The sequence below is a fragment of the Anguilla anguilla genome, chromosome 9 (assembly GCF_013347855.1).
Source record: "Anguilla anguilla isolate fAngAng1 chromosome 9, fAngAng1.pri, whole genome shotgun sequence".
In the NCBI taxonomy this organism is placed as follows: Eukaryota; Metazoa; Chordata; class Actinopteri; order Anguilliformes; family Anguillidae; genus Anguilla; species Anguilla anguilla.
In genome coordinates, this window is record NC_049209.1 from 48,262,807 (window position 1) to 48,390,306 (window position 127,500).

General features: G+C 44.6%; 1 protein-coding gene across 1 annotated transcript; it reads left to right on the plus strand.

The window, feature by feature from the left end:
• Nucleotides 1-20,109: 20,109 nt before the first annotated feature.
• On the plus strand, nt 20,110-102,424 carry kirrel3a (kirre like nephrin family adhesion molecule 3a). The gene is made up of 16 exons (XM_035435066.1): nt 20,110-20,125; nt 25,660-25,809; nt 36,447-36,596; nt 51,769-51,926; nt 60,751-60,901; nt 70,324-70,429; nt 81,808-81,956; nt 82,848-82,975; nt 85,678-85,804; nt 92,480-92,580; nt 93,638-93,836; nt 94,932-95,039; nt 95,434-95,517; nt 96,063-96,172; nt 98,136-98,222; nt 101,945-102,424. Exons 1-16 carry the CDS (start codon nt 20,110-20,112, stop codon nt 102,413-102,415), a joined length of 2,295 nt encoding a protein of 764 aa, XP_035290957.1. The 3' UTR covers nt 102,416-102,424.
• The last annotated feature ends 25,076 nt before the right edge of the window (nt 102,425-127,500 follow it).

Here is a 127,500-nt window from a genome sequence, read left to right on the forward strand (position 1 = left end):
CCCCCCCCCCCCCCCCCCCCCCCCCCCCCCCCCCCCCCCCCCCCCCCCCCCCCCCCCCCCCCCCCCCCCCCCCCCCCCCCCCCCCCCCACGTGTCGAAAAGGCACCTTCCGAAAAGATGGCAGTCATTAAAACGAGCACTTCCAGCCGTCCGCGACGACCCGAAAATGAATATTAAAAATCCATCACCGTCGAGCGACAAGCCCCGACACGGCAGTGCTATTATTTTCATATGGCGGTACAATAACCTCTGATCTCCATTATCATTAGAAATGGAGTGTGATAAAAGAGAGTGATTCAGTGCATTACGTAGTCCTTTCCCGCTCCCAAAATGCAATTAGGGGGTATTTGACCTACTGGTGTAATTCTCCATCACTGCTTTAGTGCTTGGTACGCATAACTACCATCTCCATTAGGGAAGGGCTGTTCCACAGGGCCTCTCTCTCCGGTAAAGCCGACACTAAGGGGAGGCCCTCGGATTGTCTGACGGAGAGCGGAGGACACAGAAACTTGTCGGGAAAAAAAGAGCTTTTCTACTCACCAGAATGTTCTCTTTTTTTTTTTTCATTCCAGCACACTTGAGTTTGCAAGTACCAATATTGGCCTTCCACCAAAAATTTGCATTTAGGGAAATACATAAATAAATAAAATGTAACAATCAAACAAATAAAGCAAATAAGGCATTGTGAATATTTCATAACAGCTGTTGAGCATTTGGCTCTTTGTGAAGAACTGATCAGTAAACAAGGCTGAGAAAGTGGAGGGCTGGAAGGATAGTGTTCCCCCTAGAGGACGGGAGGGGAAGTGCAGCAGTGGGTCTGCATGGTTTTCTTCTCCGGCGCCCTCTGCTGGAGCCTTCAAGGAAGGCCACTTTGGGGGAACAGAGAGGTTCTGGGAGTGACGGGTAAAGAGTGGCGGGTGGCGATGGGGACACTGTCACGGTCACTTGTAATGGCGCCGCCAGGCCAGAGAGCAGATTGGCAGTTACCCTACATATGTCTTAAATCAGCTCCTCCCCAAACCCCCCCCCCCCTCCCCCAAGCATCACTCCCTGACTCCAGCCCAGTGTGTTGTGGGGCAGGTTGCTGACTGTTACTCCAAGGCCACGTCAGAGCCTAGGCAATAGGAAGAGAACTTCATCCAGAGCTGGTGGTTTGTGTCTATTACAATTTTGCTTGTTAAAGTTATGTCTATTTAAACAATACCGATCACATTATAATAATGGCTCACACACCCAGGCACTTTTGAACTGGGCAGTCTTTCACCAGTTTTCTGTCCTGGGAACTTAGTGGCAGTGCTAAAAAGAAAATAAATAACTGACAAAATCACTGGGTGAGCCATTGTTTTTTTAATGTCTTGTAGACGTCTCCGGGGGTCCTGGCGATGCAGATGTTGCATTCGTTTTCTCACTTGATGAACACAGAAGGATGCAAGGGTGCGACCCAGCTGTGTGGTTATACTCTGAAGCCACACATGCTGTGGCTTCCTTTGTAATTGGCAGATTCTGTAAACAGGGGGTCCGCAGCCCAGGTCCCGGAGAGCCACAGGGGTGCTGGTTTTTGTTTTCATCTTTTAAAAAAAAATCTGCATGTGATTCAGATGCAAGAAACCAGGTGCGGTGAGTCAGCTGTATGTTCAACTGCAATAGATGATTATTTAAGCACTGAGCAAAAAAAAAAAAACAACAACATCAACAACAACAAAAACAGCGATGGATCAAGACCCTGTTCTAACCATCCAAATTTCAGTAACCCTTGAAGACTAGGTGTGAGAATGCTTGTTACTTTTTGTGACACTGTTAGCATTTAATTGCCCATTTTTTGAGTCTAAATGCTCATTGAGTCCATGCGTATATGGCATATGCGAGGACCGCCCCTCTCTTCTGCATGCTGGCCAAGGTTCTCGTGGAATATTGAGCCAAAATGGAGTTCACGGGGCATCTGCTGCTCTGGACAGGGCTTCCATGGCAACGATCTGAGGCATAACCAAAATTAGCCCAACACAGTGATTTTCTACTCAGGCAGAAAAATATAAACAAAATGAGATGGTAATCATTTTGCAGGGTTCCAACATAGAATGTTTGCCAGAGGCAAGTGTATTTCCAAGAGTTACATGGGGGGGGGGGGGGGGGGGGGGGGGCGTGTGATTTTTTAGGATATAAAGAACACATTTTATTTCTAATAGAAATAAAGAGTTTTATGTGCAGACGTACTCGCTCTAGGGATTATATTAATGCGGTGGACTGTGGCGAGAATGGCTTATCATGAAAGAGTCATCAATAAACAGGACGTCATGCTGCGTGCTCCCGCAATATTAATATGTGCTACATGATATTAAGTTATCATTCTTTTTTAATGCGGTAGTTCGCTTTATAACCCTTTGTGCCCTTGTTCAGTTATGTCTGGATATCCTTCAGCTTGCACAGCTTTGCCCCTCATTAATTTGCTGGCAGTGAGTGCTCCTGTGGACACACACACACACACACACACACACCCCACACCCCCCCCCCCCCCACACACACACACACACAGCCACATGGTGGGGACCGTGGTTCCTTTATGGAAAGTTAGGGCCTTTTCGAGACAGCCTGTTACATCACGGTTCCCTGCAAAATGACATGTAAAAGTCACACTTCTCCGTGGCGACCAGGAGTCACAGTCAAGAAGTGTGACTTCACTCCCCCATTACCAAGCAGCAGCAGGGAGGAGAAATAACGTGCCTCTCTCTGAATATGGCTTCTGAACACCATGAGATTCTTCTGGTCTTATAAATCAGGCAGTAATGCACATCTCTCTCTCTCTCTCTCTCTCTCTCTCTCTCTCTCTTTCACCCTCTCTCTCTCTTCTTTTCTTTCTCTCACCCTCTCTCTCTCTCTCTATTTCTCTCACCACCTCTCTCAAATTCAAATTCAAAATGCTTTATCGGCGTGAAGTACATTAGTACATATTGCCGAAGCGTACATATAGAAATACCCTCTCTCTCTCTCTCTCACTCTTTCTCTCTCTCGCCCTCTATCTCTCTTTTTCTCTCTCTCTCTCTCTCTCTCTCTCCCATGCTGGTCGCTCGTCTGTCCCAATCTCTCCACCGCACTCGCAGGCGTTTCGGCCTTCTCTCTTCTAAATGGGAAATGTCCATCAAGGCAGCGCATTCAAATGCGGCATCACACAAAAAACCCCTCGTTTTCCCCCCCTACAAATCCACCCGTCACAATGCAGCCAACCAATTACAGCGTGCACATAAGCCCATAAATACCGAAATGGGAACACCTGTGTATATAAATGCATTCGAACACTGAAAGAGGGACACGTGTCAGTCACAGGACAGACTCAATGGTTTCCATGCGCTTTTCTTCTTGGCTTCCTTGTGGAGCCGTACAAAGCCGTAAGCTGCCACAGAGCAACACGTCATGTTCTGTGGCTTTTGCTGGTTCAGCTCACAATTGAGAACACGCTTCAGTCTTTGTCGTCATCTGATGTTACACGTTATAGGGGTGGCACTATTAATTTGCGGTTAACTAGAAAAAGCTTCACTGGCCTTGACATTTCATACTTTCTTATTAAGAGGTTATTATTGGGACATTTTATCGGATGTGCTGCAGAAGTACAGGGAAGTTGAGGAGCGGCAGTAGTTGAAAAAGTAGTCTGGCCTTCCCAGGATCCTTTGCACCAATCATTTCCATTTGCTCCAGAATCTCTCATGCTGGTAGGCTTGCAGCAGGAAGACTGCTTCACGGTCATGAGAGAGAGAGAGAGAGAGAGAGAGAGAGAGAGAGAGAGAGAGAGAGCTTAATGTCATACCGAATCTGGCTTGTTTCTGTCCGTTACAAGCCAACTAAAACCCGTCACAAACACGGCCCTATCCTCTTACACTCGGACAGATTTAAAACCCTTCGCCCAGAGGTTTTCACCCCCGGATTCTACTCCAATTTTGCGACGTTTACAGGAACGTTGGGAAGGCCGGGGTGCTCTCGGATTAGTACGTTTGGGTGGACGGATAATCAGGCGATCCGTCATCGAAGGCCGAGAAGCGCCCCTCTCTCCCCCCTGCGGTATTAGGCCGTGTTATTGATGTAGTTGGGGGGGGGGGGGGGGGGACTGGGATCACAAACACTCTGAGGAGCTGTTTTTGCTGCGAGAGGACGCAAGCCGGACGTCCACAAAGTGAGGCCCACACCCCCGGTCAGCCGCCTGCCGATGCACTTCTAAATGTGACTTACTGGCGCAGCAAGTATGCACATATGTTGCCAAACTACTGCCTACTAATTTAGAAAATGCAGAAAAACACGCACAGTAAAATGTCAAATATAAATGAACAAGGAGAATATATAGATGCAGCATGTCATAATATATGCATTATCCCTCTCTTCACGTCTTCGAGTTCTGCTTTTCTAACTCCAAACGCCTTCATAAGGTGCATGTGTAGGCGTATGTATATGTTTATGTGCTAAAGCGGTGTACTAACTGTTTACAGAGCTGGGTATCTGCTAACCTTGTGCGCCGCACAAAGGGGCCTGACTTACAAAACCTTTTAGCACACGCAACCCAGTAACATGGCCAGTGATTGGCCATGGTATTTGTTTTGCACCAGTCATTGGCTGTGTTATTGGTTTTGTGTGTACTAAAGGGTTTTGCACATGCTAAAGGCCCTGCCCTTCCGGAGCAAAACAGCATCAACATGTGTGCAATGCAAGGCAAGACCTTCTTCCCCCCTCAGCTTCAGTTTATAATGTTAAAACTGAATTTGCACATGTGTGCAGAATTGTGCATAAATCTGAGACTAGCATAATGCATGGCAATGGAATTTTTTTTGCTTGATCCCATTGAGTTGGCTTTATTTATAATCAGAGACAGTTAATTTTGCTGTCTCTAGACATTTATTTATGTAAAACGGCATAATGTACCTTGTTGGTAAGACTAAGAACATTTTTTATGAATGGATATGATGTATGAACGTCCATTAAATGGTAAACTGTGATTGAAATGCTCTTTAAAGCCACATAAAGGATGTAGACATAAGAACTTAACTTAGCTGTCTTTAACATGCATACAGTTATTTTAGACACGTTTAAGATGAAACAGTGTATACTCTAAATTGGCACGTTTGAATGACCAATAAAAGAAAAAATTAACCATGATTCAAATGTCCTTCATGATCTCACATCTATGTAGTGCCATGCTAATCACATTATAGAGAAATCAAGGATGGTAGAGACAAGAATTTTCACTTGAAGGTTTTATAAGAGCATGATGAGTTTGTCCTTCTCAGTTAAGATAAGTTGACTCTCTAAGGCTTGTGCAATATATGCTAAGCAGGTCTGACATATGATAAGCAGGATTAATATGAATAAGGTAAAAAATAAGGTATATAATAATAATAATAATAATAATAATAATAAAGGACTATGGAAATGAGATCATTGTATTTAACTGTATCTACAGCCTTTTTTGTATTTGATCTCTCATAAGTTTTATGTTGCCAGTAGTTGACTTCAATGGATGCTTAATTATAGTATTTATTCAATGTTGACCTCAGTTAGACGCGTATGAACAGAAATGTTTCAATGGCTGGAGTGTTTGAAAACATTAAATGTGAGGATATTCTTTGGATAATGTCCCTCGAATGAGGAACTATTGAGCCACTCTCTGTACTTGGGTGGAGGAGGGGTGTGTTTGTGTGTGTGTGTGTGTGGGGGGGGGTTACCGAACCCAGGCCCCATCGACAAGGTGCTTGCTTTTTAAATTGGGAGGCCTACAAGACACGGAAAGATAATCCTTCAGTTCTAATTCGATTAGTGTTTCTTCTGAAAAGGGCGCTTGGATAAAACGCCTGGCCTTCATCGGAATCCCAGGAACCAGAAATCCTTCCACCTCTAAATGAAAGGAATGCTTTAAAAAAAAAAAGAATCCCTAATACCCTTATTGTGCGGGAGAAAAGGAGCGAGGCAAAGGGAAACAGCAAAGTCCACACAGAGTCCTCTGGCTTCGCTGCGTTCCTCCTCCTTCAAATCCTCTGTTGGTGGTACTGATAATTTACCTGCCCGGAGCGATCCGCCTTTTTTTCTCCCAGTTTTTTTTCCTCCGGTCTACATCTGCGCATCATCTTCCGTAAAAAAAAAAAAAAAAGAAACAAAAAAAAAACCTGGCTCTTTTGTTGTTCCGCTACGAGCCGTGTGTTCCCTTTGTAGTTTATGGAGTTTCGTCGACGGGCTTCACTTTGCATAATTCAATTCTTCTTTGTGCGCGAGTGTTGAAATTGACCTGACAACGCATTCACGGAAATTCAATGTTCATTACGGTCTCTCTCTCCCCCTGGTTTGGTATAAATAACGTATGGACCGCGGATGCCTTTGAAGTTCCCGAAGTTAGCCGCGGACACAATGCTCCATTATTCTCGATGGCTGTGACAAGCTCGACGCTGCATCCTGCTATCGTTGCACAAAAAAACCAGAATCCCCCACGTAAGGGGTTCAAGGCACATAGTTTTTGTTTGCGACTTAAATGAGGATCTTTTCTTCTTTGACTGACGGTTGAAAGAAAAAGAAAAAAAATGACGGTTTAAAAAAAAATATTGAATTTGTCAGAGGAAAGGAAAACTATATTTGAATACTCCTTTGCTTTTTAAAACATAAAACTGAAAAAAAAATATCAGAACGAAAGTTGTACGTAAAGAGAGTATGGGGAAAAAAGCGGCAAAGATGATTCTATAAAAGAGTCTATAAAGTCTCAGAGTTTTTATGAAAAATTTTTAAAGCTTTTGGTGAAGATACGGCTGCCATCAAGGCAGAACATGCCCTTGTCAGGGTGTAGTGAGGCTACAGACAACGCTGATCGCCTGGACAAGGATAGCCAATGCAGGAGGTTTTATTATGAGATTATATAAATACATCATTTTAATATTTTTTTGCCTCTTTTGTTGTGGGGCCAAACACACCCAATAAAAAAGCCCCCCCAGAAAAACACTACTACTTAAAACTGCACCCGCTGCCAAGCCAAAATCAAAAGCCATTCATCTAGCGCTTGACTCACGCAATTGAACAAAAGTGTTACAATCTCTGGAAAGTAACTGTTACTAATGTGTTATAAGCAGAATGCTAAGGAGAAGGCTGAACAAAAGAGCCTTTCTTCGCCGGTGCATTAACCCACTTCCCTAATGCGTCGGTTCCATTTGAGAGTCCTCGGCCGAAACAGATATATATATATATATATATATCTGAGTCACGTCTGTCATTTAAACCACAACACCACCTTTCATTAGCGGGTGTTATTCTTTTTTAATGAGGCTAAGGAGACGCAAGCCTCCTTCCCACTCGGGTGGTGTAGGAGGGGGGGTAGTGAATTAGAGTCGGCCGGGCTGCAGAGGTGCAGTGCGCTAACCGCGCACGGATAAAAGGGCTTGCTATTCCCCCCGGGCATCGCCCTCTCGCTCTCCCTCTCTCTCTCTCTCTCTCTCCCTCTCCTTTATTTGGTGACCGCACTGCCGCACTGGCACGTGCGTATATGCCCACAGGCTGGCACGGACACACACACGCATGGGCATGTGCGGGTGCACACACTCGCACATGCACGCACAAGCACGCGCACACACAGACACACACACAAACACAGAAACACGCGCACACACAAACACACACACACTGACAAACACAGAAACACGTGCACAAACACACACACAAACACTCTCACGCACACACACATGAACACACACAAACATGCGTGCACACATGCACACACACATACACACAAACACAGACACAAACACAGACACACACACACATGCACACACACACACACACACTCTCACACACGCACACACACACAATTTATCACTGCAGACAATCAACATGCTGCAAGCAGAGAGGCACGCTGAGAGTCAAATCAAGCGCAGAGATAAGTCAGAGCCATAAAAGCAGCGGGCCAGATCCTGTTCTTCGGTACGCGCTGTGGGGTGCGCACACTGAGCGTGTCCAAAGGAAAGGGAGCGGGTGGCGAAGTTTGAGCCGGAATGAAGGTCTGAGCCGAAATGAAGGCACTGTGGATGGCCATGCAGGAAGATTCTGTTGAGGAATTTTTGAACAGGACTTTTAACACATCACCTTTATGGGGATAGTTTCATCCAGACATAATTACATTGTGAATCTTTGCTTTTCTATGATGTCATTAAGAGTCTTTGTTTAAAAAAAAAAATGTTTTGAATCATGTACAGTTAATGTAATTGCTGCAGTAGATGTAAATTTGTGATATACACGCCAGCTATTAAGTACAGTATGTGTCCTTTCAACAAGAATAGCACTGAGATCAACAGCTAAATTAATGGCTTTGAATGGATGGCAGGAGAGGGAAGTTTATGACGGCCGCTGCTACAATCAATTTATGTACCGCTGCAATCACAAGGCCCGAGAAAGTCGAGAAAAAGAGAGAAATGAATCGGTGCTCGAGAAAGCATCTGGTACGGTTAATTCACACACTCAAACCGCTTCACTGTAGATTTATTATCAGCCATTGTGCGTCCCGAAGGTTAAGAATTATATTCAGCGTCGTGCTATGTGGCTCTCTCAGCGAGCACCAAAGAAGAAGAATGCGTGAGTACCAAAGAAGAAGAATGCTTAAGCCAAACGGCGAGGTGTTCGTGAGCCGCCGTCCTCGCATGCACGGGGCGGACGAAGCGCTAAAAGCCCGACGTGCTCTCAGATAATGCGTCCGTTCGACGGCACGCGCCCGCGCGTGTGTCCGCGGCTGAGTGCACCGTGCGAGTGAACGCTCCCCCCCTTTCTTTTAAAAAATAAGAACCCCTTTCCGTCGGCCCCTTTCCTGCATTAGCTCGCGCGGGACAAGGTGCGAAGTGAGAGAGCGGGCGCCGAAAATATCGGGTGTGCGAGGACGGGCTGCCTCCGTCTTGCTGGCTGCGCTTCAGGAATACGTTAAAGACGGCGGAATGAACTAATCTTCTAAAAAAAAAAAGCCCCCCGGGTGAGGTGTTGGAAGACGCCGACGGATCGAGACAAGCCGGAACGAACGCGAGTCCCGGGGCCGAGGAGGCGTCCTCAGGTCGAGCGGAAAGGCTGCGCGGGCGACGGTTTTCGCTCGAAGGCGGCCGTCGCCTTGCTAAGTGCTTTCGCGCCGCGGGGAGCCGCGAGGCTTCTGTTTAGATGTTTCCCTCCGCCGTCCGTTCTGGATGCTTCGTCTTAAGCCTTGCCAAACTCGCTCTGTCCCTGAGACCGGAGATTCTTTCAACACTCCCCTCCCTGCCACTTACAGAGTTGCAAAGGCTGCCCCCCTCCCCTCCCTCCCCTCCCTCCCTCCCCTCCCCCGGCAGTTGAGACTGGAGGAGAAATGGCAGGATGGGGAAACGTTTGGGGACAGAAGATGGCGGCTGAGAGTGGCGGCGGGTTCCCCTCACACCTATTTCCTATTCACTCACACACGCAGTGGCGGGGATTCTGGAAGCTTCTGTGTGTTCTCCCGGCGTGACGGGGGCTTGTTTTGACTACCGTTGCCGTGAACCTGGGAGCCAGGTCCGCTGGGGCTGCGGCAATCTTGCCGTGGTGCGGTGCGGTGCGGTGGGGGGCGGGGGGGATGTTGGAGGGGGGGTCACCAGCTGTCATTTTGATTAAGCCACTCCATTTCTCTTTACCAGGTGTGTGAAGGAACGTCAGTCGGAGCACAGAGGCTAAGACCTCAGGCTTTGCTCCTCTGGGGTCGCGACCGTTAGCGCTGACAGGGCTATCGAGCTAGCGGGCTCGAGCTGTGTTTCCCTCAGGCTTCGCAGGTCAGGAGCGGCGGTTTCCATGACGCCTCGTAGTCATTCTACCTCAAGGTCTCTCCTCGAAACGCCTCTGTGGTGACTATCGTACTGCCGAGGGTGTTTGTTTAGCAGGCCGAGAGCCAACGCATACTTCACAAATATAATGTGCCAGGTTATTTGTATTGAGGAGATAAGAAACAGAGAGTTCTGTAAAGCACAGTCGAAGGACCAAACCTGTTCAGAAATGAGTGCATTTACATCTCCTTTTTGGAAAAAAAAACTTGAACTCGCATCAAGACCCAATGTTCCCCCTAGACTGCTTTGCCTTCCTGTCATGTACCCCATTATAACTGCCGAAATCGCCCGTTGTACTTGGAGTGCAGTCTTGGTTCTGACGTTTGTCTGCCTGTCTTCACTGGGACTGTGCTGATCCAGTCTCTACCTGTAACTCCAAAAGGAAGAATTAAATCATGGCATGACACTCTTTTATTTGTTTTCTCTGTGAACAATTTTGTGATATTTTTCTGTTTTCCACAAACAGTGCAGTGCAGAGGGAATACAAATTTGTTTGCTCATATTAAAAAAGACATCACATAAGACTCCAAGGCACTGTTTTACACTGCGATGGTAGAGTACAAAACAATCATACGCATAATGATATCTACAGTATTTACTTTTCATAGCTCTGCACAGCGAGGTATTTTGAAATGGATGGCCCCTCACAGCCTCGCTTAATCTCATTTGCCTTTGTCAGAGGTGTGGGTGACAGGAAAACAGAGGATCATGGGTAATAGGAAAGCAGAGGGTCATGGGTGATTGGAAAGCAGAGGGTCATGGGTGATTGGAAAGCAGAGGGTCATGGGAAACAGGAAAGCAGAGGGTCATGGGAGACAGGAAAGCAGAGGGTCATGGGTAATTAGAAAGCAGAGGGTCACGGGTCACGGTTCCTCACAAAGTCTCGACCGCCATACTTTTCCCCCCCATTCGCCAAAAGAACACAAAGTCGCCTGAACACCTTCCGCGGCCTCAGGCTGGCAGGCGTGCGGAGCGTTAAGGGAGGCCGAGGCGGCGGAGGCGCGGGGACCCGCGGTGATAAGGTCAGGCCGTCAGCGCGGGAGTTGCGCTTTAATCCTCCCGCAGTTTGACCTTTCTCCCGCGCGTACGTTAGCGCCATTAGATCAGCGGGAAACGGCTGCGCGGGTGAAGGGCTCGCCGCGCGGCCTGCCGGCGGGTAACGCGGCCCGTTTGCGGGAATCGGAAATCCCCGGCGCCGGCTAACGAGCGCAAGCGGTCATTAAAGCCGGGGTCCACCGAGCACGCGACTGCATTAGCCAGCCTTCTGGAAATGGCGTCGTTCACACTCCGGGGCCTCTGAGCTCAAAACCGGTCCTTCGTCGCGGTGTGAATATTTAATATGTATGTAGGCAACAAATGAAAATAATATTTCATCCCACTTACAGTGCGTTCATTCGTCGTCGTTTCTCCAGGATCACTCAAGTAATAAAGTTTTATTAAAGTATGAGAAAGTACTCATTAGCTAGGTTTATTGAGTCGCCTGTCGCTTTGAAAACGCTTGTTAGACTGATTTTCGGGTGTTACGTGTATGAGGTCACACTCAAGTGCTCCGGAACATTCTTCCCCAACAGACCCTGCGCCCCTCCATTTACAAATCAATCTCTGGCTCCCCCGGAACCCCCCCTCCCCCCGAATGCCCTCCCTGCCCAATGGGGCGACAGCTCAGCATTCCACGCCGCGTCCAATGGCGTCCCAGCGCACGCTTGTTAATCTAAGCCCCGGCTTCCCAGGATGCTTCGCTTCGACAAACACTCCAGCCGCCGCCGGAGCGCGGATTTGCACCACCTGCCGGTCCCCCCGGCCCCTCTCTAATTAACTCCAGCCGAGTGTGAAGTGTTCAGGCTGCTGCGTTGGGGGGATCTTACCCCTCGCCGGTGCTAATGAGATTGGAACACGGTGCCACTCGGGCCGCGCGCGCTCCAGATTATTGTTATGGGCGTAATTATCACTTGTTAAGCCCGGCTCGAGACAGTTGGCAATCTCTCCCGGCAACCGGTGGGGTGGGGGGGGGCAAATTCCCCGGGCTTAACTTTCTCCAAGCACTTTTGGCGGGGGGGGGGGGGGGGGGGGGGGGGGGGGGATTTGTTCCCCATTACCGCGGGTGTTTCAACACAGAGTCACCCCCCTGATACAGAGTGAGATGTAGGTGTCCATAATTTAAGACGATAAATAAAGAGTGAGAACCATAGGGCACAGCTTGAGTGACAATGGTAACCTAGGTTCAAGATGTCTTGGTTTTACACAGGGGTGGGGTGTATATGTGTCTGTTTGGCTGAAGCTAATGATGTTCTCGGACTGTTGGGAGCTGGATTGTTGCCCCAGGCAATGCCAGGAGCAGGAGAAACTTCAGGGAGTGTGGAGAAATCAGGGGGGTGGCGGGGGGGGGGTTAAAGTTTTCAGCAGGCCACTGGGTCGCAGCATAATGCCGATTCTCCTACCGAGCTGGGATCAATCCTGCACATCATCAGTGTGTGTGTGTGTGTCTGTGGCCATGCGTGATACAGTTGCAACTTGAGTTAAGAGCAGTCGATCAGGGACTGGATATCAGGCTCAGGAAGTCCAGGCTCCTTGGTCACGCAGACCAGATCAGATGTGGTCAAGAGCAAGGCCTGAAACGTAAGGCTGTCTGCTTTGAAATATCCAGCCACAGGGTGAATGTAAGGCTGTTTTTTTTTTTTTTTTCCCAAGAACTCCTGCCTAGAAGAAAGTAACTACATTCAGATTCCAAGAACTATAACATTCTAAATGTAAATGGCTAAATGTTTTCGATGAAAACCCCTGCATTCAGAGCTCCAAGACTTTCTGTTGCATTCCAAATTTCTCATTATTTAGCCGGGTTGTATAACTTCTAGGGTATTAAGTAGTTCATCAATAGCTTTTATACAAGCAAATTCAAAATTTCTTTCTTTATTCATTATTATTATTTTTTGGGCTTTTCTGGATGAATTTCATAACCTTATCTTCAGGGCAGCCATCTGAAATTCACATATTATTTGAATTGAACCTCTTTTTTTTTGCGTTTGCCCACATAAAAGTGTATTACGTTCCGATATGTACACATTTAGGTTAAGGGATTGCTGGGATTGCGGTTGGAGGACTGAAATGGAAAGAGTGTGCAGTCAGTCAGGCCTGCTTCCACAGGATGTCCCTCTGTGTAGGAGGGAAGCTGACAGCCATACGTGCCGTGACAACAATGCTTCATCCCGCGTAATTCTCTCTCCCCGCGCACGCGTTCTGGCTGACGTCCTGCCGAAGCGTGACTGACTTCGTCATTTCTGGGACACTTTTTAATCTTTTTTTTTTGCTTGTTGTTGTTATTGTTATTATGACAATGTCTGGACTAAAATAGCCATCTTTCATTGACTTATCCATCCATCCATTCTCTATACTCGTTTATCCTGGTTGGGTGGTTCGCTGGATCCCAGCATGCATTGGGCTAGAGGCAGGAATATGCCCTGGACGGTCCGCCAGTCCATCGCAGGGAATGCACACTATTCACTCACACACACACACCCTTATAACAAGGGGCAATTTACACTCTCCAATTCTCTAACCTGTATGTCTTTGGACTGTGGAAGGAAACCAGAGTACCCGGAGGAAACCCACATGGACATGAATAGAACAATGCAAACTCCACTCTAAAAAGGCCCAGGCTCGGGCTTCAAACCAAGTACTTTTATTGTTATCGAACTGAAAATCACATCATTTATTTATTTATTTATTTATATTTCTCAGTGCCTTTAGAATTGGATTTGTACAGGATGATGATGATGTCACCAGTTCCATGCACGGCCCGCCACCCTCCGCTTCAGCAGCTTCCAAAGACGGCAGCCTTTTCCGTCTGGTTTTTTTTCCCCCTCACCGTGGCGACGCCGGCCTTTATCCTCCGCGAGACGCGTCCGTGGCGCTTTCGTGCGCTCGTAGCGCTAATGCCTCTCCCCGCTCGCCGCGGCTGCGCTTCTTGGCGCGCTCTCCCCCTTTGAAAGGAAGCCCGTCTGAAGACTCGCCATTCACGGGGAGCGCGGACAAAAAGAGCTCTCGTCTCTGACGCTGCGGAGCGACGAGCGCACCGCTCAGCTGGGACGCGGCGTTACGCGTGCTGCGATGAGGCATCGGCAAGCCTCTCGTCCAATGGAAACGGACCAAATCGGGAAAATAAATCACAGAGACACAACAGAGCCCTACTGTCATTAGCGGTCACCAAACGGAAAGCTTATACCAGCATTGAGATACAGGAGAGGCATTGCAAGCATACGGTTGGTTGGACTGTAGTGTATTTGCATTCAGACTAGCATTTAGGCTAGTTTTCCACCAGTTGCGAACAGCAGCGCGCCACGGTTAGCAATGCTGCGCTGTAATATGAGCTAACACAGCTATAATACAGCTAAACCGAATAAAGATGCACCTGGATACAAAATGGCCGCCGGGGAAGGCATGCATATCGTATGCTGCTCTGGGACAGGCCAAACTGTGTGTGAGGTAACAGCCGTAATCGGGCCCGCGGACAGAAAATTGAAAACGGGGAGGGCGAGGTCAAAGGTTGTCATGGAGATGCAACCGTTTTGATTTAAGTCGGGAATACGGCGGTTGTTTAATCAGGGCCATTCAGTGGGTTTGCCTGTGTGCTGACAAGTAGAATGCTGGGCCCCTGATGGCAGGGGGGCCCAATCACTCTGGAGCGCCTCCCTTACGAGTGTGGGCGTTCATTCACAGCTCTCGGTGCCGGAGACAGAAAGCCGAATGTCTTTGTGAGAGGGCAGGGGCAGGATTAAGGCGAATGAAACCAAACCCTTTCGCGCGGCACCTCTGACGCCAGTCCGGAACATTCCTTCGAGCGAGCACACAACACGACGCTTCATTTTCACTCTTAATACGGGTCCCGGCACCCTTGACTCCCTCGACAAATTTTAGGCGAGAGCTCGATTCATTTAGTTATTTTTCTTTTCTTCCCACGATTCGGTCGACATTCATTTCAGACACAATGCAGGGTTCAGTCTCGCCGAGATATCAGCAACCGCCCCTTTTCCGGGTGAAATGAGCCTTTCTTCAAGTTGTTTTCTGTGCTTTATCGGCGTACAATAGGCACTCATCTCCTGTGGTGGGGGGTGAGACGGATTTTAATTACTACACCGCATTGCTTTGCAGAGGTAATTAGGAATCATAATATTTGCAGACACCTGCTTGCTCCCAGGACTTCAAAGAGACGTGTCTGTGAGCGGCATAATTGGCTGGATTCTTATAATCAAGGCCCGCTTCTCCGTCTTGGACGACCCGGTGTCTTCTAAAGATCTGTCAGCTACGTTCGCCCTTTGATTGCGATTCCACAATGCGGGTGAGATTCTAATCTCTTTGCTCCACGAGCCACGCAACTTCAAAACTTGTCCGCTCGCGCAGCTTAAGAGGGAACATTGATTTTGCTTCAGGGCCCTAAAAGCAGCGTTGCAGATGGCAGAATCCTGTCGGCTACAAACAGAGGTAGAGAAAAGGTCAAATGAAATGCTTAATTGTGATGTGCAAAGCTCATTATCTCTGTTGATAATAACACACATCTTTCTCCCGCAACTTCAAACCATAAAAGTACTCTGTGTACAAAGTGCACAAGGGTATAACTACCGTACAGCAGTGCAGTCAGGCAGGAATGGGTGGTCCGTTATTATTTAATCAGCGTGGGTGGTACATAGCACAATCATCCTCTGTCATGTGCGCAGTCAGGTGATCACTCTCCATGCCCTGCAGTCCAGCTGCGCAGTCATTGCAGTTGCTGCGCAGCTGTAGCAGCTGGCGTGGGCAAACTGACCACAGGAAATGGCGGTGAGCGGTGACTGCAGGGCACCACATGGCTAATTTGGGGCTCACCTCACGGGTCTGCCAATCACAGCTCAGCGGTCGCTGGCATATTTGGGTTTGGAGCCAACGCCCCCATGTGCAATTCTGTAAGGTGGTGCACCTACACACATCAAGCTCTATTCATGGTGCAAAGCAAGAAAGATTTTTTGTGTCTTGCTTCCCTTCTTACAACTCCAATTTAGAAATTTTGTTGAGCTATAACTTGTTTGATACTTAATTATTAGTCATTTTTATATTGCTTTTTAAAGCGACAGAGAGCATAACATTTTGAAAAATGCTCTCATGTTGTTCTGTTTGTTGTTTGTTTGTCTTTTGCTGTAAGACTTGGGCTCTTTTTAAAACCCTTTGTATGGTACAAGCATCAGGAGAATCAACCCAAGAAATCAAGCCACCACCCCCCCCCCCCCCCCCCCCCCCCCCCCCCCCCACCCTCACACATGCACACTCTGACTCAAACCCCAAAAAGCAAGGCTTTGCACGAAGCCTATTATCTGATCCCCAAAGCTGTTTTTGCTGAAATAATGTTTTGCTGACATTATTTCTCTTTGCAAACCCAGCGTTTTGCAATTACACCTAACACAGAACAGGCAGGGGAAGTGAGTAAGCCTTTTCTTTCTTACTTTCTTTCTCACTCCACATTTACCGAACATAATAATACAAACCGTGATAACAAAAATACTAGAACCAAAAAAAACATTTAAGGCAAGACATGGTTTTATTAATGTTTCATTTAGGTGCACATTAAGTGATGGTACATTAACTGTTTCATAGCATGCTACAGTTTTTAATGGATTCTAATGCTTTATTTAAACTGGCCTTCATGGTGACACTTTACAATAAGGTCACTTGAATTGACTAATGTAGTTGTTAACATGAATTAATGATGCACAAATACATTAACTAAGCATAAAATGTAGTTAGTAGTTAACAAATACATGAACTAATGTATTAGTTACATGATTATTTTTACATTAGCAAAACATAGGATAAACTTATAGTTAGTTAACCATTAATAAATACATTAACTTTTTTTTTTTTTATCCCAATATGAATTGGCATTAACTAATTGAGTTGTTAACATGAATTAATGATGTGCAGATACATTAACAAAGCTGTACAGGTGAACTTTTCAGTAGTTAGTAGTTGATAGCTACATTAGTTATTAATGCTGATTCAAGTGACCTTATCGTTAAGTGTTACCATCTTCACAGTGGGCTCCTGTCTGTTTGGTCCTACAGTTCGTCTGGTAAACATTTGGGATTGCTCTCGGCAGATCTATTTATCCACCCATCCATTATCTATACCCGCTTATACTGGGCAGGGTCACCTGGGGTGCTGGAACCTATCCCAGTGTGCATTGGGTGAGAGGCAGGAATACACCCTGGACAGGCCAATCCATCCCAGGGCAAATACACCATTCACTCACACATTCATACCTACGGGCAATTTAGAGTCTCCAATTACCCTACCTGCATGTTCACACAGAAAGGCCCAGTCCGGACTTGAACCCAGGACCTTCTTGCTGTGAGGCGACAGTGCTTCCCACTGCACTGCCCAGAACAATTTATTTATTCTAAACCTGTGAAACACAGTAGCCATCTCCATATATTTTTCTTGCAGTTTACGTATGTCGTTTTTTTCTTTTGCCTCTGGTAAGATTTTATAAGCCTTGAATGTGCACCATGCCATCCATGCTGTAAACCTGTTTCAGGAAAGTGCTTATGATTCCAAGCGCAGGTGTTTTGTTTTAAAGATAAGTGCAGCAGGCTATAGCCAGCTGCACACATGTATTTTATAAGAATATTATGTAGCTGAAGCAGAAAAATCTAAATCGAAAATTGAGTTCAGTACAACGTAAAAGAGTCTTGTGAGGAACGGCACATCTTCACGTCACACACACACACACACACACAAGAAAATTCTCAATGTTCAAATCGACTCTGATACAGCTGAATTTACCCTTGAGTGCATTCAATCCCTCATGTACTCATTCAATCTTTTAAATTGACACTGAGAACTTAGCTGTGCACCCCAACAGCAGACTGAACAAACAACAAACAGTGGAACTTAAGACACTGTGATCTGGCTTATGGAGTCTTCCAGTACGTTCTGGTTCCACAGCCTGGTTGATATTCCTTTAACCCTTTTTGTAGAGTAATTTTTTGCAATAGTTCTAAGTCAGTGTTCTATAACTCCATTGCTTTCAGTCACCAGTACTGATTGTGACATCAGCATTGGAGTCTTCAGTTAAGAACATTCTAATCACATACTTTACTTATGATCTCACACTTTAAATGGTTAAATTACATTAACAGCATTTGCATATTCATCCCAGGAAGTAGAAATGTTTTTTTTTTTGTTTCTTTGAGGAGGGAGGGGGTGACGCATGTTCTCAGGCTCGCTGTTTTCAGAACTCATAACCGCGCCGTGTTCTTCTTGGCCGGTCTGCAGCCGCCGTCTGGAAAACGGAACGGGAATAAAGACTCCTCCGGCGGCTTTGATCTTTATCATCCTCGCGCCGTGTACTCACAGATTCAGAAACAAATCTTTATTAGAGAAGGAGATATCACAGCGAGGCGAGGCTAAAGGATGGTTGACTCGCTATATTTGTTCTACCAGTGGACATACGGAGGAATTTAGACTCATAAATATGCTGAATAGATAAATAATGTACATCTCCCAAGGCAGAGCTAGCTTTGCTCCCGTTTCAATTTGAAATATATACTTTATTACAATTCCACCCGCTACTATTTCAACAGGCTTTGAAAACAGCTTTCTCTAGACTACCTTTATATGCAGGGATAGATATAAGGAGTGACTTAGGTTTCTGTGGTACTTCAATTGATTTATTTTATTTGTTTATTTTTTGTTGTTGTTACTTTTTCTTTCTTTTTTTACTTTTAAAGCACTTGCTCTTCATCCAGAGCTTTTTTTTGTTATTTATGCAGATGTTGAAGCTGTGTGTATATATATCAAAATTAGTGTTTTGTTTTCCTTAACAGATGTCAGTGATACGGGCTGCTGACTTTTTTACGACTTATCTCAGATCCTTTATTTACCAAACTTATACTGCAAATATACTCTTCCTGTGTTGATGTGGAGTATTATCAGGCAAGAGCCTCAGATAGGTGGGGGAAGGGGGGAGGGATGGGCGGGGCAACTGGGAACTTTGTCCTCAGCCCAGGCCTGAGGGGGCAATGATATGGGGTGTAACTATTTATTTGTTATAAAATATATTGGAGGGGCCCTCCCAATATATTTTCTCCCAAGGCCCGAGAATTCATAGGGGTGCGGGGGTGCGGGGGGGGGGGGGGGTGCAGGGGAGGAGGCGCTCGGCGAGCCAAATTAGTGCTGAGGATAAGCTCCGGGAGATGAGCGCGGGAGATGCATGTTGATACAGATCTATTGGCAGAAAGATGGAGGACGGAGATTGATGGCGAGATCGGGTCATCCGGCCGTGGCAGAATTCAATTAGACGGAGATGAGATTAGGCGGGAGTGATCTATCGAGCCGGGGGTTGCCGTGCGCCCCGGGTCCCCCGCCGGGCGTGGATTAACCAAACCGCTGGGGTTGCGGTCCCATCGTTTTTCTGAAATAACTTGCGCCGTGTGTGTGTGTGTGTGTGTGTGTGTGTGTGTCTGTGTGTGGAGGTGCGGTCTGAGCCGTTTTCTAAAAGCTCGGATAATTTCGCTAACTGTCTACAGTTGGGATCTTTTCACCTTTTCGGCAAGCAGTCTAGGACAGTGGGGAACCAACTTGGGGAATGAATTGGTTCTGATACATCGATGGCGAAAATAAGGCAATCATGAGACTTTGTGTTTCTTCGTCCCGATGACTCAGGTCCACCAGGGACTCGTTCCAATCGCTTATTTTATTGGTCCTCCTCTCCTCGGTCCTTCCGCCTGACCCGGAAATTGAAATCGAGGTGCGCCATCTTTAAGGACGTTAAATGTTCCTTGGAGGAGCGAAGAGGTTCTCGGGAAGGATGCAAAGTTTTTTGTCGTTTTTTTTTAGAAACGTGTGACGCAAAAATTGTCGACCTGTGGAACCATCTCCACCCATCTGCCACCTCTGTAATTTACGTGGCTACTTAACTGAACAAGGATGTTCCATTTGCCCAATACACATTTCCTCGATTCCTCCGTCCTCGCGTCCTTTCTTCGTGTCCTATGCTTGCGTCCTCCGTTGGGTGGAACTAAGGAGCTAGGAAAGGACACAAGGAAAGTATGCAAGAAGAAAATGAGCAATTTGTATGAGCCCCGGGTCTCTGGCGATTGAGCAGCAAAACCAGAGCTGACTTCCATGGCAGATGAACACACTAGCTTCACCTGCTGGAGAGAGCGCAGATGTGCCCCAGATGTATCCTTCAGCTTTTAAAGGCTTGGCGGTCACCAGGGTGCTCAAATTATACGAGACGAATAGGGTAGTAAATTTTGGCAAAAGAGTATATGGATGGTTTTGACGGTACGGTCAAGGGAGAACATTCTAATTTCCCACAGACAATGACTGATGTCAGCAATGACTGGAATGCATGCAGCTGTCATTCAGCTTAAGTAACTTTCGAAGGCCAGTGCGACTCGAACCCTCCGCAATCCGTCCCCGTTAAAAGTCCTGGAGGAATTTAAAACTTCCAACGGACCCCCCCCCCCCCCCTGAACTTCATCTTCACTTCACATGCAGTACAAAAAGACAAAAAAAAAAATTTTTTTTTTAAAAAGAGTTTCAGAAATCGTGAAGTACGGCGGACGGGTAGAGCGCACGCTGTGATGTGGGTTTTTATTCAAGCCGAGAGGGAGCGAAGCAAGGCGGGGAAGCTACGCGGTCTAAATGGCCAGAGGACGAGCTCTGGGCGAGGAGGGCAGGACGAAGGTTCAGCTCCTCGATAATGAATGTTTTCTGGGCCCCGTGTTACCATGAAAACAAAAACTGAACCCGGCAACCCTTCCTGCGCAGCCGAGGCACTGATAAGCCGACTCAGCCTGGAAGGTAGACTTACGGTGCTTGTACGTGGCGTAAATCTTTATTGGACGAAGGGCCGCGGACACGGACAGAGGTCATGCGTAGGCAGCAGATGGAGATATTAACGCGGGCCTGGCGCTCCGGGCTCGGCAGGGGCGTTGTGGTCCGCGTTTCTCGGCGTAGGTAGACGCACAGTGTGGTCCCCAGCCCCCCCACCACCCCCACCCCCACCCCCCTTATCTCCAGCGCCAGTCAGCCCGGAGAGCCTCCAGCTTTCCAACGCGCATGCGGCCTACATGTCTTTGCATCACCCCTCGAAAGACAAGGGGCCAAAGCACAGCCCAAAAAGGGATCGGACCGCGTCGTCTCCATGGGGGGGTGGAGATGACGTTGGCCCTGCACCTGGCTTGGCCTCCATTAGGGTAACATGTCTCGCCTCGCCCTACTTTCAAAGCCACAGCACCAGCTTGTACAACGACTGAAAAAAATAACAACGCAGATCCGACTCTAGTCTCGGCACCAACTCGCAGCAGTACCCGGAGACAGGGTAGGCTAAAGTGAACCAAGAGAAGAGTGGTCAGCAGAACACTTTCATTAAGATCAAGACGAGATAGGGGAAATGGGCTACTGACATTTAAGTGCTACTCGCAGACGGTCAGTCTGACAAACCACAAGGTAATTTTATTTAAGGCAGCACATTACCTGACTCAGTAAGCACTGTTGCTTCACTAGTGCTTCTGGCTACTTCACTTTTTTTTTAGCAACGAGGGCTGACCAGTTACCATTTTCGAAGACAAAAGGCTGCCATTCTGCCACAGAGCAAGAATGCACGCAGAAATCGAAAGCACACTCACAATGAAGACAGCCTTTTAGACGCGCACCCGGTATCTGTGCTGGCTTATATTTTTACCTGCAGGAATAAAAGTCTGCTCGCAGAGACTGCAGATGATGTTGATGCAAGTTGGCAATTTTAAAATCACAGTAGTTGGTACTGTGTAGCTAATAATGGTTAATAATTGATTACATTTATATAGAGCTTTTCATCTCGTGGTCTCAAAGGTCACTTCACAGTGCAAGGGGAGGGAGGGGCAGGAGAACTGACCTCAACCATCACCCACCTGAGGGGTGCACAGCGGCCATTTTGAGGGTGGGGGACGTGGCAAAAAAGGTGCGGGGTGAGGGAGCTGAGGGTGGGGGAAATGGCAGAGAGCGGGAGGGGTGGGGGTAGCTGAGGGTGGGGGAAATGGCAGAGAGCGGGAGGGGTGGGGGTAGCTGAGGGTGGGGGACGTGGCACAAAGGTGCGGGGTGAGGGAGCCGCTCTTTGCACCCGGTCGCTCACACTTTCCCGCTCTGCACTCCGGCGGCCATTAATCGATGACAGCGGCTCCACGTGTCAGCCAATCGAGCGCGACACATCGCCGAGTGTAGAAAAAAGATACACACATTCCTCCTCACCTCTTTCCCGGAGAATGAGAGAGCTCATAGCAACAGATGAGCAAGACGTCAAGAAGGGAAAAAATAGAAACGATAAGACCGTGCCTCTAGGTTTGACAGAAAAAGTAAAAAAAAAAAAAAAAAATATATATATATATAAATCTATGAGAGTGGATGGTTGTTAATTGCATTGTGACTCTTGTTGAATGTAGACATGCATTCGGCTACCACTTCTAATAACACTTTATTAACACAGTGCTGTCATTCCTCAAGAGAATGATGAGAAGAGACAGTCATATTCTGGAACGGAAAGGGGGGGTCGAGGGGGGCAGATGGGGAGGTAGAGGGTAGGTGGGTGTTGGGGGGGAGGGGAAGTGCACACTAGTGTCTGTAAGCAACGTAAGCAGTCTTCCGAGCAATTCTCCGACTGGGTATTAAATTTGTAATTGCCTTGCACCGGCTATTTAGGTAAGTCATTACTTCAATGTGGCCATTCTTTCGTTAACACCTGTTTGAGTCAAAAAAAAAAATAAATAAAAAATTAATTATTAAATTAATAATGTATTCCATTAATTGAACAAGTCTCATCATTTTCAAGTGGACATTTTCAATTCATTGATTGAATTTCAATTAAGTTCTGGAATTGACTGAACTGAATCATAAAACAGGCAATTAATTGAACTTCAACTAATTGGAGAATTGCGTGCAAAAGTGCATACATTACTTAAAGTCAATGTGTGAACCCCCCCCACCTCACCTGCTACACTCCTACCCCCCACCCACCTTTCCATCCCAGAATATCACTGTCTTTTTTTGTCCATCATTCTCCTTGTGTTAATAAAGTCTTATTAGAAGTGGTAGCTGAATACATATCTGCATTCAACAAGTCACAACGCAATTAACAACCATCCACTCTCATAGATTTATATATATATATATATATATATTTAACACTTTCAAACCACAGAGACAGGTCTCATCGTTTCTATTTTTTCCCTTCTTGACGTCTTGCTCATCTGTTGCTATGAGCTCTCTCATTCTCCGGGAAAGAGGTGAGGAGGAATGTGTGTATCTTTTTTCTACACGGCGATGTGTCGCGCTCGATTGGCTGACACGTGGAGCCGCTGTCATCGATTAATGGCCGCCGGAGTGCAGAGCGGGAAAGTGTGAGCGACCGGGTGCAAAGAGCGGCTCCCTCACCCCGCATCATTTTGCCACGTCCCCCACCCTCTGCTACCCCACCTCTCCCCATCTTCACCATGCCCCCCCACCCTCAGTTCCCCCACCCCTCCCGCTCTCTGCCATTTCCCCCACCCTCAGTTCCCCCTCAGCTCCCCCACCCCTCCCCCTCTCCACCATATACCCCCCCCCCGAGCTCCCCCAGCCCTCCCGCTCTCCACCATGCCCCCCATCGCCAGCAACCTCCCCCCCTCCCCTTCTCCACCATGCCCCCCCCCACCCTCAGCTCCCCTACCTCTACCACTCTCCACCGTGTTACTCACCCTCAACCTTTATCCCCCACACTTTCCTCTGGGTGTGACCTACACACCTTACTGGCTGTGAACAGTTCCCTGCCATGTGGCTTAATGGGGTCAACATGCTGCTTGTAGCCTCAGTGGCCTTTGGCAATAGTGTTTACAGGGTCAACCACCAAAAATAGACTGACACGACACTGATGACGTTCAGTTCCTATTTTTTAAGGGAAGAAGAACAGCAAATTCATGTTCCACTGCATCAGTGGGCTCGAGTAAAAGGATGGTCTCTCTCTGTTCAGGGCATCACGACATGTTCTGAGACTCGGTCTACTTGTCACTCAACTGTTGAACTCACCTCCGTCTTCACGGAGTCCGTGTACTGTGTAGAAGCCCTTAAGGGGTGCGTCCGATGGGAATGGGGACACCGTGAGACCTGCATCGGGTTTTTCTCATTGCTTTTATTACTCTCCTAATTCCATCTGACAAGGCATGATTTAGGGGTCGAAGCAGGCGACGCCGTCGTCCCGATAATATATTCGTGGCGCGCTGCAACGCGCTCCCTCCACGGATCCTCCCTGGGGGTACACGTCTGCTTGTACGAATAACCCGGTATACTGTTTGCGCTTTAAAAAAAAAAATAAATAAATAAAAAAAATCATTAAGAGGAAAATACAGTCCTTAAATGTATTTCGGAGTTTTTGATTAATACGAGGCCGGTAGATGCGATTTCTAGGGAAAACAAGCGTACAGTAAATCAGTCAGCGTACTCTGTGTTCACCTTTTAACAAACCATCAGTTCTCAATAGACTGGAAACAGTGGGTGAATGATGTGGCGGCTAATGTAGTACTTCAATGGAAGGAAAACACTTTTGACTGCGGGTAATAGAGTAATCCATTGCTCTGTTTTTCCCCACCTCCAAGTCAAGCCGGTAAACAGATATCCACGGAGATGGATTTCTCTCTTGTTTGTCATTAAAATAAAATAATTACCTTTTTCAAAAAAAAAAAACGAATAATAATATGCAAAGGGCAAGCAAAGCACAGCATCTAGGGAAATGCCTTAAAGCGAGCAGTCTCTTATAATTCACAGGATGAAAACACATTAAGTAACAGTAACATAATCCACCATGGTGTGCATTACAGTTGCTTTTTATTATATTCCTTTATATATTTACATGTGTCCCCCCCCCCCCCTTACGTTCACAGCTTAGCGACTTAAATGGGCTTAACACACTGTGTTAGGGAAGAAAACACTTTAAAAAATTTTTTTTTTTTTACTGGCTTTCATTTGTAAGTCAAAGCTAAGGACGAATGTGACAGACCCTAAACAGAATTTCTCAGTGCGCATGCCGTCCAGGAGAAAGGATATTAGCCAGAGAAAAATCCCCCCCATCAATCACGGCAACGTTTCCCTCCTCAATTCTCCGCATTCGTTCTCCTCGTTTGCGCGAAATCGAGGACGTGCGCGGCGTTCCATGGCTACGGCGACGCGCGGTCGATGTTAACATCGCCTCAAAGGCCTCGGCGCACGGCCGCACACGCGCACAGAGCGCGACGCGGAGAGGTCTTTCGAAAGAAAGTATTTCCCTGGTTCTTTCGTCCCATTGTCCTGCGCGGTCATTGTGTCAGAAGAATGGCGGTTTTACCCTGTTGCGTGTGCAGGGACATAAAAGGCGCATAAAAAAAAAGAGAAGAAAAAAAAAAGAAACATCTCCTGCTAAGAGCCTTCCACGCGGCGCTTCATGAGAATGCTCTCGTGCCCCGCGCGTCGATGGCGTCCGCGGTCGACCGCGGCGCTCTGCCGATGGCTCCCCTCTCCGCGCGACCGGCGTCGAGGCGACTCGTCACGCTCGCCACACAAGCGTCCGCTAGCTTATAGCGCACGCAGGCGCTAACAGTCGGCGAGAGGCAGGGCGTCCATACTCAGGCTCCGTGACAGGGGCACGTGACCGCACTGGGAAGACGGGGCGGAGGGTGTCTGCTGGGGGGCTGGGGGGAGGGCGCACCTGGAGGGAAAGGTGTCGCACGGGCAGGGACGGAACGAAGCGGATGGCGCCGCGGGATTCGCGGCCGTGCGATTGGCGGCTCTGACGGTACGTGCGCTTGTCTCTCTCTCTCTCCCCCTCGCAGGGCTGTGCGCCGTGTTCACCCAGCAGCCGCACGACCTGGTGGTGGTCGCCGGGCAACCCGTTACCCTGCCCTGCTCCATCCCCGGTTACCATGGCATCGTGCTGTGGGTCAAGGACGGCCTGGCGCTGGGCGTGAACCGCGACCTCTCCGGTAAGACCACCCTTTCACTTTCTCTCCTCCTTTCATATCCACTCAGCATTCACGCTGTCTCTACCTGCTGTATTTAAGGGTACTTGTTTCTTCTGGTCTGTGACCAGCCTTTTCTTTTTTGTTTATTCGCCTACTAGAGCATTTTCTCTGTTACTCAGGATGTATAGAATGCAAAACTTGGCGAGGCTACAACACAATAATGGCTGATTTGATTTTGGGAAAAAAAAAAAAAAAAACATTTCACCCTGGAGACTCCCTGCAAATCATCCACTTTTCAGAATCTCACTGACGGCTGCACTTTGTACAGTGTAGTCTCTGCAAACAAAAATACACCAAAAAAACAAATAAATAATGTAACTAATAACTAATTATTATTATTTATTGTGTATTTTTGTTTTATAATAATAATAATAGTTTTTATTATTTTATTATTTTTGTTGTTGTTTTATTGTTGTTGGTGTTAAAAAACAAGATCCAGTATCAAAATGATTAGACACTTTAGGCACTATTTAACGGCATTCTCTACAGGTAAATGTAACAGCTCAAAGGTGGATTACTCCTGGTTTGTTGTTGTGAAGATCAGTAAACAGTCCAATTGAAGGTGGGAGTCCATCACTTGTTTAGATTATCGATGGACGATGAATGATGATAGTCCTTATGCATGCATCCACGTTGAATTTGCAATCCACATTTCCACTTGTGAGATATGGGATTGCATAAGCACACCCCAGGTGGTAGGGTCTAAGCCACGCCCATTTTTCTTATTTGCTTAATATATCACTACATCACCATCGTCCAATAAAAGTAATTGATGTTATTAGTCTTGTCGCTGTGATTTTCTTTTTAATCAATAGAGGTCTTAACATCGTTCATTCGACAGAGGTTTCAGCCATCATTCATCATCAAAATGTGCCGCCGTTAAGGCCCCGTGAAGCCATGCACCCTATTCGTGCTTTAAAAGTCTCTCGCCTTTGGATTTTATTTAGTTTTTTTGAAAGACAAGTTCTATTTTACCACCTTCTTATTCAAGACTTCGAGACCTTTTAAACTAGAAACTGTTTAATAAAACAGATTTAAAAAGAGCCCGGACTTATCACGCCATCCATTTCCAGAACTGACAATAAAATCAATAGTTGCTCTTATGAACGCCTGAGAAAAGCCACTTATCCTTTTCTGTTTTCTTTTTTTTTGATTTGTCAGCCACAGCTGCCGCGCTCGGCTTCGCGACGTCTGTCTGAAAAGACCACCCGCCCGACCTTGGGTGCGAATTAAAACAAGCCCTGTAAAACTGCCTGGTAGTCTCGGGCGAGTCCCATCATGATACACTGAATGTTGTAGACCCTTTTACTCCCACCCGCCTCCCCCTCCCCCTCCCCCTCCCTCCCGTCCTGTCACAGATGGCACTGAAAGAAGAAGAAGGAAAAAAAAAAAACCATCTCGAAAGGCGATGATGTCTTATTGAACCCATTTAATTCCCTCAGAAGGCCTTTACCAGGCCCTGGGGACCAATGGGAGTTCTGCTGAACAGAAGCGGAGGGGGGGGTTTGGCCACGGGAGACCAGCCGCGCGACGGCGGCGGTTAATCGGGCCGCGGGCGGTCAGAGCCGCGGTCTGACCTCCCCGCGCGAAGACAAGCGGCGCTTCGTTCTCGCGACGGAGTACGACGCGGCGGCGGCGGCAGACGGCGTTTGCTCGGCGAAAGGCTAGAGGTGGTGGCTCCGAGGACACGCCCGACCCATACCGTAATAGGCCTATTTCACAAGATGGCGACCAAAACCGGATGTAGGGATACTTTGTTTTTGGTTACCGTTGCTACGGACGCAAGTCCATTTCTGACAGCAAAAAATTGAGCCTAAACAGCGACGTGTGTTCTCACAGTCCCTGATAGCTCTGCCAAAGTTCACTGTCCGATGTTATCCGCATTGTCGAAGCATTGCCAGTGAACGTTAAGCGGTATAAACTGGACAAGGGCTATAAATTCTTTTTTGAGAAGTTTATATTCGGTTATGAAGGTAAGTATAACGTTAGCTCTGGTTCACAAGAAAGCTAAATAGCTAGCTTGCTAACCACATCAAATTAGCCGATTAAAGAGATGTTGCACTTCGACATAACATAAATTCTTTTCTGGAGGCGACTCCATTGTGTTTTCGTAGCGTGAAGCAACATCAGCTGTCCGTTAACAGCGTCTCTGTTCCTCTCGGTTGTCCCGAAAATGAATGAATAGGGAGCCTGACAACTGTGAGGAAAAGCGATTCTGTTAACGTTGACGGTGAGCAGGGGAGGCAAATGCTATGTAAGTACAAAGTGTTAGGCTCCACAAAATTACTTATGTTATTATACCGAAGTGAAATATCTCTGAACTAAGTTTTGTACTACCGTTACTATTTTGTTACATGCTGTTTGTGCTGTACTTGTTCTAATAAAGATTTATATTGCTTGTCAGATCGCCTGTGTCATGGTGTTCAGTTCACTACCGAGCTGTTTGTTTTCATCGCTGATAAAAACTACCCACACATTTTTAAATCAGCTGATATATATATATAAATTCAATTTCCGAATATATAACTTCAATTCTGAATATATAAATTCAATTCTGGATATATAAGTACAATTCCCGAATATATAAATTCAATTTCCGAATATATAACTTCAATTCTGAATATATAAATTACAATTCCCGAATATATAACTTTAATTCTGAATATATAAATTACAATTCTGAATATATAAATTCAATTCTGGATATATAAGTACAATTCCCGAATATATAAATTCAATTTCCGAATATATAACTTCAATTCTGAATATATAAATTACAATTCCGAATATATATATAACTCGGTTTATAATCAGGCATATCACAAGACAGCCGTTTTTACTTTTTGAATAATTTCTTTTTTTTTCTTCATGGGCTACTGAGTGAGAAAAACAAGTTTAACATTAGCATCAGTAAAATTTGACAGTACAATCAAGGATAAGCAAACAAAAACGTTAAATAATTAAAATTTGAATGAGGCAATAATTCGGACTTCATTAAGGGGTCCTTATTTTCTTGGTATTAGGACCTTTCAAGTAGGGGCACCAAATTTCACAGGGAATGGCCGGTTGTAAACAGGAGCAGGGAAACGTTCGCCTGGTTGAGAGCCTCGGCGAAATAGCATGCAGACCTCTTCCTCCGTAGTTTGGTGTGCGCTGGAACTTGGAATGTCATAAAATCAGTTAGCGAGCTATATGTTATGTTATGATTAGCAAATTACGTTTTAGCCAGCTAGCTTGTTAGCAAGCACATATTTGGATATTCAATGTTGAAACTGCAGATGCACGTTTATTTTAGTTGTTAATTGTAATTACAAAATGTATTGACGGACATCGCGACAAGCCTACTTAAGATAGGGTAAACGTCCCTATTAAGCCCACGTACCATATAAGCCCACTTGCAACTTCTGAGTCAAATAAAAAAAAACTATATCATCATTTTTTGCTGTGTGATGTTTTTTCGAATGAAGCTGCTTGTTACGTAAATGACACTTTTTATTGTAAGTCAATCACATTTATCGATATTGAGTTATCGAAGCATATGTGTGGCATGTGCCTGCTGATCCCAGAAGTTGCAAAAAAACTTAGGTGATTTTGGTACCCTCAGAAAATAACATTTTTTGTATATTTCTACTCTTGTTTTTGGAAAGTAGTCACTTGTTATCAAAATTTAAGTGATTAGTGTTTTGAATGAGACATATGTTAGAATATTACCTGAATTAGAAATATTGTGTCTTTTGAAATCAAAATATGAGTTTTAGCACGCTAGCAAACAGACCACAGGCTGCATCAATACAGTAGCTACATAGTATGGTTCATTGCAATGACATAAAGCATGATAAGCATGTATAGTTTATATTTTTGTATGCAGTTTATATTATTATACTGTTAAATAGACAATAAATGTGTATGTTTTTCTTTATTTATTTTTTAATTAACATTTTTATCTGGTGGGCTTAAAGGGGACTCTAGCAAAAAAATCACACTGTCTGAGGTGGATGTAAATGAGTATAGCTAATTACTTCTCTACATGATCAATTTATACTTTTCATATTATGTTAGTGCACCATATATAGATTTATTTCATATAGTTGTTTTTTAATGTCATGTGAGTAGAATCAAATATTCTGTCTTTTAACCATAAATTCACTGATGTTCCCTTTAAGCCCACCTGTTTCCATTAAGCCCACTTCACTGTGTTTCAATGGGGATTTTCTCCCTTTTGACCTTTGAACCATTTTCCTCCCTCATTTTGATCTCACCTGATGAATCAGCTCCATAATTCAGATAATTAATACCCATATTTAAATATCAGTGATATTGCATAGGTCAATTAATTCTGGATAGGCCTATAGGTGTTCTATCTTAACATTAGCAATAATTTTGTAATCTTTACTTTTCAAATGAGTTTTAGTTTAAGATGACTAAAACACGAAAACTACAGTTCATGCCCATGCATGATAGAAGCACAAGTTCATCCTCTGCAAAGCAGAGGGACCTGGACCATTCTATTTGCGCAATAATGAGGTCATTGAAAATCAACAAAAATAAGATGAAAGCCATGAACGACTTACTAGCGTAAGACAAAGACAACCACAACGTGGGCTAAAGATTGAAGCAAACAAATAAAATAAAGCTTAGACCACCCTATAACCTGTTATGTTACACTACTAAGATGGAGCATGGAGCAAATGATAGCCTTACTAAAACGATACAATCACCTCAAAGAGCATAGGCCTACGTTTAGTCTAGGAGAAAGTAGAAATTGCAGAAATGTTGACATCTTTCTTGTTTATTTTAAGTTATAGGCTAATGATACATGAGCTTCAATATGTTATGACTGTCTCCTCATAATGAACTGTATGTGTCAATGTTACTCCACAATGAACTGAATGGTTTTAAAATGTGTTTTTACAATGTTTTCAAACTACTATCCTAAATGTGATTAACATTTGAAAAGTTATTGTTTAATTGTAAATCCTGAAATTGACTCATTTACTATCCTTAGAACATTAGTATTGAACTTGAAATTGTTTTTCATTCAGTCAGGCGGTCTTCAGAAATCTTCATAAAAACACCTGCACTTTCAACCAGCTGACTGGACCAGAAATTTTGGCCAATTTCAAATGCCAACAGCACACCATAGAATAGAGATACAGACAAATGACAACACATATTGAAAGATGAAGTATTGAAGAGTAATTTCCACTATAGTTTTGATTTCGTAAATAGTTTTTTGGCTACATTCCAAAGAAGACATGTTGTAAATTTAACTTTTTCTGTGTTGACAACACAGCAAAAAGGCTGGTTATGCCTATTTCAAATGTCATTTACAGGCCATAGGATAGGAATGGAGACAAAATGTAAATAGCTATTGAGAGCTAAGAGATTACAGATTTGAATAGAACAAGTTTGTATTGTTAAGATTTTTTAAATATATATTTATTTATCAACAAATCATGAAGTGGGCTTATTTGGAACACCCATGGGCTTAAAGGGTACGTTAGGTACCCATTAAGCCCATGCCAGACTTTTGACATATTTTGACAAATTAAACAATAAAAACATTAGAAATTGGTATAAATGAATTATTGACACTTCAAATGAGAGATTAGACATGCATTATAACATTATAATGTTCTCACTTAAATTGGGGCAGTATACATGAAAAATGTCTGAAAAGCGGATTTGGTGGGCTTAATAGGGACGTTTACCCTATATCAGCTGATTTTAAAATGTGTGGGTAGTTTTTATCAGCGATGAAAACAAACAGCCATTACACAGGCGATCTGACAAGCAATATACATCTTTATTAGAACAAGTACAGCACAAACAACATGTCACAAAATAGTAACGGTAGTACAAAACTTAATTCAGAGATATTTCACTTCGGTATAATAACATAAGTAATTTTGTGGAGCCTAACATTGTACTTACATAGCATTTGCCTCCCCTGTTGACCGTCAATGTTAACAGAATCGCTTTTCCTCACAGTTGTCAGGCTCCCTATTCATTCATTTCCGGGACAACGCTACGAAAACACAATGGAGTCGCCTCCAGAAAAGAATTTGTGTCGAAGTGCAACATCTCTTTAATCGGCTAACTTGATGTGGTTAGCAAGCTAGCTATTTAGCTTTCTGGTGAACCAGAGCTAACGTTATACTTACCTTCATAACCGAATATAAACTTCTCAAAAAAGAATTTATAGCCCTTGTCCAGTTTAGACCGCTTAACGTTCACTGGCAATGCTTCGACAATGCGGATAACATCGGACAGTGAACGTTGGCAGAGCTATCAGGGACTGTGAGAACACACGTCGCTGTTTAGGCTCAATTTTTCGCTGTCAGAAATGGACTTGCGTCCGTAGCAACGGTAACCGGAAACAAAGTATCCCTACATCCGGTTTTGGTCGCCATCTTGTGAAATAGGCCTATGAACGGGCCACTCGTAGATAAAAAGGCTATGCGCCGGGGCGACGGCTTCGCGACTAGCCGTTTTTCGTTCACCGACACCGGTGGTAAAATGATAGAGCTGCAGTAATGGACTAAAGCGACATTTCGCGGGAAAGTGCGCAAGCGATTGTTCTGCATTCAAAAAGAGATTCTTTTTTTTTTTTTTTTTTTCTCATTGGCTGCTGGACATGGAGCACTGTCCACAATGAAAGAGCTATCTTCACATGCTTCACCAATGAGCGATCAGATGAATGGGTATGGCCAGAACGAGAGCCCATTGGCCGCTCGCTCCCTCCGCTTTTTCGCAGTTGTTCCCAAAACCTTGGCATTTAACAGCCGAAAGCAGCGTGCATAAACCGCGGCTAGACAACAAGCTGATAGGTTGAGTCTCCAGTTTTGACTCCCCTTTGTTCTGATTTGGGTGCTACAGGACCTGAGTCATAGGACAGTTCATTACCCTTCCCCAGAGAGTACAGCTGTGGTCCCCAGTTTCGTAGTTCCAAGGTTTCCTCCAACCCCTGGGGAGTCCTTGATGATACTGGTGTCCCTTGCCAGACGTGATGTGCAATGACTATATGACTATATATAGATTTAGGAAAATATTTCAGACTATAAAACCTTATTTAAAATACAAATTTTGTTGGGGGTCCTCTGGAAGCCTTTTGTGCCCAGATGGGGGTCCCTGGATCAGTAAAGGATGAAACCCCCTTGTCTAAGCCACGCGCTTCTTGTCTCCTTCCAGTAAGGTGCTGGCAAGATGCTACCCACCCATTACGCTGAAATATGGCACCGTTCCACCCTCTCATAAACAGTCATTCAGGCTCTATTGACCCACTATAGAGAATAATCCCCTGCAGACACTGATGGATCCGTTACCTTTAACAAAGCCATTGCACAGTACAGTAATTCACTGCCATAATTGAATGTTTTTCACTTAGAGAACAGATGGCTTGTGTCACGTTTTTTTAGAGGGATTCCTGAATTATCAAAAGAAATGTGTTGTATTAAGAAAGTGAGCATTTAAGAACTTAAAATGTACATAATTAAGTAAACAAATAGTGAAACATAACATATACTTTAGTCATATTACTGCAGTATCATTTTCAAAATGCTATGCCGAGCGACCCATGACTGTTTATGTATACATACATATATATTTCATTTATTTATTTATTTTTTAAAGGGGATTTTTTGCTGCAATATGTTCCCAAGGCTTGCAATGGAGTTTGCATCTCAAGGAGTCACACGGGTGCAAGCGATCGTGCATTATGGGCATTTTCTCATTTGCGACGGATGATGTTATTTTCTGGGTCTCGAAGAAGCGGGGGGGGAAAAAAAACCCCACAGAATTACTTCGGGCTCTCTCAGATTAATCCTCTTCCGCTCATTGGCCTGCACTGATCCGCTGGGCGACGCCGACTCGTTCCGCATTACAACCGCTGAGTCAGAGCAGCTGAGGACAGCATTAATGCATACCGCTGGCTAACGTGCTAACGAGAGACGAGATCAGCCTGGAATTAGGGAACGCGCTCATTCCTCATTGCGGCTCAATGCTAACAGATGATTGGGCCGAGGTGCTGATACCTTGGCAACAAAACAAACGGCAGTATTTTATACTGAATCAATGGCCATTAAGGTTATTTATTGCACACAGTTAAGTTTGATCTGGCCTCTCTGTTAAACTAAAGCCTGGCCCCATCATACAATGTTCCCAAACTATGTTAGTCTTCATACCACTTCTTACCCACAAAACAATCCATACATTGGAAATGCGACTCAACTGAAAGTTTTAGGGAAATAATTGCTTTGTTTTATTTTAAATTTATTCATGATTTTATTTCTTTTAGTCTTATAAACTGTATTTTATCTTTGACTGGCTTTCCCTATGCGCCCAGTCTTGCGTTAAACATCCTGCCGCCGCTCGCGTCTCTGCTTGTGTTGTTCCTTGTTTATAGTCTGTCTCCATCTCTTACCTCCATATTAAAAGTATCTCAGATAATGATGGGAAATGCAGTTTTTGGCTGTAGTTCTCCCTTCAGCGGCCAGACCATGGCCACTTCACGCCACATTGTATTAAAATCGAATGAGGCCTAATGAAGTAAGAGACAGTAATTGAAGTTTTGTGGCCCAGCAGACTCATAATGAGGTTCAATGGTTTCCAATGGCTATTGTGCCTCTCTAAATGATCACAAGGCTAATTTTGATAGATAGTGCCCCAGACATCCTAATATTTTCCCCGAATGATGTGACAGAGATGTGAAAAAGCTGACAACAAAAAAGTGTGATCTGTCATGGGTGTAATGCTGATGTTAGTATGCAAACCAGAGTATTTATCAACGGTAATTCAAAAAAATGGATAATGAAATGGATAAAAACTGCTGATCAATCTGCCTGCCTTTCGTCAGTGTAGAATAATTAGGACAGGTCTTTGGCAGAAATGGTGTTATATATATATATATATATAGCTGATTCACTGGGATTAACAAAATGACCGGTGCTGTCTTTGAATTAGAACATGTTTAATACCATAATTAGGAAAGGTTCAGCCTTATAAATGCTGTTAGATCAAAGCTGTTCATGTTAAGCCTTTGTGAAATACTCCTTAAAGCTCAACAATCACAGGTTGTCATTGTAGTTGTGAGAAACGCTACTCCTTTAGAGCATGCTCCAAATGCAAATGGTGTTAACAGTTAATCTGAAGTGTGTGAGAGTCAGCAGAGGTTTTTTTTTTCGTTTCTTACTCCTTTCTTTCCAGGGCAGTAAAACAGTCAGGTCTTCTGAAAACTCTTTTCCTTTCGTGTTATTAAACCATAAATCTCCCACCCATTCTGCGCCCATTTCTCAATCTTTCCTGTCCGTTGGCAGTGTTTACTGCTTCAAATCATCTCCTTTATTATTTTGTCTCAAAAAAAAAAGAAAAAGAAAAGAAAATCTACCCGGAGCAAAAAAGAAAGAAAATTCTTGTGTGTGTGTGTTGTTTTATCAGTGCCTTGGCATTCTGGGAGCAGAACTAGAATTACTTGGATTGGAAGGATCTGGTAATCCATTTTACTTTTGTGAAAATGTGGGTGTGGTTCAATAGCCAGTGTAGCAGCAAGGCTTCTTAACAGCCAAGATCATGTAATCAAACGTAAGAGAAGCAGGGATAATGTTGTGTGATGACGATGACAATGATAATGATAATGATTCCTGGGACTGGTAGAGAAACATCCAGTGTAGCTACATTGACAGATATACTACAGGTTACATATTTTTGCCGGGAATCTCTGAAGTCAAATATCGGAAGAGAAACCGTACACAGTATGCCAGTAGATATGGCTTTATCGGAGTTAGTTCGTACATACACGCTGATAACAATGAATTACTCCCCATAAAGACAGAAGGAACGATAGATCGCTATGGGTACATCTACACAAGCATCTGCAAGCGTTTGCCAGTTAATCTCAATCTTAATGCATTTCACCTGTCTTCTGTTTGTGTTAAAATCAACGAGTATCTGTAAGCGGCAGTATAGTATAATGGATAAGAAACTGGTCTTGTAACCTAAAGGTCACTGGTTTGATTCCCTGGTAGGACACTGCCGTTGTACCTTTGAGCAAGGTACTTAACCAGTGTATATCCGGCTGTATAAATGGAGGCAATGTAAATACTATGTAAAAGTTGTGTAAATCGCTCTGGATAAGAGCACCTGCTAAATGCCTGTAATGTAATGTAAGCTAGCTGGTATATTTGTAAGTATACACAGTCCCTTCCCTGTGTTCCCGCACGGTCTTATCACGCAGTTGAGAAGCTTTATTTTCTCCCTGTACACCCCTTTTCTCCAACAAGAAACCTCTGCAGGTGGACAGCCTTGCCAGAGGGAGAGTCTTTCTGAGCTGCGTCTATATTGTGAATGTAATCTGTGTGGCAGCATTGTCAAGTTAATCCCATGATCGGGGGGTTTGGGGGGCTTAAGATGATTCTGAGGGCCCTGACTTACTAGGGACCTTAAAAAAATATAACCTAGGATACACTTGGGGGACGGGAGGGAGGCTATTGTGAGATGTTTCCAAAATCCCTGGTGGTTCCACCTGCCAACGGGGGGCGCTGGTTGAACTGGACGACACTGGGGCGATGGAGCCCGTTTTGACGGGTTCTCTGTGCTTCCAGGGTACCCGCGGTACTCTGTGGTTGGGGACCACGCCGAGGGCGAGTACCACCTTCGGATCGGGCGCGTGGACCTGACGGACGACGCCCTCTTCGAGTGCCAGGCCATCCAAGCCGCCATCAGGTCGCGACCCGCCCGCGTGACCGTCCTGGGTAAGTCACGGCCACACCCACAACGCACACACACACGCACACTTACACACACAACGCACACACACACACACACAACGCACACACAGGACCGTGTGACCATCCTGGGTAAGTCATGGCCACACCCACAATGCACACGTGAGGCGTACGCTCTTTATGACAACTCAGCTTCACACACCCAATGTGCAATGCCTTTGAACATCCAACACCCATTTATTTATGTACGCGTCTCCTTGTATAGAACAAACATTACACATTCCCCTGTATTTGCACATTGTATGCATGCTTGTTCTCATGTGCACTCATAGCGTACATAAGGATACATGTTTCTAACATACAGTAGTGTTACACAAGCCTATCATCAAAAACCATTTATGTTTAAAATGTTTATGTTTCTTCCACTTGGCAGAGGTTTCTTATTTTGGCATAATACAAGAATGAGCAGTGCCTATATATCCGTTGATTCAATTGATTGTAAGCGCTGACTATAAAATATCATTTCATCTTTCAAAACCGTCAAATTTCACTGCAAAATATTAATTTCAATCCAGGTTGGTGAAGCAGAGGTATCAATACTGCTTTGTCACCCTTCCAGAAGAGTACACTATAGAATGAATAATTTAAACAGACAAGACATTCTGTTTCACAACACGGCCCAGACCGAGCTGTGGCTGTGCCTAGCCTTGCGGTTAGAATTAATTTCCGGAAAACCAGCACAATTGTCATTAGGACAGTTTATCTCTATAAAACTTTAATTGCCCTTGATTTCTTTTCCAGTTTTATTGAACAGGAAGGATGAATGATTATTACTTTTCTTGTGGCATTCGCTGCCTTTTTTTTTTTTCTTCTCTCCTTTCCCCGTCTTCGCCAGCGAGGCGAAATGAAAGAGGGAGAGAATGAGTACAGGGCTTGAGGAAGCGGGGTCCTCACGCAGAACGGCTGCTCGGTCTTTATTGATCTCCTCTAATAAAAAAGTGAAAGTAATGATCCGGACGGGAGGAGGAGGAGGAGGCGGAGAGAGGGAGGGCGGGAGGGAGGAAACGAAACGAGTCTCCGAGAGCTCTCGTTCCGGCCGAACCTCCGCGAACGCGACCGCGGCGATCGACGATTTTTCACGCAGACTTTAATTTCGCGGGAAACGAGCGGCCCGCCTGGTTTCCGCTGATTTAGGCTCCCGCGGCTCACCGTTCGCGAGGAGCGTCAGTAATCGCGCACTTCGCCCCGTTATTTGTTTTCTGGAGGAGCGCGGGGCGGCGGATTAGCCGTATAAATAATGCCTCGCCCTCGTTCCCGTTCGTTTCGTCTCCCGAGAACCTGCGCTCTTTATCGCGAGCCGAAACGCAGCGAACGCGGGGTTCCATTCAGAACTGGCGTGCTCAGACCGGCGAAAGGGGGTTTCGCGTGGCGTCGACGCTAATGGAAAAGAACGACGCCGTTCTCTGCTGCTGACGCAGTAGCGTAATGCACCCACCCCCCATTGCAATTACTTGACCCCCCGAATGAATGTTCCGGAATATTGTTTCGTGCCTGTAAATTCCACTTTCGGACAGGTGTTGCGGTGGATGTAAATAAAACAGGTGCAAATGGACTTTTTTTTTTTTCAGTACCGTGCTCATAAAACCAAAACCAAAAAGCCTTCCTGTCTTAACGCCAAGATAATGCAAAACAGTATTAGGCCCTAAAACTGTTCTACACTAGCTCTGAGTGCCTTGTGTTGCAATAAGTAGGAACTAGCTGCATTTTCCTTTGCATTTGTAATTAGTGTGATGACATAAACAACTTCACATTTAGGTATTCCTGTCCAGCAGAAAATAAATAAATAAACAATGTTGGTATTACACCTGAGAGATTCCTGAGCATCACAAATGAGATGGATATGTATTGAGAGATATGCACTCTTGTCGCATGCTTTATTCAGACGAACAATTTTATTCCAAGATCATGGCTAATCAGTCTCTCCTCAGTACATTCTTCCCATCCCTTAGATGTGGACTGGATCAATCCTGCCACGATGCAAAGGCAGCCGCGTCAAAATAGCCTCCGGGCAACCCAGGGAATGCTGATTATCAACATCGATTTGCACCCTTCGGGGGAAAGCGCTGTATTTTGCCGGAGAAATCCTTACATTATCCCCTCCATCGCTCACAGAGTGAGGTCGGCTGATCTGTACAGGGTACGCGAGACAGGTGATGTCAGATTCTTTTACAATGATAAACAATTATCAATAAGTAGGGGGTGCCGTTTGATTTTATTTTTCCTTGGCTGTTTGAAGGGGAACACAAATAATCGAGCTAACTGTGTTAGCCCCGAGAGGTTGAAAATGGGCCAATGAACAGCTTTGCCAGCAAAGTAATGAAGTGAATTTATGCATGATGTCATAATAAGTCTGCTGCTGGTGCCTGGTAATCTGCACAAGAGCAGTGAATGAAAAACGGAAACGCCAATGTAAATTCATGCAAATGTCATGCAAATGAATAAATAAATTCACTAATAGGGTGTCAGACCAGTACAGCCTTTCAGGAAGCTGGGTGCTCCCACCCCAGGCTGAATATGAGCTATAGAGGCTGATTGTGACATCACAATGCAAGAGTGTGCTCTTCTGCCCCCTGCTGTTCTTTAAACTGAATGTGTCTTTCCCCCGAAGCTCCGTCCTGTCATCAACTTTGACCTTTGACACTGCTTCGCACGAAACGCGCAAGTTCTTAGTCACTAAATAGGCACCAAAACAGAAAGTAAGCCAAGAAACAAACAAATAAATAACCCCTCCACCCCCACCCAAAATTGTCACCTTTTGTAACCATGCCAGCCATAATTATAACACAGATCTTGCTTTAGAGTAACAAAATGGTCAACTCTTGCATTCCTTCCTTTTATAGCAGGAGGTTGGTTAGTAACAGTGGTTTCAGCTGTGGTCATTGAAAAGGTACTGTCGTTTCCAAAGGAAGGCAGAGTATTAGGAACATGGAGTCGATAATCTGGTTAGCAATATGATAATAATATGTGATTATGGGTACAGACAGGACTGCCCAAAATTTTCTTATGTGACCCAGTGCATGCTGGGATGCTATATAATAGCCACAACTGCGTGGCGACCACTGCTTCGCTTACTGTAAATTGTTCTGTGCTTTTGCCCAATGCCTGTTTATACAGTAAATTTATTCTTGTAAATTTAAAAGCTTTTGTTTTAAATTCTACAGGTTTCGGTTGCTGCTTTCCTCAAAGCCCCACCTCCACCCCCCACCTCCCTTCGAAAGTACTTCTTGTGAAAACTTTTTTTTCCCCTGTATGTCCTTGAGATTCTTTGAAAACGCAGTACACAAAGGTAAAAATCAATCTGGGAGGCAATATAACACAAGACTGTGCCGTTTCAGTAATAGGTTGACCTTGTTTTCCTTTTCAGTGAATGCAGACATCTGTGAAAACAGTTTAGTGATTAAGGAAATAAAATAAAATATGGCACTTTCAAGTATTTCTGTGGTCTGAGTTTGAGTGGGCAGGGATCAGACTGGGTGCAGTTTTTACAGTGTACAAAACTGGAGTTGAATAAGGGACCATCATTAAAGCAACCTCAATTCCCCCCCCCTCTTTTTTTTCAAAGTAGCTGAATTAGGACAAACTTGACCCCGTGGAGTGACATTTGAACTCTGAACTCCATTTGAGAGCACCTGGGTAACAGTGGTCCTCCTGCTGGTGCCCGAGCTTCTGAATTAAACATGGAGTGCACTGAAACTGGGTACAAAGAGACGGCCCCATAGACTAATTATATCCAATCAAATTCCCTTCAGTGAAACAGTGGACTTCTGGGTTGCACTGTACAGGTTTGGTCAGTAGCCTAGAGGTGTATTTGGAGGGGGGCGGTTGGCGGGCTTTGCTTCTGAAAGGTCACCCCTCTGATTTAAAGGGCCTTAGAGACAAGCTGCAAAGATTATTCTTTGTCTAACATTTCGATATTCTCAACATTTATTATGAGCTAGGACTTCGGACCTTCTGACATGGCATCCCAGCAGACCAATCCTCCATTGATCCCTCCTTGTCTGATATTTTGAGTCCTTCTTCAAAAAAAAGAAAAAAAAAAGAAAATGTCTGCCGATGTTTCCGCGAGAGGTCGCACTCAGGGATGGCACAGTCTTCACTCATCGCGACGCGGTATATAAACGGAAAGAAGGCCTTCAGAAAGGGCGTAATTTGTGACACCTTCCTCTGTGGCCCCATCCGACTGCGGAAGAAAAAAAAAAACGTCCCTGAAGAAACGTTTAGCCTGACACGGAGAAAGCACAAGAGTTATGCCCCTCTCTCTCTCTCTCTCTCTTTCCAATCTCTGCCGCCCGCGGGATTTAACTCGCCAAGGAGCGCGGGGGAAAGGCAGAGCCTCTGAAACAGACCGTATTTTGATAACGTACCCCCCCCTGACATCCCAAACACGCATTCCAGGCCCATCCGTCCCGCCGCCGTCTTCGTTCTCGCTATTAGTTTCCCGCAGGCGTCTTCAGCTAAGGAGACGTCTCTAGCGCCAAAGAAGCACTCGCCTGTTTTTTTTTTTCTTCGCTTTTGAAAGAATTTCCCAGATGGACCTCGTTGAATGACTTGTATCATAAGAGCAATCCACCTGGATATGCACAACAGTGCTTTTTTTTAATTTTTATTAATGTAGTGCTTCTGATTTAGCCCTCCGTAGCTCCAGCGGCCATTGCTTGCTTTGGCCGGCAGAGAAACAAAAGACTGAGGGAAGGGAAGTCGAAGCACTCTTGAAAACCCAAAGAGCCTGTTTTTGTTCGACGGACCTTGGCCATCGTTTTTCCTCTCTCTCTCTCTCTCCTTTCATTTTTCTACAGTACGCCCTCGGTGCAATGATCAATAGCCTCTCTGACACAGCATCCTTTTATTTTATTTCTCTCTCTCAGACATGCCTCTCCATCCCTGTCTTTATTTAATAATCAAACGCGGCATCCATTATGGGGCAAATAAACAGCCACGTAAATAGCCCAGGCGGTCCAGCTGCCCTTTAAAAGGGAAAAGGTCACGGAGTACTTCATTCAGTCTCGGCTAATGCCCTTGTTCTAGGGGAAAATAACAGTGCTTAAAGCATGGCTCCTACTTCTCGTTACGTTTTAAAAGTCTAGCTATGGACAGGGTGATGAGTGAGATACACTCTCATCAATATAGAGGAAAAAAGTTTTTTTTTTTCTAGATTATTCCAAAAGAGGGGATAAGCATTCAACAGATGGCCAAAACAGTATTTTGTGGTCTGTAATTCACAGGTTACGTCATAGTATTGACTGTCCGTCCGTGAGGTACTGTCACCAAACAGGAGACAGTGAGTCATTGGAGCATGCTGTTAAGAAGGTGCTGGGCTGAGAAGTCCATTAATGAAAGGAGGCAAGCCTGCACTGCTCTGTGCATACCTTTATTAAAGACAGCGTTTCGATCCCAGTGGGTCTTCATCAGGTCTAAACAGACCAAGTGCCACCATATGCATAGACGTATGTGTAACAGACCACCTGTTCCTCATGATCCTCATGATCCAAGGCGGAGAATACTCAACACTGACATGCAGGACAGACAACAGGAAACGAACACATAAGAAAGGCCATATATATTAGAAAAAAGTATATGCATGATATACAATTCAAATGTTAAATATCCTTATGTGAATCACATTCCTTACGGGGAGAAAACATTAATGCATAAAACTATATACAATGAATACAAAAGGAATGAAGTAATGAGCCCAAGATGGTTGCCAATCTTTAAAGAAACGTTTTTATGTCCTAATCAGTATTAAGACCGGAAGGCAAACTGTGTAGTTTCAAATAGTTTCCCAGCAATGCAATATTTTAGATACAACTTGATTTCATTTGATATTAAAGCACGTCAAAAAAAAATCCAGTGGTTACTCCAAAAAAACAGGGTGAAAAATGGTGATGTTTACAGTTACGCTTCTGTTTGCATTGACCTTAAATAACCCTTCCACAAAAAAAGATGCATCACTCTACAGCCTTTAGCTGAGTTTGTCACAGAGTATTAAATCATATCAAACTGTCATCAAGTTTTGATTGAAATATTCCTACTTTCCAGGAAGGGATAATCATTCTAGGTCAGGAAATAGCATGGGGAATTAGCAGCGGTCACTAGTATTGAAAAATTAAATGAACTGATGTCATTTGAATACTTTATAAATCATCTGAAGAGAATAAAGTCACAGAATGAAAACCTCTTCCATAAAACATAAGGCAGCTCGTTCCAGAGCTCACGTTATATGTCAAAGTGAAAGTGAGGTTTTAATTCATGCTAATTTACGCTTTTAGTTGAACGTCTTGGATTAAATGCAAATGCTCTTCTGTCAGCTCGGTTTGAGGAAACCGGTCTGAGTAAATCTAAATTACACCCCTTACGTAAGCCAAACAATGAACAGATCGGGAAAAAAACCTGAAGCAGAGCTCGCTGCGAACAAAGCTTGTTTAACATTCGGTTGAATGAGGACGAAGGGGAAAAAATCGGTTTGACGGGGTGAAAGAGAAACCAAACTGGAAATAAGAAATGCAATGCAAACCTCTCTGCCCCCCCCGCTCCCCAAAACCCCCATTGTTTGACAGCAGCAAAGCAGGTGGGAAAGAATTCAGAGGGGAGGAGCTGAGAGAAATCAAACGCAAACAGGTGTAACCTGACAAAGACCGAGGGATTCTCTTTTTTGACCCACCGGACCATGTCTGTCTCTCGTTGTGGCATATTTCTTTTCCCGGATCTTAACACCTTGCTTCGCGGGGCAGCCATCCATGCCACATCATAGCCTTTCTTTTCTTTTCTTTTCTTTTCTTTTTTTTATGCCGTACTCCCCAGCAGACTGGCCAACCTCGCGAACGCTCGTGAGACTCTTGGTGTTTCCACTCCTTGCCAGGGACTCAGCCCCTGGAAACACTGGCAGCTCTTTAGTTCCTTGTTCCCCGTCAATCAATTATAACTGAACGCAAGTCTCCGTTTATTTCGTATCGACGCTTTCCAAGGCGAAGATGGGCGTTCGCTGAAATCCATACATCGCAATGCACAATTGCAATACAATACAATGCAATTCACAGGACGGGGCCATCAGAAGGGCCTTCGTAAGTACAGTGGTTCCAAGACAGTTGGCAGCGAGCGCGATATATTCAGTCTGTTTCCTGACGAGATTACCATTGATCTGCCCCCCCGGCCCCGTAAGCAGTTTGATATTACGTATTCGTAGTTGGCCACGCATAACCTCGTTAGGCCTTATTCTTCTGGGCCTTAACAATTAACACCGCAAATAATCCAGCTCACCTGAAGAAGAGAGAACCTGCGTGAATCCTGTTTATTTATTTATTTATTTTTCTGTTTTACGTACTCCGCAAAGGCAGTGTATAGAAAAATGCGCCCCCTGGGGTCTAGCCAGCCAGAGACGTGAAACAAACGGCGCCTTATCTAAGGGACCGTTGCATTTCCATTAAATGTAAGCGCGGCTTAATTAACTCATCTCCTGACTGGAGAGGGAAGATGAGCTGAGACAGGTGCTGACTGGCAGGATCGCCCCTCCGTTTTCTCTCATCGCCAAGGTAGCCCGACGCTGATTCGCGGTCCCGCCTACTAGACGCCCCCTTTCTCCCCAGCCTCGGCCTCCGATTGGCTGAAACGCGTCACGCGCGGTTTATCGCTAAGACGCGCTTATTTCCCGGCGCGCGTCCTTCGGAACGTCGGATTCCCCGCTCCGCTAATCCGCTCGAGGGGGGGCGGGGGAAATCGTCGAGGTCCCCCCCCCCCCCCCCCCGCCGTGATGTAGCGCGGTGAATGGAACCCGTTATGAATGCGATTAATCCCCTTAATTAAGCCGGGGCTGATTCTCGCGAGGACTGTAATCTGGAGATGATGCGGGACCGGACTCCAGACGCATTGTTGTGTGAGACAGGTCACTTTTCCCTCGTGTGCCTTTCCCTCTGTTTTTTTTTTTTTTTCCCTTTTCTTTCTTTTCTTTTTTTTTTTTTTTCTTCCCTGAAAGGAAATTGCATTATCTCACCCTCCTTGTTTCCTTCCAAGTGCTAAATGGCTTTGTGTTATCCACTTTGGGAATGGCGGCGAATAGAGACAGGGTTCAGCCCGTTACCGCGTCAACGGGAGGAAGCGTCGGGAGCAGCGCTTGGGAGAACGGAGCAAATGCGAGGGACCGGGACATTACCGCGGAAACGGAACACGGCTCAGCGTTCCCGTAGATTACCGTGGAAACAGCAGGCAATTCAGGGTCTCGGTACATTACTGTGGGAGCAGATCAAACGCAGGGGCTCGACACGGCGCCGTTGGAACAAAACAAACACGACGCAGGTTTCATTACGCAGCCGCTCCCGCCCCGAAAAGAATTCAGGCCGCCGCGTCAGCGCGAGAGCGAGGAGGTCGGGGTTCGGTTATTCGGGAGAACAAACGACGCGGGGCCCGTTGCGTCGCCGAGGGAACGGGGAAGGTTCAGAAAATGGCCGCGAACGGTCCCGTGACTTACGGGGCTGGGCTGCAGCGGCGGGGAGGGATTTCCGAGGCGGCCGGTCGCTTAATTAAAGGGTGGCGATCAATCCTGGGCCGTGACCAGCTCGTAATAAACCCTATTGAGCAGCCGCGGGAAAGCGGTAATGTGCAGCCATTAAGGCCGCCGCATTCACAAACATAGCTGTAATGCTCATGGGTAACGTAGTCAAATGAGACCTTGAGCCACTGTTGGCCACTGCGGGAGAAATACTTCACAGCTCCGTTAACTTCGGTTATTATTCCTGAGTAACAGGCTCAGCCGAGTATGTATTTCTGGCCGCCTGGAGCTGTTCTGAATGGGAGGGGCCTGGTTCCAAAGGGTTGTGGCCTAGCTCCAAAGAGGAGGGTTAGGGTTACACTAAACTCTGCCGTTTGGAGCTAGGCCACTCCCCTTTGGAGCTAGACCAGTGGCCTGTGGAGCTGCTCCAGGTGCCAGAAATTACCTTTCTTGGCTCAGCCCTGGTCATGAACTAACATGGTGCAGCTGGCACCCTGGGTATTTTTTACACCATGAAGACAGTGTTGGGGATATCAAAGTAAATAAATGAATTTAATTAGGGAAATTAAAATTGAAAAAAAATTAATTATCCACACCTTGTATGTGTGTTATTTATTTATTTATTGTGTAGAGTCCAGCACCTTTCATTGTGAACCATAGTTGGTTTAAATTCATGTTTTCACAGGTTATTGGATTTTTTAAATGTACCCCCCCCCCCTTTGCCATACCTGTATAATATGATTTATATAATAAGATTTTCTAGCTACAAGGCTATTATTAAAAATAAATATATAACGTTACTTGCATATTTCTGTGATGTTGCCATGAGACATTCGTCATCAAGATGCTTTCTGCATCTGCCACAGACAACATTTCAATGAATATTAATGATGTTTTAATGAATATTAATGGCAGGGTGTGCAGAGTGACAGCCCTGGATGTTTTGTGCGCGGTCGTGGAAAGTTTTCTTAGTGGATAAATGCTCTTTTCAGTCTTGGTGTTTTGTGCAGAACCCTTGGCTATCTGGTACATTTTATTATTTTTTTCAGCTGTCTGAATGCTTTAAAGGTGAGAAAACAACTCGGTCATTTTTTTTTTTTTACTATACTCTTTGGAGTCAGATATTTTGACAACAAAATGGTACCTTTTAGATGCCGGGTAACTAAAAAGATGTGGTGAAAAGAAGATGGGATATCCACCAGCTCTCTTGGCGGTGTCAGAATTTTTTAAAATATGAATTTACACAGTGAAGAGTTTGCTAGTCTCGTCCAATACTTGTTGAGAGAAAACCAGACGGCAAGTAAATTGAGAGGAAAGTGAGTAGCAGACCGACATTGCTTAACATTCAGGAAAAATAACATTCATTTATTTCAACGTGTTTGGCGGCATTATCACGGTGACAGCTGTAGTATTTTTAGCAAGCTTCAGAGAGGAAAAATATTGAAATATTATCACCTATATTGTCTTGCCCTCTGCACCGTGAGTGATGTAAAACGCTACGAGACACAAGCGGAGTAAACAATATCGAGTGTGTCAGTCTGACTTGCTTTCCATCTCCCGGTGCCTGTTGTTTGTTTTTCTGTTTTATCGTTGACAGACGAGGAGATCGCTGAGAGCTTGGCAGTTCCCATAGCGATGAATTTGTCTTCACAGCAAGTGATCTATAGATGCCAGATTTAATTCATTTGCATTCTACTATTATTGAAGTGACAATGTACAGTACCTCTTCATACTTTTATTCTTTATTTTCTTCAAAGATTAGTTCCAATGTGGTTATACTACTTGACGTTAAATTACCTTTTTCCGATCCTGATAGAATACAATATCTAAACTTTGCGTTGATGAGCATGATTGAGACTGGTCCAACACCATGGGAAGCCCATTTTAATGTGCACATAATGGACATTAAACAACGACAATAGTAACGATAATAATTATAATAATAATACTGATTTGTTTAATAATAATTTATACGTCACACATTCTGAAAATAATCCTCCTCAGAGGATACCCTTGTGTTTCCTTGCTCGAGTATCCTCCGGGAGCCTCCTAGCTCCTTTCTTCAAGCTCCTTCAGAGAGCATTTAACAGGTTGTAATGTCCTTGAAGATGACGGACCTCGATCGATTCTCCGGGTCAGGTGAGGGCCGAGGAGACAAGGACGGATGAAATAAGCGATTGGAATGAGCCCAGGTTGGGAACTGAGCCAGGGCACCAGGGAACTGCCTACTCTTTGCAGTCGGTGTCACGGGGTCTTTAATGACCGCGGTGAGTCAGGACCTCGGTTTACCATCTCATCACAAAGACAGCGTCCCCATCACTGCACCGGGGCACAGGGAATTACTTGACCAGTGGGATGATCGCCCCCTACTGGCCCACCAGCACCACTTCCAGCAGCAACTTAGTTATTCCAGGTAATTCCAACAAAGCTCACGTGTGCTTAGCTTCAGCCATTCGGGAAGAACAGGGTGCATAGTGGTATGACTGCTGGCATTTGAAAAACAACAACCAACAACAACAGCACCAAAAACAATGACAACACCACCACCATCAACAACAACAACACAACACAATAACAACACAAATTATAATAAGTAATAATAATAATCATCATCATCTTCGTCATTATCGTCATCACCATCATCATCAATATCATCAATCATCCTCTACATGTATTCCTGAGTTTTCTTATCAGAAGTGCATATGAAGAAGCATTTCCTTTATGTTACTGAAGTAGCCCATGTTAACCATAGCCATTGTGCTGGAGACCCCCCCCCCCCCCTTCTTGAAGGAGCTCAAAAGGAGACTGTTTGTTATGTGAATTAATCATTCCTTTGTAGTCTTGTGAAGGTCATACATACAATCATTTTCTAAATAAAGTGATCGTTTTATCTACATATTCCGATGGGGTAACCTTACAATAACGTGATCAGTCAGTCTTTATATTCCAGTGTGTGAACTTGATTCAACCAATATTTGTCCTTCATTTTGACTAACAGGTAAAGGGTAAAATGAAAGTTTTAGTGTGTACTGAAAGAACAAGAGTTTACCTGAGTGCAGGTTTAAGCTCCATCAATGTGTTCTGTCTTTGCGCTGTTTGCTGAGCTCTTTACACCATTGCGTACTATACCTGTGAAAATGCATAAACTCACTGGCTGTAGTGTTAAGTTTGGCTCCTCCTTAACTTTGTTATTGCTGTTTGGTTTGAAAGTAAAATTCTTCCAAGGAGTCAGAAATTAAGAGTCCTGTGTTAGGTATTTCAGCACGATACACACCCAACATTATTCATTTGTAACTATTTTTCATTAGTATAAGGTAGGAACATGCTCCTTTAATATTTACATTTTTTCTACATTCCCAGCCAAAATCCAGAAAAACAGGATAGTTCTTATACGAAGTTATATTTAGGTAGAGTCGGAAGACGGTTTCTCAGGAGCTCTCAACTCTCAATGCGGCTCCTGAGACTAGACGGGAACCGGGATTTTAAAAGTATCGCTTCCCATTAAAAGCATCGCGTCCTCGCCCGCTCGCTCACTCGCTCACGGACAGGAGCTAACGATGCTAACGGCGCTAAACTCGGGGCTGGCTGACAGGATGAAGAAAAGGCAATACGGCGAGCGAAGCTCTGATTAATGCGCTCTGTCAGCGCGCGCGCCAACGTGTCTGAGAGGCGGCGCGCTGCTTCCCGCGGCCCTTTGAAACCGGAATCTCTGCACCTGTTTTGACAGACGCGGCCCATTGCTTATTATTATAATGCGCAAAATGGGGGGCTGGGATGCAGGCGTCTTCAGCTCTAGTGCTGGAGAGTTACAGCACAGAATGCTGCTTTTAGACCCGAGAAGCCAGTGAATGCATGGCAGTTGTGTCGTTGCCTAGTTTTTATTTTATTTTTTTTTTATTTAAGTTTTTGTTTTGTTGTTATTCCAGTGTAGTGTAGCTCAGCTAGTTTGCTAGTGAAGCACAGTGAAGGTGCCGTAAAGTGAAGGCCTCGTAGCAGGTTACCGTGACGACGCTCTGACGACGCAACCCTCAAGTTCAAAAATAACAACGTTGCTCTTGGCTCAGGGCAACTTTGCCTTTAGCTGACAGGTAACATGTTCGCCTGTGGAATCTTTGGACTAGTGAGCAAGGGTTCAAATCCCACCTCGGACTCTAACTCTTTACACCAGCACAGGATAAAATAATTTTTTGTTTTTCATTATCTAGTTTGTGTGATAAGATACAGTGTTAAGTCCTGCCTAACACCGGAAACCCACACACGTTCCCCAGCACCAGGGTTGAGCGTGTCGGCTCTAACAAGACACGAGGATTAGCGTTTCACATCCTTCTCGCCCAACAAAGTGATTTTCATTAAAAATGCAATGATGACCCCAATCCCCACCGCTCATTTCGCGCCGTTCGTTTCCTGTTTCGCCGCCGGTCGATTTTTTCCTTCTCCTTTCAAACGGTAGAGAATTCCATCGGTGCACACCATCCGCCCGCGGACCAACTCCGAGTTTTCTCCGGCGGAATTGGCAGTATGGACACATTATAGGACAATCACAGACATCATAAATCCACCGTCACAAACAAGTAAACAAACTTCGGAGCTGAAATAGACCCGAACCCTTCGGCCCCTCGGCACACAATGTAACTCACGCCGTTTTTTTTTTTTTGTTGTTTGTTTGTTTGGTTTTTCTTTTTCCATCGGCAGGGTCGAATCCTATCCCGTTGTATATATCACTGCAAGCGGACTATAAAACAGAAAAATACAGAAAGCCAGAAGGCGGTGGTGGGTAAAGCCAAAAAGTCTGGAGCACGGGTGTCCAACTAAACTTCTGGAGGCCTGCGGATCACTCGGAGGTTTTTGTGATTTTCTTCCAGTAGGCGGCCGATTTAGGCCTCGGCAACCCGTCGCCTGGGCTCTCCTGCCAATCAGAAACGTAAGCGAGGTGCGTAAATGCTGAACCGCAGTAAAAAAAAAAAAAAAAAAAAACTTGAGAGACCCTGCAGCCGTGTAGTCTGCCACCGGGCTGAACCAGACTCCTGCATCAGCAGTTGGTGCGGGATACAGCTTACGGTTCAGAACTGAATCCTGAGTTTGACCTTTTCCGACTGTGGCTGGCAGCCTGTGGGGAAACTCCGTAGCGGGGAGTCTCATTCGAAAAAGGTTGATGTACTGTACGTGAAGGTTTTTTGTTTAAGCCCAGCACTAGGACACCTGATTGAACTAGTTAACTAATCGTGGTTGTGATGGACTGGCGTCCTGTCCAGGGTGTATACCTGCCTTTACCGAATGCATGCTGGGATAGGCTCCAAATCCCCCCCTCCCCCCCCCCCCCCACCCCCCCCCCCCCCCCACCGTAGTCCCTGACCAGGAATAAGCGGGTATGGATAATAGACGGATGAATAGAACTAATCATGGTCTCCAATCAAGACCTTGATAAGTGGAATAAGTGGTTTTGTAATGCTGGGCTAAAACAAAAACCTGCGCTCATACAGAACCTTTTCAGATGAATTTGGAGACCCCTGGTCCATAAAGTGCCACGTGCCCGCAGTCAGTCCGGGAGGGGCGATGCAGTCGCCCCGCCTAGCCGCTACACAGCAAGCGCCGCGGCCTGCACGCGCCAGCCTGAAGCCTCCCGAACCGACGTCGGAAGTTGTTGTTGCGAGCCAGTCTTCGAAACTGCGAGAGAATAATGAAAATGTACGTAGATAAATGTAAAACAAGAGATCTCGTTAGTAAGCACTCTAGATGGCTTGGATTCAGGCCATCGCCTGCCCCTACCGAAAACAAACAGCCTGCTTTGACAACTGAAGGGTGTTTTTCAGAACCCCGAGCGCAAGCCATTGGTGCAGCGTATTAAAGATTTAGCAGACGAATGCAGAACCTGCCAAAAGCTAATCAGCAATCACCCAGCCCTGGGAAATGAGTAATGAGAGCTCAGACTGCAGCGCAATAATGTCCACATCTCTCCCTCATTCCATCTCTCCTGGTGTCCATATCTTTACCCTACATCACTCTCTCTCTCTCTCTCTCTCACTCTCTCCCCCCTTTCTCTCTCTCTCCTCTCTCTCTTACTCGTTCCCCTCTCTCCCTCTCTATCTCGCGCTTCCCTCTCTAACTCACTATTTCCCCTCTCTCTCTCTCTCACTCTTTCCCGTCTCTCCCCCTCTCTCTTTCACACACTTTCTCCTCTCTCTGTTCCCCCCTCTCTCTCTCTCTCACTCACTCTTCTCCTCTCTCCCCCCTCTCTCTCTCTCTCTCTCTCTAACTCTTTCCCCCCTCTCTCTTCTCCCCCCCCGCCCCCTCTCTCTCTCTCCTGAGCCAGCTGCATGCCACAGCTCGGCTGAGGGGCCGGGATGAATAATTCACAGGAGTCGGAATGAATCAGGGGTGATCAGAGCTTGTTTAAGAGAGCTCTGTAATCAGCGCTATTCAGGAACATGCATCCCAGCCATTCCCCAGACCCTTCCCCATCCTTCCCCAGGCCCTCGGGTGCCATTCTCTCTCTCTCTCTCTCTCTCTCGCCGTTCACCACCGTCACCCGACACACACGGTTCACCGCCCCGCAACACAGCAAACGCCGCGTCGCCGATCCTTCTGCCTCAACACCGCCTGCGCCCGTCTGCCGGCTAACGCTAACGCCGACTTCCTCTTCCTCTTCCTCTTCCCCAGTTCCCCCCGACAACCCGGTGATTATCGGGGCCCCGGTGATCAGCCTGCGGGCGGGCGACCCCCTCAACCTGACGTGCCACGCCGACAACGCCAAGCCCGCCGCGTCCATCATCTGGATCCGCGACGGAGACGTCCTCAACGGGGCCATGTACTCCAAGGTAGGGGCCTAATACACGTAAACATGTATGTACAGTCCTCGACAGGAAGTGCTAGCGTGGCATTGGCAAGGCTTGAAGTTGGAAAAAAATAAGTGTCAGTGCTCTGAACAAAATGTACAAGTACGGTGTTCCGGTTCATTCCGGCCCACTTCAAGCACCGGTACTACCACTGGCTGTCTTCTACCAGGAAGTGAATTTGATTGGACGAGGGCAGAAAAGCGTATCGGGAGCTTGAAATAAGTGCCAGCGTGCAAGAAAAAGTCGCAGTAATAGAAGTTCATTATGTGCTGGTGACTAACAGCCCACTTCAAGCACTGGGTGCCGGCCATTAGGAAACTGTTTATTGTGCAATTCAACGGCATTTACATTTTAATCAATCATCAGCAGTCTGCCTGTTTAGTGTTTAGTGGGCTGTCAATCAGAAGAGTTTGAGGTGAATGCTCATTATAGAATGGGCACACCATGTCAAACTTCCAACACTCGTGTTTACAAACTACGTGATTTGCATTTTTTTTAATTGCATTATTTTCTGTTTATGAATTTTTGTAAAAATAAGTATCTTGTGACTTCACAAATACTTAAATGCAAGCAAAACAGTGGTTGCAGTGGGTCATACAGGCATAGTTGGGTTCACTCCCTTTTCAGTTCAGTATTTTTCAGACGTGAAGGAAATCTAACATAATGGTTCTGGAGCTGAGTGTGTTGCTCAAAGGCTATTGGTTTTATTCCCAGAGGGGGCACAGGCTTTGCTTGTCTGAGCAAGGTCCTTAACCCCAGAAATGCATCAGTAAACTCTCCAGATGTGGAAATGTGCAGTATGCAAAAATTTATTCTGTGTAAGTTGCTATGCCCACCAACCCTGACCCCCCCCCCCCCCAGCACCTATTCCCCCTCAACCTTAACACTCCCAACCTTACCCCATCTCCCCATGCTAAAACTAACCCACCCCTCAAGCTTTACTGATCCCCCAACCGTAGAATTACCACCAAACCCTACCCATCACACCCCCCCACGCCCCACCCCACCCCATGGCAGCTGAAAATGTGGGTAATGCCACCCACACCTAACTTATAAATAATTTATATAATTTATATAATGCTTGTAATATTGCTATTGCACATAGTTGGCTATTATGTGCATTTTAACAGATGGTATTTAAATTGCTGCCAGTATAACACACTTCTACTTAAAAAATGTAAATTTTTAGCCAGTTGGGTGTGTTTTATGGCTCAGCTTCAGCTGGCCGAACTGGGATCCCTCTGTCTACCTGTCGATTTTTCTCTATTTGCCTAAATAAAAGCCCATATGCCAAACTCCCTTCTTTGCACAACGTCCCAAGAAGGGTTTGCTCCACAGGTTTCCACTGAAATACAGAGCGCAAGACCTTTTTACTTTGCTTCAGATGCGGGCGAGTAAAATATGTATTACGCTCCTCTCAATTATGAATGTGTTCTTAGGCAATTTGCACATTTTGTCAATGAAGGGGGTGTTGAAAAGTGTTCGCTTGATGCTCTGACATTCTCTCTGTCACTTTTCTTTCACCTTCTCTCCCCACATTTTTGCTCTCTGTCTTTCTCTGTCAAATTCAACAAACTCAAATTCTCTCGCTCTCTGTTCTCTCTCTGACAGGTTTTTAGGTGGCCTATAACAGACAAAGACAAGCCAGATATGGCATGACATTAAGCTCTCCCGCTCTCTCTGGCTCTCTCTCTCTCCACTCTATTCTCTCTTTCTATCCCTCTCTCTTTCTCTCACTCACTCTCTCTCTCTCACTCTCTCTCGCTCTCTCTCAATCTCTATCCCCCCACCGCACCCCCACCCCCCCGCCCCGCCTCACCTGACCCCAGAGCACCGACTTCCGCGCCGCTAACCTTCCGCCTGAATGTATAATCAACAATGCGCCGCGCATTTCCATATAAATGAACAGGGGATACGAGTCCCTTTTTTTGGGGGGGGGGGGGGGGGGGCGGGGGGGCATAACTGTCTGCCGCCATTACGACCCATTCAGTGCTTTCTGAAGCAGATAAATAACATTGATTGAGGTGCAATACCGCCGCGTGTCAATCGGAAATAAGAGAAAAAAGAGAGAGAGAGAGAGCGGTGAGCCGCTACTGTTTGCGCGAGCGATGCTAGCATTCGGCGCGCCGCGATTTTACACATACGGCGTGATTACATAAACTCCGCCCCTTCCAAAGACGCTCCTTTATCCATTTCCCGGCTTCGTTAATGTCTTTACAGCGCTGATCTCGGAAGACTTTTGCGTTTAATTACGGAGATTTCTTTTACATTGCTACAACCCTGGAGAAGGAAGGGGGGGGGGGGGGGGGGGCTAGAAAGAGTTATCAATCAAGTTTTTTTTTTAAAAGTATTATTATAGATGTCAGAGCGCTCGTTTACAGAAGACAGGTGTAGTGTCTTACTGCGGAATAGAATATTAATTAGGAAAAAAATACTCCGTAACCTGTTGCATGATTTTTTTTTTTTCTCACTTCTTGTCGTTTTTTTTCTCTCCCTCGTCAAGCTAATTAAACTCTCCAGCTTTGTTCTAAAGAAATGAAATGTGGGAGTTTGGAGAAAATAAAAGAAGGTCTTAATTGGAGACAAAATAGCAGAAATAATGAGATAAGTAAAAGATTAGATGAGTAAATGTCTCAGTAACCTCAAAATAGAATACTGGGATATGTGCCTAATTGTGGGAACAAGGAATAATTAATATTTTTTTTAAAAAGAAAAAAAAACATTGACAATGGATCCAACTTTGAAGATAAAAAATCTCCATTGACATAATTAATTAAAAATGAAAAAAAAAAATTGGAATTTACACAAAAACAGAGGATAGCTATCAGACTGAAACACTGAAGAATTTGACTTTTTTGCCTTGCTGTTTATTAAATTTAAAACATAAAGGGCACTGTGTATTAATCCTTAGATCTTAGAAATGAGGTCCATTACACAGTCGGCTTTGGGTCTACACCCATAGCGTGTGATTTCAGCAAAGCCATTTTTCCTTATTTGGAACGAGAGTTTAACTCAGAGTGCGCGTGCAAGACATTCTACGCTGGCGTTTCTCACGGAACACCCCCCGCATTAAACTAGTTTTACCTCAGGAAAAAAATATATAAATTTGAAACATGACGGCGTGCAATTAAAATGACAGATTTCTTTTGACCTGGTGCCGTGCAGTTTTTTATTTTATTTTTTGAAAGCGGGGTATTACGTTTCAGACCCTCTGGTAAATGACTTTGTGGAATTTTTACTGTGGCCCCGTTGCTGTGCACTCAAGTGCATTAACGGGAGTTGAAGTGCAGTAAGGGTGTGGATGGGGGCACGCATGTTGAATGGAACATGCGAAGGTTACTCTCCCACTGGCAAATTTATTTTGCATTCTGTGTGTGAACATCCAGTACATTACAGGCATTTATCGGACGCTCTTATCCAGAGTGACTTACACAGCTTTTACATAGTTTGCATCCATTTATACAGCTGGATGTATACTGAAGCAATGCAGGTTAAGTACCTTGCTCAAGGGTACAACGGCAGTGTCCTATCCAGGAATCGAACCAGTGACCTTTAGGTTACAAGACCAGTTCCTTACCCATTATGTACTACGCTGCCGCTAATGAATGGTGATGACAGCTTCAGTTCAAAAGGCAGCCTTCTGTTCCTGTCAGCATACTTAGCAGGAAGTGACTTCGGTTTTGTTTTTGTTTTTGTTTAGTTTTTTTTTCTGCTTGACCGAGAACCAACTGAGCACGTGCGAGGCGTCACGCAGATCCTTTACGTTAGATTAGTTAAGGTAATCGCCCGTGTCCGCGATCAGAGAACACAGCATAATCAGGGAACTAGGATTGCCTCGAAAAAAAAAAAGAAAACTAAAAAAAAAAAAAAGAAAACGGTTTTCAGCAGGCTTAGCAACCGCACGGTTACACAACAGCTTCTTGGGTTCTCCCACACGGCCTGTGATCCAATCGGGTTTCCGTAACCGCGATCTCGCGCCGACGAAGTGAGATCTCGCACGTCCCCAACCAATCCGAGGACGGCTCTGAATGAGTCGACGAGCTGAAATGGGAGCGGACGTTGACGTGCAGTTTAACTCTTCGCCGAAGTGTTGACACCTCCCCGAACACCCTGTTTTCCCCGAGTTTAATTAATGTTTTTTTTTCGCGCGACGTCCTGTCGGGGGTGGGGGGGGGGAAATGAGTTTTTCCGAGCCGTGAGGTGCACTCTCACCCCGGACCAGGCATACGTCAGAAAATGTGAAAGCTCTGGTAATTACAGTACTGACAAGGATATATAAAGTGCGCCCGTGTCTGAAACAAATAGGCAACAAGATCATGCATTTTTATATAAAATAATACATTATTTAGAGCGGGGGGAATGCTTGTGCGCCCAAAGGCGAGGTGGATCTGAAGGAAACCGTGAGCGCGTGTTTGTTTCCACTGACCTCTTAATCAATAGTCAAATTTATGGGCGCAATAAGAAGCGTGAAGCTAATTAAACATAATTACATATTTAAGCAGCATAGCAAAGCATCCGAAGAAGCGATGGTTTTTTTTTTTGGGTTTTTTTTTTTCCTGTTTATTTTTACACACCGCTCTAACTCTAACCCCAACATGCGTTTCTACCGGATGAAATGCGCTGAGTGCTTATCCTTCGTACTCGACGCAAATGTCTGACGTTCTCTGTTTGCCGAGTTCTATACCGTCGCCTGATACTGTTTTGGCACTTGTTCTGGCACCTTCCGGACGTCGAATCGGAGGCCGCTCATGATGTGACGCAGTGAAGGGCTTATGAAAGACCCCAAAAAGGGATCATTCTTCCGCTCGCCGCTTCGAGTGAACACGGACACACACACGCGCAGCCACTGCTGTTCAGCCTCATTTCAGCGGCTGCCTCTTCCGTGCTTTTTTCAAGCAGCGCTCAGTGATGTAGCGTCACTCTCGAGTCTGCTGGCTCGGCCAAAGTGGGTCTTTCGAGGAGGCGTTTAGCCCCTGTTGCTCAAATCACTGTCATCGAGGGCCGAGACCTGCTGCTTTTCCACCTCTCCCTTTACCTGGGAGTCGGTTCTGAAGTCTGTCCAATCAGTAGCCCTAATTGCCCAGTTCGTTGCCGGGGAGAAAAGAAAACCAGGGCCGGGTTTGGATTTGAGGGCCAGATTTGAGTATCTATTGCCAAAGCCCTTACTTACACCTTACCCTGTTTAGCTTGCGGGACCTAGTCTTGTCATGGTCCTGTTTTCCTGTCTGCGTTTCCCTTGTTGGGCCGCCAGATGGCGGCACTTCTGTTTTGTGTCCTGCTCCCCCCCGGTTAATTGTATGATTGTTTTCAATTGTCTCGTTATCCCATCATTGTTCCCACCTGTGTCTTGTTATCCCCTCCTTCTGGTTTGATTGTTTTTTGAGTTCACCTGTGTCTTGTTACCCCCTGTCTATTTAAGTTCTTTGTCCCCTTGACTCGGGTGCTGGTTCCTTGTGTTTGTTTCCGAGGTATGTTCAGACCATTTATACCTGCCTGCGTTTTTTTACCTGTTTGTGTTTGTTTCCGATGTCTGTTTGCAAACCGTATGTACCTGCCTGTGTTTGTTCTGACTTGCGTTTTGTTTCAGACCGATTATACCTGCCTGTGTTTTGTTTGACCTGCCCTTGTGCTCTGTTTGACCTGCCCTTGTCCTCTACCTGCCTGTGTTCTGCCCTGCCCATGTTTGAGTTCCTCTTGTTTTCTGTTTTATTTAGATATTTGAGTTTGTGTTTTTGCCCTTCGTGTCCTTTTCTGTTCCCTGTTTGTTTGCCTTCCTTTCTGTCAGTAAAGTCTTTGTTAATTTTCCCTTTTGAGTTTCGTGTTTTTTTTTTTTTTTTTCACTCTGCGCCTGGGTCCTAGCACCCAACCCGTCACAAGTCTTAGGTCAGGTCCGGTGCATACAGTAGCCTGTGAGGTTATGTGCTGGACCACAACTCCTTGTCTTTCATTTCCATCTTGTTGCTTTGAAGAAAAGTGGATGTTATTTTTCTACCCTAAGGGGGATGGAAAGCAGTGATTCACAGATCATGTTAATTGCACAGTTCTCAGAAAGCTACATATGTCCTGTGTTTGGGTGTGTGTGTGCGTGTGCACGGGTGTGTGTGTGTGTATGCCATGCATTAGCACAGGCCCCATACAAGATTAATGACATCATGTCGAGAGCATTGAGTAAAATGGCCCTCATTGTGTCAGGAAAATTATGGCGTTCAGACGTCCCTCTCTTGACTGCTAATATGTCCTGCTTTAATGGAGGTCAGCGCGGCTTTGAAATTAGCATAGCCATCCGCACGCTGACATTTTACACAAGACAATGCACGGAATGGAAATTGAATTCAACTGCCATGAGTTTGAAAAGAATAATGAAGCCAGTGAGCGTAATTCGGCCTTACATGACCGGGGACACGACGTTAAAGTTTTTAAATTGGTAAAACTGAAGGTTCTGAAACACGTCTGTGGAGGTATGCTACTTCTTACACGGCCTGGCAGATAGTGACGTTATAAAATGTATAAAACGGGAGGTTTAGGAACATCTCCGCAGCGTACTGTGCTGTGTCTCTGCCGCACATTTATCAGTTTACCGGGTTACCCGTTTGTCTGCTAATTTGACATCTTGCCTCCAGCCTCAGGAGATTTTTCTCCCCCCCCCCCCCCCCCCCCGTTTGTATCTCGCCTGCTTCTCAGAAAGTTGCATTTTGTGTTCTTAGCGCAGTGACATGATTAATGCGGCCAATGTATCAAATAATTCACCGGGCCACAGTTTCCCGCTCCGTTGCAAAAAGGCTATGGAGTAATCAGGGGCTACATCGACGTGGCTGGCAGCCATATATTTCCAGTCACGTTAATGTCTTCTTTTTGTCCATTAATTATTCAGTTCGTTTAGGTGGGATGGCACAACTCATCGTGTCACCATTTTGTTTTGTTTTTTTATGTGAGTGAAAGGACGTGGAGGTGAACGCTGGAATTACTCAATGTGTTTTGACTGTACTGGCAGACTACAAGAAATTCATTTTCAAAGATTAATGAACCTTACTGTGAGTGGGGAAAAAAAATATTGCTTTAAACTGCTACTCAACCTATATTCTGTGTATGAATCAGTGTTTCATGCCCCCACCAATCAAACTTCAAGTGTGTGCGTGTGTGTGTGCGTGTGTGTGTGCAAAAAATAAAATCTAAGAGATGAGAGATTCGGAAATAAATATTCATCTCGGCATTAAAGCTTAAAGAGGGAGTGAATTTCTGAAAATATCTTCCACTGCAGACCGTTTCATAATCATTTTCAACCATACATTATTCCTACTTAATATAACTTAGCAGAACATGACAGCTCAAATAACTTTAACTCTGCAATCTTCACATTAGCCTTGGTTATTCAAGAGGGCTGGACTGGGAAACATTTTGAAGCCAATTTATATTTTTGTTGGCATTTAGCAAACACATTCAACCTGAAGGACTACCACGGCTTGCATTCTTTGCATGAAATCAGTTCATACTGCTAGTTGTTTACTATGGAAACTAAGGTTACCCCTGCTGAGAATTCCAGCTGAGGCTACCTGGGATTCTAAGATGGTTTAAGGTGTGTTTTCTACACTTCTAGCTGGCTGTGTTTGCTCTTGTTGTAGTAATGGTCACATGCAGCTGAGGTCTATAGGAGACTATATTCTCTCTACTTTATTGGTCACACACTAATGACACAGATTCCTTCAAATATGATTTTACTGCACCAGTTTCCAACTAAGAACCCCCCACCCCCTCACCCCCCCACCTCCCCACCTCCCCACCACCCAAAAGTGATTTTAAGTAAGAAAGTTTGCCATGACTTCATTTGCTTGTTTTCTTTCACTATCCCCCACGCATAGGATACTGATTGTGTCAGTTATACCTCTGCCATGTGAGCATTGGCAAAGGACTGTGACGCTTTTAACAAGCGACCCAAAGCAGATCCAAAGCATACAGGTGTGCAGGAGTTAAACAGAAATCATGCCCAGGGAATGGAACCGAGACTGGATTAATAGCACACAGGGGCACCACCAGGGATTTTGGGCCCCATGTAAAGATCTCACCTTGGGCTTCACCACCCCAGAAAATTTTTGGGGGACCCTGTCATTCAGCCTCCCCAAACCCCCTTAGAGGACCCCTGATAGCCCATACAGATGTGGCATAAATTTTAACAGGAAAAAAAAAACCTGTTTTAAATTAGTTAAAAAAATAAATAAATGAAACTTATTCAGGTTGCAGGGAAATGACCAGTTTAAATGTAGCCTATGGGCGCAATTTTCAGTCTTTGCACAGATACAGTTAACTTAATTTCGGAGAATATGAAATTGTTTGCGCGAGTCTTTTTGCAGCCGTGCTGCTAGACTGGATGCCATCAACACGTAAATCTTTTTTTCTGAGGCACGGGGATTGGCAATTTCCAGAACGTTCTCTCGGACTGGAAGAACACACCAGAGTTGCCAGATGGTGCTCACCACATGCACGGAGTGGGTGGCTGGGTTGGGGAGGGGGTGGTGGGGGGGTGTCTGTAATATGAAATTTGAGAACTTATTGAAAAACATTGATTTCCCTCGAAACGAGTCGTCCTCCCGTTGAGTGTCGCTGAGATCTTTTGGGTAAAGGGCTTAAGAGGCTACAGCGATCAGTCAGCCCCCTCCAGAGTAAGGCTGAAGCCAGGATAGAGGGTGGGCGTTTGTGTAGCTCTCCCCTGTCGTGTGGACTGGGGACTGGGGACTGGGGACTGGGGGGGGGGGGGCAGGGGGCAGGGGGCCGTTCAGTACAGCATCTCACGGGTCATTTTCCCGCCCCACAGACCCTGCTGCGGGACGGTCGCCTGGAGACCACGGTGAGCACCCTCTACATGTCGGCCTCCAACATCGAGACGGGCCAGCAGATCACCTGCCGCGCCTCCAACAAGGCCGTCCCCGGCGGCAAGGAGACCAGCGTCACCATCGACATCCAGCGTGAGTACCGCCGAAAACCGCCGACGAGGCCCCGCCGTTCGGTTCCCGCCAAAGTTTAACAGAAAGGTTGGGTCGCCCGCGCGTCCGGTTCGCGCTCGCGATGGATTCCCGCAACGGAAGCGAAATCAATCTCCCCCCCCCCCCCCCGGCTGAGCGGTCACATTCGATTAGCTACGCCGTTGAAGAAGAGGTCAAGAGGTACGGCGAAATAAACAGCGATGCTTTCGTAGAAGCTAAGTCAGCGGGCGGGAGAACCTTCTTTTGTCGCGTTTGGTTTTTCACTTTCAAGGCGCGTGTAGAACAGTGCGTGCTGAACGTGAGGAATAAGTGGTTTCCTTTTTCACCCTGTTTCACTGAAAATGAAAAGGTCCTTGACGGATGGTAGCGTTACGTGTTTCATTTTATCCTCGGTGTGCCGAGAACCTCCGCGCCGATGGAAATTGTGAAGTCCGTAAATTTCAAATAGCTCCCATTTTGTTTGAGTTCATTGTTCATTCTCGTGCCGTTGCTGATGGGTTTAAATGCACTGTTAACATAAACCGTGTTATGTTTGTACTATGCGTGCCCTTTGTAGCATACAGTAGCAAGCTAAAGAGATATGTTTATTAGCACAAGTCATGAATACTAATTCAACACTGTTGGGGATACTGTATTCAGCACAATGACTGTTATTGCGATGTTTCGGAAATCAAGGACATCATAGATGAATATCAATGATAGTCAACTGACGACGGATTTTTACGATCAAAGTTGCTGTTTGTCGCTATTGATAGCCAAAATAAAACATGATTGTAACCCCTGAGAGAAGATGAGGATGTTTGTCTTGCTCTGTTCTGACTATCATTTCGTGCACTCCCATATTCCGTATGCGAGTGTTATTATAGAACCCTCTCAAAAATAGAAAAATAGGCCACAGTGCAAGGCGCGCCATTGTCAACATAATCGTCTTCGATCAAGAACGATCCTCCGCCATTTATGAATTTCGAACAAAGGGCTCTGGCATCACTCAACAGCCTCCTCAAAGCTATTAAGTATGACTAATAAAGCAAAATGCGCTATTCACAGATCCATTACTTTCGACAGCTCCATTCTTTCCCTTTATTATCCACCAGAAACACTCTCCGCATAACATAACCTAAAAAATGAGAGAATCGATTTATTAGCGGCTGTTAGAGCATCCGCCACCGGAATGGCTTCTAAACATTTTTGTTTTGGCAAAAAAAAAAACAACAAAAAAAAAAAACGAGGGAACGGTCTACCGTTCTGTCGTCCGATCGCGTGCTGCGCATGAAAAGCAAAACAAATGACAACAAAAAACTAATGAAGAATTGTGGCTCAGACTGTTGAGGTTTCTTCACGTACTGCTTCTGTCGAGATTTTACACCGCAGGTGAGATGCGGGGGAGCAGCCAGCAAGGAAGTCTTTTCGGTTCTTTCTCGGCGTTTTAAAACAAAATGGCCGTCTGCGGAATTTAATTGCGACGCACGAGGACGGATTCTGTCACCGCTTTTCACTCATTTTCACCCGGAGTTCACGGGAGGCCTTCCTGCCCTCGTCGAAGCCTGCTCTTTAATTTACAAAATGGAGGAGCTCGGCTCAATTCGCACCCCGTCGTAATGTCATAACTCGCGACGCCGTCTAATTTCATCGTAGGCGCGTCCGCATCCACAACCAGCGTAGCGGTAAAAAGAGATAAAACGTCAAAGACGGATCTTCCTGTCGGAATATCTAATTTCCAGGCGCATAGCTGTGCGAATGAATGTGCTTTGGTTAAAAAAAAGGAGGGAAAAAAGAGGACGATCTGCGATCCGATTCCTGTGAAAGCGTAATGGGCATTCAAAAGCCGGTTGCCGCCTCCGGCGCCGCGCGTTATTGGAAGTCAATTCCGGAGAGGGGTTAGCCGGGCTAAATGCGTATACGTTGGGGAAAGGAAACCGAAACAGGAGGAAGCAGCAATTTCGCTGGAGTGGGCGCCCTGCTTTCACACTCGGGCCGCCTTGTTTACAATGGAAACAGGTGTCGCATGAATAAGTGATGCGGAAAAGACGCCGGGGCGGGCGGCGCGATTAAAAACGCGTGGGCCCCGCCTCTTTTTTCTGCTAAATTGCAACCGCTCCGCGGGGACACACCTGCAGCCACAGGGGGGCGCTGTCCTGGCACGCGCTGCCATGGATGTTGGAGATGTCGGATGCCAGATGTCGGCTGAGGATAAACAGAGGGAAGAGGAAACCGAGGAAGCGTACTGTCACCCACAAATATGTAGTGCCGAATGTAAGATAAATACTTTCAAAAATCTAATTATCGCTCTCTTTCTCTCGCTCTCTCTCGCTTTCTCTGTGTACTTATGCGCCTCGATGTGCATGTGTTTTGTCCCTCGACCGTGCGATACATTCTTTGAACGATTTGTCTGCCTTCATGTTACGTTTACTAATGAACTTGTCGCTTCAATGCAATTATGTTTGAGGCTTGGAAAGTAATTAAAGGTTCTTAGATTTAATTCCAATGCCAAGCTTTCCTAATACGGTCACCTTGCAGAGAAAAAAAAAAACATTTTCCTATTGAACTTCCTGCCTTGCGAATTAATTGTTTTGATTTCGGTCCTCCGTAGGCTTATTCCCCGCACCTCAAACAGAAACCTCTGCGCACTGAAACTCACACGTGCTACCCCCATATAATCATGTAACAAGCAATCTAACCGAAGGTCAGTTTAATTAGCACTTAGATGTATTTACCAAAAGATAAAGCACATTCGTATAAGGGTGTGCTATCTACACAGTTTTGATACAGTTGCGCGTACACCTACATGATATTACTTCGCAATCACTTAACTGCTGCTACTATACATGCCATTGCATGACATTGCTGCCTTTTAGCAGATACTTATCCAGTGTGATGAACAGCAGTGGAGAACATCAGTGCTACTCTCAGGAATACAAAACTGCTGGATCACCAGAAAGGCGCAGAGGCCCATTTATATCCAACCTAACCGACGACTGTTTGTATCGCAACACGAGAAGGTACGGTTGGAGTTATAACCTCTTACGCGGCGATTCCTGCAACGTTATCAAAAAGGAAATCCAAGGAAAGAAAGAGATAAAAAAGAAAAGGTATCTAGGGAGCCGCAGTGCAAACTAAGGAGCACTTCCGTGGTGCTTTTGTATCCTGTATCTTGATCTGGCACTTTGGTGTTGCACTTGTGTCCTCATCTTGATGTTGTCGTTCTTTATCTCATCTCTTGCAATCATGCCTCACTTCTAGCTTGAGATTTAGCCGTAAATTTAGTGACTCGGCCAACGCTTTACTGTGTGAACCAGACTTGATGTTCGTGGCTGTGGATAGCTGCTACTTTATGTGAATTGTACCTCATCAGACCCGCGTTTTGTAGTCGTTCCAATGACCTTCGGTATGCACTTATCTTTCAATAAAAGCATCCACACGAGTAAAATGGAATGTAATGAGCCTTCAGTCTATATGGGAACACGGGCAACATTACCTGAATGTACAAAAGCCTTTTTTATTGCTATTTTTCCAAAGCGTATTCAAAATGGCTTACAGCCAAGCTGTGTTCCCCTAATTATCTGACCCTTCTTAAGAGACTATGGAATCAACGTAATTTCTTGGCTTGTGTTCCTGAAAAAGGCATGTTTATAGGCATCAGTTCCTCTTTAAGATCATCACTGGGCATCACAAATGCCACTTGTAGAGAATAATTGATGGATCTGTGCAGATAGCCCGTGTCTCTCTCTCATTTACTATATCCATCTTTCTAACCCTTCACCCTGATTAATGATTCGTCGAACGACCCTTTCAAAAAGTGTCATGTGACAAAAATGAAAGTGTCATGCAACATTTCGCATTTGCTCTGGCATAGCATTTGCAAAGGCCTGTGGGGAGGGTTCTGTTGTCTCTATGGTAACGAGACGCCAAACTGTCGATGTTCACATCTGGTGGTGCCCAGTGAAATTACTAAGGGGAGGAATAAATTTTATGTCTACTTTTGTGTAAAAAAAAAAAAAAAAAAATGACAGAAAAAAGAAGGTGGTTCATCACTCAGATAAACCAAAAATAATGAAGTGGAGAGAAAAAAAAACACATCCATGACAGTTAATTTCAGTGTTCCATTTGGCTGTCCAATCAGAACTGATCTGCGATATAACAAAATTCTAGAGGTGCGCAATAATTTCTCCAGTTTCGTGCCGGCACTTTTTTCAGTTGAAAACACATCATTTTTGTAATATGACACTTGTCAAAAGGGTCCTGCGAAAAAGTAGAAATCAAGCTTTCCTCTTTATCTAAAATACTCCATGCCGTTTTCTCTGTCTCTTGTGCAGGCCTCTGTGTGTCAAACGCTCTATAGAAAATACTCCATAGTATTGTTGATAGCATTACTTTTAGTATTTGTGACAAAATGGAATTTAAATGTAAAACAGCATGGAATAGTGCATAATCGCTTGCAACATTTCAGTGATAAAGCCTAACGCTACAGACGGAGAACCAGATAACATAAGGCCATATTTGATGCAAGAACATACACTGTGCTTGAAATGATAAGAGAAGTCCTTTCAAAAGCCTCGTTTCATTGAGGGTACCCGACAAAGCGAACCATAACACACATACAGGAGTGGCGTAGGAATATTCACCGGAGAAGCACAATAGCATCTTTGTGGTTGCCTGTCTGTGAAAAGCGCTATACAAACAGCATTGAATTGAATTGAACTGAATAGTTCATCACAATAGCATGAACATGGCCTGCCAATAAATTCAAGTTTTTCTTTTTCAGCTATTGCTGAACTTGTTAAACTGTGCTTTTTGAAGAACAAATCTGAAACTTGACTTGATTTGGGGGAAAAAATGCACTGAATTCAGACCTGGGGGGGATCACACTGATATATTAAAGATCGCCTGTAGCCTAGAGAGTAAAAGCCAGAGTCTAGACGTCCTGGGGGGTGAGGGAAATGGAGGTTGAGAGACGTTTTGACACAAACGGACTAGGTTAGCCCCGATATAGCTCAGGTTTTACTCGGACGAAGCCTGGCTACGTCATAGTTGGCTAGAAAACTTCCACTTTTCAACCAAAAGTTGCCAGGGTTTCGCCTGCGAACGCTTCAATGGCGTTCCCCCGACTTTTCACCGCAAAGACGTTCCCCCTGGGATACGCCCCCGTGTTCGGTTACCTGCGCGGCGTACGCTACCACGCTTTCTTAAGAGCGGCTGGCTTTCACAGACAGTCCTGTGCGTGATGAGCGGATTCAGGGCAGCTCTCAGTGCGCTCTGGAGCCCTGTGGTCATGTACGCGGTGCGAAGGGCCCTCGGCTTAAGGCGGCGGTGCGAACGACGTTTCTCATAACGTCTTCAGTCCAAACCGACTGAAACGCCGTCGCGTTCGGCGCTGATCCGAATTTCTCGACGGCGAGGCATTCATTTGGCGACTCGTCCGCCAGGCCCGTCTGTGCGATCTGAAACATCCTGTTCCCCTTGAAAAGCTCACCGGTTTTTTTGTTCAGAATGCCGTACGGCCTTCATTATGAAAGTGATCAGACACCGCAAACCTGCTCCTAGCATTTTTCACATCCTGTCTGCCACCCTCTACCTCTCTCCCAACTTCTCGCTTTAACATTAACATGACATTACATTATAGGCATTTAGCAGACACTGTTATCCAGAACAACTTACACAGCTTTTTACATAGAATTTATGCAATATTCAATTCAATTGAGGTTAAGTACCTTGCTCAAGGGCACAACGACAGTGCCCCACCTGGGAATTGAACCTGCAACCACAGCAATCTTCTTTTTTTTTTTTTTTTTTTGCAACTTGCAACCAAAAGCCCTGTAGTCTAAGTATTATACTACCCTGCCACCCGTGTAGCATGCCTTTATGATGTTAGTGCACTATTATTTCATAAAATGGCTCAGGGGTCATACAGTGTAATGTTAAATGGGTGGTTCCTGTTTCTTTACCATGCATGTACACTGTTATTACTCAGAACATGTTTTTTGCACATCACTGCCTTAATTTGGTCGTTTCTGTGTGTTTTCCATGTAATTACACTGTTCCAGTACTACACCACGATATTTAACTCCAATTTACATGAAATGTTGACATGGACGTTCCAGGTCCTTCAAATCAAGAGACTATACTTGTCTCTGGTAAGCTACTATAAAACTATTATCTTTTGAATTCTTTTGAACTCAATTTTACAGATGATATTTCAAATCAGAGAGATACTAAAGCATCTGGAACATTCTGCTCTTAGTACCATCTGAGACGCAGGTCATAATTTTTTGTTGCAGTATATGTGTACTTACACAAATGCAAAATGTGTTACTATGGGTTTTATAAATGTTTTATTAGACATGTTCCACACAGGTTTTATACGCAATTGTGAGTGCTGTGTAGCAGCGTATGTAATGACATGGGTATTAGGGCTTCAATATGAAGAGGGACCTGCTGTATAAATCTTGCTGGAAGTCAATAATCGTGATGGCACATGGGAGTGGAACTCCTCGGAAAATGGCCCGCGACTCAACGGAGGGTGATCAAAGAGGGGAAAAAAGAAGAACGTTGTACCAACAATTCCCCGTAAACGGTGTCTCAAAATGACTATCAACGACTGTCACTGAGCATTATCTCGCTTGTGAGAAGAAAGAGAACAATCCAGCGGTAAAAGGTGTGACAGTGAAATGTTAGTCGAAGCTAAAACGGGCTCGTCAGTTAGCGGCAGAGAGTCTGAAACGCCTCACATTCTGCCTGTAATGGAGCCTATTCCTGAAAACATCTGCTTCGCTTCCTTTTTACCTCTCTGCCCGCATCTGTTTTTTCCTAGCTAATTAAAAAATGGTGCGGCTGAAACTCCCACACATCTGGAGAGGTGCGGCGGAGTGTTGTGCAAAGTAGAATAGGGGTGGGAGGGGGCTGATTTCCTCCAAGCTTTTCCATTAAGGCTCTATGAGAGGTAGCACAGAGCACAAAGGTCCATGTGCCCAAAAACCTCCCCGAGGGGGACTAAAGCAGAGGATGTGGGGGGGGGGGGGGGTGGGGAGGGTGGGAAGTTCTGGGGTGTGGGCGCAATGCACCCAGGACTGACCCGCACCCAATCCTGTGTCCCTCCATCAAAGTCTACTGCCCCCGGACAGCTCCAGCTGTGGCCTGCTCTGCAGCTTTTCTGTTAGTTCTGCTTTGGGTCTGCCCGGGGTTAAAAAGAAATCAGAGATTATAGCTTTGTATGGAGAAAAACATTAATCATGAATGCGTATGTAAAACTTGCCCTATTTAAACCGAACCTGACTCACTGGTCAAGACCAGCACTATATTGTAGACCTCGCACTCCCACACATTGGCCCATTGTTCCTGATAAACCTTCATTCTAGACAAGAATGTTTATGGCTGCTGGAATTGAGGATGGATACTGGATAGATACATCCATCCATCCACTATCTATAGCCGCTTATCCTGGGCAGGATAGATATATTGTTGAAGCAATTATTTTTGATTCTAAGTGATAGAGACTGGGCCATGGGTGTGGCAGTGCAAACTAGCTTACTAGTAGCATGCTGACACACTGTGGCACATTAGACATATACACAAGTATCTAATGAACATATATTGTATGGCATCAAGCGTATATTCCTCAGTTGAGTTCGTGTTTATGCTGAAACAAGTTCTTATACTACCCTTTACGTGAGTATTTTTCATTGGCCATTTGCAGACCATGCTTATTATAAAATAACATGGCGTTTACATTTCTCATAGTCGGTTGTCTGACTGTGTTGTAGGTTGCCAGTCTGGAGTGAATCTGAAGTGAATATCCATTACTGAATGGACATGCCATCTCAGAAGTCTCGATCTTGTCTGGAAATTAAACAGTTTCCAATTAAATTATTTATTTTTTTGTGTGTGTTTTTTCCCCCCATTAATTCCTTTGGGAGAACTAAGTATACATCTTTATCTTGTGGCTTAATGAATAATTCAAATGCATGACAAAAAAAAAAAATCTTTAGAACTCCACCTCCTTCAGCGACTCAGCTTGCCACAATGACAAAACAAATATCTTTTAGCTGTTAAAAGCCTGTCTACCCAGCTTCCAGCCATGATAGAGCAACATGTGAATGTGCCCACACCCCATAGCCTCGAGAGAGTTCTTTAATATTTTAACAGCCACGGGATTATCATTTTTTGATACTTTGTCTTGTGTTTGATTTGATTCCATGTAACCTTGCTAATGCAGTTCTAATTTGAAATTCTGAAAGGGGATCGTTAAGTTTCAGCCTGGAGCCAACCAAAAAAAAACCCGTACCTATGCGCTAATTTCAAAGCGTAGCTCAGTGTTAGCATAGAAATATTCATTTTATTCAAGATGAGTGCTTTGAAATGGAGTTTTAGCGTTAATAAATGTGTTTGATGGATTAAAAAGATGAAAAAATGTGTTTTTAAAAAAATGACACGGGAGCAAGGTTCATAAATTGATTTTTTTCAATATATGAACCTTGAAACTTGAAAGGTTAAATGGTGTATGTTCTTTCTTAGTGTACTTACATTTTTTCACAATGCGATTCATAAAGTGGACGTCCTCATAGCCTTGTATTTTTATTACACAAGGTGACTCTAGGGTGCTTGTGTGTGGTGCCGTTCAGTGTGCGGGGCTGATGGGAGTGTAGAAATGGACCATCATGTGTCTATGACCCTGTGGCTTGTTGAACAAATGTTTGAAGAAGACTGGTCTTCTCTTTCTTTGCTGCCCCAGTGGTGAATCCTCTATCCATTCCAGTGCTAATTGAAACATAAGTGACTTTATCTGAATGAAAGCCACTCTTAACAGAAGAGTGCCTGTATTTTATAAGTAATACTTTTTGCCCTTTAAATGGTGGCAATTGTAATGACATCTTAGGAAAGAAGCGTATCTCTCGTTGACATGCACTTAGACATTTTGTTTTCGTGGCGTAATTGACTGTGTTTGTTTTAGCAAGTCCGTCTCTGTTAGTTAATTTCAGCAAGACATTCCATGTAATCAGTGATTAGCAAAAAAAGAAAAACAGTTTCGGTTATTGTCAAAATGTATGAATAAATCATTAATTATAGAGAAACTAATTACCCTGCTTCTGTGTGATTTCTCTTTGTGGTTTGTCACAGCCGGAAATCAAACACGAACGCTGACAGCCTGGTTTCCTCACATACCTACGGAAACGTCCAAACTGACAATGCTAATTAACCCTTTAAGCTGTGAGATCACAATAATGTGATTAGAATGTTCTTAACTGAACGTTCTCATGCTGATGTCACAATGGAATGGAATGCAATAGAATTCTAGAGCAGTCACTTCAAAGGGTTAAGCTGATCTGTTGTTTCATTCGCTGCTCTTTCATGTTGAGTAAATGCAGTGATGTCAGTGTGGTGACTGCAGGATTCCTCTCTCTCTGATTCAGACCTGCCTCTGGTTAACCTGACCGTGCAGCCACAGCCTGTCCTGGAGGGGAACCTGGTGAAATTCCACTGCTCAGCCAAAGCCAACCCGCACGTCACCCAGTACAGGTACGCTCTCTCCCTCCCCATATACGCACACATGCAGAGGCACATGCAATACATGCACATACAAACACACACACACAGACGCTCGCGACTATACCTACAGACACAAATACACACACACACACATACACATACACATACACTCACAGCTACATGCAGACACAAGCACACACAGGCACTCACGCATAAACACACTCACACACACACACACACACAATAACCCACACACGCACTCACAGACACACACACACACGCACGCACACGCACACGCACACACCCAATAACCCATACTCACACGCACACACACACACACACACACACACACACTTCACAGCTCGTCTCCCTCACCTCACCTGCTCGTCTGGTGGGAGCGGGAAGAGCGAGCGGAATAAGACGTGGCCATCTGTCTCTGCTGATTTTACTCATTAAACGGAAGCGATTAGCACGCCGTCGCCGTACCTCGGCGGCCGCTAATGTACGTCTAACCGCGGGAAATTAATTCCGGCTGCACGTGCGGCTGAGCATGAGCACCCTTGGAAAACACCGGAAAACAGTAAACACATATGGCCATTGTGAAGCTAAAAATGGACAGAGCGCCATTAAAAACAACCTGTGTTACATTACGTTTATTATTCATAAACATTGAGAGAGATTATGGATTTGTTTTCTTTTTTCTTTTTCTTTTTTTTTTTTTTGGAAAAATGGAAGGTCTATTGTGAGTCTTTCTGGGGAATCTATGACACATTTACATCCAAACCAGTTACGTAATGTAAATAAATTAAATTCCAAAAAAAAAAACTCACTTTATTTGTTTAAGAGTTAGATGTTTGATATTTATTCTATTTATTGCTAGTATAATGTTCCTACCTAATGTGGCAATGATAGTGGAACTTGTGTGGCCGAAACAAAAAAAAGAAGTGTCAGTGATTTCAATATGCTTAGGTTTTTGAAATGTACACATATTCGTATACATCACCTTTGTTATTTAAAAGCTAAGAAAGTGCAATATTCCAGTTTGCTAGACAGTTTTAACTAGCTGCAAACAACAAATGCCAGTTTTCTCAAACTTTATACGGACTGGCGCATTTGTTCGATAAATTGTGTCCATTTCACATACCCAACACATTGTGAAACTTTTAATACTATTATATCTGGCTCAAGCTTGAGGTGGGTTGGTTTACTTATGTAAATTCAGAAGATTCAGAGAAATGTCTTTCAATAATGATGGGTCAAACCATGCACACCCTACCCCCGCAGTTCACTTCCCACTCCACACCCCCCCAAAGAAAGCATCTTTAATGCTGCTTGTCATAATGCACACACGTCCTCACAATCACATTCCAGTTGTCCTGACATTCGGAGACTTTCGCCGTGTCCGGTTCATCGACCAGCGTCGCTTTATTATTTACGCGCCCCGCTAATGGATTCGCCCGAAGCGGGGCACCCGCCCTGCGTGACGGCACTAAACAAGATTTAACGCGCTCCGTAAAAAGGTGATCAGCCGCGTGCGTCGCGGTGTTTTTTTTGTTTATTTTTTTAGCCGTTTGTGTAGCAGAAAGGCATTGTCTGGAGCAACGAGGTACAGTGCTCATAATCTGTAAAGTCCGTGCAGCCCACAGATTAGTCGCTGACGCGGAAACAACATGCCCCCCGGCATTTCATTAATTCAACTCCAGCCATTAATCTGTTACCTCCCACCGCAACGCAGCGGCTAATCACGCGCTAATTAGAGAAAAAGTACAGATGCTCGCACTCCTTCACAAAAAGGGCGTATTGAGCCATTTGGACATTAAGGTGTAGGGTACGGGCGATAAAAGTTTTATTGTGTTAGGTTACGTCGCCACACTGCCTCGTGTGGACATAAAATCAACTCGGTGTAAAATCAACACTGATAGAGTGATTTTTACTCTAATAGAGTGCATCTGGGTTTTTTATTGGACTCATAAAAATTTGATGCTTGTCAGTTTAAACACTGAACATGTTGCTGTGATATTTTCTCTCCACCCAAGGCCGCAGCTGTGAATTCGCTGGCCAGGGACAAAATATATTGAGAGCCCCCCCCCCCAATATATTTTGTTACAAATTTTAAATAGTTACAGCCTGTATCCTGGGGCCTCCTCAGGCCTGGGCCTGGGACAAAGTGTGATAAAGTGACGCCCCCTCTGTGGCCTTGTCCCCGCCCACCTAAGACAATGAACTGAGTTCAGTTAACATTTGTCCTTACCTTTAACTCACAAATAAATAATATTTTTAATAAATATATATGTATATATATATACCTTTGCTAACAATTTGGCAAGCTGAACAGTCAGCTAAAATTGATTCTGTGGCAAACCTGTTCGAAAAAATTAAAATGAGGATAAATGTTAATTCAATGAAAGTCATTACCTCAGACACAAGTGAATTAGACACAGCCACACACTCAGGCTTCTGTGTTACTCTGACCCAGCATCACTGAAGATACACGCTGCACTGCCTCGTCAGTTGTGGGAGGAGCCTCAGTCATGTCCATCAAGGGCCTGTAGGAAAATCATTATAATTCCTCTCATAGGAATATTTTATTTTTCTCATGTCATTAATTAGAATGTAAAAAAAAAACGTTATCTATTTATACAGCGCGGCCTCCCTCCTGGGTGTTTCGGTGGTACAGGGGAATGATTAGACAGGCTGTTCTGTCTGGTGTAAAATAAAAGGAATGTTGAGTGCAACAAAGTCAATATCAAAGCAATTTTGACTCGATTCAGATATTAAATTGAATTCAAATTTAAACTGCGAGCGAGGATAGAATTCGAGCTCGCCTTTCAGGGACATGGCTTGCAGTAGACAGACTTCCTGCAGTTTGGCCTTGAGTTCGGTTGAGACGTTCAAGATGAAAAAGATGAGCTTTCTGCTACAGCAGTATGGGAAGAAGGCTCTTGTTATCAGACAGTGTTAAGAGAGTTCTGTACCCTTTGAGCACATGAGTGCGTATCTGTATCAAGAGCGGATCTTGATCAAATATTCTTTTCAAAGACTTCGGCTTCAGCTTCAGCTCATCTGAATCTGAAAACAGTTCCTGCAGGTGCCTGAGAATATTAACCCGAGCTGCGATCTCTTGAGTTGTCCCCCTGTGACGTGGGACAGTCTTAAAATGACGGGGCCAGTTTAATATATCCATGGAGGACGGGAAGCAGCGTAAGAAGAAGAACGCAGGCGCCATTTTGTGCCGCGGTGCGTTCCGTCGGCAGATGTTTACACGCTGCCTTCCTGCAGTTTGGGAAACTGGGGCGCCGAGGCGGAGGGTGTCACGCCAGACGAAGCCGGTCCTGTCGAGCGTCGAGCAAACAGACCGCGCCTCCGTCCCTGAGGTGCAGTTCGGCATCCATATTGGGTTTTTTTTTTTCCGGAAGGCGTCGTTTAGTTTTTTTTTCTCTCTGTCTGCGTCTCTGTAGAAGCTAATGAAAAGGTGAAGGTTCTGACACGGCCTGTCGTTGGATCTGTTGTCTGTGGGTATCTACACTATGGGCTGTACGCTCACTTCACTTGCCACCCACTGCTCTGAATCAACAAGAAAGAAAAGCTGAGACTAATACAGTTGGTTCAGCTGACGGCGACATCTGGAAATTTAGCAATCGCACAACACAACTTTTTTTTTTGGGGTGGGGAGGGTTGAGGGGGTTGAAAGAAATTGTATTAACTTTAAGAGGGCATGCTGGTGGGAAAGCACTGGCTCTGTTTGTTTTGAAGGAGTGCTACTTGTTATTTTGTTTTAATGGTCGTTTGTGTGTGTGGTGAGGTATGATCAGGTTTATTCAGAACAAAATCAAGTTCAGCAACCAGTCAGGACATGAGGAATAATATTATACAACTGTTAATCAGAGGAAATTGTAATTATGCGATGGCTAAATATAGAAATTGACAGTACTACCACTTGACAAAGGTTAATTTGTGTGATGGGTTAGTGACAAGCTACTCCTTATTACGTGGTTAGTTTGTTTAATTAGTCTCATAAATGAAGTTTTAACAAGGTAAAACAGCAAGTTCAAGGACTTTTCTATTCCAGACCAACACATAGCAACGCATAGCAAAACAAAACACAACAACAAACAGCAGTAAAATAACCCAATCGGTTATTACTGTTTTACACTATCCTATTACTTTATGTCAGTGTTAAATGAAATGTGTTTCAATGCTTAACGGCAGTAAAAGGAAAGGCCAGTCCATAATTCCCTTGGGTGATGCGTCAGCTGATCAGCTGGTCCAAGATCACTGCAGGTGCGTGGACTCCTGGGAAAATGTGTTCTTTGAAATCGGGGCCACAGAGAAGTCTGTACTTGTTCCTCAAAACAGCTGTTGGAGGGAAATAAACCAGTTTTGCCTTTTTTTTTTTTTTTCGTGGACAGTAACAGGCCAACATAGAGGAGAGCCAGGAAGCCAGAGGCGACGAACGTCCAATGTGTAGTTACATCATTGCGCATGAATGTATTCTGTATCTGACTGAATGCCTTTTGAAACTAATAAAATGCCGGTAACCTCTGCAGGACAGGTCTGCGTCGAGAAAAAGCCCCTTTAGAAAAGTGGCCTTTTGAAAGCAGATATCCGGCGATTCCTCGGCCTTCTAAGACGCGAATGAGAAAAACACGCAGTTCGGATATAGGAAGAGAGCGAAGGGTACGCTTAATTTAACATCCTCCGCGTTTTGATTTCACTGCTTTTTTTTTTTTTTCTGAGGAGGTTTCCGCCACATTGGATGAATGTAATGTACCGTAGCAGCGCATACTAAAACAGTACCTCGAGTCAGTGTCTTTAATAGCTGAGCGGATGGCTGTGCGCGTGCGGCTATTTCTGGGTTAAAACGTGTCAAGCTGACATCTATTTTCTTGCTTCTGGTTTTTCGCCTGCTCGTCGTTACTTTTGAACTGATAATAACTCCTGAATCCTCAGTGCATTTTCCTTTACGTTCTCTCTTTGAATCGTGTGTTTGTGTGTCTATTCCTTTAAGAGAACATGTGCTATATTCAATTAGCATCACTATGGAAGAGCAGAATATTAATTCTAAATGGCTTTACGGTTTTAATGTTCCAAGTAAACCAAGGGAGAAAATGTTAATATATATATATTTTTTTTTTATTATGTGATGAAAGCTCACACCTACAGAATAGGAATATGTTGTAAATATGTCTCAGCTTCTGGATATTCATGCTTCTTTGCTGAATTCTTTGAAATTGTAATTTTACTCCAAAGTGGCTCAGTTACGATATGATGCCATAATGCTTTAACTCTGCTCGAAAGTCTCGTGACATCCATTTACACACGAGACGTCACATTACCCACACGATCCTATGATTGCTCTTGTCCAGTGTCATTACATTACAGGCATTTAGCAGACACTTTTATCCACAGCAACTTACACTGTTTTTTTACATAGCATTTACATTGCATCCATTTATATAGCTGGATGTATGCTGAAGCAATGCAGGTTAAGTACCTTTCTCAAGGTGTCCTACCTGGGAATCGAACCTTTAGATTACAAGCCCAGCTCCTTACCCATTATACCACACTGCCTGTCATCTCTTTGTGTGAGCTGAACATTTCATTGAGCAGTTCTGATGAACTTAGAAATAAAAGTGCACTTTAGTCAGTTGACATAAGTTTATATTCTTTACAAAGCATGTGGGAAGGGGTCAAAGAAGACATAGAAGTAACCAGCCAATCACAACATCCTCTTAATATGGGCTGTTTGGAATGTGTGTACCAGTGGCTGGCTTTGAGTGCACTCTGCAGTATGGACAGCTTATTCGCAAGTTACACAGAAAGGTCACCGTGCCAAAGGGTACCCCACAATGCTTTGGACCGCTGAGTGGAAAAATGAAAGGCCGTTTACCTGCGGAGGAAGTAAATCCACCGCTGCACCTATTTGCAAAACAAAATCAATATGTACATTCCAGGAAAAGGATCGAATCAATACGTACTCCCCGAGAATTTATAGGATGTAACTTGCTTGGTTCGTTTTCATTGTGAATTATTACTGGCGGCGGACAGTTATCATATAGCGGATATTAACTTCCTGTTTTTTTTTTGTTCTTTTTAAAAATCCCCAATCTGCCCCAGAAAACTAACACTCAATCAGCCTGTCGATTACGTCTTAGTAGAGACTAAGGGGTTGCATTTGTTACCCATTATGGAAAGCATGGTGGAGCCATCTGAAAATGTGAGAATGAATTGGTTGGGTGAAGCAGTGGAAGATTTATTGGCGTACAACATAAAAAGCAACAGCGAGGTAATATAGCCTGGTGGAGTTTCAGTTATTCTGTGGGCGGAGAATATGTTATTGACCTTGACCAGTCCTGTGCTTTTTCTGAGAAACATATTATGCCACTGGATGGGAGATATGGATTTGTGTGAAGTTGATGCCTCTTTAAAAGTGAGAAGAGGTAGTATTGTGTGCTGATGAGAAGTCAAGAAGAAGAACCCTGGAAACGGTTTTGTGCTTGCCCAAGAGCTCGCAGTGGATGAACGAGTGTGGCTATTGAGACTTCTCCACCGCGTACAGATGTATCATGTTCGTGAGTGAACTGATGCGGTGTCTGGTCTGGGTTGCTGTTTATTGAGTCGGTGAGACACTGAAATGAGGCCCAGAGACATCCACGAGGGGCAGCTGTCCTAAAATCATTGAGTTCCCCGGGCCAAGATGTCTTAATGTTTTCTTAATGCGTTTCCATGGAATCGCAGGCGTCTGCAGACAACTGAAAAAGATTGGCTGGCACTCTGGGGCCAGTTCTTTGGCCGAGGATTTCAGAATGCGCTCACGCTATCTGGGTCTGTTGCTTATCTGCCATTTTGTGCATTTAAATTTATTCATAACTTCGTCAATAATAATAATGACCCTCTCCTCCTGATTGTTTGAGAGCGCGAGTCTGTTTTCCCCACACCTGTGCATGTTGGCACTCTGGAGTACTTGTTGCGGTTATAGCCATACTCCTTTTTGAAATACAAAGAACAGAATCCACTCTTAGGGATCTTCAAGAGCGGACTGTAAGGCAGACGTATAACAACCCGACTGTAAGACAGACGTATAACAACCTGAGTTTTAACACCCTCTTCTTGTGATTGTAGGAGAGCACGCGTCCGCTTTCTCCACACCTGTGGATGTTGGCACTCTGGGGTACTTGTTGCTGTTACAGCCGTAGTCTTGTCGAAATACAAAGAACAGAATCTACTCTCGGTGATCATCAAGAGTGGACTGGAAGACAGACATATAACAACCGGGATTCTTAACATTTGTCATCGGAAGACAAACAAAATGTGCTAAGACGCAGTTTGCAACCAAGCAGCACACTGCACGTGATTTTGATTGGCGGTATTGTTCACCTAGTGTGCAGGCTGTGCTCTACAGTAAAGCCAAAACAAAGTCATCTTTCTATGATTGCGTGAACGTGGCTTTGAAATCTGTCAGGATATATACTTCTGACTCGACACCCACAGAGATTTTGCTTCGGAATTCCGCGATTATAATTCTGGTTGCGTTGAGTCAAAAGCACTCGCGGCAGGTCGCCCCATTCGAGTAATCGCGGGTTCCTTGGCGGACTGATTGGGTGTCCGCAGGAGCAGAACATAAGAACGGGGTCATTAGAGTGTTCACACCGGTCAGACTTCCAAGGGTTTTCCCAGCATTGTGACAGGTGCCCGTCAGCGGAAAAACCCACGTCTGGTCAGCACTAGCTGTCCCGTTGGAGGATTTTCACTGGCGTGCACAGGCGATTGCATCAGAAACGTGCGCTCTGTTCTTCTACGGGACTGCTTAAATGAAACATGAGTGACACAGCCGAAAGTCCAGAGTATAAAAATTGCTTTAAAAAAAAAAAAGTTTGGGAGAAAAAAATAACAAAACTAAATATGTTTACTAGTCTTTCCTGATGAAAAGAAGAAAAGAAAAAAAAACGAAATGTGTACTGAGTGAGAAAGCTTGGACAGACCACATATACCTTTTATTTGTAATGTTCTGTATAGAGGTCTGTATAGAAACGTTTATGTATCCATCCGTACATCCATTATCTGTACCCACTTACTCCTGGTCAGGGTCGTGGGAGGTGCTGGAGCCTATCCCAGCATGCATTGGGTGAGAAGCAGGAGTAAACCCTGGTCTGGTTGCTGATCTATTGCAGAACTTTCAGTCATTTATTTATTTATTTATTTATTGTAGCAAGCAATGTGATCACGGAAGCCAGAAACCTGGATGTCAAAGTGGGGTTATACTTATTATTAATGACACACAAAACATTTGCCGTACAGCTACAGTAGGTATTTATTATCAAATAGTCTAAACCTCCTGTAATTAAAGTGCTTCGTAAAACAAATGCCTTGCAACAGTCTTTGTTGGATAATATGCAGATTCCACCACAATTTGCATATCGCAATTCTTCCATGCACTGCTTAACATATGCAAATTTATTTGAACTTGCTAGAAACTGTCTTCTGTCACGCTGCTTTTTATTTAATTTTTACACTGGTTTAATTAACTAAAATTTGCATGAACCTAAAGAAAACAATTGCCGATAAGCAAACAAGAGGACATTTGTCATGCGATGGAAAAAGCTGAGCAATATGAATGCGTTTTGCATTTCGTCTGGCAGTTGTTTGTGTTCTTTTTTGTTGTTGTTGTTTTTAGAGCACGTCAGATTTTTCCCTGCCAATCTTACCAGATAGTAGGAAAACACTATTTTTCAAAAATCCAAAAGTGTTATGTTTAACATATTCATGAATCAAATCGAAAGGATGATAGTGATAAATCTGCGATATATTTAATGAAAAATGTTTTTTGTTTCCTTCGTTCCTGGAAGCCAAATAGCCTTAATATTGTTTCTGCACATTTTTATAATGGGAAATACATTTTAGCGGGGCATCAATAAATAATTTTTTTTTTTGGGCTATTCAGGGAGTGTTTTAGGGTCATTCACAGTCCCTTACACTGGTGGATCAGAAGGGCTTTCGCCCATGAAATATGTGTCATTATTAAAATGCATGATGGTGTGTTTAATTCCACCAAAGATGTTTCCGCAGATCGGTTTGTTTAAGCATCATTTTCCTGGGCTCGTATGATTTGATTGGGCCAATTTTGAGAACGCATCATAATTTGCCATTGGCAAATCGTCTTTAATGATTTAATGGCGAGCGCTTTGTCATGTTCGCACAGTTTCACATTGCATTCGTTTAGCGGATTTACGACGTAGCCGGCGTGAGTGTGTGAGTGAATGGTGAGTGAGTGGTGTGTGTGCCTTACGATAGATTGGTAACCTCTCCAGGGTGTATTCCTGACTCTTGCCCAATGCATGGGGATAGGCTCCAGCACCCCCCCCCCCCCCCCCCCAACCCTGCCCAGGATAAGCAGGTATAGATAATGGATGAATGAATGGATTGATGAATGGATGGATGGATGGATGGATGGAGAACATAACCAGCAACAGTGTGCTTAGCTCATAACTGCCTATTCAGCTCCTGCATGCAGCCAGTTAAACACGATGTTGTTCCCAGTGGCACATTGAATTGTGCATAAATATTTTCTCCAGATAACTTTTATATCCTCACGATAAATATAAATTTCCGTCTTCCTGCATCTGTAAATTAATTACTGGTGATATGATGAATGGTATTTACTGTACAGCAGGTCAGTCACTGTGGACTTGCTAATGCACCGGCATTTAAAACCCACGCCTCTTCAAAAGCTCTTGTTCTTTCGATGCCGCTGACCCTTTTCTAAAGCAGTTGATCGTCGTTATCGTCATTATCATCATCATTATCATAACCATCATCATCATCATCCCCCGAAATCTTCCATTTGAGCATTTGCTCTAATGTTGCAGGCATGTTGATGTCTGAAGACATCTTGCATTTAATAATAGACGGCCATATCAGGATGCGTCACTCTATCTGCAACATGATGTGTGTAGCATAAAATATAACAATGTACTGTACGATGAAAACTGGGAAGTCCAAAATGACAAGGTAAGACGCCAATGCATTTGCATCTTTTTTGTAATGGGGGGCGACATAGCTCAGGAGGTAAGAGCGGTTGTCTGGCAGTCGGAGGGTTTCCGGTTCGATCCCCCACCCTGGGCTCAGTGTCCCTGAGAAAGACACCTAACCCCTAATTGCTCCCAACCAGCTGATTGGTACCTTGCATGGCAGCCTTTCACCATTGGTGTGTGAGTGTGAGTGTGTGTGTGCGTGAATGAGAGGCATCAATTGTAAAGCGCTTTGGATAAAAGCGCTATATAAATGCAGTCCATTTACCATTTACCATATAGTGTAATCATGACAAAATGACCAAAATGTATGTTAATCTGCAATGTATTGTAATGAATCCATAAATGTGCACCTCGGTGTGTAAACCGAAAGCTGGTGAGCACTGATGGCACAATAAGTTCTGTCATCGTTTATTTTCCCTTTAAAACGGATGTGTCACTGAGAAAATGTCACATCTCACCGACTGCATCCTTCTTTAAGGACACACTCCCTAAAAAAAAAACAACGCAACGCTGGCGAATTGCTTCAATATTTGAAGAGTCAAACGATGCATTGTTGCTGCGTCGTTGGCATTTCACAGTACATTAGATGCATTTATCTACATCTCGGCTCTGTCTTGGGTGCCATCTTGGCTCATCAGTCGCCGTGGAAGTAGCTAGACGGCTGATGCCCGCACGTGTGTGTGTGTGTGTGTGTCACAAATGCTCATTATTTCTCCTTTCATCGTTCTCCCGCGTCAAACTCGGTCTTCTTTGCGTGAGACAGAGATTAAAACGTAAAGGCTTTTACCTCGCTCGAATCGTTATTCTGCAGACCACGCCAAAGTAAAATAAATGAACACTCACCAAAGAAGAGTGTACATTTGCTCCAAATTCCTGTTGTGTATTTATACATTATTTACGATTGTTTGCCGAGGTTGTTTTGCCCCTTCTGGTGTCTTGCAGCGTATTCTTTGTATAGTAATGGCGAAGTGCTCATTTTTCTCTGCCAGAACAGCTTGCCTAGTTCAAATGTGGTCTTTCAATCAAATGTTTTTATTATTCCCAGTATTAAACAGCATCAAAGGTAAGGAACAGCTGATACAAGGTGTAGACTTGCTGCCTTAACAAGATTATTTGTTCACCCTCAGAACGACCAACCTTTGTTCATTGAAATACCCTAAAAATCTAATTAAAAAAACAGTGTACTCAGATTGCTTATAGAATCCTCAACACCCCCCACCCCCCCCCCCCCTTTTATTTGACAAGCTGTGGTAAAACAGGGCATTTAAATTTCAGCATGTGTGTCCCGTGGATTTTGTTGAACTGTCAAATCAGAAGTCGAAAATGAATTTCATTTATAGTTACACGTAATGTATTTTTTCTGAAATACTCTCTTAGGTGGGCAAAAGGTGGAAGCATTATTAAGGAGGTGTCAGGTGACACCTATGAGGTCATCGTGGACTACTCCTTCTTCACTGAGCCGGTGTCGTGTGAGGTCACCAACCCCCTGGGCAGCACCAACATCAGCCGAAATGTTGACGTCTACTGTGAGTGCAACCCCACTGCCCTGCTCCCCTGCCGTAGACCTGTCAACCTGCACGCGTTTTATAAGCTACTGAACACAGCGAAGCGTTAAGTACTTATTCAATCACTCTGAGGGGGAACATTTTATCCCTCTTTGACTGCATTAGAGTTAAATCAATGTTCAGTTTTCTTTTTTTAATGTGTACCTACACATTTTGATGTCACCATATGCAAATGAGAGACCTTTTGAGAAACTGTGAAAAATTACACTTTCAATTAGCTATATGAGACAGAAAACTGCTATATTGCTATACCTACAGACAGTTTCACTTAGAGCACTGACAATCTTTATTACTGTTCTGTAACTGAAAAGCTTCAATGACAAATTCACAAATGTAGTGCTACTGCAGTATTCCTCTCTTTTTCCAGTATATATATATATATATATACGGACGCAGCAGTGTTTTCAAAACCTAAAATATTTTTATTGCTATTTTTCCCCTTAATTGCTCCTGTTAGCCCGGGGGGTCTTCAAACTCTTCTGACTCTTCTGAGACCCCCAACCCAGGCTCAAAGGCATCCAAGGGGCCGTACATTAAAATGTTATATTCAATAATAAATAATTTAATATAACATAAATCATAAATTTAAAAAAAATTCATATAAAAATAAAGTCTTATATCTCGAAATATATCTGAAATCCATTGCATATCAAGTCTGGCCAGGGACCCCCTAGGGTACCTTCAAGGGCCCCCAGGGGTCCGCGAACCCCCGCTGACAACAGGGCTGACGTTGGGCTACTGCAGATGCATGCAGTCATGAGGTTCGCAGTCGCCGTTGCCGCGGAGCTTGGGTTTGCCAGGCGACGGTGTTGGAAAACAAAGGGCCGTGATTGGTTGCCTGTGCTCCTCCAGTCGGACCCCGCATGGCCGCCGAGCCCCAGTCCCTGCAGGTGGACCTCGGGACGGAGGCGGTCTTCAACTGCGCCTGGACGGGAAACCCCTCCCTCACCATCGTCTGGATGAAGCGAGGCTCGGGGGTGGTACGTGCTCCGCCCGGTCCTGCCTTGGCCGGGCCCTTCAAAAAGTTGGAAATTAATTTTATTTCTTGTTATGTGTACTGTCATTTTTTTTTTTTTAATCCTCACTTTAGGTGGGCAAAAGGTGGAAACATTATTAAGGAGGTGTCAGGTGACACCTGTGAGGTCATCGTGGACCGCTCCTCCTTCAGAGTCTCTTCACCTTATACATTACATTACAGGCATTTAGCAGACGCTCTTATCCAGAGCGACTTACATTGTATTCAATTATACAGCTGGATATATACTGGAGCAATGCAGGCTAAGTACCTTAGCTCACGGGTACAACGGCAGTGTCCTACCGGGGGAATCGAACCTGCGACCTTCAGGTGACAAGACCAACTCCTTAGCCATTATACCACACCGCCGCCTGTCGTATTTCAGCGTTTACCCGGCGCTCTTATCCCGGGGGATCATCCCGATGCTCTGAAACGGCCGGGTGTTTTACGGAAGCGATCTGGGTTAAGTGCCTCTCGCTCGAGGGCGCAGCGGCAGCGCCCCGGCTGGGAATCAACCACATAACCTTTTGAGTTACAAGCCAAGGCTTCACCGAGCCGTTACCTTGCGAGCCGCTGCCAAAAAAACCGCTACGCTCAGTATCAATTTTATCTAACGGTTCGGATGCTCCGCGATGCCCGCTGGAAACACGGACGCCCGTCGTCACGTTTAACTGCGTCGGGAAGCGCGGGCGTACGAGAAAGGAGACAAACAGAGCAATTAAATCGTTGTTAAATTCCGTTTTGTAAACCCGCGAATTAACCCGCGCGCCTGTCCCGGAGAGATGCGGAGGAACGGCCGACTGCAAATGTCTTAATGAAAAGAGGGCGACGCACCAATATGTGCACAGCCACGGGAATAGCTCATAGTTATAAGCGGTGATTAAGAAAGTGCTAAACAAAAATTAATAAACAAATCAACGGTGCTACAATGAACGGTGAATTCTAATTAGATTAGATGAGAAAAAAAAAAAACTTTATTGTCCGGATTTGGAGATTAGTCTTCGGGCTACACTTGGCATATGAAACACATTACAGACATAATAAAGACAGACCATAGGCCATGAGCTCACAGATACTCATAAAAAGATTGCCCAGCAAAGATGAAGGATCTTAATGAAGGCCACAGCTGCCACACTGCAGGAAACCGGTACACCTGCGCGTGGAATGAGATTGAGGCAGCTCTAGGATGGAGCCGCTTCGGCACGGAAAGACTAGCTGAGGACCGCATGTCACGTCAAGGCTCGGTGTCATTTCCAGACAAATTGGCCGGGCGCGGCTTGATGTAATGATACGTCGGGAAACAGAGTCAGCCTGTTCCAGCGTGTAGGCGAAAAAAAGAGTGCGCTTCAGTCGCAAGGAGAGCCGGTGTCATCGCTGTGCCGAGTCACCGACGGCTTCTTGACTGCGTGCTGCCATGGAGACGATACTCTGACCTCACACACTCCAGAGCACTTGTGTAAGACGTGCACAGAAGTATTTTGACTCATCAGAACTTTTCCGGACTGGCCACCCACTGTGGCCTATTTACCTGCTATGAACCCAACACAGAAACTCTGGGCTGGGGTGTTGCCAGGGTACACAGTTTGTACATTTGTTGACATTTGGAACATTCTTTCATAGAATAATGCAGATTAATTCTTACCGGTTCTGTTGTGTGAGCACTGATGCCAGCAAATAGAGGAAACACAAGCTTATGTAACTTATGAGCTGAAAAGGATGGATCTCTGTTGATCCCCTCATTCAACCTCTGCTGATTTGACAACAAACCCAAGCATTTGTTACTCCTACTAGTGTGTGGAGTCCTGAACTGATGAAGCATACTCTCAAAAGAGACGTGTTAAAAACAACACACCTATCACCATAACATACCACCATTTCTAGTTAAGGACAACGCATGTTGTGCTACTTTCAACACAGTCCGTATTAAAAAGTCCCCCTTTGTAACAGATAAACTGTATATTTGTGACACAAAAGCAGTAACTTTGACAGAAAATGGGTTGGAAGTAACACAAAAGTAGTAGCACAAAGTGTGTTGGATATTAGCACAGTAACTGTAATTTAGTACTCCTGAAATTGAAGTCTAAAGAAATGGGGATTAAAAAATGTTTTAAAAATAATTAAAGAAATAAATACGGCACATCTGGAGGGTGGATTTGGGGTCTTTTGTCCAAAGGGAAGTCACAGAAGGGGAGCACAGACGTTGGATAAACAAAACAATCCTACAATCTTAAAGAGAACATGGCAACTTGCAAAAAAAAAATACATTTTCCTTTTCAGTACTTTAGCATCTTGCAACACATCAACATATCGTGCATTTATTTTGAAAAGAGAATGGCCAGTGTAGAAAACAATAAATAATGCTAATTATGACAGAAAAAAGAATGCATTCTAATACCTTAGATCTGTTCTTAGATCGCTGTTAAATCTGTACGCTCAAAAAAGATTTAATGTTTTGAGATTTCAGTCATATTTCAACAGCGCTCTCAGGAATAGGATTAATCCATGCTAGACTCCCTGAAGCGAGGTTCAAACTGGATTTAAATATGGGGGAGTTCATGAGAGGGCCCTAATGCGATAAGTGTGGCAAGGAGGAGTCGAGGTAGTCTCTTTAGGGCTTCTAAGCCAATCCCCGTAATGACCTTTGACCCTTCTCCTGGCGCCCCGCAGGTGCTTAGCAACGAGAACATCCTGACACTGAAGTCGGTGAGACAGGAGGATGCTGGGAAATACGTGTGCCGGGCGGTGGTCCCCCGGGTGGGCGCGGGAGAGAAGGAAGTGGCGCTCACCGTCAACGGTAAGTGCTTCGCTGCCATTGGTTGTCTGCTGACATCAGGATTCAGTAAAGCGTGCTTGGAATCTTGGGAACTGAGTCCGTCATTTTGAGTTACATATCACTTTGACCTTGCCTTTCTACACAGAGGAAATCGCCAGTTCTTCAAACCGCACATGCTCAGACCGTCTCAATCCTGCACCTATTTCTTTTTTTTCAAGCTGCTTGTGTATCCAATGGGGGTAAAAAAAAAAATTAAAAAAAGAAATAAAATAAGTGTTTTTAATGCTCATTAAATTAGCGAAATCACCGAAGATTGCAAACGCAGGCGGCGAGTGCTTAATGAATATGGGGACGGGGGGGAAAATCCGCCGACTTCAGACGAATCGGCTCATTACCGTCGCTTGATATGCAGGGCGCCCCGCCTTAACATGGGAGCGGCCTTCAGAGGGGGGATTTACACGTCTTTAAAAAAGGCTTTCTCTCGTTGTCCATTTGTGGAAGCCTGAAGCACAGTGTTTTTTTATTTTTTTTATTTTTGCGTAAGTTATTGCTTTCCACCGCTCGAAGGAAATGTCCTAAGGAACCGGCACGTCTGAATCCACTCCAGCAAAGTGCTGAATGATCTGGAAATTAAAACGTTAATATGTTTTAGTCTCTCATGCGTAGGTTCCATGATGAACTTGCCTCCCCCCCTTTCTCTTTCTGTCTGTCTCTCTCTCTCTCTCTCTCTCTCTCTCTCTCTCTCTCTCTCTCTCTCTCTCTCAATGGATTATATTTAGTACGTTGCTGCACTTCAATTACAGGCAACATACAATTCTCACACGTGTTCTGTTAAACACCCAACAAACACATACATACATTTTTTGCATCTTTGTTTCATTGATTTTGTTCACTGAGATCACCAACCCACATTTGTTTGCAAGTAACGCTTCTATTCAATTGTGAGTCAAAGTTTAAGGGTAAATTAGATATATTTGTGTTGTTTACTGAGAGTCAGAGGTTGCACTATTTAGTGATAATAAGGAAAGAATAGTTGAAGCAAAAAGCTTTCTACACAGTTTCACACATATTAAATTCATATTTTATTATCTATTTGCGCCTAAAAATAAAACAAGCATGGTTTAATTTCATTTTTCTCTTTTTTATGAATGTGCACGTTTTATGGTTCCTGTGTTATGCACTGTTTGTCTCTGAGCTAAGAAACAAAAAACAGCATCACATTTATTCCATTTGAATGACTGAAGTTCAGTTTTAAAAGGCTTTATGCCTTCCAAAAAAAATAATAAATCTTCGAGTTTCACAAAATTTTCTCTGGCAAATCTGATTGCCAGACTCAAAAGTGGAAATGTTCACTTGGATGTTCCCCCGCCTGTCAACAAATTCTCCTGACGGTGGTGTCGATTGTCTACGGTGACATTTGCAGTGTGATTCCGCTGCTTGTTCCTCCCCTCCAGTCTACCCGACTCCTTTAATATCCAGAGGAACCCTGCGTGGAATTAGATTTACTCAGGCAATGAGAAACTGCTTTGACACATGACACATGATTTCAGACGCTCCTTCATCAGCTAGTGGAAACGAGGTACACACCAAAAAAAAAAACAGAGAATCCATCATTTTCTTATGTGTGTGGGTGTGTGTGTGTGTGTGCTTTGTGGGTGCGGGTGTGTGTGTGTGCATGTATGTCTGTGTACAGGCCACTTATGATTATGTGTAGACAAATTGCATTGTCCAAGACAAACAGACACAGCCTGACAGACAGACAGACAGACAGATAGACCGACAGACAGACAGACAGACAGACAGACAGAGAGCTCCTAGTGTTTGCTAAGTGAGTGTATTTTGTCTGTTCAGGGGCTGCATGGTAACAGCGATTTAGTCAGTTTAACTAACAATCAGCTTTACGGAACCTCAATCCCTGCAATGCAGTGTATGTAAAACCATCAATTCAGTTCAGTTCAGTTTTATTAGTTCACCAGTCCCACAGGAAGGATTTTATTTCCGATCTTTATCATTCTCACCTGTTTCCCTCATCCGTGACTAACCGACACACTCCACGCGATCCCCGTGTCTAGCTATCCCTCGCCATGTTTATTTCATATTCAGGAGGCGGGGGACGGGTGTCTGCGTCTGTGAGCGTGCATATTTTATAAAGGTTTGTTAGACGCGGGAACTTTTTCTGAACGTCTCGAAGCCTCTTGCGGTTTCCACCGGCGGTGCGCGAGAGGCAAGAGATCTCCACTGCCGCACGCCACGGCGTACCTCCACGGCGGTGGTAGTGATTACATAACGAGCTGAACCGGTTTTCGTTTTAGCTGAAGTGTGGTGATTGGCCTTTCTGTTTGGCCTTTCTGTCCACCCCCCCCCCTCCTCCCCCTCCCTCTCCCCGTCCCCCTCCCCCTCCCTCTCAACAGTCCCGTCTCCTCCGAGCTTCGCGGCGCGCTAGCCGAATGTTTCTATGCTCTTTTTTTATCGCGCGCCGCGTCCTCCTCCTTCGTCCCGCTCAGACCGCGCGAGGCGGCCAAACGGACTTCGCCTCTCACACCCCGCGGCGTAACCGGAATGATAATCTCTCTCTCTCTCTTTTTCCGTTTGTTTGTTGTTTTGTTTTGTCGTGTTTCGTTCTTTCCTTTCGGCTCGGAACTCGGGAAATTAGCATTCGCGTTTCATTTGAAAAAAACTTTGCATTGCCGTGGCAACTCCTCCGACTGCTGGCTGTCTCGGCGGCGGCGGGGTCCTCGTCCTCATTAATGTGCATAAATTACAGCGGCTTGGTTTCGAGAACTCAGGCGGGGTTTTTCTTTTTCTTTCTTTCCTTTTCTTTTCTTCCGTTGCAATTATCAGCGCGGCGAAATTGTAATTTATCACAAATGACAGGGCCCTGATACGTTTTTGCCGTGCGAGCGCGTGTGCGTTAATGGAGCTCTCTCGCGTCGTGTCCTTTCGAAAAAAAAGTTGGCGACTTTGTCGGTTAAGACCGCAGATGCAGAATTATATCCATATTATATCCATCCCTATTATTCTGAGCAGCGCGGCGTGTGTGTGTGCGTGTGTACGTGTGCGTGTCTGTGTGTGTGTGTGTGCGCACGCACATGTGATGCAACATTTTGTCATTATGTCATCATCAAAAAGGCTGCACTATATATAGGGTGAACTACTATAATATGGTACATTACTGTTGGTTGCTACCTTAAATTTTTACCTTACCTTTACTTTTCACCTCATTTTACCTTAAATAAAATAGGCCCCAACGGTGATCACCTTGTTGAGGGACAGGTAGTCCCTTGATTCTAGAAATATTTTCCATAAACAACTGGAGCAAGACGGCCATGCCACGCCCACTCCAGATTCTTCCATGAGGAACCCTGCTCCCCCCACCCCGCCCCCCAACCCCCCCACCCTGCCCCCGCCCCCCCCGGTAACTCCCCAGCCAGACTTCAGCCTGAGGCTGAGAGATAAAGATGTCTAATAATATTCCTCATTTAGTGCCCTGATCCCCCAGCCAGATCTGCGCAGCAGCACCGGGAGGAATTGATCTGAATACATTCACCGTGGAAACCTCTCGGAATACCATTACGCACCCCCACCTCCACCTCCACCCCCTTCCTCCCCACTCCGCCCCACCCCGCCCCCTCTCCCTCCCTCCTCCTGTAGCAGGTTGTGTAGGCCCCCTCACGGACGTATGTGAGTGGGGGGAATGGGTTACTTCGCTTGCGGTTCGATTGGTATGCAGAAGGCCCAGCTTGGAGACACGGTAGCCTTCACAAGCCTTGACCGTCAGAATCTCATCAAAATGCTAATTTATTTTAATTAGAGGCCGTTAATAAACTACAATTATGGCTGCTTAGAAATTGGTCAGAGGGTAGCATGCGATCCCCCACCAACCCCCACCTCTTTTGATTCCAATTTTATTTTTTAAATTTATTAATTATTTTTAATTGCTCTTGGGATTTGACCCCCGTGCTTCTTTGGAAATGTGGTTGGCTTGAGCTGGCAATCTGGCACCCTGTCCCAAGACTTTTGATCGTCGTATTTTTAAAAGAAATTGAGGGGGTAGGATCACGGACAGCATTGCCGGGGGGGTGGGGGTCGAGGTTCACAGCTATTATTTTTAGAAAATGAAGCAGATAAATTGTATTGACAGGATAACTAGTAGCATGACTTCCCCTTCCCTGTCCTGCTTACCCTCACGATTGCCACTGTAGCCTTCATCCCCACCTCAGGCGATCAGTCGTGCGGTAATCCATTTCGGTTAGCTCAGACATTACCTGTTGAAATCCGATTTTTCCCCTTCTTCTATTCTTTTTTTTGTCATCCTGCAACACTGCAACCCATATATGTTGTGGGAGTATATTGTAGTGTTTTCGGTAAGAATTAAACAGCAAAGTTGGGGATTCAAGCGAAAACTGCAAAATGGACACTTTACATGTCACGTGATGTGAAAGCTGCCGTGTGATTGGTTGCTTGGCTCAGAGTTCTAGAACCTTTCACACAGTCAATCAGAGAGCAGGCCATGTGCATGTGCACAGCCTGCAAACCATGGTAGCATTCTCACCCCCCCCCCCCCCCCCAAATGAACACAATTTCTTAAATTGAACTTACACGCATTGCTGAGCTCCCATAGATGAACAGCTAACTTTTTATTATAATCTACATGAGAAGAACTGGAAGGCTGTATCTATGGGGGGAAAAAAGTCTTTTTATCCATTCAGTAACTTAAAGACACACAGCGCACTGTCGCCCTTGTGCAAGTCCTTCCGAATACCCTTCACTGAAACATTCAGCCTCACAAAAAAAACTTGCCAAAGCTGTTATGTATGGGCAGCAGCCTACTTTCTGTCATCTTCATTTTGAAGTTCCCGAGCAGACAGGGCGGGGAAATAATGGCATTTTAACTTGCGCTTTCTCATGCTTGTTAGTGCTCCGCCTACGAACGCCAAATGGCAGACGTGTCCGAGCAGCGAAGGGATGGCGCGTAGCCTCGACTCTGTGACTTTGGCGGATATCGCCGAAGCTTCATTTATGAACCTGACAGTTATTCCGTTTGACTCAAACTGGGATTAACCATTCAGGCTGCTCTCAGGACATCAGCAAAACAACATTTGTACACAAAGGATCTCTCTGTGTTACTCTATCACACTTCGTAGATAAGCTCTTTCCTACTGTTCGCTTTTAAACAGTCTTTCAAGATATCTGTTAAGCCTCCGTAGTTCCCCCATTTCATTGAATGTGGATTCATACATATCACCATAGTAGAATACAGTATTTGGTTCTTGAGATTATGATCAGAGGGCTCATGTTCCCTACAGAGGACAAAAGTGAATTGCCAGTTCTTAGGAGGATAAGAGGTAATAGTTTGGTATAGTATAGTGTAGCATAGCATCGCATAACATAATATGGTATGGCATGGTATAGTATGGTATGATGTGGTATAGAATGGTATGGTATGGTATAGCGTGGTATGGTATAGTATGGCATGATATGGTATGGTATAGTGTGGTATGGTATGGTAGGGCATAGTATAGCATAGTACAGTGCATTGCAGTATAGTATAGTACAGTACAGTACTGTATAATATACAGTATGAGGTAAGTCAATAGGATCAGCCTCCTGGGTTAGCAGTCTGTGTGTGGGTACTCCAGTGCAGCAGAGGAGACACAGTAGCCCTGTTTGTTTATCGCATCCTGTCGGCTCCCGGTCGCCACGGCGAACACCGTTTACACTCATCTGGCGGGGTTTTCGGCAGGCGCTGTGTTTCTGTGATCTGTAAACCGGCCCACGCGCTCCTGAACCTTGAAATCCGAAGAGCGCCGTGCCACGTACACCGCGGTCTACACTCTGAAAGAGCGCGCCAGTCCCCCCGCGTTTAATTACTGTTTGCCTCCGCCGGGGCCCAGCGGGTACAGCACCGCGACGTGTCACAGCGCAGCGCGGATTTAACACCTGGGCTCACCCTCTTCCAGCACCGCGATCAATCATTAACCAGGGCCAAGTCAAAATCAGCCTCCTATCTACTGCATCCTCAATGCAGAAAATGTGTACAATGTGTACTGTCTATTAAGCATACTGCATACTGTTTAGTATGTATGTTTTAGTTTGCGATGGGCAGTACGCAGATTATATCCTTCATAACTTTTTTATAGCCGTACTGTGGAGGTGTCACAAGATGCTCCACCCATGCTCGGCCAGGTTCACGTGTCAGTGCTGAAGGAAAATCTCGGAGAAGCTGTGCCTCATTTTTACAGAAAAGCCGCAGGTCGTATTCATGGGATCAAAATGACTGTTTATCTCCTGAAAAGTATACTCCTAAATATACTCTGTGGAACCCTGGAAATGACAATATCATCCTGGGATTTCAAGCATACCACATTTCTGGAAACCTTGCCTGCTTAACAACTTAGTACTCAACAGCCACATTCAGTGGTGGGCAGGTGCTGAGTCAGACATGGCCCTTGTTTATAATGTGTCTGATGGTTACTTCAGAAGTGACAACTCTGTGTCAAAGATGGCCATTACCGTCCACTGGAGTGTGATATACGGCTTTAGGGGAGGTCAGGGGAGGTACATGAACATCCGCGGTCAGTAAATCTTTGGAAGTGGGGAGAGGAAACCTTGACTTTGCGGCCGCACTTGGCGCGGCGGTGATGCGAGCGTGCGTGTCTGCGTGCTGATTGGCCGTCTGTCTCTGTCTCGCGGCAGGCCCCCCCACCATCTCCAGCACCCAGACGCAGCAGACCCCCCACGGCGAGAAGGGCCAGATAAAGTGCTTCATCCGCAGCACCCCACCTCCGGACCGCATCGTGAGTAACCCGTTCTCCAGCAGCGCCCTCACCGCCCACCCTTGCCCCCACCCTCACCCACTAACAGGGGGAGGGAGGGGTCAGTGGAGTCGCCAATCATTACATTACTGCCAATCAGCAGACGCTCCTGTCCAGAGCGCCTTACACAACTTACACAATCCTAGGTAGCATACTAGTATACTAGGTAGTACCCATTCATACAGGATGCTGGATATATACACTGAAGAAATTCAGGTTAAGTGCCTTGCTCAAGGGGAAACATCAGTGTTCTACCTGCGAATCGAACCTGCGACCTTTGGGTTACAAGCCCCGTTCCCCACCTGTTATACTGCTCTAGGGTTAAAACATCGGGAAATGGGTTCCTGGGAATTTCCGTCCAAACGGGTTTCCGTTTCCCGAGAAACGTAACGGGAAAACATTTTTTTTTCATTAGCTAACACCACAAAAATACGTACATGCGGATTAATTTTGTTAAAACACCTGCCGCAACGGGCCCGCCCCTCATCACAGTTCACGGCTGGGGCCACGTCCCATTCCTCGACGGGTCCGACCAATCGAGGAGAAGGAAGGGGCGCGAGACGGCCGAACACTAAACAACTTTAAAAAAGTGGCAGTTTTTTTTTTTTTGTCTGAGCTTCCCAGAGTCGGAAACTACTCTTTTAGTTGTCCTCGCTGGGTCGTTTGGTGAGAGCAGCCTCCCCCTCGGGCCCGTCGCGTCCGCGGTTTTACAACCGCCACAAAGCAGAGGTCGGAAACCCCCGAGAGCGGGACCCTAAAAGCCGCTCCGCCGCCGGGCCTCCCCGGCTGCGCGCGGACTGCATTCTGAGGCACCCGCGAATGAGCCGTAGTTACGAGCGCCGTTCCGCCAAACGGCAAAAGCAAGCCGCTTTTCAGTTTTCCTCACAAGCTTTTCAAAGCGCGTTAACTGCCATTTTAACACGCGATGCACAAATTAGCGCGTTGAAAACGAGGTGGATTGACGCTCTTCACCCCCCTACCCCCTGGCCTGCCCCTGGCTACGCCCCCCACCCCCTAACCCCCCCCCTTCCCGTGACAGGCGTGGTCCTGGAAGGAGACGGTTCTGGAGTCGGGGACCTCGGGCCGGTACACGGTGGAGACGGTGAGCACGGAGGAGGGCGTGATCTCCACCCTCACCATGAGCAACATCGTCCCGGCCGACTTCCAGACCATCTACAACTGCACGGCCTGGAACAGCTTCGGCTCCGACACCGAGATCATCCGGCTCAAGGAGCAAGGTGGGAGCCAAGGTTCGAGAGCCTCCCTGCCGTCCCGCGCGGCCCGGGTCGCGCCGCTGGGTCACTGCGCCGCTGGGTTATTTCGCCGCTGGGTTATTTCGCTGCTGGGTTACTGCGTTGTTGCTCTGAGCGGTTTTGCAAATCTGTGTCTCTGCCTTTACTCAAAAACCCCTCAGACAGTCCAGGCTTTTAACTTTAGGAACAGTGAGCATGAGAGTTCTGTTCATCTCTCTCTCTCTATATATATATATATATATACAAATAAATATCTTTTTTTTTTAATCTTCATTCTAGTGTAATGAATTGTCAATTATGTTCTCATAAAGAGGGCATAAAAGTCTCTGTCTTCTCTCTCTCTCTTTCTCTCTGACAGAAAACAGTGAACTCTTGAGTACTTTCTCCTTAATAAATTCTGTTAGTGTTAAATTAAGGCAGCGTCACTTTAACACGCCGCGTCTTGCTGTGGGGTCATGACAACACACTATGATACAACAGCCTTGATTTACATGGGACAGCAGACACAGTAGTGATATTGTTAATGGCAGTCTGATAAGAATTCAATTCTCAATTTTCAGAGGGTTCATTAAAAATATATTTATATAATTTTTTTTCTGTGAAACAGAAAAAAGGCTTTGTTGTTTGTGATAAAATTATGTAATCCCTCTTTCTCTAACAGGCAGTTCTCAATTCAGCAAAGTTTGCATGAATAAATAAAATGAATAAAGTGTATAGCTGCTTTGATTAACGAAGACATTAAATGGACATTAGGTGTTTGGTTTAACTGAAGTTTGGGGACGTAAAATGTGGGCTCAGTTGGGCATTCCTCATAGCCATGGAGAATGAGGTTCATTTACAGCTGCAGATGATTTCTGTTCTCCTTGCACTGTGAACCAAGCTCTCAGAACAGAGTGAACTGTCATCGCGCAGTTAGTGGCAGCTCAGCTTGGGTAACTATGATGCGTCATCGTAGAACTGTGCGCGTGTGTGCGTGCGCGCGTGTGTATGTGTGTGTGTGCGTGTGCGCGTGTGTGTACATGTGTGTGTGTGTGTGTGCGTGTGTGTGTGTGTGTGTGCGCGTGCGCGTTTCCTCCTCAGAGTCCCTACATTTGGCCGTCATCATTGGGGTGGCGGTCGGAGCTTTCGTGGCCTTCATCGTCCTCATGGGGACCATCGGAGCCTTCTGCTGCACTCGCCTTCAGAGAAGTAAGTGCCCTTCGCAGCTACCAGTGCGAGAAACTGAGCACAGGAGCTTAGCATTCAGCATTCAGGCTAAAGAGAGGCTTCCGATACCCATAACACTTTGGTGATGTCTGCAAGACTTATTTCTAGACTCACAGAGAATATTTCAATGCGTATTGATTTATTTGCTTCCTGAGGTTACACGCTGTTCTATTGCTCTGAGACTCATAAAACTTTGGCGATGTCTGTAAGACTTGTTTCATTATTCGTCTGTTTATTTATTTGCTTCCTGAAGTGTACGCTGTTCTCTTGCATAGCATAAAGATTAGCCTAGCTGGTGATTTCAGTTGCCTAGATTTCCTGCCTCCAGACCCAGACTTCTGCCCCCCGCTCAGCGTGTTGTTGTTGTACACCACAGAAGACGCGCACCTGGTTATGTCCTCACATCCTGTCTCCATCTCTGCTCACCAGACAGACCTTTCAAGCAAAATTAAATCTGAAAGTAAGATTTTTCTTTCCTAACGTCAATACGATCACCTTTGGCATTTTTTAAATCTTTTTTTTTTTTTCCTTTATAAATGAGAAAGCACTGTTATTGACTGTGAAAATGTTTGCGTGAATGGATGAAAATGTTAATTCGCCCACGTGAAGTCTAGGTCAATTCCACTTTCGTTCGGTCGATTCAGAAAGAGGATTGAAATTCAATTCAGGAATTTTAAAAACAATTTTAATAACTCGATAATGTACTTTTTCCCATAATTATTTTTCAGTTAATCGAATAATGTATTCATTTTCTGAATTGAAATCAAATTAACCCTGTTTAACTGTTGTAATTTACTGAGAAGGTAACGGGAGTCTTTGCTGTCTTTGTACCCAGGAAGCTGAGAAGGCCTTAACAGCAATTTTGAAAATGTAATATTATTTTCTAAAAAAACATTTTTTTTGAAGGTCACTGCTTTTTGAAAACAGCATGAAGGGCAAATCTCGCGCGCCGCGCGTTCTTAGCGCCTTCTAATGTGGGGTTAATCGCCGGCGTCTCTCTCCCAGATCTCAAAGGCGTCGTCTCCGCCAAGAACGACATCCAGGTGGAGATCGTTCACAAGGACCACGCCGCCGCTCGGGAGACCGAGGACCACGCCGCCATCAAGCAGCTGATGGTGAGAGACCCGCCGTGCTGCGGCCGACACGCTGCGGCCGACACGCTGCGGCCGACACGCTGCGGCAGACGCGCCGTCTCTGGAGCGCAGACGCGAGATCGGAACGTTCCTCGCCGAACATTCTAATGCTGATGTCACAATGGCTGCCGGCGACGGAAATCAAATCAAATCGATTTTATTTGCATAGCGCTTTAAAAAAAAATATTTTTTTACAGAGAACTGTCACAAAGACGATTTGCAGAGTAGCAGAAAAAGGGCAAGAAACAGAGCAAAAAAGCAAATAAACCAGGCCTGAACCCCCTAATAGCAAGGACTTGAGGTACGCATTAAAAAAAACTCCCAGTGGGGAGAAAAACCCTGAAATTGTGACGAGAAAAAACTCCCCAATGGGGAGAAATCTCGGCAGGAACTTGGCTATAAAGGGGGCCCATCCTCCACTGGCCAGCCTGGTATAAAATAGTGGTGGAATGGATTGTAACAGAAATGTAATAAGGGACCTATCACAGCAATTAAAGTGGGTTGAGCAGGTTACAGTTGAGGCTATAAACTAACTGGAAAAGTAAAAGTTCAAATTGTATTGTTCAGTATAGTGCTGCTTAGAGGGGCTGGGTGATGCATCTGGAGCTCCAGGCTGCATCAAGGCATGGGCAGGGGGCGAACAGGGCTGCTGCTGTCCACAAAAATGGAGCAAGGGACAGGGCTGGAGCGATCCTGTGAATCATTGGGCAAGGGAGGGGCAGGGGCCCCAGGGAGAAAGAAACAGAAAAGATGAGGTTTGGCATGATAAAGATTGTCAACACACAGATTAAATGTACTGGAGCACCAACCAGATTTCAATTTATTCTGCAACCCTGCAGGGCTAACTCAGATCACACATTCATTCACTTGGCTAAACTACCAAGTGCGTCAGATCCTTCAAGGCCAGCTTGACACTTGACGCTGAACTACCGAGTGTGTCAGCTCTGTAACAGCCCGCTTGACACCTCGGATGTGTGTAAACTGCCCATTAGCAAGTGCTCCTTAGATCTGACAAGCGAGCATCTGGTCCTGCGGGATTGAGTGGCAGTACTGCAGTACCAATATGCCCCGGCCCGCTCAGCAGTCCAGACAAGCACTTCTGACTTAATAAACTCTCCTAAAACTAGACCGTTTAACGGGACATAGGACTAATGGAATGGCTAACCATAGGGTTGGATGGTTGGCTTAAGAGGTAAGTATGACAGTGGGCACTAGTGTAGTATAATGGGTTAGGATTCGGTCGCTGGTTCAGTCCCTCAGTAGGACACTGCTGTTGTACCCTTGAGCAAGGTACTTAACCTGCATTTCTTCAGTATACAGTATATCCAACTGTACAATTGTGTGCAATGTAACTCGCCCTGGATAAGAGCGTCTGCTAAATGCCTGTAATGCAATGCAATGTAATGTAAAGTTGTAAGCCTGAACATTAAAGACAGAGAGTGTGTCTGAAGCCCGCTCATGGAAAAGCGAAGGAGTTCTAGAACACTCTGAACATTCCAACCTACTCTTCAGAGGGTTAAAAAAAGCAGCCTTTTTAAAATAACCAATCAAGAAAAGAAAATGGTGGGGGGGAAGAAAGAACAGTGATATTAGCGATTATAGCCTGGCTTCCTGAAACAGGTTCCCAGTGGTGACCCGCTGGGGGGGGGGGGGGTGGTTTTGGCAGGTGTGGGCGCAAGGAATTGCATGTTGTGCATTCAAACGACAAAGCGCTTCTCCTCACATTAATACCGCTAATTAAATCAACCGGCAGTAAACTGCATCGGGGAGAAATTAGCTGCTTCAACTCGTTGCTACACAAAACACTGCACAAAACATTTACTGCCAGTCGCTTCAGTGTCACCCCCCCTCTGATGGTGTCACCCGGTGCGGTCCGCACCCCCCGCACCCCCCCTAGTGACGCCTCTGCAGGTTCCTGTTGACTTCCTGCTTCCTCCCTCCTCAGATCGAGCGCGGCGAGTTCCAGCAGGAGTCGGTGCTGAAGCAGCTGGAGGTGCTGCAGGAGGAGGAGAAGGAGTACCAGCACATTAAGGTGGGCGGGGAAAAGGGGAGGAGTGCCGGAAGGTTCCGCCGCGGCTGTCGTTAGCGCCGCGGAGTCGCTCGTGAGCCGCCGTATCCCAGGGCGACGAGTTTCTCAGACGACGGGGGTCGTCTCGTGCGTACGCCGGTTTTCGCTCCAACCTGCCTCTCGCGCAATTAAGGTTGTCGAAACACGTGCGTTTCGAGTTCTTTCATAATTTTTTTGGCCTCAAACTTGTTAACACAATATAGGCTTGGCTCGTTTTCGTTGGCCTTGTCTTTGTATTGTTCTTTATCTACCGAGTGGTTAGTTTTAGTGCCACGTTTCCGCACTTTCCACACCAATTAGCGTCCTATTGATTCACCTCAGGCTTTAATTTGGTTCGTTATTTTTAGACCTCTCTTTATATAATTGTTTTCACTGTAGCGCTATGTAAATATGGGACTGTTGTTCTTCGCTGCATGCACAGGTACTTCTGTCATAATGTGGCTCGAGAGGGTAAATGAACTCTTGTATGAAAAGTGTAATTCAGAAAAATGACCAGCTGGGATTGCAGCTCTGGTTGGAATTAAAACCAGCACGCACAGGGATCCCGCAGGAGAACACCTTGAGAATCACTGTCCTAGGACTACAGTTATGCCGGTCTCTATAAAAAAAAAATAAAACAAAGTAACAAAAATGGCGGGAAAGATGTCTAGATACATAATGCAGTGATTTAAGCAGCTAATGTACTGTATGCTAAACGTAGGTACTGTTATCCTCTTGTTCTCTGTTTAAAGTAAGGTGTGTGTTTTTTAATGTTTAGGTTTCGCAGGAGGAAAATATCACTTTATATTTAAGTGAAATGGCATGGTTATTGACTGGCACTTCAATCTCCAAATAATCAAATCTGATTATGTATTTCACATGAAAATGTGTTGTATAAAAATGTGTTTAAACTTACAAGTAATTCTAGCCTAGGGGTGGGAAATTATTCATTTTCACAGAGAGTGTAATTTATTACATTTTCCATTATTTACACTATGGTTAAAAAGTTTCCCGTTGCTCCTTGTTAATGAATCTCGAAAAAGTGCGCGGCTAAATTGCTGGAAAATGGAGGTTCTGAACGCTCGCGAGTCAATCCGTTCGAGCGAACCGCGCGCCTGCTCAATCACAACCGTAATTGCCTTTCGCACGCTTCGCGGTGATTACAGCAATGAAAAAGCATTTAAACTGCGGAAAAACTGAAGAGAAGACGCAGAACGCTTCGCACGGCGCAGTAACAATGCATCTGGGGCTTCTTTCAAAAAACGCTTATTACAGGAGCTTCGCTGGATATATTTTACAATGTGCAATTTTCTGCCGCACTCACGAATTACAGGCCGCGTTTTTCACGCGGTGTTGACACTGCCGCGCGGCGACTAGGGGTTCTTTGATATTTTCGAGCACAAAAAAAAAAAAAAAAAAACGTTTCAGCTTAGACTGTCAGTCGGTGATTTGGGTTTCCAGCGCTTTATCTCGTGCGCATTTCCGCTGCGATTGGAGGCCGCCTCTACCTTTCCAAACCTGACCTTGTTATCGTTCCGCCGAGACGGCGCTATAAAAAATCGGGCGTCGTCACGGAAACTCGGCCGGCGAAAACCAGCGGCGCGTTTGTTCGGCGCTCCGCGATACTGAACGGCGGGGGATCGGATTCTCGAAAACCTGAAACCCGCCGCCGCCCGCGACAACAGGTAGCCGAATTATCATAACAACCGCGGAGCCGCGAGAAGATGAATGGAAAATGATACGATAAGGCGATGGAGAATGAGACGTTCGAGCGCTGTGAGCTGCATTGATTTCGGTTCCAGTACGTGGTTATCTCTCCCGCTGCCCTGGTGTCAAACACATTCAATAAGCCTCGGTCTCCAAATTGATTCACGTCCTTGAAAAGATCGCACCGTATTTAAGACTCACGACGGATGATATTTTATTTATTTTTTCAACGTTCCCGTGGATTGAGTTGTCGGTTAGCGCACGCACACTCGCGCACACATATATTTATACATAAAACATATTACATTTCTATGACGGTTTCGACTTTCGTGTAAGACAGAACGTCAGCTTTTCAGCGGCAGCTCACAACTAGATCTGAAGCACACTCAGTGTGGATCAAACACCCTGGTTCTGAGGTATGATAACACTCGAAACACGCGTTGAATTGTGCCCCTCTCTGCCTAATGGAAAAATACACGTGAAATGAAAAAGGTCACATTTTAAATGAAGTGTTTCTCATAAAGGCCTTATAAAGCATATATAACGCCTTCATAAACATGACATAATGGCTTCATATATCATACATAAGCAAATGTAAAAGCCTGGCATCCTTCATAAGCATGTTTTATGTCACCTTTTATAATGTGCCAGCCAGGTGACATTTTTGGTTACATTTGGCATTATATGTTGCATAATAAGATATTATGCCAGTCTATAGGAGGTATGACATTTGTTTATGTATGATTTATGTCATGTTTATGAAGGCATTATATGTGCTATATAAAGCCTCTGTGAGAAACACTTTGTTTAAAAAACAAAACAATGCTTCTAAAGATGTCTACTGTCTTGGTTTGCCACAGTCACATCCTCTGCAATTGATTAAGACCCTGCTCTGAGAATGACACCGCCGGCATTGAGTGACATCCCCGTCTCCCTGGCTGTTCCCGATAGATGTCTTAGCAACCAGCAAATTGCCGGGAGAACACACGACGACATTGGCTGCTCTGTCAGGAAGCGCGGAGTTTTCCCGCCGAATTTGCGTGGGCAACCGAAAGCTTTCCTCTCCCTGAACTCTTTTCATTCCTTCGCTATACGAAATAGGTCAACCGGTATATATTTCGCAAAGCAAAAAAAAAAAAAAAAAACTAGGTTTATCTGTTAAAGCCGTGACTAAAAATAAAATATTAGTGAACTTTTTCCGGAGATTACCGCACGTCTGTGGTGCCAAATTGTGAATCATCAAGGCCCCTTTTAATTAGCAGATAACAGGATTTGTGTGTTTACGAGGTGGATAACTATTTCACACCCCTAAACCCTCTAATCCCCTTTTCACATGGTGCTCATATCGGCCTCCTCCTTTATTTGCTTGTCACTCCGGCTCTAATTAATGCCATTTTGACCTTCAAGTGGCTTTGGATTTAAAGGAAGTGAATCCAAAACAAATAAGACGCCTTGTACAGTAGCAGTTTTGCTTCCCAGCAAAATTACGTTCGCATGTGTCACTAAACTCCTTGTGTTGTTGTTTTAAAAAAAAAAAAAAAAATATATATATATATATATATATATATATATCAATTGGATGTAATTTTTCAGATGGAAGCAAGAAACGACAAACATAAACAAAACGTAAGAGGATGATGGAAAAAGAAATTAGAGCGAGAGAAGAAAGAAGAGAGGGCAGGCACATCCGTTTTTTTTGTTGTTGTTGTTGTTTGTTTTGCCGTGATTGATAATAGTCCACCGATTCAATCATTTATCACATGTTCAAAGCAAGTTCAAATTCATTCTCACTTTGAAGATTTCCTTTGTAGCTGCCAAGCGCCCACATCTGACAGCATTTGACCGTTGTACGTCTCCTTATATTTGTAAACAAATTAAAAGCTCAATTCCTCCAGAAATGACCCGTCGGGCGTACCTTTAATTTGTTTTCGATAACTGACGTTCCTTTTTGTTCTTGCTCCCCTTCCGATGACGTCGCCCCCCCCCCCCAAATCGAGAAGGACCCCACCAACGGCTACTACAGCGTCAACACCTTCAAGGAGCACCACTCCACCCCAACCATGTCGTTGGCGGGCAACCAGGCCGCCGAGGCCCGCACCGCCAACTCTGCCACCATGGGCAAGCAGCAGAGGGTGCCCACGGGCATGTCCTTCACCAACATCTACTCCACGCTGGGCGCCGGGCCCAACCGCCTGTACGACTATAGCCAGCGCTTCGTGCTGGGCATGGGCAGCAGCTCCATCGAGCTGTGCGAGCGGGAGTTCCAGCGCGGCTCGCTGAGCGACTCCAGCTCCTTCCTGGACACGCAGTGCGACAGCAGCGTCAGCAGCTACAGCAAGCAGGACGGCTACGTGCAGTTCGACAAGGACAGCAAGGCCTCGGCCTCCTCTTCGTCCCACTACTCGCAGTCCTCCTCGCAGAACTCCGACCTCACCCGGCCCCTGCAGAAGCGCATGCAGACCCACGTGTGACCCCGCACCCCCCCCCCCCCCCGCGCCCCCCCTCTGCCCCCCCGTCCCCCGCCCCCCTTGCTCCCCTCCCAACCGACGCATTGAGGAACTGCCGTACCGAGGGGTCGATGGGACCTTTTTCAGAATGCGCACCGCCAGAGAACGCGTTCTGAAAAAGGTCCCGTAGTTGTGTACCATCCTTCGTTTTTTAACAACTATTCCTCACAGATAGTCCGGGAGGCTTAAAGAAATGCCCAGTGCCTGGGTTTGGACTCTACTGCTGAGCTCTTCTGTTGGGTAAATATCAAAGCAAACAATCTGACATGCTCCGTAATATGTTTACTAAATTTACTTCCTTACAAAAAAAAAAAAATCATTTTCTCATGTGTATTGTTACACTACATTTAGTGTAATAGAATCTTTTCTGCTTCTTTATGATCATAGATTGTCTACGGGGGTGGGGGAAGCTACAAATAAAAGTTGCCCCTGGCAACAGCCATTTGCCTTCGTAGAATGCTATTATGCGGATAAAAGGAACGCATAGACAAACTGTACAGTATTGAGCAAGTTGAAATCAGTTCTGCTTGCTGGAGTTTTCTGACTTCATCACAATCTCCAGAAGGGTCTTGTGTGTCGTGCATCTTCTTTCAGCTGAGAAGGAGAAACCACAGCACCGTAGACACAAAAGCGAGAAGCACTTCTTCGGTAGCCAGTGTTCAGCCTCTCTCTCTTGTGGTTCCAAGCACAAACAAACCAGTGAACTGCTCGCAACCTCTTTATTTTTTTCGCCGGGAAGGAAGAAAGAAAAAGAATAATACAAGAACAAAAAGACTTTTCATCTGGATAATTCAACTTCTGCTGAGTAGATGCTGTGTTGAGCTCTGAACAGTGCTGAGTGGTACTGTAGACCTTGGCTCCAGAGATCTTCAGATGAATGGGAAACAAAGCAGTTATGAACAATTTCTGGAGAGATCTCCACGCGAGGGGAAACACTTGGAAATTGAACTGCGTTTTTTTCTCTTTTTTAACTTTTCTTATTTCGACCTGGTTTGGATTTGTCGGTGCAGACGGGGGATCATCTGGGGGTCCTGCCCAGCACACAGGATACAGTGTTCCCACGCAAGGATGAGGGACGAGGATTTTGGGACCGTTACGCTCCGAACGAGGAACCGGATTTTTGAATTCAATGTCTTTTTTTTTTTTTTTTTCTCGCTCTGTGACCCTGTGCTTTGTAACACGGGGAGTGTTTCGTTTGGACACCGGGCAGATTATCGTGGATGTCCTTTGGGTACTCTCCCATGTAATGTGAAATCTCACACACAAAAAAAGAACAAAAAAAGCAAAAAAAAAAAAAAAAAAAAAAAAATTTAAATAAAAAAAAAAATGTCATTCAGATCATCGGATGTTGTCTGCAGGAATCCCTGTGGAACTAAAAGGTACATTACGATCAAGCCTGTTGTTGTGTGGCTGTTCCATTCATTGTTGAAATCATATTGTTTACACTGGAACTCTGTAAATCCAGCATTTTTGCCTACTGTGATCTGACTACTGAATGAGGAGGTTGTATGACTTTTTTCTCTTTTTGTTTTTTTTTTGTTTGTTGTTTTTTTTTTTTCCTTTTTTGCTCTGTCGCTTAGCGCTTGTGAAGTGGTGATAAGAGTATGCCCACTGTTTTAAGTGAGCCGTGGACTATTTCTTGTCTCTTATTTTCTTTTCTTTTTTTTTTTTTTTTTTGTCTGGCCAAAAAAAAAGCACAGTGCACATGACCAGTATAGTGTTTAGCTGTTAGCTATTTCCAGTTCATAAATGAAAACGCTGATAAAAATTCAAATGAATGACGACTGTGCATGAACACTTAAATTCGTTCTTACCTTTCTGTTACATTAAACCAATTGGTGTCGTTGAAGACCCACAGAGAATCCATGTGGTTGTTGTCTTTAGTGTGCACGCTTCAGTCAGTCTTTATACGATACGAGGGACTACAGGACGCTAAGGTGCTACAGGACTGTAGCATACTGGTTGGGGTATAGATGAAACTTACTTACTAGGTACATGATTGATCATGGGAGTGCCTCATTAAAATACAACAAAGGATCCTTCATCTTAGACTGGCTTGCACTGCAAAATATTTAAGGCTCTGTATTCACAACCTTCTCACCTGCTCCCACAGCACCTATCCCAGTATCCTTCACTCTCTCAACAGTAAATAATCGGACAACCTAGGCCTCACATGAAATCCTGGTCCAGGAGTTAATATCCTTGTGCGTCTTTGAAATGCCCTTGCTCTCGCAACAGCAGATCTTCTTTATTTTAGATTCTTCACTTGAGCTCTGTCTCCCCCCCTACCGTTTTGGACTCACGAAACTTGTTGGACCAATTACACCCATTCCCTTGCTAATGGAAACATGACGCCATGATAAATTAGCTTGGTGAAACATCCAAAGAATTAAGTGGAATCTGCTATACTGTAAGGATTTTTTCTTCTGTTTTGATCTTCTCATCTGTATCAATATTTCAACCTCAGCGTGCGATAAGCTGGCTTCTCTCAAAGTCTGCTTTAATTGGGAATCGAACCGCATAAAGTCAAGCTGGTAAAACACCCTACCTCACCGGGATCGATGATGTCCATGTTTGGGTGATGGTTTTGGGGTCTGCTTGTGGTTGATATTAGTACATTAAAGAGGTGGGAAAACCATGTTGGTGTTTGGCGATACATGTTCAAAATAATTCACTGGGTTTCATACTCCATATTGAGGGGGCTATAAACTTTTCCATTAGAACAGTAATTCCTAAGAGGTCTGCTTAATTTCTGATTATTCAGCTTGGCAGGTGGTTGCCTGTATATAAACCTGTTATGCTCTCTGTTTATAAAATAGTTTCTTAATCATTTGTTGGGCTTTTTCACCATTTTGTATTTTTTGTCATTGCCACTGTGTAGACAATGAGGAAAATTGATTCCTAATTCTATATTTCAAAATATGTCTGTACTTACACTATGTTTGATTCCTTTGGGTAACAGCCTTTCCATTGTTAGTGTTTGATGGTGTGGACCGCCTAAAATGTCACAATTTTTTTATCATCTCTAGTATTCTGCAAGCCAAGTACAACCAATAGCTTTAATAAATAAGTACTTAAACAACAAAAATCAGTGAGGCAAAACTAGTATGAATACCATGGATGACATTCATAAGCTTTCTTTGAAGCCTATTGTTCCATCCCCACGATCACAACACAGCATAAAAATGTACTTAAAACCAAGATTTCCATCATTACCTGTCACCAAACACAATCAAATGAGTCAATTCAAGTTGCAATATATATATATTGAATAAAGACAAGTCAAATACATCTTATTTCTAATTAAAACGCTCCCATGTTGTTTCATAACAGATTAAAATAGGATTGGATCCCCCCCCATCCTCTCTCACACCCCCCAAATCCTCCATTCCTCCATTCCAGTCTGTAGAACTGGGTGCTCTGCGGTCTTTACAGTGAACAGAAAGAAATTAATAATGCATGCCTGCTTTTTCTAAGGGTTGTACAGCTTGCCACAATTACAGGGGCTATCACGGAGGATCCCTGTAGAAATCAAAGCCTGTTTCAGGAGCAGAATGCTGATTCCGGTCTATCCTCACTGAGGACACCACCTGCTTCTACTGCTATTCTAAAGGATGGAGTAATGTGTGTGAGTGTGTGTGTGTGAGTGTGTGTGTGTGTGTGTGTCTGTGCTCTCCATATGACACACTTCATCAGCTGCAAACAGACTGCACAAGGTGGGGTTCAGACCGTTTAAAATGCACCTGATTGGACGGGCTTCTCACTTCATCCTCTTCCGCCCCTCTGACAGCCAAGGCTGTGATTGGCTGTCGAAGACGACCTCTCTAGCCTCAGGGTCCTCCGTGCGCATACCTGTCCTTTGTTAATCGCTGCTTTCGGCCGTGTTATTAACCAGCGTATCTTTTTTTTTTTTCCCCCACCCGTTCTCTTTGAATGAAGCTGTGGTATTGCGCGCAATCTCTTCGTTTGAGGGCCTCAGAGAGCCGCTGTCCCCGACCGAAGCGGAGACATAAATCAGAAGAATCACAAGCCATAGAGCAGCGTCCTTTTACCAGCCAGCGGTAATGACTTTTTCCACAGAGCCTGTTTCTTCCGCACAAAAAAAACCTAGCCGCCCAGCTATCGAAATGATAACGTGCGGTCAGAGAAGCTGAAAAGGTCGGCATTTTAATTTCTTTAATGTTTCTGACTCGTTGAGAACGGTCGATTATTTGAAGCAGAAAAACATGAATAAAAAATAAAGGATTTTTTTTGCAGCCGCTGGGTGAATTTTGTGTGCCTTTCGTGTATCTAATCACCGATCTGATCTTCTTGCCGTTACCCAGTCCTATAGTTTCGAGCCTGCGTTCGGCTAATGAGAGGTTGTTTCTCAGAGGGCATTGAACAGAGAGTTCAGGTTGGTTTGATCCAGCCTCTTTTGTAATGCCTGCTGTGCGCTGGCTCCCGAACGATATCAGTAATATTTGCTCTGCAGGTTTGATATCGGTTAGAAACATTCATGCTGAATGCCGAGACCTCATTACGTGTATTTTACATGGGTGGGGTCGTGACCCGCCGGGTGATCCTGAGGGATTCGCGATCTTGTTCTTGTTACTTGTTCTGTCTGATGTGTGCACGTGAAATGGAAAAATAAAGAAAAAAAGGAGAAAAAATTAAACCATCTCTCACACTGTAAATTATTGACTTGTCACAAGCACCCTTTTTTTTTTTTTTTAAAGAAAAAACTGTTAAAAATCAGATAACGTACAATAACATACAGCAGCAAAAGGAGGTTATGTTTTATATGAAGTATGTGCTTATAAAGGCTAAATAAGACGTGTATAACACCTTTATTACCACAACCTTTATAAATGAGCCATAAGCATGCGGACAGGTGTTTTGGTGGGTTGGTTGCCCTTAATTCAGGCAACGGCGCGTGTTACGACGCGTCACATGACTGATTGATGCTTCGAAAACAGTGCCTTTGTTTATGAATGGTTTATAAAGTTGTGATATATGAAGCGTGTTGTTGTACAGGCTCCATTTAGTCTTTAAGAAAAAAAAAAGTGTGGCCAAAAAGGTATCAAGGATTTTTGAAAATATATATTTTACTGAAACCAGAACCACTCACTATATGAAACACATGACTTTTTTCTATGTAAGAAAAACAATACTATTTTAAAAAATGTATTTTACTTGTGCTGGATTGTAAAACAATGTTGCTTTTGCTCTGTATATTTGAAAAAAAAATCAAGCTTAAACAAACCTTCTCTTTGTCATCTGTGAACTGTTACCCATCTATCTTTCTGAGAAGATGCACAATCTCTACTGTATAATGGCTGACAGAACTGGAAGACACTGAGTGTTTGAGAGATATATGCAAATCTCTCTTAATTCAGTTCTATACAGTTCAATTCAATATGCTTTATTGGCATGACAAATGTGTATAATTGTATTACCAAAGCTTGTTGGATGAAAGGAAAGGAACACAGTAAAAATGCAAGAAAAAAAGTAACAATAATAATACATCTGGATAATATATACACTGTATGACCAAAAGTATCTTGGTCTGGGGCTGTTTTCCATGGTTTGGGCTAGACCACTGAAGGAAATTTTTAATGCTACAGCATGCGCGTACATTCTAGACGATTCTGTGCTTCCCCAGAAGTTTGGGGTGGGCCCTTTCCTGTGCCCCCAGGCACACAGCGAGGTCTGTATAGAAATGGTTTTGTCAAAAGCGGTGTGGAAGAACTTGTCTGGCCTGCACAGCACCCTGACCTCAACCCCATCTAACGCCTTTGGGATCAATTTGAAAGCCAACTGCGAGCCAGGCCTAATCGCCCAATCAGTCCCCAACCTCCATAATGCTCGTCTGGCTGAATGGAAGCAAATCCCTGCAGCAATGCTCCAACATCTAGTATAAAGCCTTCTCAGAGGTTGTTATATAAGTTGCAGGTTGTTATAGCAGCAAAGGATGGACCGACTCCATAGTATTGCCCATAATTTTGGATGAGATGTTGGATGTCAGGTGTCCATGTACTTTTGGCCAGGTAGTGTAGAAACAGTGACACAGAAACAGGTGTGTTGTGCGTGTGTGTGTGTGTGTGTGTGTGTGTGTAAATGTGTGTGAAGCAGATAGCAAATAGCAAATAGTTTGTGCAAGTAGAGGTGCAAAGTGCATCTCTGTTTCCACCTCTCCTGTTTTACAGTGACCACATATTTGCTCTTATTTTGGTAACCATGAGTTTTTGTATCTACCTATTTCAATTGTAAGTGTGTGCTGAATGAGTCTGTATTTGGTCAGGATCCATCTCTGCTTTGTATCCCTGACAGAGAAGAGACACTATGCCAGTGTGCCTTTTATATGTAGGGCCTCTCCCTCTCTCTCTCTCTCTCTCTCTCTCTCTCTACCTATCTATCTCTAGTGTATATCAATAAAGATAGCATTAACACTCAGAAAGTTTATTTATGAACACTCTAAAGCGTGTTTTCATTATAACAAATGATATATGTTGTCATTCCGTTCCATCTGCTTCAGCATGTTATTTCTCCGCCTTGTTCACAGATTGAATCCTAAAAATAAATCTAGGATCATCTGTAACCAGCCACCCATGGCTGTTGCTATGCTATTGTATTATAAGCACCAGCCTTCTAAAGTTCGACAGCACATTAATTGCTCAACCAACCTTATGAGACACACCGATGGTTTAAACTGCAGCAGACATTGCCCATGTCATGACTAATATAGCATACTGGGGGAAAAGGAGCGTGTACGTCAACTTGGATCTCATGAAATTAGTTCCTTTAATGTATCACCCGTTCCTATAGCTGTGAAATCATTTTAAATTGAATCGCAAATTGCTGGCTCTTCCTTCCCAGAGGAATGATTGGAATGGTGTATTGTGCTGCAAATTACATTTGTCGATAATTGAATTTGAACCCCCACGCCCCCCACCCCCCTCTCGCCATGCGTTTTGAAAAAAAAAAATATATATATATATATACAAACTGTAAATGGAGCAGGTGGTAGAAATGGTGTTTGAAGTGGGAGGAAATGCCGTTATGGAATTATCTACGGGAAGCTATCGCCCAGCGAGCGGGAAAATGCGGAGGGAGTGGTCAGGAGATGGCGGAGGCGGGTCTTACTCAAGCAGGCTCCTGGATTGGTCCTTATTAAGGTTTAGTCTGTGTTTGGGAGGAGGGGGGTATTTTCTATTTTTTTTATTTTATAATTATTTTACTTTTATTGATTTATTCGGTTTTTTTTTCCAAGCAAAAATACCTCTCATGTGAGTCATAAGTCGAGCCTCTTATCTGTCGTACAGCCAGTTTAAATAACTGTCTTCCGCCGTTTGCCGTTTATAATTAATAGGGAGGGAGGCTAGGCGATTGGGGGCCGAGATCTGAGGGAAAACGTCATGTGGCATTTCAAAAAAGCCCAGAGGTTCGCCACGGACTCCGCTAAATTGGATGCGCTTCCTCTGTCCCCGGGTCACTGACGCACGCACAGGGTCTATTTGTCTGGGAGTGTTTGTGAATTATTTTTCATCTTTTTTTTCATTTTGATCTTTTGTTAATAATGCCAGCGGCGGAGTCCTAGGTGACGTTCTACTCAATCTGCCGGGCCCATTTTTATTTTATTTTTCTCCGCAGGTAATTACCTTAACGATGCGTGCGCAGGTGCGTTTTATCTCATTTTTTTTTCGGTTTCCTTTTTTAATTGGGCAGCATAAATAACGAGAGCTGTTAGATAGTAAGAGGATGGTGGGGTGGGTGGGTGGGGGGGGGGGGGGTTAGGCTTCTTTACTGTGTCACGAGAGTGGTAGGCCCTCCAAAACACTAACAGTGCAATGCTCCTCAGGCTCGTAGTACCTGTTTAACCGACACCATAAACAGGGATATTCAGCAGAATATTCTAGTAGTAATGCATAAAATTCCCTGCACAGTGAAATTTTCAGTGCCAATTCAACTCTAACAGTGTTAATTCAACTTGTAACAGTTAACGTTTGGTCCCATATTCTAGAGTGAGGCCAAACATTACCTGTTTAAGAGTTGAATTAACACTGTTAGAGTTGAATTAACACTGGAAATTTTATTGTGTGTAAATTACTGCCCCACCCTCTAAATTTGTTTGTTGGCCGCTGTCTTGGGGCGGCCAAAATAAGATTTTGGAAACAGCTGTTATTAATTAAATAATAATTTTGAGTTCATTTAGTTCATTTAGTTCTTCCTGGTTAAAAGTTGTCTACAAGAACAAGAGAATCAAAATTTCACACCCTAAATAGATACTGCCAAAAAATGTTGTTCCAGTAACTGCCTGTAAATACAACAGTAAAATTCTGTTGAAAAAATGAAAAGTAAGAGAAGGAGAGCAAAAACAGCAAACAGCTTGAGGACCTGACTGGGAAAAAAAATAACACAATTCTCTTTACAAGCTATGGTTTTAAATTTACAAATACGATATTTTATTGCTGTTGATATTCGGTTTTCAAACATACCTGTCAAGTTTTACCATGTACAATTTTAATGGGGTTGAAAACCAAGTAAAAGCTTGGAACCAATTCAATTATTGAAATGATTTTGCCACTATTGTATTTTGTAGCACATATATGTGGCACTTGAGAGTTCATGCAGTCTTAAGCATCTACTATACATGAAGCTTAAAGGGATTTAAAGATTTTAAAATCAGTGGTCCCTGGGAAAACTGCTTAGCATCTAAAAGGAAGCTGGCCATGTTTTATGTCCTTTTCATTTGGCTGAACAGAATAAAAATAAATCCTTGTAATAAAAAACTGAGATTTTTTTTTGTCAGCATTGAGTGAGTGAGGCTTCCTGAATTCTGTAGGGGGTGGAGCTACCATGTGATGTCAATCACATCAGATGATCAATCCCATCATTTGGTTCTGTCAGCAGCTACTGACAACACGTGATGGGTCCGCCCAGTGGTGAAGCCTCACCCTCCTCACAATCCCATCACTAACGAACCATTGAAAAAGTTTGGTGGAGAGGACTACAAAAACTTAGGATTTATGACCTATGTATGTAATTTCCCAGAGATAATTTCCCCTAATGAGCTTTTTTTCCAGTGTGCAGGCTCCATTTGTTTTTCATGCCACGATCAACTGAAATTAAGTACAGTATTTCAGAACGCCTGCTGTCTCATCCAAGCCTAGCTGTCTCACTGTGGATATAACTCAGCTATGGTCATCCAAGCGATTCTTGAGATATGTATTTATGTATTCCTTTTTAATATCATTTTTCCTTCAGAACAGCCTTCACAGTGAAGCAAGGGAACTTGCTGCAAAATGCAGATGAAGGTCAAAACCTGTAGTAACTTAGTAAGGTTTTTATTCAGTGAGGATAAGTAGATATTGAGAAATGAATCAATGGCATTTTAGCCGGCATAGACCTCTTGGAGATGAGCACATTTCCACAGAGTTCTCTTAACAAACAGAAGCACAAAGGGAGGTTTAGGTAAATACATAACAAACAGCGATGCAGCAGTTAAGGAAGGGATGTGATTAAACAGAGAGATCTTCAGTTATATTGTGGGCTGTGTACGAGCATACGTAAACTTTCTTTCTCCAGGCGATGCAATTGCGTTAACTTCAAAAGGAACTGCGCTGTGATGGGTTGACGCAAGTCGCATTAATCATCAGTTATTAACAGCTGAGGCGAGGAAGAGCTGGCACACATTCAGGAACAGAACACGGAATAAAATAAGTCTCTGTACTTTATTTCCTTCTGTTTTACCTCTGTGTAGATTCTGAGTAATTTGAAATCAATGTGGAATTTTCACGCCACCAGCCAATTAAAACCCAGTGTTAAAACTCCCAGAAGTTAGCTGCATGGGTGCCCATGTAGTACATGTTCACTTGTTGGGGGTGTAATAGTTTTTACAAATGTCATTCTTCTGCCCACACCATGGCAGTTAGAAGGAACCTTGGCAGCAGTTTAAATATGGCAATATGGCAGCCTAACTATGGGAGAGAATACTTTAGTACTTTTTTATTTAAAGTCATAACAAAGGCTGAAAACTTTTTTTTTCTTTCTAAGCTGGATATTAATTTTGACTCGCTCCCTGACTCCCACACGTTATGAGGAAAATCGTTGCGCAGCACGCAGGACCTGCCAAATGCCTTGCCACCTGTTTTAACATTTCAAGGGTTGGTAACAGTGCTATTATCCAATGTATTTACAATGGTTTCTTGTGGATGGCTGACAGAGATCTCTGCCAGAGGGCTTGAGGTGAATTTTATTGAAACAGGAAAATAATAAAAAGCTCCTGGAGTTTGGGTAGTCTTATCACAGTGGTTGAACAAACATTGCAATCTTGTGTGTAATCTTGGATCTTCAATGGCGCTGAACAGAATATATACAGTGTGATTGATGTGCAACTGAGAAAACTAAAAATGGACAATTTGATTGACACAGTATGCAAATAAAGAAAAAAAAGTGTGAAACTCTGACTGTTCAACGTAGTCAACTCTGTACACAGGAATTAATAATCTCATAATACCCTCCAGCAGTGGATGTGCTTTATTTGACATCTGACGACGTCAGTGAGGTATCGAGAAAAACACGAGCCCTCCATGTTTGCGGGGTTTAATAAGATGCTAAATTACTTGATTTTGGCCACTTCCCAGATCGAGCGGCGTAAGATCGAATCGCCGGTCGATGAAGGGACAGGCGTGAGATGCGCGACTCAACGTTTCCGCATTTAAATACGTGACAGATGGCCTCGGTCCGAATGGTGCTCACAGAGCTCGCTATGATCTGCGGCGCTCTCCTCAAGATCTCAAGACATGCTCTGAAACACTGAAAGACTATTGCTTTAGTAAAGTTTAGTTTACACAGGTCATTTTATAAGACATAAATCCGATTTCTTTTTTTATTTATCCAGCGAGGACACATTTCTCACCTTGAGGTATTTTTGTGGTTTTTCTTGACAAGATTAACAATAAAAAAAATGGAACCAGATCTTCCGATTTATATCATTTCAGCATGTGTCATTAAGTCTATCTCACTTATGTTCCTTGAATACACAGTCCAGTAAAATGTCCAGTGTTAATTCAACTCTGACAGTGTAAATGTGAGTCTGAATGGGACCATATGAACTGTGCAAGAGTTGATTTAACACTAAGCAATGGTACTGTGCACTGCTGGAATACATTCTGTATGCCCAGTTGATTTCTCTAATGTCTTTCCTTGCTGAAGGCATCTTGGCACAGGTAAATGACATCATCACGAGCCAAAAACATAAAAGAGAGTAACAGTAAGAGTCGACAGAGCGGGGCTCCGTGGCTCGGGTTTTAAAGAGGCACGCGCTGTGCTGTTTTCCTCCGTTACTCCGTACCCAACTGATAAACTGACACCCCTGATTGCACATTTAACTCACCTCCCCTTGTTTCTCGGCTCTGGTTTTTATTTTTCTGTGGAAACAAACGCCAGCAGACCCTACGGCTTGTCTGGAACGGGGTTGCCAACACTCGTGGTGGAGTGTGCAGGATCCGGGGGCATTTCTGGAGTACATCTCCATGCCTTAACCAATCCGTGGCACGGTTTGTTCGGGCAGTCCCGAATGTGTACCGAATGTGGACTGAATGTTAGATTTAGATTATATTACTCAGTGTGTTAGGGATTGCAACAAATTGGCATCATAATATATTCAGCAGTACAGTATATTGATCTGGTGACCTTTATATTGGCCTGTTTTCCTTGTTTGTTTGTATTCTGAGATTGCACTGCTGTGAAACCTTAAACCACAGAGGCTTTGTATAGTTAGGCAGTTTGAAGTGCCCCAAATATGATCTATTATTATTCTTTTCCCACATACCCAATCTAATCGTTGAAGACTGAACAGCAAACAAGCGCGTGGAATTAGATATTATGATTACATTTTTAGGTGTTTAGCAGATGCTCTATTCCAGAGAGACTTACACAGCTTACCTTCTGTACATAAAATCAGTTAGAAAGCAGGTTATTTGGGGGAAGTAATTCAGGTAAAGCGCCTCGCTGAAGCGTACGACTGCAGTGCCACAACTGGGATTCAAACCTGCAGCACAGCAGTGGCAAACTCGGTTCCCTGACCATAATGCTACACCACTACACCAAAATTACCAGTGTTAAATCAACTCTAACAGAGTACATATGAGTCCAACAAAGGTTGAATTAACACTAAACGTTTGAACTGTGTGCTTAGATGTTTTCAGTTCTGATTTGGGCTATATTTTCAATCTTCTGAGGCTCTCTGTGTGTTGGCTCGTGCCATCGTCAGTGTGCAAGCTCGTCTAAAGACACAGTTACAATCTGGCCACAGAACTATTGTGTGGACAGTCGTCCTAAATTACTGCGTTTGAAAAAAACACAATCCAATTTAGGAATTAAGACCCGCTCATGATTTACTCTCAATTTAAAGATGCTACACACAGGACAAGAGATAAAAACCAAAAAAACAATAGACCTTTATCGATTTCAGTTTAGGCAGCAGTGCTTCATCACCCCCTTCAGAAACTAATAATCTACATTATTAACACTATCTCCTCTGTTTCGAAAAAGATCGAAAACACTGTAATCAACCGATTAGGCTTCCGACGCATGAATCATTCTCAAATTGATCCGGGGACAATTCAACAATATAACAAGACAGTACCCTCGACGTCTGGAATTGGAAAACAAAATTAAATCAATACCCTTTTGGGAGGAAAAAAATACAGGTGCAAATTAATGAAGGAAAAGATTTTCGACTTAATTGCGCCTCCATTATGCATTCCGAGTTCCAGAAGTCCAGTAATCAACGCGAGCCTTGGTTCAGCCCTGCATAAATTACGAGTTCCTACATCGGAGAGCCGGCATCTGGGCCCATTAATCAATCGCGAGTATTGACTTGACAAATACAGCTTGTAGGCAGGATTTTCAGCTAGTTTACTGTCTGTGTACATATCGACATCCTGTAAATATTATCCTGCGCCGGGCTTAAACCCATACAGTTGTCTTGTAATGACATGTTGTGGAAAAACTGTGTAATGATACATCGCATTGTGCACAAAAAGAAAAAGTAGAGGGCTTTAAAAAAAAGTTACACTTGGCATTCATTAGTGTGAAAGGTATCATGTGGAGATGCACTTGCATGAAATATATATATATATATATTACATTACAGGCATTTAGCAGACGCTCTTATCCAGAGCGACTTACACAACTTTTTACATAGCATTTTTACATTGTATCCATTTATACAGCTGGATATATACTGAAGCAATGCAGGTTAAGTACCTTGCTCAAGGGTACAATGGCAGGGTATATATATATATATATATATATATATATATATATATATATACCTGCTTTCTAACTGATTTTATGTACAGAAGGTAAGCTGCGTACGTCTCTCTGGATTAGAGCATCTGCTAAACACCTAAAAATGTAATCATAATATCTAATTCCACACGCTTGTTTGCTGTTCAGTCTTCAACGATTAGATTGGGTATGTGGGAAAAGAATAATAATAGATCATATTTGGGGCACTTCAAACTGCCTAACTATACAAAGCCTCTGTGGTTTAAGGTTTCACAGCAGTGCAGTCTCAGAATATATATATATATATATATATATATATATATATATGAGAGAGAGAGAGAGAGAAGGGATGAGAGAGAGAAGATAATATGCAGACCTGTTCTCAATCATTAAGAGACAACATAGTATACCTTTCAAAAAAAAAGTTTTGAATTTTTCAGAAATTTTTTTTTTTTCAGCAACATAGTACAGAAGACCTGCCACAACCCTCACAAAAGTCTCAAAAAAGCATATAAAAATAGCATGTACATTTCTGTGTATAACTACACACATAAAATGACACATGCATCTATATGTACTAGAAAACCTCACTTCACATCTTGTTCCTTTTTAAGGTTTTAACATAGAGCCTGTGTTCAACAGACACTGAATATTAATGCTGAAGCCGTTTTTATCTTAATGGTATGATAAAAAAATAAATTTGTCCTCTGCATAACTTTAAAAATAAATAAATAAATAAAATACAGAAGGATGTTCATTTGCGCAGCGGAGTGCAGCACCATTTATGCAGAAGCACTCAGTGAATACTGCTGTGGGGTAGATATATGATATATGTTTATATATGCATGATGAAATGTACCCTAAGTGTATGCCTCTGTCTCTCATTAACTTCAAGCTTTTTCTTTTCTCTGTTCTTGGATTTATCGTTGCTTTGAAAAAAACCCTACGTTGAACACGTATAGCCTAGCCTAAAGATGGCCTGTAGTTATATTGCCGGAAGCTAAAAAAAAAAAAGAAAAATTTACAATGAAATATTCAAATGAACAACAAAATGTAGCTGCCGTTGAGAAAAAAAGAAAGAAGAGGAAACTGCCATGGCAGTCACAGACCCATTTGCCCCCCCCCCCCCCCCCCCCCCCCCCCCCTCCACCCTCCCCCCTGCCGGATGGATGGTACCATAGGTGACCGTCTATGTTGCGTATGGCTAGGACCGGCCCAGCCTCAAGGTTTCGGGAAGGAGGAGATCTGGCATGGGTGTGTGGGGGGGGTTAGTACATTCGATGCAGCTGTGGGTCAGTTTATGGCGCTGTTGGCTAAGGCAACGGCTTTAAACAGTACGCTTGTTTAACAAGCCATACAGATGCATTCACCAGTAGCTGCGATAAAAACCTCACTACAACATACCATAGCAAACACATTTTTATAAAAAAAATATTGTGTAAAAGTGCCATCCAGTGATCTGGGCCTATTTAGAATATTGCTGTATAAGGTTCTGACTTGATATGGGTTGAAAACAAAAATTATAAAAACGTTGTTACTGTGTTGGTGCTCGCCTCCGACCAATCACAGCCTAGCACAAGCTCACAGCAACACTCCGAGATGTTTTGTGTTAGCCGCAATTCCGATTCTACAAATTAAAAAAACCTCATTCTGGTAGCATGCGTTGTTTACTTTGGATGTACTTACACAGTCCCAGGGTTACTGTGAGTTTGCAAAAGGTGCTCTGCTACGCTGAGAACGTATGAGCGTTTGAAGAGGAAAAGGCCCCAGGACGCCATCATTCTACCCCATTAAGCTGCACCCTCTGCAGTTTAAACAACACAAATGCTCCTTGTTACCAGCATTCCATGAAATGAATTTCAGCTCTACGCCGCTGAGCAGCCGGAGAGCGTCTATGGTGCCGACATCTGCGCGCAGCACCGCACTCTGTCAAAACAGCTCCGCGCCGCACATCTGGAGAATTTATCGCTCACGAACGTTTGCACACACAAACAGTACGCACACATTCACGCGCGTAACACACACACACATGTGCAAGCACAGTCACATTTTAGCGCATAGATACACACACACACAAAAATGAGAAACACACAGACATACGAACGCACACTCATGCACACACTCGTCCACACTTGCTCACGCAAACACACATAAGCACTCACTTGCACATGCAAACATACACACAAATACATACACACACACTCACACAGGCACTCACACACTCACATACGCACACACACTCACATACACACACAAATGCGCACACACACACACTCTCTCTCTCTCTCTCACACACACACACACACTGTCTCTCTCTCACACACATACACACACAGACGCACACACTCTCTCTCTCTCTCTCTCTCTCTCTCTCTCACACACACACACACACACTCACATACACACACAAATGCGCACACACACACACTCTCTCTCTCTCTCTCACACACACACACACACACACTGTCTCTCTCTCACACACATACACACACAGACGCACACACTCTCTCTCTCTCTCTCTCTCTCTCTCTCTCTCTCACACACACACACACTCACATACACACACAGACGCACACACTCTCTCTCTCTCTCTCTCTCTCTCTCTCTCACACACACACACTCTCTCTCTCTCTCTCTCACACACACACACGCACACACACACACACGCTCTGTTTGACTTGCACCTGCAGAGCCAGCAGGCACCTCTCTGTTTCTCCGCTCCCGGCCGCACGCGCGGAGTGACTTACGATGTCATCGCGGCTTTACAGCTCAGCTCCGCCCTGCCAGGAGAGGAGGGACCCCCGGAGGCAGCCGGGGGGGGGGGGGGGGGGGGGGTGGGGGGGGACCGCCGGGCCTCCGCTTCGCCCCCGGGGCTCGGGGACCAGTGGAGGGTGTAATAAGGGTTTAACCGTGCCGCGGAACGGAGATCGGGGTCCCGGGAAGAACGGCGCCCGGCCCGCAGCTCAAGTCAAGAGCCGAGAGCGATGAAATGCAAAACGCGCTCATATAAAAACAGAGAGCGCTCTCCCACCGCTCAGTCAAGCCAAACAAAGATGGATCCTCTGGCACTTAGTTATAAGTCTTCTTCTTGTTCTTCTGCCTCTTCTTCTTCTTCTCCTCTTCCTCCTCCTCTTCCTTCTTCTTCATCTTCTTCTTCTCCCGCTCCTCCTCCTCCTCCTCCTCCTCCTTTTTTTCTTCTTCTTCCCTTGATAATTAAAATTCAAGTCCATCTCACCATCTCTGCATCCTGAATTGCACACCATTAATATTGCTCACTATTTGTTTTTTCCTCTCCCGATTGAAATGAGCATGATTGAATCTCTACTTCCTCCTAGTGGTTGAGGGGCACAACAAGAAGGGAAAAAAAAGCATATTCAATAAAAATGAAATAAGAATACATTTTAAGGAAATGAAATGCACATATTCCTTTACACATATTCCTTTGTGCTATGAGTCTAACTGATCTTATTTTATTTATGTGTTTACTGTAGAATAGAGAAATGTATGGGTTTTTTTCCCCCTCACACTGATCCCAGCTTGCTTTGAATTATTTATGTATGAACCCATAAATAGTCATACGCATCTCTAGATTTTCATTTTCTATTTGTCCATTAAAATAAATTGCACTAAATTATCTTTATTTATTTGTGCATTTAACAGTCTGACAGTCACACCTACAGTAGTTCTGTTAGCGAAAAGGTCGCAATTAGAATCAGATAAAATGACCGCTTTGTCATGCTCTGCGGTGTGGAACTAATATTTATTTATTTGTGCGATGTGGAATCTCAACCATATTTACAATGTGCCTGAATACCAGTATGCTACGCCTCACAAATTAATGTGATCGTCCTCCAGTGGAATAGCCAACCGTGAATTATAAACGGAACCGAAATATTGAAAAAAAAAAAATTGCGGTATTTGCTTTGATATATTCTCGTGTTTTACCATGAGATGCAGCCGGTGCTCAATTATGCCTAAAGGGTCCGACATGTAAACACGTTCAAAGAACAGGCCCAGGGTCAGCCGGCCTGCGGAGGACTCCTCTGCTCTTAAACGCCGAGGAACCGCTCTTCTGCTCTGTAAAGGGGAGAATTCCCACATTTCTACTTATGTTCCAGAAATGATTTGCAGGCTCAAATGAATTTTTAATATGCGCGTTTTAATTTATTTATTGAATTCCGTTCAGTTTTGTGAATTCTATTATTATTTTTTTTTTAAAATACGCTTCCGGTTCTTTGTTTCACGAGTTCTGTTTTTTTTTTGTGTTTTTTCTTGCATTTTAGCATTTCCTCGTTCCCCGCGCTCTTTCTCCCTGTGTTTGGGCCCGGCCGGGCTCGCGACGGCCCCAGTCGCGCTGGATGGCGCTGTGGCATTTCGCCGAACCCTGGAGTTAATGTCATTTTGGCACCTTTCCTTCTCCCCGGCAGCAACTTTTGACTTTGCTTTCGGTGCCTCCAGAGGAGGGTAAACAGGCGTAACGATTGCTTTGAGAGAATTTTGGAAATCGTGCCAGTCAAGTAATTTCTAAAACGTTCTCATTAGCTGCCTGGAAATGGAGAATGAGAAATTTATTTTAAAATGTCAAAACATTTCCGTGAGGCAGACTCTGAATGCAGAAAGGGCTGAGAAAGAGAGAGACAAGTTCCCACCCCCCTGTACAGAGGCAGCGTTAAAGGTTTGGCTGTTTACCCGAGCACAATGCTGCCGCACGGCCTAGCATAGCCAATTATGTGCATGTGAATGCGCGGTACACACACACACACACACACACTCACACACATGCATACACACACACACACACACACTGGTACACACACACACTCACACACACACACTCACACACATACATACACACACACACACACACACTCACACACACACATACATACACACACACACACACACACTCACACACATGCATACACACACACACACACACACTCACACACACACACTCACACTGGTACACACACACACACACTCACACACACTGGTACACACACTCACACACACACACTCACACACACACACACACTCACACACATGCATACACACACACTCACACACACACACACTCACACACACACACTCACACTGGTACACACACACACGCACACACGCACACACAGGGCGCACACACACACAGACACACACACTCACACACACAGATCCACACACACACATGCATACACACACACACTGGTACACGCACACACGCACGCACACACAGGGCGCACACACACACAGACACACACACTCACACACACAGATCCACACACACACATGCATACACACACACACTGGTACACGCACACACGCACGCACACACAGAGCGCACACACACACAGACACACACACTCACACACACAGATCCACACACACACATGCATACACACACACACTGGTACACACGCGCACACACACACACACACACAGAGTGCACATCACACACACTCTCAGGGTACAAACACGCACACTCATACACAAACACACACAGACCCACATACACACACACACACACACGCACACACAAACATTCATATAGAGAGAGGAAGCAAATTGAAATTGAAAATTGAATTGAGAGAGAGAGAGAGAGAGAGAGAGAGAGAGAGAGAGAGGCAAGGCAAGCTTCTGCCTTGTTTGTTATACTGTAATAATGTAATAATTGAGGATTGTGTTCATTGTGTTATTTTCAGGAAGACAGTAATGTCATTCATTTCTGGCATCGAAGGGGATTATAAAGGGATTTACTTTAGAGAGCTGACAGACGTTCCAGTTACCGTTAATTTCTACAGACAACCCGAGACTTGCCTTTAGATGCTATCAGCGATTGCTGTGAAAACAGAAAGACTGTAGATAGCAGAAGATGCGATAAGGTAATGGCATGCTTTGGGATGGTACCAGGCTCTGGGTGGGATCGGAAATGCAAGGAAAAAATGGGGGATTCTCGTGTGGAATTACGACACGGAATACTGGGAATTCTGTCGCCGCAGGATAAGTTAATGGAGAGCAGATTTATGGAAAATTATTGCGCTCAGAAATCGCACCGGGGAATTTTTTTGAAACGATGTCCCCAGCAAAGGGCTTCTTCCTTTCTGAGCTTCCGAGTTTCCGAAGCCTTTCTTCTTGTTTCATCACCATGCAAACCCCCCCCCCCCTCCCCCTCCGCCCCCCCACCCGAGCATTACTGCAGCCACCCAGATCTACAGAAGATGTGAGCCAGCCTCGGGGCATCGCGGCCAATCAAACGGCGGCGCGATGACGGCATCGCTGGCTGGATTCATCCGAGGGGGCGAGCGACAGCCTTGTCAGGTTAAGCTTCCTGTGTTCTCATCATTTCGGCACGGGGTCCCCGTGGCCCCGGAGGGGGCCTTCATACAGGCCCCTTGCTGAGGGAACCCAGGGAACTGTCCGCCCCCCTAGCCCCCCCCCCCCCCCTCCATGCCTCCTTCCCCACCCCCACAGCCCATTCTCCTGACACTGTGCTTATAAATATTAGACAAATTTGTGTTAGTGCACAAAGAAGGGGGTGATGTCACTATCAGACCTCCATTACCTAGAGGTAGGAGTCGAGAGTCAAGGGCAGTGCTGAGAGGGGGGGGGGTGGGAGAGAGAGAGGGGAAAGAGGGAGAGAGAGAAAGAGCGAGAGAGAGATGGGAGAAGAGAGAGACTGAGAGAGAGATGCACACCAGCTTTCAACATGTCCAAAAGAAATCGCTTCCAACATTTCCCTAAAGAAACTATAGCAGATGTGAGACAGAGGGGGGGGGGGGGGGGCAGTGAAATAAAAAGGAAAGGGATATAAAAGAGGAAGAGAGGCAGAGGGAAAGAGAGAAGGAGGAAAAGAAAGGGGGTAGGGGATGAAGGAAAACTGCATGGGGCTGGAAATGTGTGAGGCCTGGCTCATGCTCATGAATACAACATTACTTGTGCCTCCCTGAGTCGGCAGTTATGGCAGTTATGAGTTTATGATTATGATTATGCTAAAACCACGCTGAGTAATGCAAAGACATACAAGAATAAGTCTTTCCTGATGATTAGAAGGGGAAATGAAGCTCGGGTTTATTTAAATAAACATATTCATATATTTTATACATGTCCTTTGTGTGTCCATCAGCCACACAGAATTACACGTGTCGGCCTTTCAGAAAGTCACGATGAGCTTCTCTATCAGTCTGACTCATTAGCTCTCCACTTCTGATCCCCAGAAGTGTCTACAAGTCCTTGACATTTTATTAAAAATGAAACACGTTTTTTTCTATTTTAATACATCCTATTCCATTATTTTCTTTTCTGCAAGATATTCCATTCTGTTTCATACTATTTAGTTAAATTCGGTGTACTTCTGATAAAGTAGCATTTATGCAAAGCCCTCTTCCATGTTGTACAAATGCTGCCCAGGCTAATCATCCGTGGTGCTGTAGGTGTGAATGCAGACCGCAAAGCTAGCTTACTGTGTCTAGCTTACTGTCATTTCGCTGCAGAAAAAAGCACGCCTAGAATATACATTTTTCACATAATGTCTTTCTTTTGGACTTCAAAGAGGCAATTTAATTTAAAGTGTATTTAAAGAAACAGTCTATGGATTTAGGTAGCAGATTAAGAAGCAGGCAATGATGCAGGAGCTCTCTGTATTTCTCATTTTGTGCGGGGCTGCCATGTGCTGCCAATCACAGATTTTGTCTGCGTTAATTCGAGACCGATGAGCTCAAATCAGTGATGTTCTGAATAACAGCACAGCTCTGCTCATTTTTGGGATCCACGAAGCCTCGTTCACCCCTTGCTGTGTCAATGGATACCGTTCACGGCAAAGGTTGGACAACACAGCCTGTTCCCCCTGCCCAACACAGGATAAAGATCCCTTAAAAGTGAAATTTGTTTTTTTTTATAGGGCTGGCCTAAAGTACTACTAATTGGTAAGCAGCCCGATGCATGACAGAAATGTGCCTGGTATTGCTGTTCGGTTGTTTAGTTACCGGTTTTGAAGAGCGGCAGAATGAATGTGTGTGTGAGCTGGAGCGATGAAAGGAGAGCATCGCCCGCTGCACAGAGGAGTGGGCTACTGGATTCGTGCCAGAGGGAAATGATGAGGTGATTATACAGGCTCGTCCAGTGGAAAAGGTGCTTCATTGTGAGCTGTGTAGAAAAGCAGCATCAATACACAGACCCCGAAAAAGCCTCACGACTCCTCAAACCCCGCTAGGAATTATAACTCACCTGGAGAGCATTCCAGATTTATTATTATTATAATAATAATTATTATTATTATTAGTATTATTATTATTATTATTATTACCATAACATAACATAACATAATGGCAAGAACAGGCCGTTCAGCCAAACAATGCTTGTCATTTTCTTGACTAAATTAGATTATTATTATTGAATGTAGTGAATGGTGTGTGTGTGTCCTACACACACACCATTCATTACATTCAATAATACATTCAATAAAATGGCAAGCATTTTTGTATTCCTCCCTCTCGCCCAATGCATGCTGGGATAGGCTCCCGCACCTCCTATGTCCCTGACCAGTGGGTATAGATAACGGATGTATGGATTAATATCATTACTATAATTATTATTATTACGTGAGATCAACACATGGACGTGAAGAAAGGTGAGACCGTGATATTGATTGCTGCTTATGCGCTTAAATTCACCAAGGAATCCAACCCATCTCCTCATGCATAACAATACATATGAAGCAATAAATATTACATATACATGTGATTAAATGCATTTTTTTTTGTTTGGTGTTTTTTTTTTTTTTGTAGCAATATATAGGTGTGCAGAGTATGTATGCAGAACATAGTGATGCAATTAGTGTTGACTCACAGAGTTGTAAAATATCTGGCCATTCAATATGCAATCGTTAATAGTTGTGTTTTACCCTCCACTGTGACGTTTACTATTGCAGATTTTATTTATTTATCCCCCAGATTCTATTGGATCTTCCCTGTGGCATTGGGTTAAAGGCTTGGCGTGAACTCCCGCTGCTGATTCGATGAATCTTCTGCATTGTTTAGGTAATAGAGGGCAGAAGAACAACCCAGCCAAACAGCTGGAAATGAATATTCCCACTTAGGAATAAGGAAGATGGGGGATGGAGAAAGAGAGAAGGGGGGAAAGCCAAATAAGGATATTTCTAAAGTCTGGGCGATTTCCTCGCCTCATTTTTGCCTGGAGCGCCATTCTTCTTGAAAGCACCCCGTCGGTGAGACTCAATATCAGTCGCAACCCAGAGGAAGCCGAGGGACCGAGCTGCCGCTGGGGCGGACTGGGGGGTGCCGAGGGGGGGCTGGGGGGGGGGGGGTGCCAGTGGGGGTTGCTGAGGGGGGTGCCGGTAGGGGGAGGGGTGGGGGGAAAGCAGTCGAGAGTGACTCTACCTGCCAGGCACTACTGTTTCTCTTTGTTAGCAGTACAATAATCATAATAAATAAATAAGTAAATACATTTTTTTCAAAATAATTAAATAAATAAAACTGCATCGTTCTTCACAAATTGTTATTTTCCTATTTGGAAATGGTGGGAGTATTTTTCTTTTCTTTTTTTTGTTGCTTTTTTTGAATAGCCTTTAGAGCATGTATTGAAAGGCTTGGAGGACTGTGTGTGGAATAGATTAGGCACTGAGCCTTCCACTGCCCTCAAGTGGGTCAAGTGGCGCATTACCAGCCTGAAGTGAAGGAAGCATCTGGCAACTCATGTTCATGACACACAAGCATAATATATACGCATTTAAATTTTAATTCTAACATACGCAGTTTTAAAATCAAGCAATTCAAATTGAGCTGAATACAAGATGTACACCCGATAATGATGCTTCTGAAATTATGCATTAGAAAGCAAACACAGCTTCTTGTATACTGCTGGCCAACAAATCACATTTAAAACATTCGGTTAGGTCCAAGTGCCTGAAATGGGTGTTCTGAAAGGTACGATTGTGTTCCCGTGTATGTGATGGGTCCACTTTCCCAGAGCAGCTTGCCCAGTTAATGCCCACTTAATGCCCGGTCGCTGGCACACCCTGAAGAGATCTCATTATCACCGACGGCTTCCGGCAGTGGAAATATCCTTCTAATGCCACCGATGCCTGGCGCGTGATGCCGAAGGCTTTTCGGGCATCGGGCGAAGCCGAAAATTCAGATTTGGGGATCGATCGGACCGGAGAGGGCGACGCCTTCTCTCCCCCCCCGGCCGCCTACGCGCAGCCGTCCCGGACCAGGCTGACGGTCCCTTCCCCTTAATCCCGGTGGTGTTTGTATCCCACGCTGCCTCTGGGGCTCGCGGATCATCCTGTAATCGCCAGGCTTCGGCAGCCAGGCCGAACTCTAATTCCAGAGCCGGCTCGAGGGTTCTCGGGGGCCTTCAACATGGAGTAACCGGGGGCAACCGATCACGGGTGGAAGGAGGGGGCGTGGGAGGGGGTGCAGTGGGGAGGGTGCATTCTGGGGGGGGGGGGGTTGTCAGAAATCGCAAACTGGGGAACTGGCGCCAGAAAAATAGCATCAAAAAAAGCTATTCACGACCCCTAAATACAACACATTTAAAATGCCTTTCAGGACATGAAAAAAAAATTCTTATATTTAAAACCTGAATTGTGTGGCCTATCCGTGCTTGTGGCCCTAAATGACCGCATAGAACCGTCAATGCCAGCAGCCGGCTCTGACTGATTCCCACGGCTGAGATTATCGTTTGAGAGGACGGCCCGGTCATTTTGCTGGTGGTGAATTGAGTTTACATCAATAAAGACGAGAGGCCATGCTGGCTGCATGTCAGCAAACAGAGAAGTTAGAGACACAGACAGGCGCTTCTGGGTGGCTGATGGTGTTAAAGCGGCCTCAGTGTACTGGCCTTTAGTTTGGTTTAGAACCCAAAGTGTGCCGGTGCTGACCTCGGCTAGAGACCCCACAGGGTGGCGGGTGGCTGGCACCAGAGCCGCCCAGGAAGGGGGGGGGGTTTCAGCCAATCGGGAAGGCGATGTTTCGTCACATGATCCCGGTTGATTAGTTGTCCTCCAGCTCATGTCTGTGTGAGCCTGACCTGTCAGCAGTACCGTGACAGGAAGCTGCAGTTACATCATGTGACTTAGGAGAAGAGCACACACGCTAGTCTTCAGCTACCCTGAATAGATGCTGCGATGAGCTTTTTGAGGTGAACGTGATTCCAAACCGCGGTCGAAAAAAAAATGGGTAAAAAAACCTCATAAAGAGAAAGAAATGGACATTCCATCACTACGGGGTGCTGATATGTCAAACGGAAAAATGGAAGTCTACTATTTCTGACAGAGCAGCGAATTGAAATATGAGCCTCTGCGAACGTCTGCTGAGATCTAAATCCGCCAATTACGACAGGAAGTGCGCGGTGCGGTGCGTGCGAATGCGGCCGCACGTTTCGTTCATAAAAACTGGGGAAAAGGATGTAGAAAGCGGGCTAAACGGCCGCGCTAACTTCGTACGGTGAGTTGAATGTTTTCCTAAAGGACTGTAAATTATAAATTCAGAGCGGTCCTGCTGCGCCGCGGCGGAGAGTTCGCTTAATTACGAAGCGTCCGAAAAACGCTCGCGCTCCCGAGACGGAGCGGAATTCAGCGTATTACCGCTCTCGAATTCCCCGCAGTGTCCAACGCTCGACAGGAGGGAAACTGGGGTAAATCACATTTAACAAGTCCCTTTTTTTTTTTTTTTGAACAGTGACAGTGTTTTGTCTGATAAAGTGTTACTCTCAGTGTTCAGCTGAATTGGCCTCACACAGCACCGGCTGTGCCCCCC

Coding starts and splice junctions, on each gene's coding strand:
- kirrel3a (XM_035435066.1), top strand. Junction 81,957..82,847: donor CCGAAATGTTGACGTCTACT/GTGAGTGCAACC, acceptor GTGCTCCTCCAG/TCGGACCCCGCATGGCCGCC. Junction 95,518..96,062: donor AAGCAAAATTAAATCTGAAA/GTAAGATTTTTC, acceptor TCTCTCTCCCAG/ATCTCAAAGGCGTCGTCTCC.